The sequence below is a fragment of the Augochlora pura genome, chromosome 10 (assembly GCF_028453695.1).
Source record: "Augochlora pura isolate Apur16 chromosome 10, APUR_v2.2.1, whole genome shotgun sequence".
Lineage (NCBI taxonomy): Eukaryota > Metazoa > Arthropoda > Insecta > Hymenoptera > Halictidae > Augochlora > Augochlora pura.
Window position 1 is genome coordinate 21,016,913 of NC_135781.1, and position 144,179 is coordinate 21,161,091.

Below are 144,179 nucleotides of genomic sequence, written 5' to 3' on the forward strand. Positions count from 1 at the left end.
ATAACTCGTGCAACAATAGTTGTACTTTTAGTAATTTTTGAAATCTAATTTTTCAGAATATAAAAATTATTTTGAAAAGTGCTGTAATAATTTTAGTGGTGCCTCAGAGTCACCATTCGAGTGCAAAGGGTTAAGATTTGCCAACTAGCGTTAGTATCTCCCACAAAATAAAATAATTGTCCTTATCAATATCTTCCTAGTTACAACATATTCATATCGACGACAACCAATCTAATGGCATCATCAATGTTTTTAAGCTAGCCCATCATCCCCGCGCGGAATAAATCGCGACACCATTAAAATCATATTACACGCCAATTTCGTGAAGAAAGCAATTAGGGTAGAATCGCGTCAATAGCTTCTGGTCAAAAGAAAAGTTGGAAACTCACGGCAGTTCCAATGGAGGAAGCGTGATCCGCGGGCGAGCGTCGCAGATAACCGGTTTCCAGCGGCGCATTGGTCGTCGTCAGAAATTAAATTAGCTTCTCACGATGAAATTGAAAAATCCCTTAAACCGAGGAAACGCGGGCGAAAGTGGCTGGGGCTCTGCGGACAGGAGAGGGGCGGGTGAACAGAGGGGATCGTCGAGGGACGGAACAGATATGGCGAACGTTGCTGGGCGATGGTGGGGCGGTCGGAGCCGGGTAAAAACTCAGCACACCGCGAAAACTCGTTTAAAGATGAAAGGCCGGCTAACGACTTATTTTCGATAAGGAAAAGTTAAGGCACTTGCCCCTCGCCACCATCATCCGCCGAACCGAGCCCTCCGTGGCCCCGCTTGAAACCGGAGGGGTGAAAACTTGAGCGTTTCTCGCGGAGGGTAGCCGGCAGACAGCGGCGATGGGCTCCGGTTGCCCTAGTCGTCCCCACCATCGCGGCCGAATATTTCTCCGCGCGAGCAAAAACACAACAGTTGCGCGGGACTCAACTCAATTGCTATGTCAAAACGATGTGAAATGGGATTGATGTAATTTGGTTAGGCGCCCGGCCCTGTTCCACTTGTTCCTCTCGTGCCTCGCGTCTTTCTCGCACTCTCGTCTCGGTCCCGTTCCACGTTCAACCCCCGCGGTGTACCGTTTATACGTTGACAAAACTGTCCTTCTCTGTCTCCCTCTGTACCGGGTGTTCCGTGACAAACGACTCGATTCAAGGCTGATTCTAATGACTTATGAAGTCAAGCCAAATGACCGACGGCTCACCCTCTTACCTACTCTCGCCCCGCCGATCCATCCCCCGAACTTTCGATAACTTTCGAGCTACGAGCCGGCACCGGCCAAATCGAATAATTTCATCCCCGTTGCCGTTTAGCCGCTCCACGACGACGATTTATCGTATTCATTGTTCGTTTCGCTACGACATAAGGGAACCGGCCATCTGATTGCTAGACGATGTCATCCAGAGACAATTATGATTGTTGCTCGTTACGGAAGCCAGTCCCATTATTGCTCCTTATCGCGTTTACTGCGGACGATCTCGTAGATGAGAAAAGTCTACTCTGTTTCGCTTGATGAACTTTTTACTCGTTCGATTTCTTTCACAGCTTACGCGACTGAATATCAAAGACATTTATCCACGTAACACAATCACAGAATTTAATATGGATTATTCATAAAAAGTGAACGAGATATATATTTAATATAGATTATTGAGTGATTAACTATGGAAAATATTATTTAAAACTAAACAATTATAGATATTCGAGTATTTTATTGTAGGTATTATTGCATCAAAAAGATTTGTAACTACTTAGGGTCATAAATCTGTAAAATCACGCAATATTTTTTGTATGTTTTATTTTCAAAAAGTTTACATCGCTCAAATTATAAAAAAATTTTACTAAAACAGACACGAATAGAACTGAACATTTATAGATTTTCTTTTTACTATAAATTGTAGAAAATCATTAATCGAAGCAAATTAAAAGACGATGCCCCTACGATGTTCAAACGATGTTCAGCTATATTATATTTATGCTATAATTTAGAGGTATACCCGCCTCGGGTTAATAGGAAAATGTAATTAGTCGCGAAGTAACACCGGTGTTTATAATTAGATCTTAACGCACAATTAATAGGACAATTGTCCTCGATACCCGATTGTAAGTACTCTCCGACGCCATTTTTCCGTCCTCTTTCTCTCCTACAGGACGTTTTGTTTCGTTTTCTTTCTTTCATTCGAGCCTCCGTCGCTCGTCCCGAGCGTGGCTAATTAGCCGCCGCCATTTTTCCATCGGGCAACCCATTATCGGCCATTGAGGCAAGTACCGGCAAGCCGGAATAGAAGTTTAATGAGGTTTACCGCGGGAACGGGGATGGTTTCGCGAGCACACCGAAAACAGGGGAGGCGCGTCGATTTCGGACCGTCGGAAATTTTCCGCGTTCTGATTACAGAAAAATTTCATACTAGTTGAAATGCATCGATGAAATCTTCCATTGTCGTCCGAACTAACGTTCAGATTTAATTGTAGAAGTGTCACTAATGCCTAGGAGGTTGAAGGAAGTTTTATTTCCTGTGACAATCGTTCCTGCGTATAAAGGACAACTGGAAATTTTGCTCAATCCTATCGAATTTTGTGCATTATTCTCTTAATATCTTTATAAGTTACTGCATACGAACATAGTGGTGGAGCATTTTAATCGCACGTGTTCTTTAGTGGAAAAATTCATCCATTTTTATTTTTCGGATATAATAAAACGTCGGATATAATAAATTTCTGTCCTATTGTGTGGAATTTGAAATAGTGGGAAGATCAAAAGAAGTTGAGAATATCTACTAAGTTGTTCTCGTTAAAACTTTTTCAGAAAGGATGAAATTTACATCCGGCTCCTGTTTGTTGTACTTGAGGAAGACTATATTTGTTCTGGATAAATGGTAACTGGTATGGTAAATGATAAATGGTATTCTTCACAACGTAAGTAAAATATGATTTAAGTACTTAGTTTCCATGGCCATAAAGGGAGAACAATGATAAGGTTTGCTTTAATAAATTATATTCTTAATAAAATTATATATTGAAAAGCGTGCTAATAGAATTCTACCTGATAAAGTTATGGCTATGTTATTCAACAGTGTAAAGCTTATAAAATTCTTTAATGAGAGGAACCCAACTCAAGAACGACAGAATATAGTATAAAACTTTGCATATTGTATACAAAACAGGCATAAGTGCCACAAAAATCCACAGTCGCTCCTTCCATTTCTTTTATAACGTCAATGACGACGACGACAAAGTTAACAGAGTTTTGAAACTCTACTGAAAAATGGCGTCCGGCGATCTAACTTTACCCTTATTTCATGGGTTTTATTATAGAGTGCCCATGAGACTTTGACGGACGAATGAAGAGGCATGTGTGAAGAATATGGTTGAATATAGATTATGCTAATTTTGAAATAAAAAAAAGTATTTCAATGTATCATTTTTATATGATATTTAAGACAAATCTTATGTTACTTCTATATAGTAATAAAAGAAACAGTAACAAACATCGTTTTTAAAAACACAAAATCGACTCCATATTTTTCTTTGCACACAGTGTAAAAGTAATCACATTATTTATATATTATTCGCATATTATACTTTATATGATAGTAATCATATTATTTTCTTTGCTACTCTTACAATTTTTCGTATACTTGTTTTTCTTATTTATGTTACATGGTATTCTCTAACTAAAAGAAAGTTGTCTTTTTACAAAAGGAATTGCAAGTTTCTACCTTTATTAATTTTTAATAGGAGTACTTGTTAATATTTCGGCTGATTCTTTGCGTTATACACCATCTAAAATACACAATTATTTAATCCATACGCAAAATATAGCTAAATTAAAATGTATATGTCGATCATATTTTACCCGATTCCGTTTCGTCCGCCAGATACTTGCTAACATTAACCTAAAATTTGTATAGACATCAAATTTATTGAAGGTATGAAGAAACATGTGTGATCCATGTTAATCAACAATAGTACGTGCTTAATTGTAAAGAAACAGTATCAATGCAGTAAAAAAGATAACGCAAAAGTATTTACCCGGATTTTCCATTTTTTTCTTTCCGAAACATATTTTCCATGGTTGCACATCCAACTATGTCGTGACACTCATTGCTGACGACGAAAAGTAAAAAAAAACAGCATCAAACGCTAGATACAATTTTGCCTGTGTTGTTCACACTTCAAATAAGGTTGTACGAAGTGTTATTCATTTTGCCTGACTTGTCCATCTTGCCCGCCCGTCCTCTATACCTGCGTTCAACGAGTGACGTTACATGGTTAATACATTCAAAACTTGCTGTTTAAGCATGTGTTGTTAATTTCTCCTAGTCACAATTTCAACGATAATGATCAACATGAAGGGTAGAAAAATTAGCGAGCAAAGTAACAGGAAGCCGAAGCGGTGCGGCGCGAGCGTGAAACCTGGAGACCCGAGCGAAGACCGAGTAACGAAATCACGCTAACGGAGTTCATCCGGCTCGTTTATCAAGCGCGCGAGCTCCCATGTTGCACGGGATCGAATTTCGCGATGCGTAAGCCAGCAGACAATTTTCTTTCGCGTTCTCCCATTCCCGAGACCGTTCAAAGTGGGTTCGGGCGAGCCGGCATTGTGATCGCCTCCGCGGGCTGTCGTCGGTCTGTCGTGGTCGTGGTCGTGGTCGTGGTCGTTTATGCGAGCGGAATTTCCGCGTGTGCGCGAGTCCGCCTGGCTATATAAATCCGATGTTCGACGGCGTTGTACGCGGGGATTCGTCGGTGGCGAGGCGAGGCAAGAAGAGGCGAGACGAGCGCCCTCCGCCAGCCATGTTTGCGGGTTTATAAATTGGGTTCGGCGCTGGGGATTTTTCTATTAGGACAAAATTGGTTCTTTCAACCGCCACCAGGGCGGTCGACCCCTCCTCCGCCCCTCGCCGGGCTGCTCGAGGCTCGAGGCTCGCCGAACTCGTCGATCCTCTCTGCGGAGCCCTCGGTCCTCACCCTCCAGCCACCCTTCTCTTTTCGAATCTCGCTCTCTCCCTCCCTCTCCTTTTCTCTCCCTCTTTCTCGCTCTTGCTCTGTCCTCCGTCCCTTTTTCTCCCTTCGCTCCGCGTCCCTCGCGGAGGCCCGCCACCGAGGGGTGGCTCGCCGGGGGTTGATGCGCGAGGGGAGGGGATGCTCGCGGCAGCTCTCAAAAGTCGATATTTCCGTCACCGGTGTTATCGGTGTTTCCTACATTCTGTGTCCAGCGTCACCATAAACGAGGTTACCGATCAAAGTGCCGCCGTCGTCGACGCTACCGCCGCGCCGAGGCCGCATCTCTCTCCCATCAGCGCCATGGATTCGGCCGCCAATCGCTTTCTCGTCCTCGTGGACTCGCGCGGAGCTGCGCGTAATGGAACGGAAGGCGTCATCCCGCCACCCCCGAAACGAACGTTTTCAACCGACTTACCGTTTCCCCGGATGAAACGCAATAATAAATCCGGAAAGTTACGCTCGGAGCATGCCGTCGCCGCCGCCGCCGCCGCCCGCTCAGCTGCGCTCCGCACCGGTCTGCCCTGCTCGCGAGCGGCGACGCGCGGCGAGAACGGGGGCAGAGGCGGAGGGCGGTTGTGACGTCAGCCATCTTGATGAGAATATAATTGCGCTCTATAATTATGCCGGTACAGCTTTCATTGCGCATTAACCCTCGTTACGGCAGTTCTCATGGACTCGAACGGGCTCGCGAAAGCTAATTACAATGCTAATTACCCGACGGATTTTTCAATCGCCGGACTCGTTGTCCTATATCGGAAAGCAACGCGGCAACCACGCCGAGCCACGGCGAGCCGAGCCGAGCCGAGGTGAGTCGCGGCGAGGCGGACGGAAATCCGTTTTAATACGGCGCGTATCGTACGAGCGTTAAACGGGGAAACCTAATTAGCGACTTTCAGCGAATCTCTCGGCAGAAATTGCGAGAGATTGCAGGACGAAATAACGGTAACTCGTTTAAACGTGCCACTTGGGGCGGTCTCGAAGTGTTGCTGATCAAACTATCCGTCCGCGAGCAGTTTCCGAGGAACACTCTGGAATCGGTTCTTATTAGTTTGCTTAATCAGCGGGCCGCTTCGGTCGTGCAGAAACCTCTGGCTGCCACCCACTTGTCCTTTCGTGTACGAAACTTACGACTCGATTGCGAGCGATTCGAGACGAATGTTGCCGTTTTTATGGGATATCTGCTTGAAGATTAGCGAGAAGTCTGTCAATTGCATATACACGTCATTTGACTTTTTAACCGTTGTATCAACACTATGCAACTGACCGAATTATTTGCTCAAATTTTTACGCTAATCTATTTTATCTTCCTAATTTTGTAAGGATTTGCAAAACGTAACATTGTTGAAAAAGTAAAGTAAAAGTATACCTATTATAAAGCAGTTCAAATGTTACTCCTTCTCGAAGCAGTAACATAAATAATACAAAAAAGGTGTACATCGAACATGTGAACATGTAGATGGATGTAAAAATTATATCTATATTTTCGAATATTATTTATTATATATTCTCTTAGACAAACACTGTTGTGTAACAATTAGCTGTAAAAATCTGTTCATTCGAATACGACTGTTAACTAATCAAGAACATACTGTTCCATATTAGGTACTTCAATTTTTAAATTGCCCTAGCGTTGCCTCCGTGTCCCTAGCGTGGAACGGAATATTTGAAATCCTCGTTCGAATGCATGTCAAATGAACTTTGAAATATTGTACTTTATTATTTTACTGGTTTGCATTCATATTGAAAAAATATTTTAATGTTTATTAGGTTATCTAAAAGAATCGGTCTTGCTAAACTTGCTTTCTGGCGTCGCAGTCGTGACATTAGTCTGTATCAATGAATGCAGAATCGTTTGACTGCCACCCACTTGTTCTTTCGCGTAGGAGATACGCGAGCCAACCCTTTCGAGACGAACGTCATTATTTTAGTGCAATATCTGCTTGAAAATGACAAAGAAGTCTTTCGATTGTAGATGCAAGTCATTTAGTCTTCATCAATAGATAAGAATTACAATGGCTTCCACCCACTTCTTTCCTGTAACAATCTCGTATATTAACTCTTCTGTCATTATTTTAGTGCAATATCAGAAAGCAGACAAACAGAAGATCGCTACAGTTTATTTCTTAGTGTTAAACTGGGAAACTTTATGTAATTTTATGTTCACGTAGTTACTCTTTAGTTTATTCCGCCTTTCTCATCGGAATATTTATTATAACAAAGCTAATTCAACATTGTTATTCATTTGACATAATATAAATGCTTTTCCGCGTTTCACTTCACATGTTATAACTGTATTTGAATTTATTATTTACTGACTTTCTTGGCAACGCTGTGAATACACGCGTAATGTGCTCCGCGAGGTATTACATTAAGTGTTCGGCTGTAAAGTATACCGAGTTATTTTGATCCAGAGAATAAAACTCGCTCCTTAATTACTTAAGTTCTAATTATTAAATTAGAAGAATAGTTACATCGTCAAATAAATACCAACAAAAATGCGTTGTGCTCTTGGTGGCTACAGCGAATATACAGGAAACGTGAACATTGTGTCATAGAAGACTATACTGTACGTGTAGAATCTTCAAATTGGGTACTTATATGCACTGAAAAGTATCTGAACAACTTGTAATTGATAAATTCTAGGTCAGAATACTGCAGTGAAACTCTGTGAAGAATTTGATGCGATAACTAAAGCTAAGTAACTTACTTTACCAATAATATATATACATCTGAATTTTAAACATGGTCTAATCATTCTAACAATGTTTTTTATGAATTACAGAGATTGTACATAACGATACCCAATTCCGATAGATAAAACTACTTCGTCAATGTTAATATTTTCTAGTTGATTCTACTTACCTCAGTGAAACATCAGGTTTTAATTTTCTTAATTATTGTCCTTGTCCGAATATGTTATTTTTATATTATAGCTACACCAAATAAACGGGTTCACAAAAACATAGTATCAATGGCTTTAGAAACCATGATTTAATGTGAAATGTCTATTTAAATCTTAATGATTTACAGAACATATAAAGTACGTGTAAAATCAATATACAGAAAGTAATTATAACGTAAATTTATATAGAAAATTTACTAAAAATCAATTTTATAATTAATTAGTGCTAGGTTAAATATATTCGAAATTCTTAACTACATGCAAACCAGATGTCACTCTTAGACAATATAACGAAGATCCAGATGCCCTGAGGATTAAATCTGCTAGTTACCTGAACTTGTTAAATGTCCATGTACTCATATTGTTTAATGAATGGTTGGTAGCAAAAAGGCTTGAATAAACGGACACTGGCGAAAGAAATCGTGCAGTTAGAGGTTGAAACATCCGCGGTGGAGAGTCAAAGTGTATCGGTGGCGGCTCCTGTTATCCAGGTCGGTGATCCCATAATGATACCCGTCGACGAAAATCCCGTCGCAATTATTGCCAGCACGGATCACCGTTGGCAACAAGTAATAATGGTCAGAGAGTAAGAGAGCGAGAGAGTGTGCGAAAGGGAGAGAAAGAGAGAGAGAGCGAGAGAGAAACTGGGGGAGGGAAAAGGCAAGAGGAGATTTTCAAGCAAAGGGAACACATGGCCCGAAAGGGTACTCCCATGTTAGCTACAAAGGTATCCAACAGGGATAAATACGTCGCAACTTCCAGCACACGCCTCGCGCATTTCTGCCGTGTATCTTGCACATATGCACGCAGCAGGCAGCGAGCTGGGTCCATCTGCAGCGATCCGATTTTGCAACAGTGTACCGAGTAATCGATTTCGAATTTGATAACGCCTAATCGTGAGCGCGCTCTTCTCTTCGCCGCTCTCCTTCGATTGGTCCGCTTTTGATGGAATTAATGCTTGTGCCTAACGAGACGGAAGATCGGGGCACGAATAGAATCGTTCACGCATCGGGGAACAAACGCGTAACCCTGTTTATGTTTTTGCTTGATACCCTGGGTGGAGGAGAAGTTATTTCGGAAGGGAGAAATTATTTTATTCTGTTCGGAAATCTTAAGCCCCTCAGTTCTGTACTTTTCCATACGGGAACGGTGGAACAGACATTTTTAATAATGAGATGGTTCGATATTTTGAACTGTTTAAATGATAGATCTTATTTTTTAATATGCGACCCAACGTGATACAAACCTGAACGTGATTTTGGTTGGTTTCGGTGCAGTTCGGTTCTTTTAAATTGCTTTTAGCGAAGATATTTTATCCTCGAGACGAATCAACGAATTTTAGAATATAGAACTTGTATATTATTATATAACAATAATAATAATAATATTATTAAAATATTATAGGCAATATTATCGTAATAATATTATAGAATACTAATTGACTTAACTTGTATATATCAATGAATGTTCCCCAGGGCTTACATTAAATGCCTAAATAACTATTATTAATTTAAAATAATTAAATACTAAAGTGTTATAAAAAATTGATCTTCTATCAAAATTAGCAGCCTAATCATCTGTAATTGAAATTGTCGCCTGAACATATAGATGATCCTGACATCTAAAGATAAATAAAGTTTACGAATTGTTTCTATAAGTTGCACACTGAATATGAATTTCCAATTTCCCTGAAGAGTAATCAAAATTTCAACAGGAAATCTTGTTTCCTTGAGGAATTCATATTTATATAATCTATACGTAATTACACAACAAGTCTAACAAGACAGGTGTGCACTAGATTAAGTTCTAGAAATTATTTTCTCTAGATATGGGAAAAATTGTATGTATACACGACTTGTTCCTAAACTAATGGCAGTAATTTTATTGAAGATTTAGATTTCAAAAAATCGTGGTGACACAGTGTTCCACATACATGAAACTCTGAGAAGTTAGAGTTACAAAAATGTATCGCATAGCACGATGACGTTGGTAGGCGAAATGATCTCGGCCGGTTTCCTCGAGGTGCTCCCCGCTCGCAGATACGCTTTTAACCGGTCGCGTACGACTGTCTGACCCGGGGTCTCGTCCCCGTAGTTTATTTAACAGCGCCCTGGGCATCGGTAAACACGGGTTAGCGAATTGGCCCCAGGGCGAGACCGAATGATAGTTAACGTACCGCTAAACGCCATTGGAGAGGACCTCGCGTCCCTTCCCGGCCGGAATATACCGAGGCTCGTATATTGCGTGCGCGAGGGGACCGAAATTTAATTTTGTGCTTTTTGTACAGGCCAAATCGTTGTCTCTCCCACTTCGTCCGACCGTTGCTGTCTCTCTCTCCCTCACACGCTCTCTCTTTTCTGTCTCGCCTTCACAGTGATGAAACGGGGGCGATGACGCAGGCGTCGCGTCGCGTCGCGTCGCGTCGCAGAGCTTTCGCCGCGATTTTGGCCGTTTTGCGCGACACCCTGTCGAAAGATCGACGCGACCATTGTGCCCTGGTAAATTCCGGTCGTTTATACGTCGCGGTGCCTCGCTCTCAGAACGCTTCTCCCAGCAGGCACCGTGCGCGACGCCGCTTTCCCTGCAACACCAACGAATATTCAATTACATCACTCGCAGATCGAATTTCTATTCCGATGGATCGTAACTTCTTACGAACGAGGAATACGAAATGTTCGAAATTGAATTTCAACCCTTTGCGGTCCGGTGTAGGATGTGTCTGGACAACACGTTTTGTTGCATCGAGTCCTGTATTTCGAGAATACTTTTTATAGCATTATGATCTATTGCTGTTTGATTATACAGAGTGTTTGACTACTATCTTTTAACCCTTTAGTTGTTTCGGACGACCATTCTCCGAAACACAAATAACGCAAATTCTGATCTATTGCTGTTTGATTATACAGAGTGTTTGACTACTATCTTTTAACCCTTTAGTTGTTTCGGACGACCATTCTCCGAAACACAAATAACGCAAATTCTTGCCGTTTCTTCGTGACGAGTATACTCGTCGAGAACAGCTAACTGAGTGAGAAGGATATTCTTTGCTAAATTATATATTTTATAGAAGTGTGGTATTTGGACAGAATATGCAGATAATCAAATTTATTGTATAATTACAGTAATTTATACTTCCCAAAGAGATTGAAGGTTTTTGATGGAGAGGAGGATTGTGATTTTAATGTAACAACAATTAGGATAGAATCGTAAATAGTGTTCTATGTGCCAATTATCTGCTTCCATCTTTTGCATAGTATATTAATAGGCGCAGTTTTCTTGACCTGACTGAACCACGGTAATATTGCAGTATCAGAACGTATATATGGTAATATTGCAGTATCAGAACGACTTATAAATGAATTTGTTACAGTGAAGACGTCATTTCATCATGACTTTCATGTAGCTTAGTTTGTAAAATCAGTTCTTCACTATTAACCCTTTGCGCTCGAAGCCATTTTAAATCTAGATCCAAAATAGCTATTTTGACCTTCTGTATTCCCATTTTATATGACTTAGTACAATTTATAGATATGAGATTGAGTCTTGTGACTCGTAAAACTATTACGCTTTAAATAGTCTTTTACATAGAAGGGTCTTTAATAATGTCAAAATTATTTTGGAAATAATATAACAATTTTCATTGGCACCTCAGAGGCGCCACTCGAGTGCAAAATATTAAGACGTTGAATGCTATAGGAGTTGTCGGCGAATGGTGTAGCTAAGGTTATTACAAATATAATTTCAATAAATTTTGATGCTTTAAAATTCTTTAATGTTAGCATCGTTACTAAAAATGGTGTGAAGATTTCCATAAGAAAAATGCGTCATACCTGATTACATAATACTAAATTACACACAATGGGAAATGTATGTTTGCCAGATAGGCAAATCATGTAAAATTTTAGTATGGCATTCAACACGTTAAGATATCTGAAATTTATCAACGTTATTAAACTGAGAATATTTCGTTTTATTATATTTCGTAATTTTATATGCAGTTATGAATATTTGAAGGCCAAGTCGAAAAAGCAAAACGAATAAATAAGATAAATTTTATGAAAAAACTGTATATGAGATGAACAAAAAGCTTTCGTTAGTCGCCATTACATCGCTTACATTTATTTTTTAGGTACAGATTTTTCAAAGAAATTGCTACAATTCACTGGTTAAATGAAGTTACAAAAGCGAAGAAACAGCAAGAATATTGCTGACAACAAAGTGCAATTCTCCAACAGATTTCTTTCGAAGAATGAAATATAGTGGACCACCTTGATGCACCACAATGACCATACCACCGGAAGCCAGCTGATTTCGATGCCTGGTAGACTCGCGTTTATCGCGGATCCAGGTCCAGGCGGGCGTGTTTGAGTGGAGCCTCTCGTCATCGGACAATGATATGCCACTCTGCGGTGGTTGGGTTAATTAATTAGCCGCGGTGACATCTCGATGAGTTCGCCTCGGTCATGGTATATTGTCGAGGCGGCCCAATGGGAACACGAGAGAACGAGAAAGATGGAGCAGGAATCGGAGCCGAAGACAGAAACGCAGAGAGAGAGAGAGAGAGAGAGAGAGAGAAAGATGAATAACTAGCGACGCGATCGAGCGAGCGAGCATGTAAGCTAAATACAGCTCGGAGATGGTTGACTTGATGAAATCATGCCGCGAGAATTAAATGGGGGATACCCGTGGCGTGTGTCGTCGTCGTCGTCGACGACGACGGCCGCCGCCGCCGCATGTGGAGCCGGAGGACTCGGCACGGGCTCCAATTGGCGGGAGCAAGACAACGGTAGGAGTTGACTGCAGTGTATACACAGTTAATTAAGCCGGAGTACCACGGCCGGGGGTGAGCGAGGAGGTCGGGAGGTGTAGGAGATCGGTAGAATGGCAGACAGAGAGGAAGATGGGCGCGCGAGCAAGCGAGCGAGCGGCGGCGCAAAGAGGGAACGCCGGGAATGGTGGTGGGCGAAGCGGGAAAGGACGAGGCCAACGCAGCGGCGGGAGCAAGAGAGGGACGAACAATTTTGTCCTGTGGGCTGCGGAGGTAATTTGCTCTCTGGATGTGCAGTCTCAGCGGCTCTCAACCGGATATAGCGAAACGCTGGCAACCGCCGCCGCTGCCGTTGCCGCGTGTCGGCGAACCGTTGTCGACCGGTGATTTCGAAATCCCGTTCCGCACCGCCGTTTAAAAGGAAAGTTATCGTCCCTTTGTCGATCCGCCGCTTTGATGACGCCCTTGGTCATTGATATTACCCCGTAAACAAGAACGACCCTTCGATCGCCGATGTTTTTTTCCGCGGGTCCCGGTTTTCCCGCTTTGCCAGCCGGGATTATTGCACGATTGTCACGCGCTTTCGAAGATATTGCGAAAAGCGAAATTGGGTTTCCAACCGGCAGGGGCCCCGATCTCCGACCGTTCCGGACTCCAATTGCAAAATAATATCAGTGCGGGCTTTTTTCCGAGTTTGATAAACGCCATTGTGACCCGCCGCATGCGCGAATCTTCTCCGATTTGATTCGCCGCGGTTTGATGGAGCTTGCGGCTTTTTCTGCTTTGCACTCAATTGCGTTCGCGGATCGGGCCTAAGAATGGTGTAGTACTTGCCCTCCGATTTGGACCATTAAGCGCTTTTATGATAGCTCATGAATGTGTCAAATTTTAATTGAAACTTTTAGTTTAACATCCGCGAATCTGTCATCTGTGTATATTTTAATAGATTGTTATTTCTTAAAAAATTTGTATCTGCTTGTAAAATGTGCTTACTGGCTAGAACACACTACTGGAATTACTTTAATTAACAATATATTACCCAAGAAAATTTTTGGGATATATTGTGATATAATTGTATTAAGTATAGACGTCACGTTAACCCCTTGACGTATTGTGTGTCAGTAAAATTATGAACACAGCATTTCGTCTTCGATTATACCAATTTCGGGTAAGCAAAAGATTACTTTCCAAAACAGGGAAATCCATATCAAAAATCGTGATTACAATCTAAATACACCATTGGTGAGATTTTAACAATTGATTGATTAATTTTCCAGTTATTTAGTTTTATGATTATAGCATATATGTTATATACACCTTACCTCTTAGGAACATTTAAGAATAGTCTAGGACAATTGGAAAATCTCGAAATAACTATGATAGATGGTGGAACGATGCAACCACCATGAGTACGCTAAGTGTAAACAGTTGTCACAATTATGTTTCAACTAGTACATTGTCTGCAATAATTTCTATAATCGCTGTGATTTTCGCGTCACCTATATGTGAATGACGAAATTATTTGCACAGATTTGAACGATAATTTTTAGAATGATCTATAAAGTCTCGAGAAGGAGCTCTAAAATGAGCTTCTCACCTAACCTTTGAAATAATTTCGTTAGAATCGATACATTGTATTTCAATCATTTCCATTATTCTCGACGATATAATAACGATATTGTCGATACATCGTTAACGATCAATAAGATGTCTATAGTAACGCGTTTACTCTCACCAACGATCATGCTTCCTTATAGCGGATCGCAGCCAGTTTTCAGAGCGGCTTAAGCGCCAGTAATCTGGAAGAACGTCCTCGAGAGGCTCCGGACAACCCGCTGTGAGTTTTCCCAAAACCTGTCGCGCGATTTTGTGCGGTCGACAATGCCGATGCTCAAACAACACCACCCGTGGCTACCGTGGACCAAACAAACTTTTCTTCGGACTCTCGAGACCGAAACATATCGACACGCTTTTCGATCCCATTCATTCACGCCTGTCCCGGTTTCGCACCTCGTCGACGTACCAGCAAGCGGATCGGAGAAAATTGGAGCGGATCTTGCCGCTCTAAAACATCCTCAATGGCCGATACAACGAAATTAGACTTATCTCGGTGATCGAGGATCACCTACGGCGCAGCTGCATAGTCCACAGCCGAGGATCCGCGTCCGAGTGAATGGACCCTCCCGTTTCTCTTTTATTATCCCGCCGGCTCCTGAGAATCATGTCCGATTTGCAAACTGTTTCCTCCGCGTTGCTCTTTTCGACGGCAGAAGACACGCGCCATTGTAAACGGCCGATCGGACCCAATCGCTGATCTACAAGACGCACCACAATGAAGATCGCAGACGGCCCCACGAACCGAAATTCAGAGTGGCTGTACTGTATTTAGGCAATTTCGAGTTTGCTCCCTTTATTGGGGATAGAATGGGATGTCTTGTTCGACCGTTCTCGAAATTGTTGGAATCGTGGTCGGCCTCTGGAAGAACCGAAATCTTGGTCACAGTGTTTACGGGACTGTATACGATTTCTTTTAGCAGTTCCCGGCGAAATCTTATAGGATCCACGACATGCGGGTGATGTTTCAAACGTTTTCCGACTGTATTATATGCTTTTATACGTGGGATCATAGATAACCGTATGAGAGAGAATAAAGCAATTTTTAGTACTTTAAACAATAAAAGTATCCGCTACATCCACGGATGGTTTTTAACCTTTTGCAGTCGAGTGTAGCTTCTGATATGGCGCGAAAGATTCCTATCATATTTCTCAAAACTTACAATATCAAATTTGTCTGTATTCAATAAGGTTTTCAAAAATGAATATCTTCTATGAACGTAGGACAGATATTCTGCTTGATTAAAAGCATTTGGCTAGTGCTAGCAATGCAATATTTGATTTATTATCATTATTTTATACCACAAACCTCGCCTACAAGACTTTTGATTTACATTTATATGATGCATTATGTACATTTACGTTTATAGATATTTCTTTTACACTTATTTTAATACTAATAATACGATTGCTACTTTCAACAGATGATTTTGTTTGTTTAACTAACGTTCTTATACACTCTAGCCCCCCCCCCCCCCCCAGATTTTTCTTAATGGTTTAACGTCATGATTGTAACATTGTTACAATTTCAAAAAATTTGTACACATTGGTTTAGTTAAGTTTGCGCATTAATCGTGCCATAAAATGTACGTTTTATATATTTATTAGAAAAAACTCATAGAAATAGATTTGACGGGCTTAGAAAATAAAGGGAGAAGTAAACACTATTGATATGAAGTAATCTATAATCAGAATTTCAAGCGGTAATAACACAAAAGTGAAGACACATGAAATGCGGTGTTCCTTCTTGCAACCGCAGAATTTTCGGGGGGAAGAGTTCGGAGAAAATTCTCTTATCTCCTGAGCAAGCCTGAGATGTATCAGCAGCACCCCCGAATCCGTCGAGCAGGTTGGAACGTTGAACCGTAACGGTTACCTGAGTTTTTCGAGGGAGCGACGAATCTTCTGCAGGATCCGTTGAGCTCGGTCGCAGGATCAGCGTTCAGGAAATTAGCTAAAACTGGAGCTAAGTGCCTGCCTTGCCCTCTAACCGGGCCGTGGCACGGAATAAACGCGTCGATCTAACTCCTCGGCCCGGTCCCCCGGATCCTACAGGCAGATATTTATCGCGGTAAGTGGGATCCGGTTAAATGCAACTTCTGATCTGATTTCTACGGGGCCTAAAAGCCTTTTCTCTCCCTGTTCTCGTGCTGGGCACCACGAGCTAGATCTCGTGACCGAGATTGCGCCTCTAGTGGAAAGCGGCGCCGTTCGACGCGCGTTCCTTGTTAACGCGTGTAAATGCGACGCGAGACAAGGAACACGTGGGAACAATCGCGTACAAAAGCTCCCGTGTGGATCTACCCGGTTTTATGACGATCCATTGTATCGTCGCCCGTCCCCGTCGCTCTACTGCATTCCGGATCGAGTACTTTGTCGCAGATGGTTCCACGGATGTATCAAACCATCATTGTCTACAATTATTTCCAATGACTACACCGTCGAGTTGCAGCGAGTTGAATCTCTTTTCATACAATGACCAACGCAATTGTACACATTGTTTCTAATTTCATCGTAATCCTTTAAGCGGGGAGATCGAAGAAGTCGTACTCTCCTTTGTACTCGATCGGTACAAAGAATCTCTCGATCTGCTTGATAACCACTCGAAGAAATATTGAGCGAAGAGTTTTTAATGTTCATTACATACATACATATTATTTAGTTTCAGCAATATACTATTGTTATATTATAATAATGTTATATTAATAGAGTTTGTTGTAATTTCTATAAACATCTTTGTAAACGAAAGGCGCAATGCGGTTTAATGTATTGTATCGCGTACTTAACTTCCGTAGTACTGTATAACTAAAATGTACAATAGATTTCAAGAGTTTATTGGAATTAGAGGTAAACGAGATATAAGAAATCTATTTTAGCAAACATCAGCAGACTTTGTCATTTACGGGGAAAACGTATACTGAAAAATTAAAAGAAACTAATAACTTTGATACGTTAATTACAATTTGTTAACATTATTTATGGGTAGAACAGAATTGCACTTGACTTCTGCGTCTTGTAATTAATACAAATAATATTTGTTTTGCATAAAGTTCCACAATCAAATTAAATGTCCAGTAAGTTTTCATTTTACGAACAAACTAAATCGACCATTTCGTATAAATATCAGTTCACAAAAATTGAAATACTCTTCGTTGCTGTAAAATTCTCCAGAACTGTGTACGAATTCGATACGTTGCGTTCCGTTCTTTGGTCCGATGATCGAGATCTACATCTCGGTGGCAGATTTCGATCTCGATTCTTTTTCGGATCGAGCATTTTTTTCAGCGAGTTGGCTTCGCGACAAAGAGATACGCAACTAAGTAGAGGTTGCTGCTTGTCCGGAATGTCGCGTCCGGCTTCGAAATTGTTTCTTTTCGGTTCGCGCACCGAAAAACCAACACACAAAACAAATCCCGGTTTCCCATTCCGCATTCGATTCCGCGTATCGTCGTTACCATTTGGCGTTTTAGCCCAGGGGGAAGTGTACGCCCACAAAACCGCGACACAAAAGATATCCGCCTGTAGCGAAACAGTAGCTGCTCAAAATCGATCCAACTAAATCGAGGCAAATTATACGTTGCGAACGAATTCATCGTTCTTCCGTTATAGAAAAAGCCTCCCGGTCGGTCCGGGACGCGTTGGTCCCGATTATAATTGCTCCGCGATATAGTGCGTCGGGTTTGCCGGACCTCCTCCTAAACGGTGGCTGTTAGCTATGATTGGACTTTTCTGAATGGCCTGTGGCAAATACTATCGTTCGTCACTGTAATTCAACTACCGCGCAAAATACGTATAATCTTCGTGACGCGTTAACGGCTTCGACTCTGTCTATGGCACTATTATTTCCTCTCTTCATAAATAAAATTAGCTAGCGGACATCGTTAGGTTTCATTAGCTCGTTCACTGTCTAAGTTTCCACTTTTCCATTCTTGATCCTTAACTGTAGTCGCTGAGTATGGCAGACTGCACTGCAAATATTATTGCGTGTTAATGTTTTCTTTCCTTTGTAGGTTTAAATCTTTTTCTACGTATAACAATAAATTTATTTGCAACAACAATGTGTTATGTTTGTCATATTTAATTTTTATATAAAAATGATTATCATACTAATTTTATAAACAACATATTTTAGTGAAAGTCTAACAGACTCCGTGTTAATATTGTTGTCACAAAATCGGATGCTAGCAGTTAAGGGTTAAGTATTGACTGTTTGTCGTCATTTTTCTGGCGTATTTTTTGCCGTCAATTTTAATTCATAACTGTTTTAAATAAACATTAAGCAGTACTGATTGTATAAAATTTGTTTATTATCCACTCGGATATCAGGTACAGTTGCCAAACTACAGAGCCCATTTATATAAATATGATACGAATAATTTAATCAAGAGTTCTTACGTTTTTCCAAAGAAAGAAAAAGTATACAATTATATACATTTAATCAATCACCTTGTAACGAATCATTTAAACCAAAGATTGTCAAACTCTAAATAATAAGTCGAATAAAGCGATCTGTTTGAGATTTTTTATATTAAACTTGTTGAAACTATGAAAATCTTATCATAAGAAATGATTAAATAAATTTCTTAATTCAAATAAATTTAGTGCTTACAATAGTCAGTAGATGTACTGTAAATCGGATACAATGCGACGATAAAATATCTCAGTAACATGTTACAAAAATGTTAAACAATCAGCTGAACGAACCATTTAAACTCCGAGTGTACAAACGCTAAAATCAAATTCGCTCAAATTCAATCTTCAGGAGTCAATTTTCAACTTAGGAATTTCTTTTAGAATCTAACGCTCCAAATACTACAAATAAGTAAAAAAATTGACCGCTGGTCGTCGAGTGTTCAATAACCCACGCGAATTAACTCGCGAAGTTCTCCATATATTCACGACTTACATGACCGGTTAAACCAATTCCAAATAATCCTCCAAGCCGCGTGCAACACTGGCTTCCTCAATTATTCAACAATTAGACAGCATTCGTTAGCATAAAAGCGTGGAACGAACCGCGGACCCGGAAGCGAGCATAATTCGGCGAAGAACAACGAGATTATACGAGCGGGCGACGGACGCAACAGGATCGAGACGAAGCAATTACCGCGAGAGAGGAGTCGTCGCGATCCCCTCCTCGCGGCAACCGTGCGGTGGTGGTGCGCGAGGGTTAAACGGCTTAACGACCGTGAACGACTGTCTTCGAAAAATTACTGGCGCAGGAGCCGGGGGGCTTGGCGCACGCATAGCACAGCAAAGCATAGCATAGCGTAGCGTGGCATGGCAAAGGATAGCGGGACGGAGTAGAGCAGAACAGATCGGAGTATAGCGCTGCGAGTAGCGCGCGCAAAGTCGCGGGTGCACGCGAGACGGCGGATTCAGAAGCAACGTAGGAGAGGCTCCGCGTAAGCGGTAAGCTTTACCTCATTTCTGGCAATTACAGGGAATGCCAGAATCCGCCGCAAGAATCAAGCCGCGCCGGTCGCCGAGCATGTGTGCCTCTCGGTTCGTCTGTGTGCGGCGTCTGTTCAGCGGAGCTACCCCTCCTAGCGTGTGCGCGCACAGCAACCTCGAACCCTCCGGCTCGCACACAGGCGAAAGCGACCCGCACACGCGCACAGCCGAGCCGGTGTACCCGCCGGTATCACGGAAGCTCGACTAGAGGCCACCTCTTCTACCCCTGCGAATTAACCCCACCACCAGACCGCAAGGGAGGGTTGACCGGCGCCTCTCGCGATTGAGCACCACTGTTTCGCCATGTTCTCGGCTCCCGGCACCCATTGGCCCGCCGACCAGGCCGCGGCCTCGCCGATTCGTCGCACGAAGCCACGCCTCCTCCAACGGCGCCTGGACCACCTCTTTCGGTCCTCGCCGAGTAGTTGTGTGCAGCTACAACAAAGGCCACCCCGCCGAGCCGACAGCCGAGTAGTCCTCGTTGGCACGACGCACGCACAACAGTCTCGACCCTTGCCGGCGATTATTTTGTCCGCTTTTTCACCGCACCACCACGCTGGGACAGTGCAAATTGCGATCGCTGGCTCGATGACCGTGCGAGGAGACCGTTCCCAGCGGACTGCGTGGACCCTGTGGGCCCAGATCGAACGTACAACGATCCTCCTGGAGTATAGTGTGTAAAAAGGTCAGCAAAGCACTGGTTCGCACAGCAAACGCAGGAAAGACTGCAGAATATTTGGTGCGATCTCACGCTGGTGTCCAAGGAGCGAGATCTAAGTTCGATGATCGAGTGTCAAGGTGTTGTGCGTTGAGGGTCTGTCATGAGACACGTCCCGGCAGTGCCGATAGCCGAGTGTTAACTGGACTGTCGCATGAACTAGGGAGAAACTCGTTGGGATCGTCGTGGATGATCCGGTCGCGGCTGATTTGCGATTAGTTCGATTCGGTGCGAGGACTTCGCAGCGGAAGCGCCTGTCGCGTGGTAGCGTGGTAACGTCCCCAGGATGTTTGCTCAGGCTGGGAACGCGTGTCCAGGACAATCGGTTCGTGCGTCGGTCGAGTATTAGTGCGTTGGTATAAGGATCGCTCGGAAGATCCTGTCGTCGCCGGGATCAGTGGCCTAAGTAGTATCGGTTCGAGGGTCGGACTTGGATTTTCGACGATGGACTCGCAACAGCTCGTTGACAACGCATCGCAGAACAGCCAGGACATCGTCCTGCCAAAACCCGCCAGCAGTACGCCCAGGCACAGCATCGACGCAATCCTAGGACTCGCTAACAACAAGAGAAGTCACCAAGAAATGGAGGATAGCGCCCGGGACACCCAGGAGAATACTGGTAACGTTGCTTGTCATAATCGAATTCACAAATATTGACTCACCCACATATTTTGCTAAATACTGCTCTACCTATATTACATTATTTCAATGTTTCAGATATTATTTTATTAACTCAAACTTGTCATGATATCTTAAGAAGATAACCGTCAAGTATAACTCGTTCGGCTATTTTCTCATAGGCGACCGCATTCTGGATTTTATTCTGACGTACACAATCTTCTAGTATGCAATCATAATATCCAATTAACTCTAATTAGCTGTTTACTTTGCTTTGAGCCTCGCAGTAGTTTTTACAGAGTAACGCGAATTTTTCATGGCTATTAACTATTCGCGTACACAACTTGTACGTGCAACAAAATGCCCAACTTGATTATAACTTTATAACACGAGTCAATTATCCTGCAAAATGTATTTCTCTAAAACATCAAATTACAAATGAAGCACAGCTTGTTAATTCAAAAACAATGTAGGATTAAGTTCTAGGATATAGCTTTTTACAGTAAAGCAACAGAAATTTGTTTCAAAATGCTGGGTTCGAAATAAGTGCATGAACGTGCGAACATCAAGGGTTTGCACTGATTGGAATTATTTAGAAACATTTCAATGTTGCAACATTTCGAGATGTACCACGAGGCAAAGGATTCTGTCCGACGGGCACGCACGAGCCTCGCGCGTCTACGTTGCAACCCCCTTTACTAGATCCAGACCACTGGAACCCAAATCCCAAAACGGCTCAAGTTACCCCAAGAGACTTATTAACAAAGCAGCTTCGATCAATCATTTCATCCAATTACCGGTCTCGATGTTATCCGTCGTTCTCTCAGCGACTTTGATTTGGCGCGGCGTTGATCCCCGCGAACCTTCTGCTGAAGATATATAGGTACCGGGAAACGTGCAACAATAATACAATTGTCTAACTTGTTTGATATACTTTAGAACACTAGATAGTTTCAGTCTCCTATGTTTTCTTTCTTCCCCTTAATGCGGTTAATAAGTATTCGAGGCGAACAGAGAGCCTGTTATTAGCGACATTATTGTCCCGATCGCGATTAATAGCGCGCTAGTTAAAGGAAATTGCGATGACGCTGTAGATAATCCGGTCGTCGTGGAAATCTTAATGTATTTTGCTCGCTGATTCCGTAGCGCGACGCTAATTAGGGGAACGCATTAGTAGCGCGTTCGGCACCGCTCGCTTTGAAATCGGCGCTAGAAATCAAGGAACAATCGCGCGTCGCGTCGCGTCGACGGGCACGCCGAGAGTTTCCCGAGGGGCATTTTCTCCTGATAGATTAAGCCGCGCTCGTTTGTATAATTTTTCATCTGATTTGAATATCCGACGCGGTCTACCTTCTCCCGCGGGGAATTAATAATCACGAACAAGCGGGAATAATAAATAGTTCCTTGCGATTATCTAATTAGCGGAACAAAGTGGACGTGTCGGTTTAGAAACTGAAATATTGTTTCGTCGAATTGATCGAATTGTAGTCATCGCGATCCTATAAAGCTTATCAGAAGAGAATTTTATCTTTCATCCGAAGTGAAATACGCGATAACGCGGTCTTATAGGTTGTTGAAATTTGAATTATACGTGCACTTATTTTGCTAACGAAAATGAAAGTTAAACGATAGCCCGGAATAGGGCGTCGGAAACCCTTTTTGATCGTGGTTCTAAATTGTCCAAACTGTAATTAATAAGATGTTTTCTGAGCCAGTGGTATGTTCAAAACAGTCTCTGCGTAATTAATAAGATAATTTTTATCGAGAAAACAATTACGATATCCTTTTAAACAATTAAATATAAAAATTAAGAATTTTAATTCTAATTATTACAAATACAAATACAATTAATAAATTATGAAATGAGTTATCGACGCCTGCGCTAGCCACTTTATTTCTAATACTGATCGCGAGTACAGTTGTTGTACAATTTAGTCATGGCTAAGCGCCTCTATCTACCAGATTTAATAAACTAATACGATAGACGAACACTTATCGGACGGGGCTGGTAGTTTCGTTCTAGCACTTCATCCGCTTCGGCCGTCGTAATCCTATCAGAGAGATTTACGACGAATCTACTTCGCAATCAGCTTCCGGCTCTACTGTACATAAAATAGCAAGCTACGAGTTTGCACCGTCAAACTACATTTTCCAATTGGTAAAAGTTGAGATTACTTTGAAAATACTTACGCACACCAAGAAGCAGGGTAAATTGGCAATATAGAGATTTGTTCGTTTGTTCAAATTACGTAAGAAATTTTAAATTTTCTAGAATTATATTTTTTAAATTACTTCTTTTACTTCGAATTTACAGAATTATGAGATTCATCGACATCAGAAAATAATAATCTTAAAACATAAAGTTGTCGAGATAACTGCACGAGTGTTACTTAAGAATTAGATTTACAAAAGCGTTAAATCGGGTTTCAGTATTATTACTTATTTAAGGAATAGATTGCACAATCTGACAAAGAATTTCCAAATCTGAAAAACGTTTCTCCATATCGTTTGAAATATATCAATAAGCCTGCGAATCAAGAAAATGAAAGCAATCGTTACGCAATTATATTCATAGTTCCATTAGTTTAATTTGCTTAAGATAGAAAAGTTCCAGTTAATCACAGAGCCCCTGGTGATTAATTTAAACCGGAAGATTGTTTAATGTTGATGTAGAGCGGAGCAAAGTTGGCTAAATTTTATTCCGATGGCGGATAAGAGATAAAGACTAACGAATAAAATTTCATTAGCCACTATCAAATACAATTGATCTAAATAACAATTTACCCAAATAACATATTATTTGAATATGAATTTATTCGCACAGAAATACTTACAGAAAATAATCGATTTAAATAAAAATGATAGAATATAAAACTTTTACATAGTTTTAGATTTATTTACTACAAATTCTTCTTTGCAATTAACTTTATTTCAGATGTTACATCGAAAGGTTCATATAATAAATTATTCGAATAAATAATTAGCACAATGTATGACTAATAGATAATAGATAATCGAATAAAATATTCGACTAGATGTATTCATTCGGATAATTATCTTAGACCAATATTTCTTTGAAGAAATGCGAATAATGTTTATCTTTGATACAAAGGTCAATGAATTTTAATCTGTAACTATCTCCCTAACGATTAGATCAATATAACCTACTAGCGATAATTGACTGCATTAAAATTTCACACGCAAATGCTCCAATTATCTGTTTAAGTAACTCGAAAGTGTAAAATACAATTGCAGCAGATCGCCTAAACGAGTAGGCAGAACCGTTTCAATTATCAGGAAACCGTACACGAACAGTTCCCGAACCGACTATACCAATTAGCCGACAGAAAAACTTTGCGTACAAACTTCCGGCCAGCTTTTCGGCAAGTCTTCACATCGCGGCAATTGTAGCGATACTATTCGCAGCGTCGGTTCCGAACGTAATTGAAAAATCGTTAGTATCGCGACGATCTGGCTGCCGGCGGCATGCTAGCGCGCGCGGCCGCTAATTAGTGGCTCCATAGACGAAGTGAAACGTAAACCAGCGAGCCCGTATATCGGCCCGTCGAAACGCATATCCGATAATTTCTATTTCGAGAGCGGACCGTCGTGAACGACGTCGTTGCCGTTGCTCGCAGCGGTTCGACGGGAACGGTCCGACCACCGACTGTCGTTTATGATGTCACTGTTGGAAGTATCGCGCACGGCCGCACCCGTTATCGACGCAACACTTTCGGCCGGAAGGGTAAAAATCGACAAAACAATTTCGTACGGGCGCTGGCTCGCCTCGGTCTCCCCCGTTGCAACGGAAAAGAGACCAAAGGGAAAAAGAGGAACGTTCGAGGGTTCGCCGTCGAGTGGATCGAAGAGGAACGACGGGGATAGAGGGAGGAGTGATCGGGTTGGAGAGAGGGAGGGAGGGAGGGAGGGAGGGGGGGGGGTGGTCGAGGAGGAACAGGGTTCACCGCGCGAAATCGTCAACCATTCCGACTGATGGGAATTAGCGTGATTCGACGCCTCGTTCGGTTAAGGTCCGCTCTCGATCCTCTGTTTGCGATATATTAAGCTTCGTGTAATCTCGTTGGTCGCGGCCGGTGTCGATGATCGATAACTAAGCGTTTTTGCATAATGCACTTAACCGTTTGTCCCTGATGCTGCCTCTCGCAGCTCTCAGTCAACCTCCTACGGACGGATTGATTCTGCCGGTCGCGAGAGATCGGACGCAGATCGAAACTTCGCGCGGCGAACAGAGTCGTCATCGGTGACTCTCTGATTTATTCGACTGCTGTTGGCGTGAGTTTCGGGCCTCGCCTCCTCGCCTTCTTTCTTTCTCAGACGATTAACGTGTCGCGATCGGAATGCTCGATAGACCGGTCGTTCGGCACTGACGTGCTTCCGCGCCGATCAGGTGGAGATGGGCTCGGTCGATTCGCAACAGGACTCGAATGTCGTCTTCTTCTGTCTCATTGTACACGGAAATGGTGTACAAAATGAACGAGAACTTTACAGTCAATGTGTTCGGACGATGTTGATCTATGCAGCTACCGTATTTACTTTTGGAACTGTACAAGCGATGCAAGTGAAAAACTATTTGATGGTTTGAATTAACTGCATACTTTGTAAATAACGTTTTACGCTAACCAACAAGGATATAAAAATTGTCAACGTGCGTTGCTTTATAAGAACGAGAAGACCGTGTTTACTTTTACCTTTTGCCATTTTTGTTATAATCTGTGTGCTTTAACGAAGAGACGTATTCAATAATTTCCGACGAATATGTCTTCATGATTTCAACAATTTCAAAAGAAACAATATTGAGCCGGTCATTTTGACCACCCGATAGCTGTAGTGCTAACAGACCCAATAAAACAATACACTTGGCAAATTGGCACTCATTCCTTCTCCCTTCTCGCTCGCATAGTACATCAGACACACACGTTCACATATTACAGAATTGCAGTTGAATCAAAATAATTGTGCTCGCAAACTAGCGTGTTAGAAATTAGTTTTATAAATGGAAAATGTTTCTTTTAATTTTTGCTATTAAATGTGCAGAACTTTGCGCTAATTTCTGTTTGTATAGCTAACAAAAGCGACTTTCTTTTCACACGACTAAAAGAATAATGCAAACGAAATACTGTCTACATTAATTGTAAGATGCTGAAGCTACATACAGATTCTTCTTTTTCTTCGTGATTTTAATGAGTTAAGGAAAATATAATAGTATTTTTAAAAATCTTTGAGCGTATTTACTATCTTCCATTGGAACCACTCGTTTTTTTAATAAATGCATAAAATTATTACCGAACAGGAAATTCAATAATTGATTTTCGAAGATAAGAGTCCGCACTGTTAACTTCGGTTTATTTGCCAACATATATAAAACTCGGTCCATTTCTGCAAATAAGTAGTCGCGTAATTCCTTGCGATATAAATAACTTTGAAGAATTAAACGGACGCGCAAGTAGCACACTGTCGTCGTATTAGAAATCATCAAACGCCGGATGCAACGCTGTTGGAAGTAATTAATGAAGTTCGATTGACGTTTCGTGGAGGATATCACGGTAAAAGAGATTCAACGCGATGTCGATTATGATTGATCACCATTCCTTGCTAATACTAATACGGAAATATTTAGAATATTTTGTGTTTGTTGGGTTTCGTTCTCCAAAAACGAGTAGCGAGCCAAGGGAAGATAAGAGAAGCAAAGTGATTAAAAGTAAACTTAATAGTTGTTCGCGACATTTCAGAAATTAATATAAAACAAAATATAATTTACTAGATTACGGATCTATATTCAAAGTAAAAATCTTGTGACACAGTTCTAAGTTAACGAAAAATGTAAGACTTTTTTCATTTCTCCTAATGTTTCAATTTTTCGGTATTTTTCAATCTGACAGTTACTGTGAAATAGGTTATTTTATTATATAGTATTCATGCTAAAAAGTTAGAAACTTAAGAGAAGTTACAAACGTATGTACTGATGTTCTAAAGAAGCACTTATTATGCATATTTATTTTGCAAATATACTTGATCATTAAATAGCACAACGTATGCGTTTATACAAACGAAAAGTTTGTTTAATTCAGCGAATAATCATCGGAAAGTTTTCTCCTAGAAGTACCGATTCAAGTTAAACAAAAATAATGCAACTGAACACTCCACTAAACGCTAAACATACTTTATAACCAGATTAGGAGCAATAGAACATGTGCTAGCAACGTAGATGTGTTACCATTGAAAATGCGACGAACCAGATTCTTAGAGAGATTTTCCACTGTGTTCTCCGCTGAAGGAAGACCGCGAAGGATAAATTATGTCTTCCGAGAGTAATCGAGCCACTTAACCCGACCGCCGGCGGTCAATTCAGGAAACGAGCGCGCGGTCCATCTCCGTGGCGAGAAAATTGAAAGGAGAAATCAAGTAGCCGCGCGAAACAAGAAGAAAGCACGATCGCCGACCCCTCCCCCGAAATAAAATGAAAAAGAGGGACGGTTGCTTAGTCGGAGCCCAGTCTTGTCCCGCTAATCGAATTATCATTAATTATGATACCGTCTCGCGAGAAAGAAGAAAAGGTAAAAGGCAAGGTCGGCCTCCGCTAATAAGTATGATGGAGGTAAGGGAGGAACGGGTGGGCAGAGGGGCGAAAAAAAAGAGATAGATGGAAGCGGCTTTAAGTCAGTCGCTTCTTAAGAGCTGAATTGACGTGTCTACTAATGGATCGCGCCTGCCCCATCTACTTTCTTCTACAGCCTCTTTTTCATCCTCCTCTTCTTCCACCTTATCTTTCTCGTCCTCCTCCTCCTCCTCCTCCTCCTCTACGTCTTCGTCTGCTGCCATCGCGTTGCCGGCGCGGCTACCTTCGTAGGTTTAAAACGGATCTGTTATCCCTGTCGAAAACCTTCTGGCCGCGACCGAGTCATCGGGAGAATTTATTAAGTTATTAAAAGTGAAAGGCTGTTGTGAACTTTTGCAGGCTGCCCGCGCCCTGTTCTTGGTGTCTTTAATAACCGGAATGCTTGTAGGGCACCGTAATTAGAGTGGGGAGGATCGTAGATGCAGCTGATTGGTTTTCAACGTGCTATTAACGTGTAACAATATGGATTCCTGAATCGTTCCTGCGGCGAACGGACTGTGCCCGCCAGCGGCACTTGGCTGCTCGTTCTGTTCAGGAAATACAGTCATCAGGAAATGTAGTCTGCGTATTTCCAATCAACAGGTAGAAAAAAACGTGTTATCGGAAACTAGTTAACGTTACTAGCAACTTTCTTTCGTGAATCGTTATTTCGCAAGAAAACTTAGCCGCGTAGAGAATGAACCGAAGACCACTGTGGATCGGACGAGTTTACTCTCGATTTAGCACGGGATTTCCTATACTGATGACATGGAAAATAATGTTTCGTTTTCTTAAAAGCAATTACAAATTGTTGCATCGACATCCAGAAGTATACGTTTGGATGGAAGCGCGTAGTGGGCAAATTCATCGTTTAACAATGAATATGTTGAAAGAATTACTGCTGATAAGAGTTAAGATAAAATTTACTTGTTCTTTATTCAGTATAATCATAGGCTTTAATATTCAATAATAAATGTATCGTATGCAAATCATATGCCCTAATAGACAGTATCATTTACTTGTGTCTAATATCTGATTTTAACAATTTTATAATACTCCTATGTTTCCTTTTAATTACATTTTTATATTGTACATTAAATGATTCAATGTCTCGATTTCATGAGTTATTGAATTTTTGTTGCAATAATTGCGATTCTTTTGTGATTGAATATGGCTCATTCATAGATTTTTTGGAGATAAACAATTAAACTAATATATTTTACACTGCTAAAAAATGATGAAACAGCGTACAGTAGTTACTAGTAGATAGGTGATCAAATTTCAATTCCAAAAGTTTTGACCATGTCACAGACTCGAGAATGCATTTCTGTAATTACGATACTCATAGCGTTGTAAAATATCAGAAAGTGTTCGTATTGCCAAACTTAAATATTAATTGATACACCTCGAGCGGCAAAGGTGTATCTTTGTGGGATCGTTACCAACAATTGACTCGAACTGGGAAATGGAATGAAATAACTTGTGCACTGAATTGCAAGTAAAACTAATATAATCTAACAACTTCAGTCTATTACAAGTGTGTAAGTGTAGTGTACGACACGCTCCCTGGTTTACGCGCCAAGTCGGCGGGGGTTAACTATTGCTCGAAGGAGAACTCGGCTCGATCTTGCTGCGTCTCGCGTCGCGATTTGACTTAAAAACTGCCCGTCTCGTGTCGCGTTTGGATTTGAAACTTCCCGATGAGGAGAAAAATCTTAGCCCTTTTATATGCGGCTGAACTAGAAAATTTGGTAGTGGGGACCGAGCCTACGTGACCAGATAACACCGCGGATGGTACCGAGAAGCGGGGACGCGTGACCCTTCTTGAACTCGAGCCTATACGGCAGATTAGATATTTTATTTTTGAATAAAAGAACCGTGTTCACCGCCGACGTTATCTGGCGTATGCCCTCAAGAAGGAAAGAAAAACGTCGTGGGAAAATCTCTGTACGTAACAACTTCTATTTTATTTTTGCCACGAGCAACAATCTAATCTATAAAAATCTATAAAAATGAAAAGTTACACGAAGGCTCGTGGTACTTGCAACGAATTCCGATTGAAAATGACAGAATGAGTCCTTGAAAAGTAGCAGAAGCGAGTCTACAGGGGGGAACGCTAAGTGTGCCGCAATCAATCTTACCTCGTACGCAAGCCCGCGGATTAATGTACTTTGAAATTTCATTAATTCCTCGACGCATAATGAGCCGGCCGGCGCGGCGAACGAATAACTTTCCTCAACGCCGCGCGATAATGCCGCCGCGGCTCCGCGTCGTAATTGCATCAATTCCTTGGTAATTCGCACAATTATCCTTTCTGATTTTCCGGCCGGTGCGGCCACTAACTGCTCCTCAGCACGCTTCCAATTAATCACGCGCGGCCTTCGCCGATCCCCGCGTAATTCGAGCACGATTAATCGGACTGTCTCCGCGGAAATTGTCTCCGAGTACAATTACTATTTACTGTTCCGCATTGATCTACCCAGAAACTGTACTTCTAGTCTGCGGAATGTGTTACGTTACCCAATTTCTTCAAGATTCCACGGAATTTACAAAAACGGGAGAATTATTCAAATGCGTGTATATAATTTTCCTGGAGCTGAAAAGATTGCAAAATTGCAGTAAAGACATTTTTTGGCAACAGTCTTGTGAAACAATAAACTACGTATTAATGGCAAATTCAAACGAAGCTTGTAAAATGCAACTGTGTAGATAGTAATTCTGACATACGCTATAGAGGTTAAGGGTTGCTTGTTCTTCTTTTGAAAAATATAAAAAATATAATTTTGACAATGTGTTGTAAGGATTACAAATCCTTCCTGTAATTCAGTTCAACTGTAAGGTATACAGTCTACTTAATCAGTCTCTTAAAACATTATATGTTGAAAAATTGTTAACAAAATTTCAAACAATCTGAAGCAGGTTTTCTTCTTCTGTAACAGCTGAAATCTATTTTCTAAGCGAGAGCTGTTTAATGTTAGAAAAAATTCTCTATCGTCTAATCATCGAGGATTAGCATTGCAAATGGATACGTAGTGGGAAAAACGTAAAAGTAGTGTCCCGAAAATAATCCATCTGTCGGGTTAAGCAATTCTAATGAGTAAAATTGCCCGGAGGCAATGTACCCTCGTTTGAAAGTCATAAAAATCAGGAGGGCTTGATTATTCTACCTAATAGCCAAAATTGTGTTAATGGGTTCTCGGGTGGGTTTTAACAAGTGAGACACCCTGTACGTTGAGGTGACGTACGTAAGTAACAGCGGAAGAGCGGAGGGTTAATAGAGGAAAAATGCTGCCACTGAAAGGAATGGCGGAATTAAAGCGGCCGGGGTAGAGGTAACGGCGTCGCGGCGCTCTGGAACGCCGCAGGTAAAAGTGCTTTGTTAGGGGGAGTAATTTCGATCGCGTGACAACGGCAGTGCGGCGCGCGGGAGGAAAGAGGCGCGGGCAATTACGTGTAATTTCATACCCATTTATTGCGAGGATAGCTCGTTTTTCGACTGCTTTTCGAGCCTCGCTAACAGCGATCCGCCAAATCGATAGAACTCGGAACGAGCTGGTAATATCGAATTAATTCGGCAACTTGTGTCGTCATCGATCGATTTCGTGCAGTCATTACGCTAGCGACTCACGGGTTTTAAAATGAATAAAATTCTTCTAGATTCAACTAAAACACTTGAATTTGTTTGAGATATTTAAATCATCTTTTTCTTTTTAAAAAATTGAATGCAATAACGAAAATAACAGAATGATGCTTTTTAATTTTTTTATGCGAATATAGTACAAAAATTTAAACAATGGGTTCTGTAAGTCTTTCTAAAGGTTGCCTTGTATTAGACAAATTTTTTAGGCATCGTATCGTAAACTAATAAACTACCTCTGATATCTCAGAAAATATGAGGTCATTTGAAAATCTATTTCTCTACTTGCATCAAATGTGATGAATGTGGTCTACAATCTCTGGTCTTTGATTGTCTTCTTTCTACATAAATCATCATTGGCATAAATGGAAGTAACATTTCTTGGAATTCAAAATCAAAGATATAGAGGAATTAGGTGGATTAATGTAACTAGTTAGTAGTCTCTACTTTTCGTAGCCGTTTGGACACTTGTTACTTCGAATATTGTTGGTATTGATTTAGGTATCGATGGGTTTGATGACCGCGAGCGTGATCACAGATACACATTAAAAGTTTCTAAAAATTCTTACTTCCAGACAATGTAGGTTTTTTGATCGAATCAGAGTCTGAAATATTTTTTAGCTTTCCGAAGAGTTTTCAATATTGCTTTTTCATTCAGCCTAAATAGATTGTCCTTTTTTTTTACGAAAGTGGTAGTTATTCGTAAATTGGTATATTCGAACTTCAAAATTGATTTTCCATTTGTGGTAGCCAAGATAATCTTGTCACTGTCACAAAAGATTGACAGAATTTACCTCGAATATGACGGAAATAAAGCGCTGTCGATGACAGCTGATTTTGGGGTCAAAAATTCTAGATATCCTGCAACGTTCGTCAATGTGGACGGAAACTTAACTCTTCAGTTTATTATTGCTATTATTAAACTATCAGTCTTTTACCTTTATCTACCGCCATTAAAACATTGGTCGAAGGAACCTCAACTTTTATAGCGAAGACTATGAAAACACTTACAATTTACTACGTTTCTATGCAAATAAGACTACAAACTGCTAACTTACCACCACTTTCCTTACTTACATTTTTATTCACATACTTGCTAAATAATAATAAGTAATAAATATTTTGCTGCACCATTCGCTCATTCATTTCGATCATTTTTTCTCCTAAAATTTGCCTGCAATAATTCGCGAGCTGTAAGTCTGTATTCAGCTTAAATAAATAGACACTACAGATTCGTATGAACAAGTACGTGTTAGAATTGCTAGCGGGACAGGCTATGTCTACCAGTTCTCACAGCGCATCGAAACTTGGCAGGCTTATTTGGAACACTCGTAAAAGTGTCAAGGAAACTGGGAAGAATCGCAGACGGAGCTAGGTGATCGGGAACAAGCGAGAGCCGCGCCGATTTAACCGAATTACCGTTGGATCAAAGCCTACGAGTGGTAATTGGCGCACAGGTGTCGTCGATCAATCGTACACCGGGCGTCGGGGAAGCTATTTCGCCGCTCGGATACCGAAACGTTTCGTGATCGATAGCAGACGGGTCTCCATACCTAGACGAATCCAATGAGACACATCATACAGGCACAGACAGAGGGGTTAAACGGGGCCGGAGGAGACACAGGAAGCCGAGGCGTTCGTGCAGCCCGATGTTACCCGTGATTGGACGATTAGCGATCGGTGTTATACCACGTATCGACTTGAGAACGTTACTTACAAAAGTACTATTAGAGGCGATTCGTGCAGTTTTCTTGTTACTACAGTGCCATAGTTTCCATAAAGTCGCTTGACATCTTGAAGTATGAAGAACATTTTAGAGTTAATAATAAAAATTTCTAATTAATGAATTTATATATTCTAATTCAATGTGAATTTAAACGAGGAAATGTAACACCAAGACGCAAGAAACGTACAGAAATGTTTTAAAAGATTCAAGGAAATGAATCATTGCATAATGAGCCACGTTCACCTGCCATTTCTAATGCGAAACTCGTCGAGTATATGAAGCGAAACTCACTTTAGAATCCATTTTTCTGTTTGGACATGTAATGGCAATTTTAAAAATATTATCTAAATTCGAAATACTTATATTACCAACAATTACAAAATTCAAGTATTTAGATTTACAATTGTAAAAAGTAATATTTATTACTTCTTTCTTGTGCGGAATTCTTTTAAAAGCTGACACCGTTTAGTTCGTTTATCAAAACGTTGTTCCGTTTTTGCTTTAGAAAATTAAATAGCGTATGAAAATTTCTGAACTGACTGTAAATAATTTTGAGTTTGTACATAGATATAAGCAGAACTTGTTCCCAAAATTTTCTTACGAACTTTCACATTTCTACGATTTATTGTTAACCTATAAGATAAATAATTCAAACTTGAGTGACCTAAGGGATTGCATCCTGTGGATCAAGGAGTTCAATGCCGCTCCTTAATATAACCGTGAAGATATAAATCGCGAAGTAAATAGAAAATTTGTGTATGTGTTTCCATTGTACCTACCTTAAGATACGCAAGAGTATTTTTTAATTTTAAAATGGCCGTGTTTGAGACAATTGAGAGCTCACAGCAGTGTTGCAGAGGCTGTTCTTAATATCCGTCGATACAGCTATTTAAAATCGGCTCCCCGGGGAGGCAGAAATGATTCTAGTATAAAGTTAGGTATTATCATCGAAAATCTGTGTCGGATCGAAGACTGTCGTAGACAGAGCAGCTCGAGTCCGGCTCAGAAACGCGTGTACGGGAGAATTCTTGTTCGTGCTTGCGCAGCGTCGATGGAGAGATTGTAATAAGCATCGCATGCCAGGGAACAATTAAATTATTAGTAGGTACATTGTGCACGGCGGGGTGTTTTATTGCGTGGCGTTCTACCCCGGCCTGCTTTCCAGCCTTTGCTCCCTGAGGGCTCGCCAACAATTCCCCGAGGGTACAAAGATTTCTCGGGATGAAGTCTCGTACCTACCCCAAAAACTTCTGAAACCCGAAATTCTTCGAGACTCATAAATATTACGAAGTCCTTTTAGAAAACTACATCTTCTAATAAATAAGAACCTTGAAAAATGTGTGAATGCTAGTGTTCCCGACGCCTTACACAGTGGCACAGTTCTTTGAACTTGTCGAAACTGTTCACGAAGGAATTTAAACTTCATTTAACACTTTAAGTGCCACATCAGTCACAGATGACTGACACAAGTTTTTTATCAAGCTGGAAAAGTAATTAATTAACTGAGCCGAATCTTTATTAGGATCTGCGAGGTGTAAAGTACTCTTTCATGCTCTTATTCTATTATACAAGTTACTACGCCTGCAATTAACCTGTTAATGTCAACTGTTTTGAATTGCGAAAGCATATATTTGCATAAACCTACACACTTTATTAATTTCACTGATAAATATACGATGTCGCTAATGCATTAGTTATTCTTATATTTATTGCAATTGTTCCTTTGATTTTCTTTAAATCTGATGGACTCTGAACATTCAGTCCTTAAATTGTAACAACTGTAATACAGTTGAACCTCGATTATCCAGTTTTTCAATACCAGAATTTTCCAAATATGTTTCACAAGTAATTAGCTGAAGCTATGCAACTCTAAGTAACTGTTTTATTATCTGAGCATTGATGTATAAATTAGCATACGGTAGAGTGATTTCATACGGCCAGATTATTTGCAGTGAGCAAGGAAACAGGATTTTCCTACTAATGCCTGATGAGCACCGACGACGACTCGAAGAACCGAGATTGAGAGAACAACAAGAAAGTAGACGGAGATTGGAGGCGCGGATAGAAAAGGTGCGCGGCGAACGTGATCTCTCGATTCCCGATTGGCGAGAGGAGAGTATCAGGTTCGTCGATTATTCACGTACGGGTATCGAATTATTAAATTGTCAAAGCTACGGCAGGAACGCAAGCAAGGAAGAAGAGAGAGAGAGCGAGATGGCGAGAGCGAGGAAGAAAGAGAGAAGGAGAGCAGCGTGTCTTAAGAACGCTCGACGAAAGGCTCTTAAGCTGTCATCAAGTTCTTGCAACGGGGATAAAATTTCCTTCTAAATGGGTCAACGTTCTGGCAATCATCTCGAGCGGGTTAATTGGAACTGTATCGAAGTTAGAAATTATCAAACCGAGTAAAGCCGACTTACTCGTGCCCGACGAAATCAAATGAACCGCTGGTTGACGTTTAATCTAACCGAATAGACCGAAAACTTTGCTAACGAAGAGAGATGTGTATTGAGATTTTGTTATTTGAATAATTCTATTATTTGCATTACTTTAGGGGCTGGACAGTGCAATTATAATGTCTGAATAACTAACTTTGAAAAAACGACGGGCGAGTAATTTATGTCAAAGGTTTTGATTTAGTAATATCGTTAAAGAACGAAAGAACTATTCGAGAGAACTATTAGGAGGAACAATCTTTTATTTTGTGTAAAGTATCGGAAAAAAGCGTCAATTTTATTTCGAGACATGTTTATATACATTAAGAATTGTATTATCCAGTTCTATCGAATATAATTTATTGTTGAGTAATTCGTTTGGTATTGAACATTTATCAAATTTGTTTTAACAAGTACATTTATTTCACTATAGCGATTAAAATTTTTGTAAAACTTACATATAAACTTCGGATATTTTAGAAAACATTAAATTAATTTCGTAAAAGAAGCTGCACACGTTAAGAAGAAATATATATTTGTTCTTAAACATTGATTCGTACAATAAAGATGTCCGAGGTATTTTCACGGTCTAGCTGCGGCTTTTATCAGCTGACTTTTCCGACGGTAGGTTAACGTTAGCTAACTACCATCGCGACGCTATAATAGATTTACATCGAGTCTCGGTATAATCCGCTGTAAAACAATTTGAACTTTAATCTCGGCGCTTTCAATTTCCCTCACGTTCTCGTTAGGACGACATATTCCTTTGCGGGGGTCTGAGAACCGTTGCGGAAAAGAATGAGGCAATGGCGGTGTGCCGTGACTTCTCCTTGCACCGGGATTATAATTCGCGACGTCGCGTCGCCTTCATTATAATAGTAATCAACGCGGCCGCCCCTCGTTATCGTTACTACTTAATAATTTAATTGTTCGGTGGCGTGCAGCCTTTATTGGGATATCTACGGCTGCATCGTGCGACGGTCGATCACGCCGTTGTGTGGGTTCGCTCGTGGCCGCACGACCAGTGTTTTATAAACGTGTTCTCTGCAGGAAGCCTCCGAGGTGCCGCGGAAAAATTGAATTCGGCCAAACACCGTTAAAGAGATGACAACAATAGCTCTGCACGTGGTTTCTGAATTTTCACGTTGCTAGTAGAAACAACATGGAATCTGCATAGCCCCTGTTAACTGCGTGCAACTATAAACATTCGCATTTTTCAAGTGTTATGTTATTTTAACCACATCGATTTTACAATTTTTCAATTAAGATCACGTTAGATTGGATACGCATTTATATCAGACTTGAAAGAAGATGGAGCATAATTAATAATAAATAATGGAGCACGCTATTAAATTGCTGTGTGATTTAAAAACATTAAATATCAGATGGAACTGCATAAAATTACAATAAACTATGACTTTTCAATATGAAGGATTAACTGAATACGGTATAAAAATTATCGGTATAAAATCACTGATTGAGGATCGTTCTGCCAGAAAGATTCGAAGAGCTGTAATTAATAAATATAACTTCAAAGAAAACAATCATGAAACGACAGATACATCTAAATAGTGAAGTAAAGCGCCTCCAAGTGCAAGAATCAACGTTTCGCTCACCGAGCAACTATCTTTTGTGCAAACCGCAAATAAATTTGCCTGGTGATCGTTACAGAACGCACAAACGTGCAGAATAATTGAAGAGGACAGCGAGCCAAATAATTATGTGAACGACGCGGGTACGCGCCTGTGAGCGTACTTCTGTCACTGGCAAATTAAAAAAGAAACAGCAGAGATTGCACGATATCGATTAAACATCAGCTTTCTCCATAAAACCGATAGATTTCCTAATACTTGTGGACGGGGTTGTATATCTGTCGGTATAATAAAAACACTGGTTGAATGCGGTGGCGAGCGGGTGTGGCGGGGGCGGTGGGGTGGCGCCGCTGGGTGGAAACACTTCTCGTGGATCGATACGTGCGTCAGATTAAAGAGCGCGACAGGTGACAGTGGCTTTTACGAAGAAATTTCCGTCGAAACTTTGTGCCGCGCAAAGTGGCCATTGCGTTTCGTTCCGGAGATAAAAACCACAGAGAAAGAAGAGAGTGGGGTTCGGGGGTGGGACGGGCAGAAGAAGTCCAGAGACAGGAGAAAATAAAAATCGAATAGAACGAGCGAGATAGAAAGAGATAGAAAGAGAAAGAGAACGAGAGACAAAGAGAGAGAGAGAGAGAAGGAGAGGACAGGGGAAAGAAAGAGAGGACACGACGCGACGGCGAGACGCGCACCGGTGACGGTCCACGAGAAGACAAATTCTGTAATCCTCTTTGGTCGGCGAGCTAAGCCCTCTGTGTGACGGCGCATACCCTCTTCTTTCTCTTATTTCCTCCTCTCGTTTTGCCTCTCCTTGTCCCTCCCTGTCCTCCCACGCCGATCAAGGAAATTAAGTTTCGAATCGACAGCCGTGCTTAAGTATAAACGACCGAGCGACATCGAACAATGTCGCGGAGAGGAAACAGGAATTTATTGGAAAGGGTTGGATCATGGTCATGGAACAGAAATCGAAATCGCTGTCTCGTACAGCTGTTTCCACAGATCCATGTCGTCCTGTGTGAGAGTTAGAGGTAGGAAATCAAATTTCAAACTGTGACTCTTTTCAAATGTATTCTTGACTATAGCTTGCGAACTATTTGCAACTTATTAACCCCTATCATTAAACTTCAAATTTTATATACTGAGATAGAAAAGATGGAAAAAAATGAGTAAGTGAAATAGGAGAACAATGTAAGCATAAGATGAAGTTTTTAATATTATTACATTGTTTTATATTTATTTGAAACTATTACAAGAAAGAATACATTTTGATTTAGGTATTGCTCCATAAGAAAAAGAAAATTAAGAATAATCTGACCCATTATTAGAATAAAAATGGTTAATTGTGTTTCGAAAGGTTATGTCACGTTACATTATATTTCACATTTCGCAAACAGCATAGCTATCTCCATCGCTGTGTGTCCTTAACATTCTTCAGCCGAGTTGATGCACCAGAGGGCTCATAATGTTTTGCAAAAAAGCGTTCGCGCGCTCTACAATTTCGCGGAATGAAAACTGTAATAGTTTCTTAAATTATCACTTGGATCTTCTGATGAAAGTCTTCTAACTCGAAAAGGATTTGAATAAAATTAAAAACCTGGTTTCCATTTCCCTGTTCCACTAAAAATTCTCTTCACCGAGGTACTCCTGTTTACAATGGAACCGAGAGAAGTGGTTCAAAAGTAAAAGATAAAGGATACCGCGGATGACTGGTTTTCCCTAAAATTTTTGCCAGTATGCACAAAATTTTATCTATTTTAGGAAGCATTTTCGAAACGCTCGATTAGAGAGGCTAAAATTGAAATGCGGAATATTCGCAACCAATAGTATGTTACATTATAAAATTTGTATTACTGCCTTGTTCAAGGTACAAAAACAGTTACAACCACTTCCAAATAACTTGTAAATTGCATTAGTGTTAACAATACAGCTACATTAATTATATTATATTATCTTTCTGTCTTGATCACGAGTATGGATTCGGTTTTATCAGGCGATTATTTTTACCTTGTCTTATACCAGCTTAGTACCATGCAGACAATTAGCTCCCAATGATTACCATTCAGCAAAATTTGCAGAAGCTGGAATATTGTCAGTATCAATTCGATCGTTACGTACATCGTCCAGGCAGAATTCGTTCTGGCAAGTTCTGGCGGCTCATTCATTATGTCTCCCATGATCGGACGTCAGACAGTCAATTCCTCATCCGCAGAAATCAAATTCAGCTGACTGGTCAGCCGTGCATGCATTAAACGGACCGCGAGCAAAGGAACAGTGAAGTTAACGAAACAGGTGACGACAGTCGACCGGTTTATAAATAAGTTTAATGGTAATCGAAACACGGGACCTCATTAAACGAGTTTACGCTCGAGAAGATGTATGTATAATTATTTCGGCAGGAAATAACAAATTAATCATCGCGAATCGTACCATGAAATATCTGTATTAAATTCCAGATGTACACTCTATCGCTTTCATTAACTTTTAATCGAAGGAGCAATCTTTTCGCGCATTGTGTTACTCAAATATTTTGCCAGGTGAATCAGGTCCTCGATAACATCTCCATGTAAGTTATAATCGTTTTGAGACCTACAACATCGCAATTTTAATTGAGCTTAGACTATACTCAGTCTGTATCATTTATCAAAAATGGAATCACGCATTTGAGTCGTCAGCAGATTCTAATAAATTAGTCTACATCTGAGTCTGATAACAACAATTTTCAATTACAAAATGTGTCTTATAATTCGATTTGAACCTACTCTTGCATCAGAAATAATTTACATCGTATTTCGCTTCAACCTCACCATATTCCAGTCTTCGAAATACAGCGGTGTGAATAATTATAGACTCAAAGTAACTTTTACATTTTTGATAATATTTAAAGAAACACTCAACAACAAATCATATTTGTATATTTCGATATTAGAAATAATAGAAGATAGAGATATAAAAATATGTTGTTCCATTGAGTTTTCCCTTAGATATCAGAAACAACGTAAAAGCTACCTTGACCCCATAATTGTTTAGATCACTGTATTTTCACGAATTACGAAATTACGCAATCAATCCACAAGTAAAAGAACAGGAGAACAATTTCAAAGATCTGTATCGCATTTTCGAGTATTCTTCGTAAATGTCCAAATTGTTTGCCACTCCAAAGACAATAGTTGCGTTGGCAAACAACACTGTGCATTCGAGAACTGACCAGCCAAAGGAACAAAATTGCTTCTCAAAGTTGTCGCTTTGAAAGGCCATCTCGTCGGGACCTGGATTTCACGTCTGACTGGAGTAATCGTTCAACGAAAGCGGTTCAATTTCGGGAAAACAGATTGTCGCCGGTATTTCGCGTTCACGGGGGAGCCGATGGTATCGCAACGGTGTAAAGCGGTCCTAGCCCCATTCGAGCTACTTAAGAGATTGACACGGGAAGATAGTATAATGGACGAAGTGGCCGGAGAGGATTCGTGGCCTCCTGGATCGGGCACCGGCTCTAATGGGCCAACACTGATCGCTGATAAATTTCGAAACGCCACGGGCCCCTTTTTGATTCTTCCCCCGCGGCATTAAGCCAGTCAAAGAATCAATTATGCTCGATAATGAAATCGTGTTAATGTCCGCCGTGGAGGATTCTTCCGTTCGTCATCGAATCTCGCCGGCCAAGATCTCTAAAGATAAGCGCTCGAATCACTACCTAATTTCTTTGATAACTTCCGCAAGGACACCTGCATAGAGGAAAAAATCATTGTTGCGCTAAGAATCTAAAATTGAGGATAAATGGCTTTTAATTGTTCTATTTTCATTAGAAAGAATGATTCAAGGTATCCGATAAATTGTTTGTCGTTCCATTATCTTCACAGTTATAATGATTAAACATTTTTCTCTTATCACAGTTTCTTGGATGAAACATAAAATTTATATTTATTGTCAAAGTACAAAACGTTAATAATTTTCCTAATAGAATTAAGAACATTTTATTTCTTGTATATCATTATTTGTTTTCGATCGTAGATTATTGTAACTAGAATGCGACACTCATGAGGGTTATAAAATAGCTATTACATCAAATATAAAGTTATTAAGGAAAGGAATCAATGGCTACTAATTTCACGATTTAGTCCACATCATTTTTAAGACGCATAAACATCTGCAATCTAATGACAACTGAAGATTCAAATTTTGTTTATCGCACTGAGTTAATTATCGCTTGCGTCAAAACTGTCGTAACAGCCCCAAAGTAAGTCTGTGAGACCCCATTTCTTCAGACATCTTACAAATTAAATCACGAAGAAATTTTTCTCTGGAACGTAAATTATAATTGTGATAATTAAAATTTTGGATCAGTATTAGTATTTAGAAATTGGATGTTAATTTTGAGAAAATGTTCGAATAATACGTTAAAAATATGAGTTTCCGCGGTCTGCGTGCAAGAACAGAGAATACTGGGTGACACTATCGAGTTTTGCTTGCGAGGCTAACATTGTCAAGTCGAGAGGCGGCTGTGTTCCTCGTCATTAACGCCGATTTCCAATTACACCGTGAAAACTTTCACTTTGCGACGCGGTGTCGCCTTTAATCCACGAAAACTCGAGCCACTTGGAGCGATACACTCGGTGATCTCGATATAACGCAACAGCGACGGCGCACCACCACTCTGCACCTGCCCCGTAGAATTTAATCACGATGGTTACTCTGTCCGACCGAAACCAATTATTGCGCAGACGTACTCACACACCCGGAGCCCGCTTACACCGCCCAGTTATGCGGACGTTCTACGTGCACCTACACAAATCGACATAACCCGCTACGAATATAATATACCCACATTAATTTTACTCCGAACGCATCCAATTCTCCGTGTTTATCGTCGCCGAAATCCTCTCTAGCTGTTGACACTTTCTTACTATCATTCGTACGTTTGTTCGCGAGAAAATGTTGCGATTATATTTATCCCAGTTGTACGTCGGAGTTTAAATTTCTGTTATCAACAGATTATAATTAAGTTAATTTCGCTGGAACTATATCCCACAATATTTAGCTATTGACTGTAGAGACTTCTGTCATTTATGGTGCGACATTACTTTAGAAAAGTAGACCCGCGTTCCTCAAACGACATTTAACATCAAGTCGAGACGCAAACGATAACATAAACTTCTAAAAATTCCCATCCGTAAAATGTTTAAACTGTGAAATAAAAATCCTGGAATGTCGCAACGGTTACAGTAGCACTCGTGACATCTGAATGAAGACGTCTGGTTTCTGGAAGAACATTTGTCGGAACCAGATAAATGGAACAGTTGTCATTGACATGTGCAAAAAGGGCCGCGGAAGTTCGTTAAACGAATCCCTACGGATCAGAATGGGATGCTATTTTTGCTTCAGCGAGTTTCGATATGTTTATATTTCAGGCATGATAACGATGGCTGTAAGTGAATGAACCGCTCGCATGAAAAAATAGAAGACGTACGAGCAGTTTCGGATAATATGTTGCCTGGAATATCAGTAGCATTCATGAACGATAACAATTCCGTGGTCGTTTCGAATCCAGACTTCCGCCTCAATTGGCATCGCGCGGGATGATAGACGCGCGTCAGAAATTGAATTACTACGTGGAACCTTTACCCGGAAATGGCGGAGTTCGTGTCAGGAACTAGATCTCGCGTAATTGATCAAAAAGTTGCGGGGCTCGAATAAACGATCAACGGTTCGAAACTGGAACTCGTTTCCATGTCTTTCCGACTATTCCTCCGAACAGGTTTGATCAAACGTTTAATAAACCATGTAGTGCTCGTCTTGCATAACGCAGCTTGCAAAACTTTTTAGGGAACGCTGAATGTTTGTACAGGAAGACATAGTGAATTAAATTCATTACAATGGAACACACTTTTAGATTACGCCTTATATAAAAATTTATCTACTACAGTTTCATAGAAAATATATATGTACTTAATTGCACACCGTGGTCCTTGTTAAATAATATTTTCAGGTACATAACGCCGTTTTGACATTCTTTTAACTGCTCTATGACTAAGCTGTTTGGGTTAAATCTTTTCACAATTTTTGTAATATATTAATATACAGAAGTTGTATATTAGCTACCAATATTGTACGCAACAAATACTAATAAACACTTGTGGTTGTGGAATGATGGTAATACATGCTCTAAATGCAAACAGATTCATTGTAGTTATTCATACACTGTTTATTCGATAGTTAAAGTATTCTCTTGTTTCAGATATGGTAATATCTAAAACAATTTCATTTTTAATTACGTCAGAGTTAAATAATACTAATAGGTTTTGATAATGTACATTAATAAAGTATAAAGATTATCACGGACATCAAAACTGTTTAGCAAGTTTAGTAGTAATTTCTTTTTCAACTTTTCTATGGTAGTGTATCGATAGAAATGAAACAAGTGTCCGTTTTCAATTTGTATAAAAAACCATCGCTTAAAAAATTGTATTCCAAATCTGAATACATTCATATAATAGTAAAAAATACTCACTTGTCGTCACAATAGAGAAAATGACATAACTAGAAACGGAAACTTCAAATGGTATAATTTAATGGTCCTCAATCTATGGTTTCGATGACTACACAAAAACGTCAAAAGATCAACAATTCAAAGCAATAGAGTCATATTAATTTCTATTGTTAAAGATTTCGCAAAAGGTTGTGAATTTTAACACTTTATTTACCGATAGCATACTATTATAATTGTCGCCAATTTTGAAAAGTCTTTATTAGAAAACTACAGAGTGTTTATCATTTGTGTACCAATGCCAAATCGGACACGATATTGCCTTTGCGCTAATAATTACGAATTACGTCGTTCGAAAAGTAATATCGTATTCCGAAGGAAAAATGAAGGCGCTTTTCAATATCTAGAGTACTCATTCATATAATGACCATTTTATTTTATAACTTTCTGAATAGACGAACAAATATTTTTCATACATTAACATCAGTGTAATCTTATTACTATACAAATACATTAATAAAAAGTTACAAAGTACTATTTATTATTATATAGCATAATTGCAATAGATTACTTTGGGCGCAACTAGAATTCCTTACATCGCGTCGGTGTTGAGAAGTTAATGGCAAACAATGAAGAATGAAATTATTTTCCGAACAACTTAATATTTCTAAGTAGATATAAAGAGATCCTAAGGTGACAAATAGGAAAATAATTTAATTGCACATACAATACCATAGCAAATTTTGAAACAAACAGGGATTAAACACGTTGAATCACAAAGGATTGAGGTTATGTCGTGACGAGACATTGAAGACCACTGGTCCAATCTTGCAGGGTCCGGATCTATTGAGATCGAGGGTGCCGTCGCCCTGTCCCTTTGAATTTGAGACGATCGTTCGAACCCGAAACAGAAGTTCCTCTATACATGCTGGCGTCGTCGAAGGGGCTGGGAATACCCGGAGGAATAAGGGTGCGGAACCGTGTCTGGTAGCGTGGGTGCTCTAAACCGGAGGAGGCGAAGGAGCGTACCCCGAAGCGAAGGAGGACGACGGTGTTGGCACTCTCGGGGGCCATTATTGATTGTTGTTGATAATTAGCCGGTACAGGCGCGTCAATCACGAGGCAAGGCGAGGTTATTAGGCTGTTGGTTAGCACCGGGCCGATACCGCACACAAGCACAGCCAGGATACGTGCTCGTTGCGCAGCTGTCCGTGTGTGCTCGGGAACGCCGCCGCCATTGAGCCACCCGATTACCCCCCACAATTCGATCTAATGCGCTACGCTGCGACGCGAGAGAAGGTTAATTATGCAGTTAATGAGAGCCTGAATATATATACCCCACGGGGTGTCGGGGCCCATCGGTGAAAAGAGAATCATTCGGTGCTCGTCCGGATTCGATTGTTGGATTTGGTTATGGATCGGCAGCACCGGAAAACGGTCTTCCATTATCCTTCCGCTTTGAATTAATCGCGTTAGACTCGCGCCGTTTTACATGCTTCGTTCGCGCTGCGTATAGTTTACTCATTGAAAACACGACGTGCGTCCACTCGAAAGGAATTCGCTCTGATCGATGTAACAATGTTGTCCCTCCTCGTGTTACCAGTGCTTCAAATAATATCTTTTAGTTATAATAGAAACTGCGTAATTATTTATCAGTAGACTGCCAATTTTTGCGTAAACAGTAAATGTCCTGGGTCAATCGCAAGAAACAGGTATAATATAAATATTCATTTTCTCTATTAATAATTTTGTATTTCACGAATATATTGTACTTTTGCCATAAATACAATCTAGTTATTGAAATACGTAATGCAATCAGATCTTTCCATTAAACGCGTTTTTATCCGTACTGGGCATATTTTATTCGAGTAACAAATGCAACTTCATTCGTAATACATTTGAAAGATTAGTTGAATAAGGTTACATCTATCTTTCAAAGTCTGATATTTACATTTACTTGCATCAAGAAATTAGTATGATTAGTATCTGTTAGTCGTCTGTTGCACCTGGAACTTAAATTTATTAGCCCTCATATGTTTCTTCAGAATAATTGCTCAAATGGTCCGAAAATAATACTGTCCGTAGAAATGTATAACAATGAATCTTGAAAAACAGAAGATGGAGTAACTGAAACTGAATGGACACTTGTTAAAAGATAATGAAGGTTGATTGTTTGGTTGATGAAATTGTCGCGCTCCGAAGTTACATATGCAGGAAAGTGGTGAAAAGTAATTGCTACCAAGACCAAGCAACACTTTCAGACGATCGTGCTTTTTTAGCGCAAGTAGATGGTTCGCACAACCAATAAATGAAACCGTCGACTCACTACACATTGCTATATTTTATAAGAGTATTAATAAAATGCTATCTGCAAGGCGGTCGAAGAAAGTGTTTATTAGCTGCGATGGTGGGGTGAACGATCGCCAATTGCTCGCGCGACCCTGCAAAATCAATTTCTTCCCCGATTACAGTGTTCACGATCATGGACACTGTAATAAGAACGGATAATGGGAAGGTGGCGTAATTTACATGGAAAATGACCATGTAATGGTTGATCGGGAGTACAAGTTACGCGGTCACCTGGTAGAACTTACGTATAATAACGACGGTGAAATGTTGCGGCGAGCTGTTTACCGATACCCAATAAATCCACAAAAACCTTAAATAATTAACAGTAACAACCACTATATTTCCGATCGTTTTACTAAACTTCTTGTACTTCGATGATTTCTTTCACAGATACGTTTAACACTTTTTCGTTCTTACTCCTCTGCAGCCCGAATTGTTTATACGATTTCAGAATAATACATGTAACTCAAAACAACTAAATATTAACCTTTAAATATAGATCACCAATGAATTTATTATTTTTAATAAAGCAGGTGATAAAAGAGAACACAACTTTTCTATCATATTGCAGTTAAACGTGAAGTGACACTAGAACGCAATGATGAATCTGTACTTGCGACTTCAAAATTACACAGAGCTACGAAAGGTTAATAATTTCCCTTATAAAACGAAACAATTCTTGTTTCTCACACGTCTCCATTTACTTTAATTTATGAATTTTCATAACAGTGGAATCAGGTTTCGTTTCGATTTGAAAGATATGCACAACAATGATGTTTGAGTAAATGATACGCGAAATCGAGAGTCCGACTTGTTATAATGCGAGGGTTCTTTCCACTCGGCGCGCGAATTGTTCCCCGGGAAAAATTCTCCGACATCGATCGATCGTGTAAGAAACGAAGCTGGGAATTGCTCCATTTTCGTCGGACGAAACCGAGTCGTTTAATTGGCTGTATATCGGCGGATTCGCGACACACCACGCAAAACAACCAAAACCAGAGCGTTCCGTTTTTGCAGGCCACCGCTCAATTTCCGTGGCGCGACACTGAACATCGATCAAATGCTGTTGGAACGTTGATTCCAGCGATAAATTGCCGAATCTCGCGTAACGAAAAATCTAGCGACATTCACGGTGGCTTATAGAAGAGAAACGAACGGATTTGCAACCTTTGGAAAGCGCTTGAAAACTTTTAAACCTTGACTCAGAAGCAATAAAGCTACCTTCGCAATTGTGCATAGTATATGCCGCTGCGTACCTTGCTTTTACAATGTTTAAATGTTTGAAAGAATTTGAAAGAATATTCTAATTTCACATATTTTGAAAATTTTACGATTCTTATAATGGCCATTGTTTTATAGAATGGTAGCGAAAGATGCCAAGAGAAGATGATAGTTTCTAAATGTCAAAAGAACGATGTAGTTTCTAAATAGATCATTACTGTTTTAAAACAGTAAAGATAGACACCAGTAAATTGTGATTGCTTGCTTGGACATTGAGGTGCAAAGATGGTCCATCGATAATAGAATGTTAGATAGGAGTCATCATTTTAAAAATGATAACTGATGTCGTCCGGTTCCGAAATGACAGCTGATCTTGTATACTGTATATTTTTATCTGCCAACTTCCAAATTCATACCATTTTCCGTTACCACATGTCGAATCTTAAGGAAGACTAGAAAAATGGAGACTATATATTTAGCGACATACACTTCTATTCCATGACGGAATCGATAATTAATTATTCGCATAAGACTTGTTAATGTTCTGTTAACTGCAATTTGATGCGTGGATCAATTACAGCCCTTGCAACAGCTACTGCATTATGCACCGTATAATGGCGGAAATAATTACAAACCCGGCGTAAATCAATAATCGTCAAAGGTCCCTGGTGTTGCTTTAAAAATTGAATGACCTGCACGAATGGATCGCTATTAAAAACGTTCCCGTTTAATTCCGGAATTGCTAAAATGCTACCGTGCATTCTTACGAGTTAGCCAGGCTATTTAAAACAAGCGCTCACGGTCATGCGACGTTAATAAATAATGGTTTTCAATAAAAGGACGAAGTCGCAAATATTTCAGACTGCTGTAATTTCGCTCGAATAAAATTGGGAAATTTCTCTGCCGTTGAATGCTGGTAGAACCGTGCGCAAATAATTAACTTCTGCACGCGCTTGCTGAGGTTTACTTTCTAATTATCCCGAAACTAGCTTTCTAATAGAGAAAGAGACTCATGAGACCCATCAACTTTTTAAAAGTGGTATTAAACTATTTAAAATTTTTTGAGTTAGAAAAGTTACTTTGCCAGAGAACGAGTCGCAAATGTTTCCAAAAGTTGCAACTTAACTCTACCTCAGTTTTGATCGTAACTCATAAAAACGTTACTACGACTGCGGATATTTGTGCAAAATAATAATAGTGTACGCTTATTTCAAGATACTTATTTTTTCTCTGAAGCGTTTCAAAGAGTTGATAGTAATACAATAGTATTTTTAAATTGTTCAAATGATTCTGTTGTTTCGCATTCGATCGAAAACCACCATTTGTTTGTTTTTATTGTCATATTATCTAACTGTCATATTGCAGAAATTTTTTTTACCTGTTTTATAGTAAACTAGACCTCTTAAAATCTTCAAAAAAAAATTCAACTCGGTTCGTCTAATTTTGAAAAAGTTGTTTCGTCTTATTCTTTGTCTGTAAAACCGAATAATCACTAATACCTTCCTTTTAGTTATTCTCCGCAAAATCTCCATATCCCCATACTCTGTACACTTTTATGTCGATTAAAATTTCGCAAAAGAAGGGTTAAAAAGTATACGCCGAATTTTTCTACCGACTGTACGTTACCTGAAATAGGTAATAAATCAAAAAAGAATTCGAAAAATAGGATAACTGATCTAAAATTATACGGTATACAACCCGAGCAGATTTCGCTGGTTTTTGTCTATCTTACGAATGATGATGTTGCCGTGTTAATCCCATTTTATTTGGGACAAAGAACAGACAAGGGGAACCGGTCAGGAGAATGTCGGAAGCAACGGAACAGGATAAATTGACGCGCTCGCGAAATCCAGCTCGCTTGCGCGGCTGACGAGCGTTACAACACTTGTAATAGGTAGCATTATACGCGCATAATAGAGGTAATAGCTTGGACTGGATAAATCGATCACCATTACCGTAGCTATTAACCGTAACGACCGTTTCCGAGGAGACCTGACCACTCCCGTGGGTTCCAGGTGAGAACAGCTGCAACTCTACCGGCGGCGGCAGCGACGAGGAGCTCGGGACAGGCTGCGGGGACGATTTAAACGGGAACGGCGGCAAGAAGAAGCATCGCCGAAACAGGACGACCTTCACCACCTACCAGCTGCACGAGCTCGAGAGGGCCTTCGAGAAGTCTCATTATCCGGACGTGTACTCCAGGGAAGAGCTCGCCATGAAAGTCAATCTTCCGGAAGTGCGAGTACAGGTAAGTCAGCTCGCTACGATTTCAAGGCTCTGATGCAAATATTAGATCATGCCGTAAGTCTTGTCGTTTCTTATCGTCGTGATATTCGTATGAACATCCATTTCTGTTTAGTCGATGCTTTTGTACAAACTTGTAGACAAGAACGTTGATTTGGAATTTATTATCCATGTATTTTTCGTTCCAAGCAATTTTGTACATCGTTTTATTAATATCTTGGTTGTGATTTACAATAACCGAATTACAGTTAGTTATGTTTTTTTACTGATAAGCCTTTTAAATCGTTCGTGTTTATAGCTTCGTTGAACTCGTTGTGGAACCTTTACAGAAATTTCGCCTTTGAATTTTTTAAATACGATTATTTAATTTTGTAATGTATGTAAATAATTCAGAAATATGTGAACTTATTGTAATATTGTACTGATTAAGAGTCGTTCCAAACAGTATTCGAAGTAAGTTCAAGTAGTTAAATAGTCTAAAAGCTGTATTATAAACTAAATTTTATTTTGGGAAAAGCTGCAAATTTATATATTAGCTTCTTCACGTTTTTAAATAATGTAATTTTTTATAATTATCGTTACTAATGTACAAGCAATTTTATGTTTTATGTAGTATATCATTTTTAAGGACTGCCAGGATTTCGATGTCAACATACACTTCAAGAACATATAAAATATCAATAATTTTGTTGAATAATTTGAAACATCAATAATGTTTTATTCATTTTGTGAACGAGATTAAAGAACGACAGAATTTTTTAACAAAATAGCAGTAGTCCTCTGTGTTTATTATTAGCTTTAAAACGACAAGATTTATGGGATGGTGCAACAAAGAAGTATTTTAACGTGTCAACTGCATTGTCACCCATTTTTGCAAAGAGGCAACCAGATAAAATTATGTTATGTCAGTACGAAGAGAAACGGTGTGGTACATCGCAAGCAATTGCGCCTATCAAATTTCATCTATGTGAGGATGAATATTCACTACCAACGTTATTTAATACATGACAGCGATTTATTAATTACGAAATTAATATAGGGTAATACAGGCGTAAGAATCGCGACGTAAATTAGAACAAGATAATACAAGTAGTACCAATTAATCCAGGAACAAACTGCGAAATAGAATTAAGATTAAAATGAAACAACAGCAGAATTGATCATTAAAGTAAATGATTTAAAAATCTGCAATCGCAATAATTGCACGGAGATCTACCGCGGCCCGATAAGTTCTCCGCATGATCAAAGATCGGACGATAGATTAGGTCGAGAATAATTATATAACACAGCGCGGTTAATCTACGTGGCATTTCAAGCCACGTTCAAAGCGGTGTCAACGAAAATTCATACATTTTTAAATAATCGGCTGGCGACGGGAGTCACGCGACAAACGAGGAATTAACTCGTTAACCCTCACGACACCGCGATCGCATTACCGGCAACAATGTGGAGCGGGAAGAAACGAGAAAACAGAAGGAAACAAGGAAAAAAAGGACGAGCCCAGCACAGTGGCTTGTATCGAGCCGTGTGCTCGACCAACCACCGACAAGCTTTATTAAAAAGCTTGGCGAGCCACGAAGCTCTTTAAACTTCACTCACGAATTACACTCTTTGACGCGGGGGTGGCGCGAGCCAGTTTCCGCGAGGCGAATCAAGTTTTGGTTTTGACTATCCCGATTAAGAGACTTTTCACACATTTTCTGCCACCAACTTGTAAACATTTCTTCACGAAGTAATGTATAGACAGCGGATCATTATGGAAAATAAAACTCTAGGGTACAGAATTTGATTAAAAATTTGTTTCTTCTTTTGACGATTTCAAGAAATGGAGGAGAATGCAGGAATGTCTCTCAATTCTTTTAATGTCTTCATTACTTTGAATTTCACCTATTCATTTCTGTTATAAATGCGCAAAGTGCAGTATAGTAATGAATAACGTGTAACAATTCGTTTTAATTAATTAATCCTTTGCATTACACTAATCAGATAGACACGTGACGAACATTTTACACATAATTTACAAAATGTGAGTGTTATTCGCGCTTTATAAAGTGAAACAAGATTTGATTTCCCTTAGACTGCGGATTTTTATACAAAATAAAAATTGTCTGCAATAATTACAAGATGCAAGAGTTACATAGCCGTTTATAGTTAGTTAGTCGTGTATTTCAAATCGAAATAACATTTTATCTTTTTACTGTCTATATTTAGAAACTACAATTTATACAATCATGAAATAGATATAAATGTTCGGTCTCGCGTAGAAATTTATTAACAATAAAGAAGATAATAAAATTGTGGACTTTATTTATTTTTAATGAACGGAATTATTCAAAACAATTGCCTATACACACTACAATTTTGTTAATACTTGTAACGCAATAATGTTTGTCTGTCATAATTTTCCTGAATTTTTTCTATTTGAGCAGACAATAAAATCTCGTTTACTGCCTTCAATGTGAACAGTGTGTAATTTTCCGTGCAGTCTATTGCTGGGAAAAATTTTTAGATGTCCTCAAAATTGTTGACATCAGCTCTCAACTAATCAATCTAGAGCTTTAGAAATTTTATATAGAAGAGAGGTTGTTACTTTTTGTTCCCTTCTTATGCTGTACAGTGTACGCAAGCTAATTACATACATTTTACTATGCACGAGTTAATATTAAGCAATACGTAAGAGCTTATATAGAATGCACACCGTTCATGTTTGTAGTATAATTTAGAACTCATTCAGGTTTATTTAAAACCTACAACAGATGTCGTTTATAATCCGCAGATTACTGATTTCCATCCATTTAATGCGCAATGCAAAAAGCATTTGCACATTTAGTTAGTGAGTCTCTAAATTTAATTTTTGAAATGCAGTCCATAGAATTGGTAATTTCAGTAAAAATACGTCCTTATATCTGAATGTAATTTTCATTTCTTTCTCTGATTTAGCTTACACTGCAGAGTGACTACATTAAGGAAACGTATTTTACAACATAGTATTCGTAAAATACAATTTTTACATAACACATTGCAAAAATTGCAAGAGTCGTCCTGCACCGTCACATTCTAACACGATTAATCCATCTCGATAACACGATTTACTAACCACGGACAATTCTTATACAAAAATTATACGTTCCGGTTACTAGAATTAGGATTATTCTCGCGTTTCGTTTAACACGATATCGATAAAACGCGAAACAGATCAACTGTGTTATAAAAGACTTCTTTTGCATAATCCTGCAAACTTATTACCAGCAATCTCTTCTCGAAAGGCACATTAACTGTTCTACCTTAAACGTACGATATCACCTCAGCGGAGGAAGATAAGTGCAAGGGACCAAAAAGCAACAACCAAAAACGCAAGCTTGCTCGAAGCGGAAATCTTCGATCAACGAGGAATTATCGTTCTGGAGGATAATCAGCAGGATTTTCAGCGATTCGTGACGCGATCGTTCGACCGATTTATTATCCTCCCCCGGCCCCCCACCATTTTTCTCTGTACGCGACGCGAGTGTCGAGGGCGTGAGCGCGCGCGCACAACGAGCGGTCCGGGGGTTAATGGTAGCGTTTCCGTGCAAACAATCGGAACAGCAATCGCCGCCTGACGCTGGCCCGACGTATTCAACTAAATTAAATTAATTATGTGCGTGACAGCGATAAAAGCACGCAGTCGCATGCGACGACGCATCGATTAGACTCCCGGGGCCACGAGCGAGTACGGTGCACGGCCCGCCGCGCCGCGTCGCGCCGTAGTTCACCGCGGCCCGGATAATAACCTGCCCGCTCTCGCAGCCTTTACGAGCACCTGCTTTTTTGCCTGTCGAAGCGCGGAATTGATTTTTCACCGGGTTTTTACTTCGCCCGTTCAATTGCTCGGGAACCGGGGAACGATCGGCGGAATCGACCAGCATCGAGGGGCGATGTTATCGACACGTTAACGTGCTATCCACGGCTCGTGAAATTCTATAAATCGCTGGGTTCGCGGCTCGACGAAACCCTGCTACTCGAGAGGTTTTCGATAAATATCTTCATTTTCAAAAATTACTGTTTGCTCCGAACTCTTTCGAGTTCAATGTCTCGCCCCCCCCCCCCCACCCCGCCCCCCACCCTTTTCTTACAGAATTTCATACAGAGTAAAGATGTCTAATATGAAATCCACTTTTGTAAAACTATAACTATCGATTGAAGACACATTTATTAAAAGTAGATACGCGAATGAGACCTAGTATAATTTTACAATCGAATAGAACATACGAGGTAAAAACTCCGCTTTTTCGTAATACAGCAAAAACTAAAAATATGCAGATTCACAGATTTGATAAATGAGTTCACAATATGAGACCCGGTTTGGCTTTCCTAAGACATTTATCCTAATGAAATTCAAGTAAATCGTTGAAGTATAAAAAGTATTCAAAAACGTTCAATTATATCCATACATACGAATTTGTAACCTATTTCGAACACTTTGAAAATACTACACTCAGTTTTTCTTTAACTACGACATTATTATTATTATAAATCAGTAAAGTATTAATTTGATACATAAAAATCAGTAAGGTATTAGCTAGAGAGTATAATTAAGGACATCAAAGACAATCGAGTCAAACTTTAAAAATTTGGAAGAATAAAGGAGGGTACAATAAACAGAAAGATCGGTATTTTATTTCAAATTAATATTTTCCAAAAGCCTTTTGTTCCAGAGCACTTATAAATCTTTTAAGAATAAAATTGTGAATATGCTATAATATAAATCGTTTTAGAAATGACTATCTCGGTATTTTGTTTCACAATAGACGCCTCTGAAGTTGGAAATGATTCTAACAATAGGAGCAGTTGTAAATAATACTTCAAATATCGAGTTCTGATGTTATCAGGTGTCGTCATTTCACCGCGCAACGCTTTCAGAAATTCCAAATCTCGTATTTTAGCGACCGCTTTCAATTTAGCTTCGGTCTAAGTAAAGATAATACGATCAAATTTCAGAGAAGTTATACTATGCAGCTCTAAACATTGACAGAACTGTGTAGACAAGTTCAGCATTCACGATCTATACATAGCAATGAATCATGTTTATTGTGTGATAGCGTACAGTTGATGTTTCTCAAATAGAATGGTTAGACAAAAAATAGCTGCGGTTTGCAAAGTTTTTACATATGTACGTACTTGTTAAATAAAAAATTCCGTCTCTTTAATAGGTCAGCATTTGGACTTTTAGTTTTCTATTTCTATCTTTTAAGTCAATATATTGCAAAGTGGTGGAGTTACTCGATAGTTTCGAAACCTCGTTTGCTAGAACATCGATTGCTCGCCGCCATTGCTGCGAAGAACCAGAAGAACCGGAATAAAAATTTTCTATTGATTTGCAAATAAAGATATATTTTATAAAACGTGGCATAGGAATTCTTAAAAATTTTATTCATTACCATAATAGAAGTATTTTAAATTGAGAAACCGTTTCTGTAAAAAACGTAGCAACTTTAAGTATTTATAAATAATTAAGCGATGGGTATATTAACAAAATGGTACTTCATATTGTAGTAGAATTTACAGAGAATATTTTCTCCATATTTGAACAAAATCGGACACATAGTTTCCAATATTTTTCATCCGTCAGTTCGAACAATTGAAAATTAATGACAATGAAATTCGAAAACCTTTACAAGATTTCGAGTAAATTCATCTGATTGTTGCATGAAAAAGTACTTGTAGTAGAGCACGAAAACATTTCAACGAATCGTGTCTCCAATCGAAATTTTACAGAGTTGTCTCATTGTCTGCTCACTGAAACTGTAATCTAAAGGCTGAACTGGAAAGTTCTATTTCCACCGAAAGCGATTATTCAGTAGAATTTAAAATCAGGAAAAGATTTCATTCATTAATTAAGAATGTTCTTACCAGTAAAAATAAAAGAAGAATATAATTTATTGTCGCTGATACTCGCGTTTCCTTGCGTTTCAAATAAGCGATAAATTAACTGCAAGTCACCTCGTTGCATCCACCTGATGGTAATATTACTCGGAAAATCTAATAGAGAACAGGTTCATCAATATTTACATTGTTTAAAATACTAAATACGACGTTTAACTGATAGTGGCATAATTGTCTTTTAGCGCCAAATTGGTAGAATTACCAATAGAGTAGAACCTCTATTGTTCGCAGCTCTGAAGCCTGGCTCCTGCATTATTCAAACATAGCTCAATTTAAGGCAATTTCACAATGCAACATTATTCTGATTAATTTGGATAACCGAGGTTCTCCTGTATTCCATTTCAGCAATGAAATCGGATACAATGTAGATCAGCGATTCTCAACTTATGGTAAATTTTAAAATATTTCTCCCTATATTCTCTGCATTCTATTGTTATCCTGTGCTTGCGGCATACGCCGAAGGCTTCTCTTTCATTCACATCTACGTATTTATGTGAAACAGAATTTCCTGGGATGATAGCAATGAAGAATAAATATAGAAACAAATTAGATCCTGAACGTGATTTGCGTTTAAAATTAACAAAAATTAAATCTGATACAAACATGCCGATTTCCCACGTTCAAATACAATCATCTCGACAAGTTTTATAATTTAAATTTCGTTATATCTTCCATCTCTAATAAATCAATTCGTTTAATCTGACTTCCTTTCATTTGTCCCCATTTTTTGATCAACCATTGGTTAACATTATCTTGTGGCAATTATTTTATATATATACACACACAAATGTGTAAGTACATTCCTCCAGTGTTTTACTGGTACCGGACTTAATCACATACCGATTGGTTGGTACGCGAAAAAGGTAGTCGGGAAGTACTGTTACAGACAAAATGTCCCGAAATGTGTCATTGTCAGTGTAAAGCGGCGACGTTCCAGAATACCTATACAGTATTATAGCAACTGGCTGGATGCACCCAATTGCGAAAACTCCGACGTAGCGTTCCTCCAAGGGTGTCTGCAAAAGGAACCGCCGAGGGAGACTGTGTTCGAGGGCGCGATAGCGTGAAAGGGATGAAGGCCAGAATCGGAAGTGTTCCCTGTAGAAGAGTCTCAATTAAAAATTTAAATTGCGTTTAAAAGCTGCCGGCGCCCGCTCCCGCCTCCGTTGTGCTTTTTTTAATCTTCTGCAGAGGGTTGATTCTCCGCTGGCCTCTCCTCCCGTTCCTCGGCATCGACTTCGTATCGTGGAGTTGAATGATAGAGGACGGGTACGCTGCGCCCTTAAGGTATACCTAATCGCTTAAGCTTATTACTCGAGCAGACTAGGAAAAGGAATCAGCCGCGTTCTTCGCGAAAAGTGAGCGGCAGGAGACAAAGGAGGAGAGACGGGAAGCGATGAGATGAAGTGAGAGAGAGAGAGAGAGAGAGAGAGAACGCGGCTGGGTGGAACGGTTGCGAAACGTGGAGGCGGACGCACGTTCGGTTTCATCATTTTTAATTGATAGCGCACGCCAATCCTATCTGTCGGATTTATTAGGCCGGTCGACGAGATGGTTTTGCGGGAGGGTGGAAGGGGCTGATAGCGAAGGGAAAACGGAGCTTTTATTGGACGAGCTGGGCTGTTTCGGTGGCAGGGGCTCCACTCGGCGGTCACCGTAGCCCGATTGCGACCGGGAAAGCGCGTTTTCCAGGTTTTCAGCAAGCCTACGCCGCATATGCGACCCCCGGATTGATTGCGGAGATTGCCGCTGTTTTCTCGCGATAATCATCGTCCGGCCCGCGGAGGTTTTATTGGCTGCGTCCTGCACGCATCCGTCGATATGGAAACACCAAATTGCTCATTAAGCTCGTTAAGCTTATCGTAACGCCGCGCCGGCATTCTAGGAAAAGACTGCTGCGATGAGCAACAATGTCCAACGTTCGACACGGTTCCGACAATCTTTAGGGGGGCAATTATCTAGTCTCGATAGGAAATATTCCGTTGAAATCATAAATATGATTGATGGATGAATTATTTCAGTAATAAATCGAAATACAAGAACTGTGTATATAGTAGGGAAGTATGTTAGAAAAGTTTTACTCATTATCTATCGTTGTATTGAAACTCTAAGGATCAGAATACTTTATAATATTTTAAGTGGCGGTGGAGGTTGTCTACATGTTTTATAAAATGTCAAGTTTGTTAATTAAAACCTTCACCATCAGAGAAAAACATTTTAGAAGTTTTGAGCTATTTCCAAAATCGATACAAATTCATTTCATCAAGGTGGAAACATCCCTCACTATTTATCTGTTTATCTTCTAAATTTCAGTAGGTATAACAAAATGGTTACAACAAAAATTTGATATATTTTTTATTATTTTTAAGGAGACATTATTGAGACGATGAAAATGTTTCTTTCAAATAAAAATATATCCACTATTGTCATTTAAGATAATTCAAATTATTTCCCTTTAGAAATCTATACACAATTATTGAAAATTACAATTTAAATGAGCAATAGTTCTGACTGTAAATGGCGTTTGATTATTTATATCTTTTAGTCTATTCATGATTTCAACATGCTTAACATGTAATGTAAATTTTAGAATTTTATGGACAATTTGGACATAAAAATGTAAGAGTTCTTTCTGAACAATTCTGAGAATCATTGTACTCATGCTAAAATATGCTAAAAATATTAATAATGTATCAAGGAAGAATTAATAGAATAATAAATGCTCTATATTATTAAACATAACACGGAAATAACGAAGCATTGGAACGCTTGTTCGAACGATAAAAAGAATGATACATATCTTAGAAATTGCACTCGAAAATGATTTCAGATATTTCGACAATTATTGAGATATTTTACGAATTTGTCAACATGCACTTTATAAACATTCTATAGAATACACACAGAACAAAAATTGATTACAACGTGATACGTAAATGTTTTCTTTCTTTCGATACGGTAAACCATTTGGCCTATTTCTATTTGTTTCGCAAGATGTATTTACATAAAAATATGACAATATAAATAAAACATAATTCATTGATTCAACGTGTAATACGCAAACGGTTGAAGCAGCATCGCAGGATATTTTATGCGATTGTTTTCGAGGCGTGTATGAGGTTTAAAAGGCAATTTTCGTAATTCGTTATTGGAAGCGCAGGATTCAAATTGGTATTAAGTATTGTAAAAGGGCGCCGAAAAAGAGAATGGGACCTGGTAATGGGAACTCGATCCTGCGGGCTGGCGAACAAGCTGAATCGTCAATTATTAAATGTTCGCTTAAATTCCTCGATGGCCGGGGCTTGGCCTGGTACTTTTTTTTTTCATGCCCGGTAACATTTATTTCCTTTCCGGTTTGTCTGCCGCGCGAACATGAAAAGTTATATTGAAATTGACAGGAACGAGCTTAATGAAACGTACATATTTCTGCCCGATACGACGGCTTCAAAAGGACGTTAAATCTTTAATCTATAGCTCGCCGCTTTCCAATCTTTTATCGGTCGACAACTAAGCGTGTGCTCCTCTATCCCTCGATGCACCGTCGGGACACACGATTGTTGCGCGTTTAACGTTCCCGTCACGCGATCCAAGTTTCACCGAAGAACGGGGAATAAGGCATAACCGACTAATTCGACGATTTGCGCCGAGTGACTAGGCCCCCGATGGGAATCGATACAGGGGTGAGTTTCGTTGGAAACACTTAACGAATTAACTGCGCCGAGAAACACCTGCTGATCGCGGCGCCTGAATTTTCTGCGGGAAATTGCTGAAAACCGGTCGCAATCAGGATTCATTAACCAACAAGTTTATGATCGGGATTTCAGTAAAACTGGTAAAATGTTCAATCGGTTCTGATGTAACAGTTATTTCTTAACTTTTAACTTTATTGTTGCAAGAAGATAATTATACCAAATATTTAAACAAAAACTTAACAAAACACCATACTTGTATATTCATTTATTAAAAATAACAGAACATATCACGTTTGTATTATTTGAAGCTTTCGTATGGTACTCTTTTCTATTGTTGAGGATAAATGAATTATTCAGATGACCTGCTTTAAACGCACCAGATTATATATTCATAAAATACATTCAGATTAGGCATTTCAATGAAGCCACTGTCTGTGAAACTCAAAATATATATATTTCTCTATTTTCATCATTAAATTTCCTAATAAAAATCGACAACGACTTCTCGAGGCGTTATTGAACAAAGATACACACTCAACGTAATAAAGAATCAGCAACATAGCGAAACAGCATAATAGTATAATTTAGCGAAACGAAGAGGAAGTCGGCGGCGTCCTGCTCACAGGACCTGTTGGAACTGCATTTTCCCGGCGACCACTGCGAATGGAATCGACAACGACGGGAAGCACGACGAAGCGAGCGGAAAAAAGCGGGCAGATTGATTTTTCGCGGTAGGCCAACTAATTTGGAATCGAGAAAAAGAGAGAGAGAGAGGGGGGGGGGCAGAGAGGAAGGAGCGAGCCGGATGGACAATCGTTCCGCGCGCTCGGCCGTTCGACGATTGCCAATTGGAAAAATACTCCAATTCGATTACAATTTTTTTTCGAGGCTTTCGCACACCACTGCCCGGGGAAGGAATTTCAAACCAGTTGCCTACGACGAGAAATACATTCGTCGGTGCCGGGTCGGCGGCGGCCGGAGGGTGGGACGGATGTGAAACTAATATCGAACCTGCAATCGTTTCTGAAAGCTTTTGAGAGCGCAATTTAAAAGCGATCTTCCCTGTTTTCGTTCCATTTACAAAGAAAATCCGCGTGTCGCGCTCCCGGTATAATACTTTCGACAGCGTCGAATTGTTAGCGTTGACCGCGGCCTTGAACGCGATTTCATTGGTTTAGACGATTCTTTGACGAAGCTTCGTTCAGCCCTCCAACTAGAGGTGCACGATTTATTCGAGTCGAATAATAATCGATCGTTTGAGCCGCATGAGAAAGCTGTTTGAGAAATCTCAAAAATCGCAGAAATCAAATTTTAAACCGAACAAATGGAAAATCGCTTTATTTGATAAAGCACGTTAATTAAAACAGAGTGTCATAACTACCCTTGGAAAAGGTATTCGAACACTTTTTAGAACGCAATGACTTTTTTACAAATGGATTAAATGGCTCGAATTCATTTTAAATATAAAGTTTATTGCACAATGTTTGAAATACTTTTTAATATTCTGCTATTACTTGAAATGGTAGAAAAAAGTAAAAAGCTTTCGATTTTTAGCTTTTTTTAGTGGAGCCTATAACAAAGCTCCGGCAATTTATATTTATACTCAAAATTTCATCGATATCATTTGACGTTGTTACGAGGTACAAAAAATAAACGATGTAAAAAACAGTATGGATTCCAAACAGAAATTTGACATAATTTTTACAAATTCTGACTACACGTCAACCGATTTCAATGAAATTATCAATATATGTACATACAGGCAACCGATATCTACAAAACTCGATTCTTAAATTTTCGTTATTGGTATAAATAGAAAAGTTAAGGAAGGAATAAAGTAAACTAGTCGCTTTAACGTATACAAAACTTCAAATTATTTACTCCAGTTTAAAAAAAGTTATTGCGTTATAAACGATATTTGAATACTTCTTGTCAGGCGTTGCAACAATAAATTGAGCAGCTCGAAGATTTTCGATTAACTTGAAAATTAAAATTAATTTATTCGAATACATGCCTTTTTATATTCGGATTTAAAAGTGAAAACTTTTCAAATAAGCCGCATTTTTCAACGAACAACAGTTCGCCGATATCTTGCGAACCTCGACTCGTGTTCGCTGTAGAATCTCTAGAAGCTTGATTTCTGAACGCGAAAGCGTGGGCTGGATAACGAACGTTCGGCACGTCGACAGGAAAATCATCTCGCTCGCGATGCTTGACGTTATTTACGTTAGTGTCACATCTGCATAGAAGTCACTAAACAAAGGCAAGAGAAACGCGTGTTCTACCGGGACTATTTTCTTGTACACACACTACGCTAATGAAGTTCTACCGAATTTGTCCCCTCGCACCGTCAGACCTCGCTTGAAACTTTAATCACGTTGTTTTTGGGACTGACGGCGCTTTATGTTTTACGCCTTCTACTCGCAGTTATGTCCTGCATGTCACCATGCACTGTTTGTAAGTGTACTCAATTTTCCTATGGTAATTCACTAAACTAACTAACAGGAATTTCGACGTCACCTCGCATGTAAGAAAAAAGACTTTTGCGCGGAAGACAAATAAATAGTATATATAGTAATAAATGACGAATAAATATTATATTACTATTAACGATTATTATTATTATTATATTAATATTAATACTAATAATATTATTAACGAACATATTCTCGACTAAATTGATCAGGAACTTTATTACATTTGGTCGCCTTTATTATACCGCAAGATACTTTTGTGTAACGGAAGCAAGGATAAACTAATTCCAGTAGATTTATGTATAACCGTTGTTTCTGTGAACAATCCTACGCTCCACTTTATTACCATTTCTGTAAATTAGACCGTAAATATTGACATATTTAATGTAATAAACGTCGATACTAAACAGTACTTCTTCCTAAAATAAAGACATCGTACTCAAATGAATAATAGGAAAGAAATTAGAAATGAACAGCCTAAACGCCATAGATCGCAAAATGTAATCCATTAAACTATGCTGTCAGTTGTCAAAATCGCATTATTTAACAACAATGTAGTATAGTGATATTTTTCTTCAGCTTCGATTAATCAAGCGATATTCAATCTACTAGAAATAATTACATATCGATAATATTTCATTCGCTTCGCCAGCCATCAGTTACCAGAATCGACAACATAACGTCTAACTTCTAGAACATTAAATCACACGCTCGCTGGCGCATCGTATAATGAATTTCATAGAATGATTCAATCTACTCGTAGCTCTCGCCTAAATCAACCGCCGCGGATCCGAGGGAAACGCAGCCGAGCTTGCCGTGCCCGTGGAGCCGAGTTTATTATCATATTTCGCGAAACGATTAACTCGGAAACAACATTGATTCATGGCGTTGGACATTTGTTGCGTTGCCACTGCTCGAAAAATCCCACGGCGCGATAATAATCCATTAACTCTTAAGTGGGCTTCCGAAACAGTCTGCGAAAATGTAACCTGATCGATCAATATATTTAATAGTCAATTATATATCGATTTGTTAAGTGGAAATTACACTTGTTTTGCGTCGACGGTAGTAACGATTTCTTTATATCTTAGAGCTCTGATATCAACGCATGAAATAATTGTCAATATGAATTGACCATTTGTAGTCCGACATTTTGATATGAGTACAAAATAATTCCTCCAACTTGAAATCATTGAACGCAACGTTTTGATATAAATTAACAGCGAATTTACAATTTTTAGAAAACGTGAATTTACTTTGGTATGTGAATATAAACGCATAATATCTCTGTTTAAACAGAAGAAGCAACAAAATAAAATACCACATTATGGCTAAAAATGAAATGAAATGTGAAGTACTACAGTGAGCTATACAAAGCTTAAGAGAATTTCAGCACTCCAATTAACGTTTAATTGAAGAATTATATATTTCAGAAATCACTAAAATGAAGGTCAACGTTTTTACCCATTTAATTCACGTGCTAACTTAGCTTGATACTCTTACAATTTCGTGAAAAGTAATCCCGTTACAACAATTATTTATAACAACTGGTTGTAAAGAAGAGACTATAATCTTGAAACTTGTGATAATTTCGTGATTATTGTACGATTTATTTTCCGAAATTATTACAATTCACACATCCATAATTTTTCATCAACTTACGATAAAATCGAGCATACTTATGAATGTATATTAAATAATAAAATTAACATGCACGATAGCTATCGAAAGCTAGCAAAGTTAGTTTTTCAGCGGTTTTTTTCAGTGGCAGTGGCGCTTACCGGCCGTTTAGTTTGGTTTTATTAGGGGTACGTAGGGTGGTGAGCGAAATCGTGATCGTTAGCGCCGACACGAGGCCGGCACGAATCGCAGGTGACTGTCTGGGTTAAGCGCACCTATATCTACGGGGTGTCAAATTAGTCACGCACGCTGCCTCTATCCAACCCCCGCCGATCAAACCCCGTAACCATGACTACTGCCGCGAATTTCTCTGCACGGCGACGCCGCCTCGCTTCCCGACGCAATTGCGCACGCAATGCGGAAAAACGTGCGGAAATTAGCGTCCGGCGGATCATGCGCGATCCGACGAACAGCTGTCCTTTACGAACGATTCGTTCCTTATCTCCTTATCTCCTTATCGTCGGCTGTACAAATTAATACGTTGCACGTTGCCCTTGCACTTGCAGCTCTTTCATGAAACTATAGTTAACAAAAGATACATTTATTATTCTGTTACGCTTATACAGTATGCATGTAGACATATTGTCGTATAAGAACACGATTTTTTATGTAGAGAGAATTCTTCATATAACGTAACTATTATTTTTCATCTACACTTTTCACGTTTAATTGTGGACACTTAAGTTCAAAATTCGCTCCCTTTTAGAAGTAACATGTTTCGATACGGTGACTCTTATGCTATGAAGTATTGAAAAGGTTTATAAATAACGAATTACAAACTCAGGTAAGAAAAAATTTCCTAGCTAATGTTTAATGTATATTAAAATACTGCAAATATAATGCTCCAAAATGTTTGCACAGATGGAGAAACATTTTCGAAATGCCTCATAACATTTTGGAAATCAAAAGAAAATTTTCATCATTCAGAATGTATCCTTTCTAGTTTACTGATCATTGTTTAACAATAAAGCTCTCTTCCATAGCAATCCTAGCATACATTATAGTACAAATGCTGTCAGATTTAAATAAAAGCTGTTTCGTCATATTGATGACGCAACGTTAATTTAGTTTTAGGGCTTGATAGGTTTAGTGTTAAACAGTGTCGCACCGACAGCTCAAAATGCGGGAAAGAATTTGTAGATTCGTGATGCAGATAGAAGTACAGTTGTCCTTTTGAGTAATCGTTTCTCCTTCATGGGTTTCATAGTGAATTATATATCAGAGGTCCGACGATGGTTCGGGCTGACAGAGTCCCCTTGGCCGCACCCCTCGTGGTCAGCAGACCGAGAACCATAAGCTCGCAATATTAATACCCATATGTGACACAATAAAACTGTTTAGCAAAGGGCACGCAGTGAGAATTCTCGCACCAGGTCGGCTAATGGTATGTTCGAATGACTAAATCGATCTCGGATATATAAATCAAGATAATATCCCGCTGAACGACCGTTATCCTCATCTTATCTAACCACCGCACAGTATTTCGCATAAACGGCAGTTCGAGCAAAAAATCGTGACTTTGTTTCGTAGAAAATTGGACGCTTTAATAACCGTTTTTCAGCTATCTTTGATTTTGTTTTTCGTTCAAAAAGAAACGTTAATTTTAATATTCGTGATTTCTGAAATTATTATAAAATTAGTATGGACGTAACCTTTTATACTTTTTGGTACTTTTGTGACCTCCGATATTAATTACATGAAAGATTTAAAAATTATATTTCATGTATTGTTGGGGCATTCCTTAAATTAACAAATTCAATTTCATTCATAACATCAGATTTTACGGAAACACATTTTATATCATAAATAAAAAGAAATTAAACATTTAATAGCATTTCAAAATATGCTCGTAAATGGAATGTAATTTTACCTTAATTACATTTTTAATTCATTCTGAAGTTTATAAAGAATTTACAGGAAGAATAATAGTATTTCACGCTATTGTATCAAAATCGATATCACAGAATTATACTCAATCTATGAAAAGCAAACAATGGAATCCGTTATTGTACTGATATCACGTGTTTAAAAAGATTCATCGATCTTTTTGATTTTTTCGACGTTTAGTTCTTACGTTGTGAATTCTTTAATTTAATCTGCCATAATTTTTGTACAACTTATAGCACGAATATAGCAAATATAATGAACACTTCATATTATAGAGATATCATAAAAAATCAAAAAAATAATATAAAAAAATTCATGTCTTTTCTATCATACTTCTTTCCTTTATTTAGTACTGAAATGGTTAAACTCCATATTCCAATATTAAAATACAACTGATATAGTTAATAGATATTAAGAGCACCAAATTCTACAATATCACAATGTGTTTTGACACCTATAAGTAAATAAATATGAATAATTTGTCTATCATACAAAGCTTTGTGCACTGATGCAAAGAAACGACGAGTCAACAATTCCAAGGAACAAGACTACCGCGTCCAAACCAATCATTCCATCGTCGATGATAGAAGCCCTGATCTCGGTGTCTATCTCCCTGTTTTCATCTCCACGCGAGGAGCGTGTGTTGGAAAGTGCCACTGCCTAATATAATGGCGGCTGCCACGCGGACACATCAGATTCCTGCGAGCCGACACCCTCTAAGCAGAAGTACTCCGAGCAGGATGAAGGTCGTTCGAAGCTCGATATCGCCCCGAAGAAGACGTTCCCGCGGATACAAATGTTATTACACGCTGGCGCCTCTGATCTTCCGCGCGAGCAGCCAATGGTCTTTCTCAGCGGGCTTCCTCCCCCGCGTCGGATCGTTTTTCTTGTGGGTGCGATGTTTCCAGGCGGAAAATAAGATAATGGCCTCGCGCTAGGCGCGAGATCCCCGTCGACGGGGGCTCGGCGGGGGTGGCGGGCAGAAAATGGGGCGGCGGGAAATAGCAAAGATCGTGGGAGCGGGACACCTGCTGCTCGCGAAGGGCGTCACGGAGGAGCAAGGCAAGGAGAAAAAATATAACGCGACGGATCGCTTCCGAGGACAGACACGCTTCCAGTCCTGGGACGTGACAAGCCGCCGGAAAAACGACCTGCATCTCGCGTGCGGCTCTGCCCCCGCCTCGACCAGATCGTGTGTCAATGCGGAAGATGAAATAAGTCAGACACGATGCGATGTGCCGAGTCGATGAGCGCCGATTGATCGCCGGTACCGCTAAATTCAGGGGCAGCGTCACGGTCGACGATATTTCTGGCAGACACAGTCCGTTTTAGCTACTTTCGCCGTCTCGTTCCAGACAGACGACGTTTATTTCACCGTTCTCTGATAGCGTCGTAGGGTTTCACTGTTATTCGTCGTTCATATCAAGTTTTACTGTCCGCGTCGGTTACGTACAGCATTGGCTAACTTTGAATTCACACGCTTGTTATTTACTTCTCCAGTAGTTTCCCATGTTTTCGTGAGGTAACACAATCGGACATAATCTTTCAAACTTGATCACGAAGCTTCCAAGTTTTATGCAAAGCAAAAGTTGTCTCTTTTCTTCTTTAACAATTGTAATAAATCAGGAAATTTTAATCTTTCCATTGTTATACGTTTTATTTCCAATTATTTTTGTTACAGATAAGCTTAGATAATTCTAAAATTATTACTTACTTCATTAATCGTCTGGATACCAAATTTTAATTTATGTAACATGGATGTGCTTGTTATAGACATTCAAAATTGTCAGTAAAATGTCAGAAAATTTATTAGAACCTGGTGCTTCATAGTTTTCAAAATAATTGTAATCGTAACACCAAAGCTGTAAAGTTAAAGTGTATATACTACAATTGAAATGAATTTTTAAATAATTACATATTATTGATGTTACCCATATGCGACAGACATAGTATATTGAACGTGCTACTCGTGACATCTGCTTCTTAGAAAACAGATGTGCTGACAAATTCCTAGAGCGGTATCAGAATAAGGGAACAGAAATGTAAAATCAAAGTGTACAGTTTGGACTGAAAGTGAAAATGTAAATGAAAAATTTCTGTCACTATATTCAGTACAAAAAATGTGTTTCAGACACATGAAAATGTGTGGCAAATATGTCTCATCACCTAACAGACTTATTGGAAAAAGATGCTAAATGATGGCAAATAGAAACCAGTACAACAGAAAAAGACAGAATACAGAAATACAATGCCTAAAGTTACAAAATCATTGTAATTATCTTAATTCATAAGTTTCGCTGGATGACGTAACACATGTAAGACTTTGATGTGAAATGTACAAAGAGAATAAAATAAATTAACAAGCCAACTATTAGCCGTTACGAATAGTTGGTTGATAAAATTAATTACTGGAGCTGTAGATCGTCCGATAGGGACGGCTAGTAGCAATCGTTTCTTCAGTGACCGTGTCGGTGCGTAATAGATAGAACATTTGCAAGTTGTTCAGTGCCAGCAGCATGGAACCGATCTCGAGAAAGGCTCAGGAAAAAACTTGTGCTTCTCAGGGCAGGAACACAGAGTCCCGACGGAGGAAGCCGTCAAATTGGTTAACGACGATATTTCCCAACGCAAGTGTCTACAGGTTATCAAAGAGATTCGAGGCACCGGAGAATAATGAAATCACTCTCGGATTCGATTCCTTTCCTCGATCAGCCCCCGTAACAGCGGTATCGGGGATAAACGATTCCCGATGGCGAATGCTCCTTTTTTTCCCTTCCCCGTTGTATCGTTCCGACGAGTTTCCTCGGTTTCCTTTCGGCTCGGTGGCCCGTCGTCGTCGTCGTCCTCGAGCGAGTAAGCGAGCGGACGCGTGTGCACGAACGTCTGTGTGGGCCCGAACGAAAGGACGAACACTGGCACGTAATGGAGTTTCCAAATATTCGGGGAGCCCTCGCTCAATTTCGAACAATTTGCATTTAGGGTGAAGTGCAATTAATAGAAGCGGGGTGTTGTCCCGCACCATTCCACGCCTATTAACACTATATTCCGCGGGAGTTTAGCATATCGGGCGGCATGGCGGGGAGGAGCATGAGGTGTGTAGGTATAAGTGTGCGAGCGAGTGAGAGAGAGAGAGTGAAAGAGAGTGGGAGAGGGGGCAATATTGAGTTACGCGACAGTAATTATAATACTCGTTAGACGGCGCTGCAAGACTTTACCCACTTCGCATGCTCTCGCAACCCCGCAGGATCGAAGGACGTGTTCCTGCGCCGACTTAAGGGCCTTGACAGTCTGTTACCAAGAAACTGACGACGTCTACCACCCATCCAACCCCTTCCCCCAGCGTTGCCTTAACCCTTCTTTGGGAAACCGAGTGCGCGGGTTCCCGTTTTTATGTTTCCCTCCTGTCTTTCTTCGAGTTACTGGACAGAAGACATTTTTTCATTTTCAATCGCTCTTCAAAATCGTCGGCTATTACTCTCGTCTGAAATGCTAGACTTCGTTCTCATACTTTATTTCAAGTATTTCGTTGAAGTTACTTAATGTATAGGTTTTTTATTTTAAAATCATGTAAAGACCAGTCTAAGATTGTCTAGGTATTTCCTAATTAGTAAATATATATTATTTACGATAATTTGAGTATAATTTATAATAAGAGATTCCCTAATAAAAGATAAATAAAAATGTTTATTAAGTTTAATCAGTGATGATTTTATTTTCTCAACTAGACTTTTCACAATTTTTTCGATGATGTTTTGTTATGATTAAATAGACAGAAAAGAAGACTTGCATTCGTTTTTGAAAATTATACTAACTCGCTTTCGTGAGTTGCGAACACTTTTTAGCAATGCTCCAACTCATACCTTTGTGTTTAAAGATCGTAGTTCCTTTTTCCAATGAAAACATAAATGTACAATTTTAAATTGCTGAACATGGGGACCAGCTTTGTACCCTCAATAAACAGCAACTAGAGTTACTAGTTTATGCACAAAAGTTAATGAATTCATAAGGCAGTTTCCACTTCTAGATTATTTATTTCATCAGATGACAACATTTCTAACGAATATTATCATTTCTGTTTGCATTTTACTTAGGTAGTAGACTATAGTCTAAAGCTAATTACAAAAACCTTTTATTTCAATTAAATATTCTACAATTTAAATAAATCAGTATACATGATTAATGTATACAATAATAATTTTCGTTTCTGTAAGCAGATTCCAAGGATGTATTTCTCATCTTTATTATACATAAAGTTCCAACGAAGTGTAGACCACATTTTCCATGGCTTGAAAGGTTACAATTTAATCCACACATGCTAAGAAATATTAAAAAGGAAATTGAAATAGATTACAGACTTGAATTATCATTACAAGAACTTGATCTTAGTGAAGATATATTGCATGCAAATAATTCAATTGAAGATAAAACAACTTCTGAAGTTGATAGTGAAGATGTAATAGATTATAAAGAATCACCAAGTATAGGCAGCTCCATGGAAATAGTTAATGAAAATGTAAATAATTTTATTTCACAAGAACATTCACCTCATAAAGATTTTATTGACGAGGCTATTAGTCACAATGATCATAAAAAACAACAAATGAAAGGTAACAATGACATGGGCTTAATGCTAGTTTCACTAACTTTCAAAATTGAAAGATTCTGAGAATGTATTAGGAGAGCAATCTAGTGGCAATTTAATAATCAAAATAAAAAACCATTTCGAAGGAAAGGACAAGGTTTATCAAGGTTCAAGTTAAATAAAGATTCACAATCGTCTTCAGCAAAACCAAGATTACGTAGTACATCCTCTTCTACATGCACACAATCGGAGCATTCTAAATATTCTAAAAACGAGTTTCGAAATACTAAAAGTAGTATTATAAATGCCATATAAAGTATGGCGTCCTTGTATAGTTCTTTCTCGTACAACATCTAGTCATCACTGATAAAGTGTTAATAGTAATTTTAATAAATTTATAATTAGTAAATAAAAGTTAGATGAATAAAATCAAATAATGATTCTCATTACTATATTTAAAATGTTGAATGATAAGATTATTGGTCATGGTCTTGGGGTTACCAAGTGGAATGGATGATTAGAATTTATAATTAACATGATTCGTTTTAATATAAAATTCTTAAAATGGTAAAAACATAGGATTGAATAATAGATACGGCAAGATACTTTTAACTATAAACTTACTCAACTGCACATTAACTTAACCATATATTTGGTTAATAACCAACGCACTAGATAGTGAACGCTAAAATTCCTTGCTCCTAATAATGAGAAAACATGGCTCAAATAATGACGAATATAAAAATGAAGACCGTTTACTCTGTACTCGAAAATACCAAGAAATGATATAGATCTCATAAAATATTACAACTGTTTTGCCACGTTCCGCACTGCCTGTGATCATAGCTTTGAATACAAAGGATATTAGCACCGAATAAAGTGTATAACGTGTTAGAAGTCTAAATCTGAGATTCACCTAGGCTGTTGAAATATTATATAACAACATTAAATCGTAGATCGGTGTTTTGCAAGATCGAGCGAATGTACAAAAGAGTTGTGGGTTCCATATCAACAAGCTCGACTCAGGCAGACATTGATGGAGCACCAATTACGACGACAGAAGTGTTTAAAATGTAAGTCACGTGCTGGTTGCTCAGAGGCCAGCCATTAGACGGTGCGGTGGTCGAAAACGGTTGTCGCGCGAGCGCGATGGAATAGCAGAAATCAGCAACCCACACCCTCCGGCACGGCAAAGAAGTCTTGTAACAAGAAAGACGAAGGTCCATCGGTTTTCTGTAAATACGTCCGGGAGATTAGCTGTCCGAGGTTCTGAGGTCTGTGGCTCAATTAAGCACTCCGTTTAGCGCTTGACTAAAAAGGGTTGCTGGAGACCCTTGCTCAGCCCCCTCGAGCATCAATCATGTCAGAGCAACCCTTTTCCCGAGGGCGGTTTTGCTCCTCTATTGAGTCGAAGTGTTGTGCTCAAACACAAAAACACTTCATTTGGCAGATTAGCCGTTAAACACCGAGGGTACCGTGTGCACGCCGCGTCCGAGAACAGGGGTCAGATCGTAGGGATGAGCTACAGGCTGAAAAAAGACTGGTCCCCGGGAGCACAGACGCAATTACAAGGATAATTAATCGCGACGAAGTCGAAGGAGGTAACGAGTTCAGGAAGAGGACTCGTTTCCACATAGCCGATCGAACGGAGACGATAAGAACGTTCGCATGCGTGGAAACCGAGCCTCGAACGATCCTTGACACGCGAGCATGATTAAATCTTGCTAATTGCGGACATTAAGTGCCCCTTCTTCCAATTGAAACTTATCGTCTGTCGAACCACCCGCCAGCTAGATTCAAACTTATATCTTCGATTGTCTTGAAAACCCGAAAAGTTCGCAGTCTCTGTCCTCAGATTCGTACCGACACGATGGAGGAGCTGCCGTCTTCACTTTAGACTTTAGGCTACAGATAAATCGTTGAAATGCCAAAGGCTTCAAAAAGTTGACCTTTGGTTATCAAAATTTAAAACAAGAATAAAAGTAGATGAAAGTACACAAGGAACAAAGTTATCTTATTTTATTAAAGAAATCTTTAAGTGCGACGATTCTTAATTAACAAAATTTTGAAAGAAATCGTAGCTTGAAGGCTTAATGGGTACCATTTTTTTCAAGAAGATTTAGAATTTATTACTGAACAAATGAATGAAAATGGTGTTCTGCTAATATTGAACTCATAAGTACACATTATGCGGGCTTAAACTAACCCTCATTTAATTTGTGTGTACACGATTCTAGTACGTTTCAATCATACTAAGCTACAATGCACAATTGATTTCCATTTAGTAATAGAGTAAGATTTTATTGTAATGGATCTGTTTCGATTTTATTTGGTTACTTCTCGTCTTGAACGATTTTTATGCAGCTGGTGTTTCTCATAATCTTCTTAATAGTATGATCTAAATGAAATGAAGTGTTTATAACCTTATAACGCTAGAATCACTATACCAGGCAAAATATGTGGTTATCGATTCTTTCTTCTACGGTTCTTCATATTACAAATTGTTTTTTTGATGAACGTTTAGATAAACTTCTTTGTTCAAGTATATATTATAATAGAAATTGTATGAAATTTATATAAAACCAATCATGTCATTGTTATATATATTTATGTCTTGGTTATTCTATGGTCCCGTGCCAGCGAATTAGCACCAACCATAAATAATCAGTTTCCTAACTATAACCCTGTGTTGTGTGAAATCGACCGGAGTACAGTAGTAATAATAAGCAAGTCAAACATATTTGGATCATTGATGAACGCAGTCCAAGTTCAGATTTGTCGTAAACAAAATTGATTTAACGAACAGACATACCAGTTGAGAAAAGATATACACTGCCGGACTCATAAACATGGTAACATTTGTTGCAACGAGAAATTGCAAGGAATACCGATGTTTTAGGTCAAACGATTCAAAGATTCGCCAATTTTCAAAATATCGAAAAAGTTGGAGATTTTTCTTGGGCCTAAATCAATGGCACAGAAATGTAATGTTAAATTTACTATTGTCGCTAACGACTGCGATTCCGTCAACCGAAGATTCCCCAGTGACGACTCAATTATAGAAGCGAGACTTCTTACGGTTGTAAGTCGATGACGAGTCCTCTTGAAAGCTAACATCACCAAAAAACAACGCGCATTCAAAGCTAGAAGAGCCTTTAGCCGTTCGGAGACGGAAGAAATGGAAGGTTTTCCCACGAAGCAACGCGCAGGACGTTCCACGAGTACGAGACGGTGGTTAGTCGCGTTAGGATCCCGTCGAAGGACGTTCATGTAGGGCACACGCACAAGGAATCCACGCATATGTGCCTGCTCGTTTTAATATTCCATATAATGTTATGAAACCTTTGTCGGCATATAGTCCTGAGGCCAGCAATTAACAATTAGCTCGCGGTCCTTGTAATCGAATTACGGAGCCCATTGTCGGGCTCAGGTACAAACGTATTCAGTTCCACTGGTTGCTGGGCCCTCCCTCTCCGCCCCTCGGTCGTCGTCATCGTCGTCGCGGCCCCCCTCAGGCCCCTTTCCTCGCCCCCATTGGCTCGTCTCTTTTTTCCGGAGTGGTTTTAAGATCGAATTTCTTGCCGCTGCATGGCCCGGCGAGGCTCGGGCCTCGGGCTCCGGGCCCCAGAGCCCCCGGCGCATAGATGCAAAATGCAACCGTGAAGGGGATCCCTTACAAAGGCGGGAGAGCCGAGCCACTCTCTCCGGCCGGGGGGATGAATGTCACTTCGTGAAAATATATCCGTTTCAGGAGTTCGAGATTTCTGCTCTGTCCGGGTGTGGATCCGAGCAGGTACCGCGCGCGCGCCTTCGGCCTCTTGATCTCTGAATGCGCACTCGAAATCGCGCCAGGGATTAGTAACACTAAACTGCCGCCGCCCCATACCGTGATCCATCCATCGCAACCCCGGGCCACCATCTCCGGAGATCCTTCCACCCTCCAAAGATAACGAATCTCCGCTTTTTCCGAATACATTCTGACGATCGAGACACTCGCAGATCGCATCTTCTGTTTACATCCCCTTGCAGATTTCAAGTTTTGCAGATATGATCTTCAGCTCGACGTATTTTTCGCCGATGCTGGAACTGTTGAATTTGAACGTTGATTTAGGGGGCTGGTGCATGTCTTGAACCAGTGCCTGCGTTGAATTTAATTTGAAATTCATTGTTTGTAACGTATTGATTAATAGCTAATAACATTGAAAGTAAATTTTTATTTACCCTCTGTTACTATATTCGGATTTCTATTATAAATGTACAGATTTTGAGCTTGTTCTAGTCAGCCACGATTCTTCATTTTCAAAGAATAAATTCACAGTCAACCATTTCTTGTGGTTGGGGATTTTTTTAGGTATTACAAATAATGTATCATGTATCAATGTCTTACACATGTTAGACAAAATTGGAAAATATTTATTGCTACTTTTATATAATTAATTAAAATACTTGTAAAAATCATTCGTGAAATTACAAAAACAAGGGTGGGTAGACTTTTCAACCGTCAAGTGAAATATCTTTAATTATTTAAAGATTTAAAAATCGATTTTCGTTTATTTATTTGGTGAAACTAGGCTTTGATACTCTGAGAATTTTCTAAGGATCAACTACCAACAATTGGAACTTATTTATTTGGGAAGTAGTAACTAACGCTTCATATAAATATAACGTGATACAACGTTGAAAATAATTAATAATTATTAATTACTCTACTTTAATAGAATTTGGCACAAGATGAAACGGGCGCCACAGCTGAACGCAGACTAAACAAAAACTCCGTTTCATAGTTTCCAACCTAATACAAAGGAATAATTTGTATCTTTCCGTAATTTCATAGAACATGACGGACGCATCCACATTGTATATTAGTAGTTCCTTACACTATAACAAGTGGGACTCACTATCAAAATTTACATAATGCTCTAAATATAAATTTTATTTATTACTATTACATATTCCTCTATTATCATAATCTCGGAATAAAAGTAAAGAAAGATATACGAAAATAAAGAATTGCCTCATTCTATCAGGGAAATTATTAAGAATAAAGAAGCGATAATCAACAATGTGAAAAAAATCGTAGCGTAAAAGCTGAGAAAAAATACAGATTCCTCACCGACGATAGAAGAACTAATTTGCACTTGTGGGTGCAAGCACGCAAAGTAGAACCTTAGAACCTTCATCGTTCCGTCTAGCGTTACGCGGCTTTGATCGGCACGTAAGAAACTAGCTCCAAGAGAAAAAAAACGCCCCTAAGAACACAGTTAATTATCCGACCCACTTCCCGGATCTGAATCTAGACGTCCAATCGCGGTGAAATCAAAGCCGCAGAGGCTTTCATCCGCCGCTGTCATTAGCCCGGGTCTCGTTTTAAAGACTCGGTCTGAATGCGGTCGAAACAACGGGGCCCGCGACCCCGGCGTCGCTTTCGACATAATCGCGAGGGTGTTTCGCGTGAATAAGGCACGCAGAAATTCGGCAAATTAGCCTTATGGCCCTCGTATTTTGACACCGCGCGTTCATTGTGCCGCGGACTCCCTTTTTCGACGCCAGCCGCGGAATCGGCCTCGGATGAATGCACCCTTTGTCACCGCGGAGCCATTTACCGGGCAATATGTCCGCGCGACCCGCTAAAGAGACCCGCTCGGCGACGAATCTTCGCTAGTTCGACCGACATTCGTTGTGGATCGAGAAATCGTTGTAAACGAACGATTACCGCCGAATTTTAGATATTTCTATATCGGCAAATCATTTGGACCAATGGGATGAAAGCAACCACTATGATCAATCAATGTTCGAGCATTTGTGCGAATTTTATTGCCTATAGATCTACGAAATTGATCTGTGCTTGTAAGCATCTTTATTTCTGCAACTTTGTTACGTCTAACAGACGCATTGGGCATTGTTCGAGTAGAATAAATGCAGTACTTGTAGTCATTTTAAGGTGCAATTTCTCTGGCATATTCATTACATAATTTGAAGATGATCTATTTAAGAATAAATTTGGTTTCCTATTAAATAGTTCCGCTTATTGACAGAAGAATTTTATCTAATATTGTGACTTTTGCTGACTTAAAAATGATTTTAAATTTCAACAGATTACACAATAATTGTAGATAAATAATTTTATTTGTAGATAGAAAACAGTAGCAGCATATACTGTAGGTGCTCTTAAAAATCTGTAAGACGTTTTACTCTATTATCTTACTTTTGGGAAATCGAAGTTGATAAATGAAAACAGTGCGCGCATTCTTAAATGAAAAGACAAAGGAACTGACTTTGTTGATCAGTGTAGTTTACAGTGTAGTTAAATTTCAGGCTTCGTGGCTTTCTGCGGTCTAGCTCGAGCAACTGCGAGATTCTAGCACTCTAGAGATTGTAGATTAAAGGAGCAGATGAATATAAATAATGCAAGTCAGTGTAACAGCATTTTTTAAATTTCCATTTCTCCAACATCATTACAATCTGATGATATGCAGATAAAAGTGAATTTACTGAGTGAAAGTCTCTGAATTTATTACGTATCCAAGTTACCTTGCGCTCTCTCGGTTCTAGAGTCTATAAAAACGATAATCTCGAAGGCGGTCAGAGATGATTTAGTGGCTGCAACCAGCATGTCCACGGTGATACGATCAATAAACGTTTTACTGAGTCAGTTTCGTTTTTTCTATTTCGAGTCTGTGTCGAGCTGTGCGTCGTGAAACAGTCAATTACGATCGACCGGTCGCAGACTTCAGCACATATCGAAAATGTGAAATTGTGAAAAGTAGACAAATAACTCTTCTGTTTATTTTACGATTACTAGTAGAGTACACATAAACATAACTTCAAATCTGGAACATGGCTGCGAAATCAGATATTGAAAGGATCGAAAACTGACAAGAATAAATACTACGATGAATTTTAAAAGCGTCAGAGTTCGTTAGAAATGGTGATATTAGAAAAATTCTACAAGTTCCTTCCATCGAAGAAGAAATCGCAAGGTACACCAAATCATGCCAGAGAAGAATAGGCGACACATTGCTACAATGGCAAATCCTTTGGTAGAGTAAATTTTACTCGAATTGTCCTTAAGGTTGTAAACGAAAATGGACAATTTGCGTAGTGGAGATATTATTATTCGAACCTTGCGCTTCGGTTCTATAGTTGTTGAAAATTGGTAACTTTTCTCAAATTGTTTATTTTGGTGTATAACCTTACGGACAATTGGGGAGAATTTATTACATTGTTAATATTTACTAAACAAAATTTCGCTTCTACACGAGAGTGACCAAAGGAAGCAATGAAATAAACATACGCGATACAAATGAACCTAAACGAACAAAACGCTCGGAAAAATCTGTGATTACAAGAAAGAACGCCGCATATCACATGATTTCACTTCTGAGATATTATTGCTTAAAACTTTCGTCACTAATGTTTCGTATTAGTAGTGCTTCAAATTGCATAATTTTGTGAGCTTATCGAATTTGTTTCTGTGACCTTTTTCCGATAAATACGTAAATCCTACAGTGTAATTAATGCATTTACTTAAATTTTTCAAAATTCTGACTTGCAGCACTTTTCGATATAGCCACGGAAATATTGTCGCCGTGTCGTAGACCCCGAGAGAGGAATATAAACTAGTCGTTGAAGAGACGCGGCAGGGTGATACCGTGCACGATAACGATGATTAAAAGGTCCGGTCGGAAAAAGGTGAAAAAGGGACCACGGAGGGACCATGTTAGGGAAGCGTGGCTGCAGCCGGTTGCAACAGCGTGGCTGCACGTGAAAATCCGTCGCCGATGTAATAACTCTAATAACTCGTAATAAAGCCCGGGCGGAGTCATATTAGCGTCAGGAGCACGCGTGGGCGCACAAAGGGCGGCCGCCCTCGACAAACACCGTGACTTTTGATGATTATTAACTTCACGGGTCGGCCACGTTCGACCAGGAGATGGGCAACGGTGGGGACCGAGGGCAAGGGGTAGAACGCGAAGGGGAGAGGATCCATAGGCTGTGCACAGTAATCTGTTGCCCCGAAGGCTTTTCTGGTCCTGCCTCCGCCGCCCCTCTTCTCCTTCCCGCGCGGCTCCCCTCACCGCCCCTCCCACAACCACCGGCCTCGTGTCTACTACCACCCTGGGAACCAAATTAATAGTTAGTTCTGCTGGATATATCTCGAATTCGGTGTATTCCCCGGCGAGACCGACTTCGGGCTTCCCTTTCCTTTCGCCGCTCGTCTCTGGCTGCGTTTGACATCGGTTACTCGTTAAAGGGCAGCGCGATATCTCGATCAAACGAGCCTCTTGCGCCGCCCGAGCTAGATTAATTGAACGGGACCTCGGAATTGTTAATCCGCCGCGCGGCCTTTGGCCCTGGAATCCGCCTCTGCGATCGCTTGCCGATATTTTCGCGTAAACACCCCACCGACGAGCAGCCGATGAAAGATTACGGCTCTCCGGAATGGACTCTCTGTACGGAACAATCGGTCGGTTCAGAAAGAACGATCATTGCATCCGATTTTATGTAATTTTGTTTTTTTAGGTTGTTGATAAGTTAGTCTGCATAAGCTATTTCTTGTCATATATAACAAAGTTAAGATTTGAATAAAACATCATCACCAACGCCTAGAGTGGAAACATCTAGTCTCGGCTGCAAATATTTTTTGTGTGGTAAACAAGTAATTAATTAAACAAGTAATTCATAGTAAACAAACAAGAAATGGTCTAGTTGTTCTCAACAATTAAATAAAATTTCGTTTCAGATAGAAATTAACTGAAGAAAGAAACTACTAACATTAATTAAAGTGTGAAGTAACAACGGGCAAAATTCTCAAAGTTCTGTTGCTTAAGTGTCCTTAAAGAACGTTTGAATTAATTCGATTAAACTTCGACTGATAAATTAATACTTGTAGTAGCTTGTTAATGAAAAAATGAATCTAAGCTAATAATATTTCATGATACGACAATCAGTCTATTGTTAAACAACATCGCGAGCACGTGTTCATAATTCCGTAGAATTATATTTCTTTCGTAAAAGCGAGCCCTGCATCCTCCGTTCGATTTAAACTCCCCTTTTCCTTCGACGTCGACAGGGTCTTAATAAGAAGGATCGAATTTCAGGGCACGATTCGTGTTCTTGACACTTCCGTGTTTCTCCGATCATTGAGAAAGTCGATCGTCCATAATCCTTCTCGGAAGAAAGACAGAAAGGAAAGAAGGAGAGAGAGAGAGAGAGAGAAAGAGAGGAAAGGAAAGAATGGAGAAGAAAAAAGGAGCATGTTCAATCCTCTACGTAATTGCCAGTATATTATTCTCGCTGGTGCACGGATCCTTTTTTCAAAGAATTACGAGAGCTTACCTTCACCTTCCATCTGTCTGTCTTTAGATTACCCGCAATTTAATAATCCTTTGTCTTCTGGATGGCTTCGCCGAGCTGTATTAATAACATTCATCCCCACTCACTGTGCATTATGCCGCCGTTTAAATGGGTGCCTCGATTAATGACGCGAGAACACGCGAAATAGAATATCCACGCGAATTAGGCCAATTCCAAGTCCGAACGATTACGCGGCACTTTATCCCGCGATTAATATCCGTCGCGCGATACCTCGGATACTTCGAATAAATCCCCGATCATTAAATAACTTGAATATTCGTATATTTATCGTGTATTTATTCCCGCGGCTCGATGGATACTGACAGACTGCGCAAATAAACATGTTTCGCTCGGAGCATTGTGCGATCCGACTGCGGAAATATCTTTCTACTATTCTGGAACGGTATTTTTAAAACCTCCCAATAATTAGCACATATTCGAACTCCCGTATTCGATGTCTGAAATAAATCCTCTGATCTTTCCTGTTTTTCTGTGTCGTTCAGAGTACAGCGACACTCATTAGCGTGAAATCAACGATGATAGGAAATATGATATCGAGTTCAATAGCGTTCGTTCTATATTTATTAAAATATTATTTATATTTCGATTGACTCGTTCCACTGAAGATCATGTAAATTTTTTCTATTATTTATCTGCTTCAGCTTTTTCTTCAATTGAATTAATTTGTTTCTTTTATGGTAATTATTTCGTTCGTATTATAATAATGCGAAGGCGACTCCAGTTTACGTCAAATTCGAGCTTCTCATTCATATTCGTTATTCTAAAAACAAAATTGTAGTCGCAAAATTGCGAAGTGATTACTTTATATCGCGTTACACTTAAGCATTTGTAAAAAACGTTTCGTTTGGATTTGTTATTGTAAGAATTAAACAACCGGTAAGCGACGACGCTCCCTTGAAAAGATCGAGGTGGTACGTTCGATGACTTAGTGACAGAGAAAGATCGTGATCCAGCGTGAAAAGAACGCACAACAACTCATTGTTCGGGAACGGGCAAGGATCCTCTCGAGTACCAGCGGAACGATCCGTGGTGCATCCTCGGCATGCACGGAGCTGTTTAGTCTCATTGTAAAAGTGAAATCGCCTCGTGTTTGGGATGTTATTTGTAGCACATTAGTATTGTATCGCTGTACGCCGGGGTTAGGCCGGGGCGTTGGAGTGTTTAAGGGTGATTACACGCAACGACAGGGGTGGCTTTATTGGAGGAGCCTGGCAGTGGTGCTCAGCCTCCCTATAAATCCTCTGTTAAATTCTGAACACTGTCAAAATTACCCTACGATCGTTAGAAATTGCCCCCCCCCCCCTTTATTGTAAATTGAATACGACAGTCTGAAGTAAATTATATCTCATTAGAGACAACTTACAAATTAGGTTGAAATAATTATCGTTCGCTATATACAAAATATTTAACTATGTCACACCACCAAATTATCGCTATGCTCAATTTAGTATACATATTATCAAAGCTGCTCATCTTCCTGCAGCAAGAACGACGCGATATCAGAAATTACTTTCCATTTTATGGTTCAAGATTACTATCACCAACCGAGCAACTAAATAAATAAATTGTAGTTAATTGGGAACGAGTTATAAACTGGCAGCAAACAATTGTCACTAATGGTTACGAATATAAAATCGTTACGGGGATCATAATAGTAACGAAATAGGCGAACAAACTCGTGTCTTTACATCTATCATATAACTTAAAAAACTGCGAAACTCGCATAACTTACAATCACACATTTAAAGAATACATTCATTCTTACTGTTCGAGTTCATTATCTTCGATTTATTATCTAACAAGTTACAAGAGCTAATATAATTCCCGATGATGACCAAGCTATCTAAAATCGTGTAAGAGATCAGGCACATCCATTGTCGAAAATGTTGTAAAATCCTTAATTCCTCGTCGTCATTAGGGAATTGGATCCAAGGCACGCAAATAAATTGCGTTAACGGTGAACGAGTTAAAAGTTCGACTAAAATAATTATTCGTTTTCTTGGAATCGCGACGCCGTCATAAACTGCCTTCAATTTCCGCTACGGAAAATTTCAGTTCGCCAGCGAATTGAATAGGGTACCTCGAATAAATCACGTTTAATCGAAACCGAGTTACAAACTCGGCTAAAATAATTGTCAACGACGGCCGCGGCTGTAAAATCGCGTCGAGGATCAAAATCGTAACCAAAGTCGACGCGATCGGCGAACCAACTCGGTCCGTTTAACTAGATACCAACCGACTACCCACACCCGCCTCCACCCTGCGGAATTGATTTAACTCGAACGCTGCACGAGTCACGCCGCATCGTCAATTATCCTCGGAACGTATCCGCACTGCGGATGCACAGACGCTGTCCTTTCGGCACGCTCCGAAACCGAATTGAAATGAGAACGACTGTATAGGATTGAATTTGCACGACAGTTTGACAGGCCCGGGCTCGAGGGAAGGGGAAATACTATGGACTAGGGTGGAGAACCAGGGTTCGTCGGAGGGGAGGGAGGGGGGGGGGTATAAAAAGCACGGTGAATAATAGACTCCAACCCTCTCCAAACATCTCCCTTCTCTATGCATACCACGGTGCTCTGGACCGGAATCTAGGCTTATATTCGAAACGTGTCCGCCCCTCTTTTCTTCTCCCCTCTCCGCACTCGTTCCTGTATATAGCGCTTTGATAAACTTGTAATACACTCGACGGAAAAATAACCATTAGTTCCATTTCCTATACGTCAAGAACTGGCAGCACCTTTCCCGGACACGACACTAACGAAGACCGTTCGATCCCATTTATTTATTTATAAATAGGATGGAGTTTGTATTTCCTACACAGTTCATGGACATTAGTTTGTTCTTAGATGACGAATTTTATCGTCAAATCATCGCGGAAGTTCGATAACATCTTTATTTTAGCTTCAGTTTTATTTTGATCTCTTTGTTAATTAATGAATATGTCTATTTACTTTGAAAAGCACTTAAATATTCCTATTTCGATATTTTGCTTTAAAGAAACTGACGTGGCGGAGTTGCTCCTTGCCGAAATTTATCGCGTCCTTTAATTATTGTAAGTTTCGATTTCCCAATTTATGAAGTTGTAATGCAAGGACATAAAGTATATAATCTAGTAGCATTTAAACAATGCTGATTACTTTTATTGGCTTTTATAAACATTCTATAGAAATGTTTCAATATAAGGGCATCGCATCTACTGTCACCCTTATATCTTGCAGAGACATAACGATGGACACAACATTTCAAATAATGTGTAGCGCTTATTTCCTAAATCTGCCTATTTTCATTTTAAAGAATGATATACGATATTTTCGTTATTAACGTCATCTTTTTCTGTTATCATAACTTTATCTTCTTACTAAGAGGTTGATGCCTTGTCTGAAAAATTTTGTTCTGAATTACATAGGCCATTGATTACTTGATTTCTTGTGTTTCCTTGATTGCAATCAACGATTCAATTTGTTTCAATCAATAGCCGTGATTAACAACTAAAGTCTGAATTTAGATGTTAACAGCGATTAATAATTTCATTAATCAATTTATTCAATCGTACATTTGTCGACAATGAATTTAATCAACAACTGACGATTATTTTCTACGAAAAATATTTTTTAAATAACTCCAGATCATCCAGATTGAAGGAATACAGAGAATCTGGTAAATCTTCCCCCAAAATAAACGATAACACTTATGCACCATATCCAAGTTATTGAAACGAAAATTTCGCGACAAATCGTGCGGTAGAATTTGCCACAAATTATGTCGTAACAATTTATGCCATATTAAGATCAATCCCAACGGAAACCTCGTAAAGTTCGAAAAGCATATTTTCGAACACCGCAAAGCCGAAGTTTGACCACCGAACGGGGTGTTCCTGGCTTCACGCATCGTAGAGCGACGATTAGCGATGCACACGTTGCGCCACCGCGAATCAAGTGGATCACGGTCGAGATCTGATAGAAAAAAGTGGGAGCATAGGAGCGTGAGACGCGCAGTGACACCTCTGCCGGTCCGCAACTCTTTCAAAGGGCCGTAGGACCACCTTGATCGGCGAACAATAGCCGAAATCTGTTAATACCGCGGCGGAGCGACAATGCGCGCGCCGTGGCGTGAGCGGCCCGAATACCTTTTTACCGGCGCTAATCCGAGTTTGAGAGCCGAAGAGCCGTCGTCGGAGCGAGGATAAAGCGATCATCGTCCCGGAACGATGCGCGTAGCAGGGAGAAGACGGCGCGGCGCGGCGTCGGCGGCGGCGGCGGCAGCCGGCGATGAAAGAAATGGCGGGACACGACGGAAAACTGATTTTCGCCCGCGATACGTTGCCTCTGTCGAACAGAGAACGAGAAACAGAGAAAAAGAGAGAAAGGGAGAGGGAGGGAGAGAGAGAACTCGTCAACGCGTGTCACCGTACGGGAGGACCGATCTCGGAAAGCTGTTACGCAGCCGCCGGGTACGACATTAACGTCGATATTTCCCTGTAAACGACCACTCTGTTTCCCGCTCCGTCGTCCGTACGCCGACCGACATTTTCCAGGTCCGACTGGCCGCGCGCCAACGGCAAAGTGGTTTTCTGTCGAAAGTAACGGGGCTTGGCGTGAACGCGTTTTCGGCGGCCACCGTTTCCGAGCATGTGTTCCCCGCGTGTCGCGACACACGGCGCATCGAAAATTCGGCGCCGCTGCCATCGCTCCGGCCCCCGTCGCGTCGCGTCGCCACGAATCAAAATTCATCGTTGCTCCCCCATTTTTCCGCGGAATTTTTGACTGGCCTCTTGTTGACTTTGTCATTTGCACAGACTGCCCCGTACAATGCCCTACCGATTCACTATCGCTTCCCAAATGCTCTGGGCTCCTTTGGCTCGTATGGCGTGGATGGAAAGCCGCGTAATTCTTCACTTGTTTCAGTCATTTCTACACGGTACTAATTGATGTAAACTATCGCGTAATGTTTTAACAAATTCGCTACCACTGTGACACACCTTTTACAATATAAAAGTCACAGTCGTAAAAAGATTTGACAAAACAGACGTAAACATAAATATCGCGTACGAATACTTATATAAAATCACAGCATTTTCTTTATTAAGTTGTATTGGTAGATTTCGTGGAAAATTCCATGGTAAAGTATGCAATAGCCGATTTTAGTCTTGATTTGAGGTATCACAAGGACAATATCACAATAATTATTACTGGCGCCTCGCGAATAACTTTTTGCTCGTCTCGTCCCGCGACTAGAAAAACAATCAGCGCAGTAAATTAATCACTATATTATCACTGTCCCCGGAGTCATTTCGCAATCTATAGATCAGGAAAGCTCCCGAAGCTCACCCTCGGAACTCGGCGATCATGCGCGCGACGCTTCTTCACGCAGAGACTAGACGAGCGGAACGTCCAATTTTAATCCCGGAATTACTTCCATTTTATTCCAATTTTCTTGCATTTAAACCGTCTAAGCGAGTTTACCTTCGCAATATCATTGCCGAGTAGCGTGACGCGGGTAGACAAGGGCAAGGAGGGGGTGGGTCGAGGTGGAAGAAAGCTCGAAGGCGGGCCAGAAACGCGGGGAGACGGCTCGAAGATGGAGAAGGTGGAAGTACCTACTCTAATAAATTTACGACGTAAAACGGTTAAGCCGTGTTAGCCCTGTTCTTTATATTTCCGCGAGAGCAGGAGGGAGGGACGTCCGCCTCGGCCAGCAGCGACTTTCCTCTTCCGAGGGAGACGGGGCTGCGCGGCCCCGATGGAAGAGGAAGACGAAGTGAGCGACGAGAAGAAGCGAATATATAAGAGATACGAAGGGAAATTCGCTTATTTTCCCATCATTTCTACGTGGCATCTTGTCCACGGCCTTGCCTCATCCACGCAGCCAGGAAAGAAAATTGCTTCCCGTCCTCGAGAGCGGAATATCGTCCTGATGAGCCCGGGAATGCCTCGATATCAATCCTCCCCCCGCTGTCCTTCCCCGCCTCCTCCATCCGTCGCACCGGTGTCATCCAGTTTGAACGGTTCGTCCCCGCCAAGGTTTTCGACCGTTTCTCTTTCATTTCTCGGAACATTCAATTTGCTCTATATTTATTATTCGAACGCGACACCCTTGCCCGGCCGTCGTCTTACAGAGCGCGGACAGGGGTGGTTTCGGATAGACGGATGAGCCGAGGGAATTCAGGGAGTTAAACGGGAAATTATGGAGTAGATTACATAATAAAACGAGGCGCAGAGGTATGGAGAGACTGTGGAGGAAAGGAACGCGACGGAACGGCTGGTTATGGTTGAAACGACGGCTTCTGTGCTTCGTCACGAGCCGCGGCAGGAGATACTAACTACGACGGAAGAGAAATCCGGCTCCGAGATCAGTGGGTTGGGACATTGGATTGGTTTAGGTTTAGGTTTAGGTTTAGGTTTAGGTGATGCATCCTGTATCCAGAACTACTGTGCGGATTTTGGAATGATTTAACTGCTTAATGGATTTCGTCAACGATTACGACAGTGGAGTCTTTTCCTGTGGGACAACCAATTCCTGTGCAATTAGTTCGTTTTCGACCATAATTAACTTTATATTTATTAACTGTTAAATTTGTGGACAACTCTTAAAGATTTTTGTGGATTTGAATGTTCACAAGGACTTTTAGAATAAATCGTTACTGATCGACGTTTTCAAAATTTAATAAAACGAAATAAAATTGTTATGGTGCACTATATGTTGAATAACTTTATAAAATGTTTTTAAAACGAAAAACCACAGAAACCAAGTGTAATTATAATATTAACTAAAGTATTGTGACAGATTTCTGTGGAAAGAGATTTTAATCAAGAGATAAGTAAAAATTCTCTCAAAAACATATACACATATAACTTATTTATGTATAAAACATACATACATCTGGAATACATTAGTCTCGAAGTTAACACTGTACTATAACGTAAATAAATCTAGTTTCAAATCTTATAAACGTATTCAATGTGGCAAATTTTTAGAAGGGAAAGTATTGAATATACACTATCTTCATTTTTTGATAGAAGTAATGTAAAGATACTAATGACTCCTATTCGAATTTATGAAATATATTATAAGATGTTTAAATATTCTGATTTAAAATTAATTGTTTAAAATAATCTTTTGTTATCGAAGTCTATTTTAAATTTCACCTGTTTATTTTTATTATTCATACATAAAATACATAATTGAACATTAATGTACCAATCCCCTGTAATAATAACTCATATATTCATGCGATAAAAATTCAACCAATTTTCATTTGTGAGTACGATTCTGTTGCATTGTAATGTTCTTTTTTTTAGGAGTAAATTAAGTGATCATGCTATTAAGACAGAATTGATTGAAAGAGCACACAAAGTAAAAGGATCTTATCAAAATTATTCATGTCATTATTTCTAAGAAACATGTGGAGGTTACAAAAGTAATTTAATAAGAAAGAGAAATATCTTAATCGATTAAGAATAATTAGCGATCTCAACAAAATGTTCACGATTAAATTCGCTATACTGTTGAACCAGCATGAGTATCTATTATCGTCTCAACAGATGAAGTAGCCTAATTCGAAGCTCGCATACCACCACGATCTTAAAGAAACAGCAAATCATCAAAAATTCAAGTGAATTCCGTTATCTCAAAGCTGTACACAAAGACACCCAATCGGCAGGACCGTGACTCCTCGTTTCTTTGACGGCCAAAAAAGGCAGCGGCGATGGTCGGCGATGGGTAGCGATGGTCCTCGCTGGTATCGACGGGTCCGCCGGTCCATCTCCGACCCACGCTGCCACTTTGGGGCACGCAGATTCGTCGCGGACACGCTCGATAGGGCCTATCGGCGTGTCTCCTCGGCACTGAATAATTCATAAGGCGAGAAGCCAGCAGCCGATGGTTATCGCGACAGACTTTAACCGGCTGCCAACAGCAGCCATGTTACAATAAAGAAATCAACATGGCCGACCGAGCCTTTCATCCCTCCTCGTCAGCGGCTGCCGCTCCCGGCTTTCTTGGGTCCACCTTGAAGCTCCTTGCCTCTCCCCGTCGCTCACTTTCGATTTCGCCCCGCAGCCTCGTTACCCTCTTGATGTCGAAGGGTGGTCCCCGCGCGGACTCACCCTACGAGCTCCCTTCTTACCTCCTTTTCTTGCCCCGCGCTGCCTCCAGGGGTGGACCGCCCCGCCCAGAGACATTTCTCTGCGACCCTCCGAGAGCGCGGCAAAGGGAGCGAGCCGAAGAAACCAGCGCGACCGGCTGGAAGAGGGAAAAGGACAGATAGAGAAAGGGAGAAAGAAAGAGAGAGAGGGAGAGAAAGGGAGAGAGGCTCGACGGATGGGAGAGAGACTCGAAAAGGACGGCGAAACAGAAGACGAGGGAGGTTTGGCAGCGACTTTTCTCGCCCTGTACACCGTCGCGTCGCGCCGCTCCGCTCCGCGCCGGGCCAAAGGAACTCCATTTTCTAGCTACCCCGGCGTTAGGGGATGTCTCCCCCCCCCCCTGAAGCCCTCCACGTCGCTCCCCGCCGCGCGCGCGTAAAAATTTTCGCGTTGACTTTCCTCGCGCCTGCTCTCCCCGCCTCGAAGGCAATTTTACCCGAGTTCAACCGCGATTTCCAGATTGTGTTGACGCTTCCGCTTGCTCTTATTTACCACGGGACTTCTTTTGTCCGGAATATTGGATGCAATCTCGCGGTGACACTGCAGCCGGCAGCGGATGATGATTTAATAATGCGGCCCTGTGTTTTCGTTGCAGGTGTGGTTCCAGAATAGACGGGCAAAATGGCGCAGACAGGAGAAGATGGAGGCCGCGAGACTCGGTCTCAGCGAGTACCATCACGCTGCCAACATGAGGTAATTCTTGGGAAAGGAACGAGGCGATCGGGAGGATGCTTTCTCGATGAAAATCTATCTGATGATTGTATGAATGATAAGCTGTCTGTTCTTCGGTAGAAACGTGGCTGGACCGGCTCTGGGCCTGCCAGGAGATCCTTGGCTCACTCCTCCGGGCCTGTTGAGCGCGCTTCCTGGCTTTCTAGCCGCACCCCACTCGGGATATCCCAGTTACTTGACGTCCCCAAGACGACTGCCGTCGCCGCCGAATGTCGCTACCGTTGGAAACGCCGTCCCGGGTAAGATGGACCTCTTAATGACATCTCCTCGCGAGAAAAACGACACGGTGAATCAATGAACCGCTCTTGGCTTGACTATCCAGCTACCGCATTAGTTTTATTTCGTTATTTCATCCGAAAATTCCACGAATGCGATGTGAACATTTGATAGTTAAATCCTTAATGATTTTATTGTAGGTTCACTAATACATGCGTGCGGTCAAAGTTAAATTAAAATTAATATCTTGACCATTGCATTGTAGATTTGTTTTACTAAATCATTTATTTTATTTATGATTTCTGATAGCCACAAATAAAGCGAAGAATTAATTAATCTTTCATCACTGTTGATATATATACATATCTAATATACATCCTACATAAAGTCCATATCTTCCGTTACCGCAAACTGCGATTTTCGTTTCGATTTGGGTTCCTACTTTGTCCATTTCAAGAAAAATCAAAAGCGTTAATACAAGGGTTGACACATTTTACCGAATAAACTAATACGATTACTCAAACAATCATGCTCCAATTGTTCAATTAATGTCTAAGCCCGGCTCAAAACACCCTATTCCAATAACACGATTGTCGAAGCAACCCATAGCAATACATTAAGTAGATATAGTTACACACGAACAGAAATCGAAATAAAATGCATTTTTGTGATTTGCACAATAGAATCGAGTCCGATCATTACGACAACAATCTGACGAATCCGACTTCCGTATGGGTATTCGCAAAACACGTTGATTGGAGATCCTGCGTTTGACCAACAGGCACCCTAACGGCAGGGATGACCAGCATAGGGAACGGCGGCCACGTGTCAACAGCACCTCCGAGTCCTCCTGGCCACGATCCACGCACGACCAGCATCCAAGCGTTGAGAATGCGAGCCAAGGAGCACGTCGAAAGCATCACCAAAGGGTTGCAGATGGTCTGAAGTTTAACGTACAACCGAGGAAGGCAAGACGCAGCGTGCGGCCGCACGGTAGCCGGCGTCCCGACGACGCCGCGGGCGTGACGAGAAGCGAAACCACTCTACCTTCGACCCTTCGGCACCGAAGAAACTGTCCAGTCACAGACCGGATCGGCGAACGAGTTCCCCCGCGGCCCCCCTATCCGATGGTGGGACCGCTCGAACTGATCGTTTCTATTCCAGTGGGACGTTTATCGGATATCCAGCCCCGATGGAGAAAGAAAAAAAGTACAAGGACCTCGACGAGGAAGGGACGATTATCGCGAGCGACCGTTTCCAAACGGTAATCGAAACAGGCTCTCCTGCCCGGTTATTACACGACCGATTGGTAAATGAAATTCGTTACGTCGTTCCCGGCCGGTTCCGTCGCGGAGACGGAGATTCGACCATCCCGATCGTGCTCCCGGGGCCACGACGTCGCACACTGGCGAAAAACCCTGGAGCTTCTGCTAAAAGTCGATAGAACGAGTCGCGGAACTTTGCTGAACCCGTTACAAGTTGATTCACGAGATATTTCTGCGTATAATATTTTGGCGGTGATGTTTTTATTTAGATTCAGACATTTTGGAAAACCGTTTGAAATCGATGATCTCGTGTAATGGGTTTCCCTGAGTAGGATTTGGGACGATTTATTTTCAAATGGTCGCGCTAATCTATCGCTACTGATTATACCGACGGTTCTTATGTTGTAGGCTGCATTAGAGGATAATTTCTCGCGAGCTCGAGAATTAGTCAATTGATTAAAGATAAAGGAAAATTTTATTAAAAATTAAGTAGTATCTTGTATCGTTTAGTTTACAATTTATACCAGAGGTTTTAATAGATTTGTATCATCTTCAAGCAGCCTATTTTATTGACAATGGCTGATTTCACATTTATTGCTAATTGTATAGAAATCGTGAAAAATGAAATTCAAGTATTTAGTATAAATTATGTTATTTTTATGCACAGTTCCACCAGTCTATCGAAATTCTAAATTATTTTATATTATGAATTTTTTTTATATTATGAATCGTATCGATGTGTAAAAACTATGCTAATTTAAAAATTCGATGTATAATATAGGTTATCGCTAGCTCTTTTACTGCAATTAATGTTTAATAGAACAAACATTTTGGCATTAATTGCATGATCCAGAAGTGAAATAAAAATTTATTTGAACTTTTAAGAATTCTACTAAATTGAAGATTATACGATATTTATAACTTCTTGTATTTTTTCCGTGTTTTAATTCACAAATTGATAGCCTATAAGTCAAGATTTATTTAATTTACAACGATTGTCTCTAAATCATCGGATAGCACTTTATGAATGTAAAATAGAAATTAATCCGCCACCCTATCACAGGTCTTTCGTTAATCGTCTATATTAATTGGAGTTATTCATTTACATTAATTAAGGGTTGGTATTATTAATTCTGGCAACGATTTTGGGATTTTCACCACTGTGCAACCGTCTCCCGAACAGCGGCGCGTAGCGATCCCCGATAATAGTGCAATAAAGAGATCATAGACGCGGAGACTGTTTTTCTATCGTCACCGGGAGGAGAGAAAGAGAGAGAGAGAGAGAGAGAGAAAACGAGAGAAAGAGAGAAAGAGAGAAAGAGTAGGTTTTAAGGCCCAAAGACGTTCCGTGTAGCTCGAGTCGTCAGAGCTACGATGGACCCCTTAACTTCCTGAACCATACAGCTCAGTAAGTAATATATTGCATATAGTTTTAAACAAGTCGAAACGACATCCACACACCGACGAGGACTCTATTTTGCCCGCGCGATGGATACGAGGAGGACATCTCGTGCCTGAACGTTGTCAGATCGAACGCGTTAGTTCGTTAGTGATCTAACTTTGATTATGCAGCGCAATCGTTTAATGAGATCGGCTAACAGAGCGTGGAGTCACTCAAACAGTTTTCACATTCTGTTTGCTGTTTTTCTGCGAGGCCAGCGGCTAACGCGTTGACGAATCGGATGTCAATTTGGACGATTTCGCTTGTAGTGGTGCTGCGTTTGAATGACACCTGTCAGTCGCGCGCGGACCTAGTGGATAAAGCGCGCCCAAGGCAGGCTTAACACTTTGACAGCCCTGTCAAATTAGTCCACCGATTTTTAACGATCTACGTTTGACCTAAAATGCGCGATAATTCACCCTTGGCAGAAGACATTCGGTCAGAAATATGATTCTAAAATTCGAGAACTTATATAATATTTTTATTGTTCATCACGATTAAATTGCTAAATAGAAGCGCAAATGGAACATAAAAGTATCGTTAAATTTTCAAATATTTATATCAATATAGGTTGAATCATTGTCAGATTACATTTGCTGGAAAAGTTCATGCAATACAACTCTAATGATGCCAATTATTAATTTCAGAGTTAATGAAGTAATATGTTGTTCTGTTATTAAATATAAAATAATTAATGGTTTGTCACTATGTGGTAATTATAAATCCCATGTAAGTAGTAGAATGAAGCATTTAAACGTTCTTTAATATTTCAAAAGAGAAGACAAGTTTATCAGACAAGATCATCAGATGTCTTCTCATAAACAATCGATGTCATTCATCCTTACAATAACAACTTTTAAAAATATATTTAGTTTGAAGGTTATGAAACTGCATCGAACGTTATCCAAAAACAATGAGATATATTGATTCATGAAATCGAATATGTTTTGCCAGGGTTGACGAAGAAAAGAACAGTTTGTTTTGTGTTTAGTATATCTATACTAAACACTACAGCAAAGCCTCACAAAACTTTACACTTCCGCGACTAAAATGAACGTGAACAAAGCTGTACAAACTGTTCTTTTCATGGCATGGAATATCGCGGTTGTCAAAGTGTTAAACGGGACAACCTAGCAAGAACCATGCAGCTAGTCGTTCGATAGACGTGTTTCGTTGAAACAAATTGGTACAAATGATCAGTGGCCGAACGATGGTTCTCCCCGTAAGCCGATCCCCGTACCCGAAATACGATTAGTATAATTGTTTGATAATTATATACCTCGGACGAACGAGCGAGACCGATGGTCGCGCTGACAAAACTTTCGCGACGACACGTAAGTCGTATCCTGGCGGACACAGGATGCGTGGAGGAGAGCGAGGGGCATGGTTGATCAAATAAGCAGCCGTGCGAAGATCGATCTGCCATCTTGTCCCGAATCGGAAACAGGGGCGACGAGTGTTCCAGCTGGGACTCTTCCGGGATTTCATTTGCTGGACCCAGCCTCCAGGATCGCTGGACCAACGGCTACCGCGAGGCTAGATAACTATCTCTTGTAGCATATAGATTGGAACCGCGGACACGATCAGGCAGACGCATTTTGTCATAAACAATATTCTGCAGTATTAATACGTTAAGGCAAACAATTGTGCATAATTACGTAATAAACGGTATGCGAGACCGTCGACGCGGCTGAGGACTGGCCAGGAATGTCATCACGGGTTCGACATCTTTGACTCTGCGCGCTCGAAACTATTGCAACTCCAGAATCTGGATACTTCATCCAAAGAGATCAGTTCTGTTAAATATCATTCTGTCCAACTAATCAGCACCACGTTTACAGTTTCAGTTATTTATTAATCCTTATACTCTGAGTTGTCGTTGTATAACTGATCATCGAATCTAAAAGGAAACTGGGTTTCGTTTAGTGTTACGAACAGGAAGAAATCATAGATAATGGGTGAATTGTTCTAAAAAAACGTGCGACGATTAATCACAAAGAAATTTAGTAGTGTGAGAATTTTTAATGAGGCCCCAGAGTCACCGTGAAAATATTCGCGTGAAGATTTGCCACGCAGTTCTTCGTCCATCTTGTGAAGGAAGTCTCTTTGCTAGAATGAGTTAAGAGTGTTCGGAGCAAAATGGAAGCGATGTTGTACTCTGTGAAGAAAATGAGCTCCATTCTAAATCGAGGTGGTTGCAATTAAGCTATATTCGACCAGGGTTTGTGGCAAACAAACGATTTAACTAACTGTGATCGATTGTGACTTTCCAGTTTCGGTTTCATTGACCCTCACACGCTTCCCAAAAATAGTTGTAGCAAATATCCTGTCGTGGTCTTCATCCATATGCGTTTCACGCTTTCGTTGAAATATTTACGTTTTATTGAAACACGATCGTACGGGAACGAAGAATTCGACAGTACGTGAAATAGAAAATGGACGAATACAGCGAGCGTGTGAGGTTCGATTAAATTAGGTCGGTATCGTGGAATGCGTGGGAGTTGTGATTTGTTAGTGAACGTGTGAACGTTTTGTGGCCCGATCGGAACCTTGCCAGTCAGCTTCCGAGTCGACCGGAGAGAAAATCACTTAGAGGGTGAAGAACGTAGACAGTTACCTGCCCCCGAACGTCTATTTGTATATATACCTGCTCGTGATGAAATAAAATTTGATGTACATATTTAATCACACCACCGTATCGTTTGAGACCCCCATGGAGATTGAAATAAAATCGCAGAAGCCCGACACACCAGCTGATCAGGATGGAATTGCACGTTTTGTGAGAGCCCTTGATGAAAAGTCCTTTTCCCCGTCTGGTTCTGCACTTTTTCACTGGGCCGGCTTCCAATCGGCTTTTTTTACCAAGGCGCCGATGTTCGACCTCTCGGTATCGACCAGTTCGATACGTGTGCGTTAATAACGCGCGTGCACCTCCGCGTCGTGTCACGGCCGGTGAGAAAAAAAAATGGATCGTCTGCGGGGCGAGGCACCTGGCCGGCGACGACTACGATGGAGTAACCGGAAAAGTAGGCGGACAATATTCGCGAGACGGATTTTTAATTGTTCCCGCGACGGGTCGCGCGTATTTGTTAAAGAATTAGCATTTCAAAGAACGATTTCAATTAAGCCGTAATTAATTTCGCGGAGAACGTCGGGCAGAGCCAGAGAACAGCCGTGCATCTCATTACTCGCCTTACTTTCGACTTAATTGAAATCGGAGATCTGCCGGGACAAATTGAAGGTGTCGGCGCCGCAAGCTGAGAGGTGATTATTAAAAATCGGTCGGACCTCGTGATCAATATTTCGTCGGCCTCTATCTTGTCCGTTTCCGTTGTGTACTTGACGAATTGATGATTCTCTCCATAGCTCCTTTTAAATCACATTAGCAGTTCGTTCGATAATTTATCATAGAATTGTGTTGGAAAATTTATGGTGATCACTAGACTGCAGATTTTATTCGTTTGGGACATCGGAAAATTTACGGTTATTGTCGCATTGTTTTTAACTTACTATTAGAAGAGGAGAAACATTTGCATCTAATTCATGTCTCTTAAAATTATTTAGACAATTTGTATTTTGTTTAAGAGTATGCAGTCTAATGATTATATCCCGTGTCAGATTATCAAGAATATTTTGTTACATTTCCAGCTTTTGTAATTGCATTGAATCTTATGCTATGGTTCATGTTCTTTCATTTTTAATCAACAAATAGCGCTGAATTCATTTAATTAAATAACAAATTCATATAACAAAAAGAGATCAAGTATTTCATTGCAAAAATAGAAAATGAATTTCCTATTTAAAGGATTTTAAGGGTAATTTAACAAAGAACTTATGGATATAAAAGAACTCGGAGAATTTATAGAACGTTTTATGAAATAGACGATTCCACGATGAACAACATGACAAAAGAGTGTTTTTCAATACCAAAAACAAGAACTTTTATGCTGTGGCATATTCGATGCACTCTCTGTACCTCTTATTTCTATTCGTTGAGTTGACACGAACATTTTTGGTTACCCAATATAGTATCTGCTTGACGAAGTGCACTTTATACCGGGTGAATCACCTGAAGCAATCGATTTCAATTATTTCATTGTTAGCGAACTGGCGGAAATTGTTAAAATAGCAGTGCTCACGGTAGAGTTCCTTTTCAGTCGTTTATTTACAATGTTTTCGAGGTCACATTCGATTCTTTCCAAATGATCTTATAATTCTTTCACACTCGCGTTTCATTTGATACGATGGCCAATTCAACAGCCATCGAGAATATCTCGTCTTTCATCTAATTTCAGTGACCATATGAACAATTCACAGATAGGTTAACAAATTACTACTGAAGCTAAAGATTATTGAACTATGGTTCTTTGTGAAAAACAAAAATCCTACATTAATTGCAAACGATATGTTAGAAGAAAATGAAACGATTAGATGAAAATGTTTTTTTCTCCTTTTATAATTGTCATAAAATGCGCAGTCTACTCGTCACGAATCGAATAAAAAGGACATTTGATCTGAAAATATATATTGATACAAAATTGTACGGTATCTAAAGTCGTTTTCTTCAAAAATTCTGAAGAAATTGCAAGAATGTTACCTAATATGTGTAGAAGCTTGGAGAACGTATACACAGGTATTGACGATCTAAAGGAGCAAAATGCTTTAACGCCGAAAAGAAAAGGTTCTTCAACGAGCTTTTCTGAGGGAAAATAGACGGATAGTTCAAAGAAGCCGAGCTCTTGATTCTCAAACGCTAGGAAGATGTATATTCGATCGCGAAAGTGTTAATAAAAAGCCGTCAAACTCCCCCGGCAAAATATTGCCCCCCTAGGATCCTTCGGCGGGTCGAATTATTGATAAACTTCCCCCTCCTAATTCATGCACATGCGACGGCACGCCGTATACAAAGGATCCTTTGAAAATCTCTGCGAGGCTGCATAAACCCATCTTCAATATTCCCTAGATGGCTTAGGTAGGGGAGCCAGCCGGTTATCTTTTACGGAGCTCACGGAAAACCGTCGGAAAAAGAGGAAAACCGAAAAATTATGGGGTAAACGTTGGTAATATACAACACCTGATTCCAAAAGCTGACCAATAATAGGGAAGTTTGTTCTCTTTAGTGGAATCTGCGCGAGGGGGCAATGGAAATAATACTTTCGGCGCGAAAGAACGGTTAGGCGCAAAAGAATTGGAATACTCTGAAATATAAAGATGAAAATAATGATGAAAATATCTTTAAATCTGAAGATCTAAGAAATCCATAATGAAAATAGTACAAATTTTATTTTGATTACAAAAGATCACTACTCAGCAAAGTAGATGATAAGAATAAGTAAGCATGTTTTTATGTTCCGAAATTTACTAGAGACTCTTCTTTTTCTTACAAAATAGTTCAGCGAGTTGCATTAATCTACCAATAATATTAAAAAGAGAACTACTTCTTTAAAGTTTTTTTGAGAAAATGTGAGGATTGGTTTACTGGATGATATGTTAATTTTGATACCCAGTTTAGGGAAAATTGCAATTGGTTAGAATCGTAGAAACAATATATTCATGTAACACTTATCCTCGGTGTGGTATTTAACTTCAGCAACCTTGACGCACTGTACAAATGAGATCAAATTAGACATTTCCTATTCACAATTCCACAATGTTCATTAGTACCGAATATTGCAAAATTGTTTTCATTTCTTACACTGTTTTAAATTACTTACCTTTACCAAAGTTAAAGGGCAAAGGTGAAAACGTTGTAAGTTAACCTTTTGACATCCAAGGGACAGATATACATACATCTTTTAAAAAAAGTCAACAAACCAACTAACGCTGAGAAGATAGTTCAATACATTTTCTGAAATTTGCTTTTTTCTTCGACGTCTACTAGCTAAAACAATAGTTAAACCAATAGCTTTGACTGTTCAATACATTATATTTGAGAATGTATTAATAAGTTTTCGAATCTCCCTTTTAAATTCCAAAAATCCTTGATATAAGCGTTTTATAAAAATCTTTTATTAATTGTTAGTTATGAAATATTAAATGTATATCAACCTTTAAACTGTCATCTAATGTCGTATACAGACATGATAATCGTACCATGATTTCGAAAGTAACTCTCTTTCAGCTGACTCTATTTGTGAGAAAAAGTATTGAGAAACCAAACATATTGTTAGATGGTGTAGACTGTCACAGATAATTTTTCACACTAAATAATTTTTCATTGAGTCAGCTGAAAAAGAACTACCTATCCTCCGAAATACGATACTGTATTGATGACTTCATGTGTCATCTCACCGGCTATCTAAAAGTTGGAAAGTCGATTTTTTCAAATTTCATTGATTTGCCCCGCTAATTACATGAATAAAGCTCTATCTATGTCCCCCCAAGTTGTATATATACATATAATAACCGTTTGATTTGTTCTTTATATAGTCGCGTACATCACGGAGAAACAAAAACGTTTCTTCACTTATGTATACCCTATCATGTCACAACTGTTTTACTTCTGGAAATCTGACGTACCCGATTGCTTTGTTATCAAGCACCCATGATCTTCCATATTACTTAGATTTAGCCAACTGGCAAAGGAAGAAATAGAGGAGAGGCGGCAGCGACGGGGCGTGAAAGGATTCGACGTTAACAGCACCAACAACGCCGGCTAGCTGGAACAATGGTGCTGAATGGTCCCTGAACGATTAGGTATTCCAATCGTCGCGCGTTAGGGGTCGCTGTGAAGTGCGGCGGAGGGTTGGAAGGGGCCGGCGGTAAGAGGGTGGCAGAACTCGCCCAATAAAATGGTAATTCCTGTTTGCAGAAGTTAACCATGCGAGCGAGCCTGGAGATTCGAGTCCATGCGTACTCCCTAACTCCAAAGGCTAATAATACTCCGGGAGAGGGGCGAGACCCGAGCCTGCCAACAGTGATATAGTTGTACGGAAAGGGCCGGGGCGCCGATCATCTTGAACCCCGTAGAACTCGATGCGTGAGAAGCACGTGGACCCGACGCGCCGGAACGTAGAAACACCGCCGCCGCCGCCGCCGCCGCCGCCGTGCCGTGCTGCGGAACTCATGGAATAAAAGGACAAGTGCCGGCCACCCTTTCGAGTGGACTTTCGAGTATCGTATCGCGTGAAATAGTCGCGTCGATTGTTTAGCACCCGGACGAGAGGGCGGCTCGGAGAGCTCGGCGCGACACGTAACTTGGAAACTAGGTTTCGAATTGCACCCCGATATTAGATTCGTGAGCTCAAGATTAACATTTCAGTAGATCAGCAAAAGTTTTCTGTCTGACGGGAATGCCAAACGCGGAGCAAGTAAAACGTTCAACTTTGGAAACACCGGCGACGGCATCGGCGCGATCGCTTCGACGAATAAAGCCAGCCCTAAGAATTATTTTGTGAGACACTTGAGACATATTGCTTCCTTAATTCCTCAAATGAATACCAATTTTATTTCCTCATTTATGATTTAACAAATTTTTATAATGTCCTTGTGAAACTTTATTAGAGAATACAGCTATCTTGAACTGCACTGAAAGGGATCACTGACCTGCTTTTTATTTTGGGGGAGGAGTTTCTTGGGGCTTCTTTGAATATAGAGATCAAGAAATGCAAAGAAGTTTGAAAATGAATAAGGAACTATGCACTTGTACATTGATTTATAAAAGCTGAAATCACATAGAAGATGTACTATTATTATATAGAAAAGAAAATAAAGATTGTATGGAATTTCATAAAATATGTTATAGTTTGTATAAAATATGCTAACGAACTTACGTCAACTTTTTGATTGACATGTTGTGACGTGTTAATTATTTGTTCAAAAGTCGAAGTAAAGTGAACACTAGCAAGAAGTACGATATATCTCATCATCAATAGACCGTTACTTTTTGTGCGCCCATATCTTTACGAATTTATTTGTAATAAAAAGAAATTGTTCTTCCCGTTGTGAATGTTATTTTACTACTTATAATTTAATGAAATTGACAATGGTGTCTACTGGTAATACGTATTATTGAACCGAATAGATTGACATTATACTTTTAGCTTTTAGCCGGTGGTTCATTAGTTATAGATAATTCAGTTGAAAGTTGAAGCAGTTCGTATGACGAATAAGAACAGGGAATTGATATTACCAATAATGTCCGTTTATCGATTTGAAAATGAACGGCGCTGGGGTCCAATATGAGCGCGCTAGTGTACAACGTATATCGATAATTGATTTGGCTCAAGTGGCCGGCCACCAATACACGATATATTACGTTAAACACACGGCCCAGAGATTGGAGGCGGCAGGCAATCTCTTAAGGGTTGAAATTGGCGCGGAAATCGTGGGTTTATTAAATTTGTTTAGGGACAGGTAAGGGGGTCGGGGCGGGGTAAGATCGGCTGAGGACCTAGATTCTGGGAGAGCCGCCGTCGTCGTCGTCGTCGTCTGTCTAATATTGCTCGATGCTTGGCCTGCCTAACCTTATTGCCCCGACAAAGTAAAGAACCGACAAGAGACCCGAATAAGACCAGTTTAGGACCGACCAGATCAATGAAACACCAAACCAGCGGGGCGGAATGCTCAAACAGTCCCGAAGACAATTCGGTGGCTGCGATGGAAATGGATACCCAGCGTTCGAGTATAACAGGTCTGCGTTCGCTCTACGAACCAACCTCCGTCGCTAATCCGATCTTAAACCAAAGTTTCTTGTTCATTTTCTCCGTAAATTAGCTGCAACAATTTTCAATTTACCGTCGAATTTGCCGCAATTCTAACGCTTATTTTCGCTACGAGACGGTGATTTATAAACAATCTAAAATATAATATATGCGTTATCATAAAACATACTTAAAAATATTTTTGGTTGTTTCAAAAAACACACAATTTCTCGTTCGGTTTCTCTGGAAATTAGCTGCAGCAATCTCCTATCTACCATCGATCATACCGAAATGGTGATATTAACTCTTTATTACGAAATGGCTTCTTTAAGAAATAACATTTTTTTCATAATTTAAAAATTTGGTACTTGTATTTATATGTTGTTTTAATTATCTATATACTGTCGTTGACGATAGTGATTCGAACGTCAACATTTGTAATATTTGTGGAGAATAATTTGAAGTATTAACGATAATGTGGTATCTATATCTAGGAGGAAGTTATATGATGGAATCAGAAAAATTAACAACTACTTAAACGCAATATTTACAGTATATTTAGTAAAATTACTAAATCGTGTTAATAGAATTTTTTAAACTTAGTATCGAGTGTATCGAATAATTTAATGATTAAGTGAATAAGACTGGCGAAAAGACGAATACAATGACAAAAATCGAAATACATAAGGTAAATACAAATATACGTACTCACATGTGTAAAGTATATGTTAAAAGTAAAATGAATATATTTATTTCTTTTAAACAGTGCAAATGGAGTGTATTTTCTATCATGGTCCTTGTCCCCAACAAGATAGTGAACGAGACAACGACTAAAAGGAAATAAACCTCATATTAATGCAACACATGCCCATAATTATTGAAATTAACGCATGAACAATGAATCCTTACAGTACTTAAAATTTTCTTGCGGCGCCTTCAAGAATTATTAACCAAATACAAGCTTTCCACCTTCGGGGGTAGTTCTTCACCCTCAATAAAAGACAAAATTGCGTTTCCAAGATTCGTAAAATTACAAACAATTTCATATCCTCTAACCTGACAGTCTCAGCAGTCACCTGATAAACGAAATATATAAACAAGGCTAATAAAATCTGTCCTCCGCGTCGAATATTTCAACGCATCCCCACCGAGAACGAAAGACGTCCTCATCCACCCGATCCAATTACGTTGACGGTAGTAAACCAATCAAGGTCGGCGACCCCTCCCAAACCGCGGAAAACGGTCACGTCATTCGAAATAGATATCGCGGTATGGTCAAGGGGCGGCCGAGGTTCGTCGGGGATGGAGGCTAGACAATGGTAGGCAGAGTGGCGAGGCAGCGGAGAACTGTGCCGGCTGTTTAGCATTATTAATTAGAGCCGAAGTCGTTCTAAGTTGACGAGTACATAAGCAGAAATAATATTTGCGCTAGCGTTCATTAGGCGGTAACGGGGGTGGAGCACGAGATGGCGCCACAAACGGGCCGGATTCTCATTAAAATAACCTTGCCATTCCTTCTCGGGGCGAGAGCCCGCGCGCCCCTCGCCCGTCCGAGGAAAAACAATAAAAAGCGAGGAACTACAAGCGAAAAGAATGAAACGAGAGGGCGTGGGGGTGGAACAAAGTGAACGAGGCCGCGGCGAGGATAGGCGACCACCCCCGCCGACCCCCATCCGTCGCTTCTTGCCTCCGTTCCTCCCTCTTTGTCGGAGATAGAGAGCAGGAAGCCGAAGAATGGGGCGCAAAAGGGCGGACGCGACGGTGGGAGAGAACGAGTTACGGGGGTAGTTTGGCTACCACTAGGTAACTTAAATGAAAGTCGCGGTTACCCCCTTAACGTGAAAATACGCTGAGGGAAAATTTCGTTTTTTCACCCTGATTAATGTAATACTCGACGTCGCTGGCTGCCGCTGCTGGCCACGTTAATTGGTCATTCTCTGCTCGGCTTTGATTCTCCTCCTTCTACGCTCGCCACCTGCAGATCAACGCGTATCTCGGCTGCACGCCCAGCTAACTCTCTCTCTCTCTCTTTCTCTCTCTCTGTCTCTCTCCATTTCTCTATCTAGCTCCCTTCTCTCCGACGAGAGACAATTCTCCGAGACTGAAAATAAATTTTCTGCTGACGGTGAATTAAAAGCCTCTGCAATTCACGTTTGAAGGAAGCGTATTCGGCTCGACTCTCTCTCTAGCCGCGAGTTCAACCGACTCCTGTGAAATCTTCCTGCTCGACCAGGCTAAAACGGATAAGCGCGCCGAGCTCTTATTAGGTCTCAATTAAATGCCGGATAATTTTGAGCGACGTGAATTACTCGCGATGCGCGCGTTCCGCTGCGCTCCTGCGCTCGCCTTTCTTTCGGCCGCTGCTGCGGGAAATCGGACGCCGCTGTTCGTAAGTGAAGAGTATTTTAAACGACGTTTTATTGTCGCATCGCTGCAGTCTAATGGGATTATCTGCTGGCCTCTCTGTGTCGGTGAATTGTTCCTCCGAGTTACAAATTGGTGGACGGTTCTGCGACATGTGTGTGCTGTCATGTTGATCGGCAACTGCGGGCTGTGACATCCGTGGGCATTCTACACGTGTTCGATTCGGAATAGAACACTCGTTTTTAATAACCTTCCATATCGCACGGGTAAATGTATTTAGGTGGTACGAATTCGTCCGCTGTGAATTATTTCTTTAATGCCTCTCACTTGTTATTTGTTAATATAGTCGGGTTCAAAACATGTTTCTAGTGCTTGATAAACGTGAAGAATTGATAGAAGAATTATTTCTAAAGTGTAGAGCGATAAAGTTGTCCTAATAAAATAATTCTCATTCTATTTCAATCCCTATTCAATAAATAAATGCACGATCAAATTTCGTTTTCGGACCAGTATTTTTTTCATCTAAAAATTTGATACACAACTACGCACGGAAATTCTGGCAAACGAAATAGCTCCACTGGAAAATGATGGAAACCTATGGTTCGCATCGATTCTTAAAATCCATTGAATTCTTTATTTCCACGTTTCGAGTGGATTTTCATAAAAATTCATCGTGCTCGTAGTCGGCGGAACTTCCGAGCTGCGAATCGTTTCCACTGACCGTAGGAAATAAAACATTTACCGTTGAACGCATCAACGTCCGGGAATCGGGGATTAATAAAATAAATAAAATATCTAATTTGCAGTTACAAACGTGGCGCATGTAATCCCATGAATAAATGTTCGCGAATGCATCGGGTCGGATGAAAGGCTGGATTACCAACCGGAAAATATAAAACGACGCGGAGTTTTTCCGGCGGGGGCGGGTCAGCCCTGTTATTTTTCGTTCGCGCACCTCTATTATAAATATAATCCACTTGTCCGCCATTCGACAGCAATCAAAATCTGCATTTCCACGGAATTTATCATTATAATACTACCATCGACGGTAATCCGTTAAAAGGCCGTCGCGAAGCGAACAATTTTTCTCTCATGCGCGCACACACTCGCGCGCAACATACACGCACATACACACACGTGCGTGGAACAGTAGGAAAATACAGGGTGGACAATAAAGAAGTGACAGTATTTATTAAAATTCCGTACAACTTTGTAATTCTTCGCTAGTTTCATCTAAAATCGTGTAGCATGTCGTGTTTAAAAATACTTTTTTAAAATAAGTGTAAATACATTTCAAACATTTATGTGTCGTATTTTTTGTGACATATTATTGAAAAGGTATTGAAACAACTATGAAATGTCATTTGTCCAACAATTTATTTAAATTTCAACCATTTATGAAATCGGCAATTTTAAACAAGATGGGTAAAATGCTTTTTTAACACCAGAAAGAAAATACTTTGTAGGAAAGAAATAGAGAAGTTATTTATACTATTCTGGTTTAAGTACTGTTAGATTTGTAACATGAAAAACTGATTATTCCTTAATTAAATACAATATCCTTTCTATACATTTCTCCACATTCACTATATTTACAATAAAATGATCTTACAAAGTTATTTGATGCTGATTCAAACATTATTTATTTTGAAGAAGAAAAATTAAAATGATAATTGTCTATTAACCCTTAACCTCGGACACCTGAATTTGTAACAACAACTTATTAAAAGTATTGTTTATAAAATTAACTTGTACGTAGAAATAAGATATAACATGTATGGTATCCAAGATAATTCCTCTGACCTATGGTTCCTCCATTTTCTATAACCTACTGCATCTTATACAAATGAAATTGAATTTTGTGACTCATGTAACTATTACACTTTTTACCAATTATTCAAACATGAATATATTCGATAATATTAAGATTATTTTGAAATATGGTATAAAAATCTTTGATGGGGTCTTTGCAGTCGTTACTCGAGTATAAAGGGTTAATAGACGCTATAACAATACTAGATCTCTTAATCTGGAGAAGCAGACGAATTCTCGCACCTCGTGAAACGGGCCCGCCCCGCGTACTCTTTGACCCGAAAACATGATCGCAACACCGTGTACAGCGAGCCGGTTCGCCGTCATAAATTCGCGTAGCGGAATAATAAAAGGATAATAAAGTCGTAGTCCGATGTTCCATCGACGGTTTAATTAAACAATTTCGCGAGGTGGGGGTGGTCGGGTACGTAATTGGAAAAAAATCGGGCGGAACCGGTATCGGCATCGAAGGGCGACTTCCGGGCCGGGTCACGGGCACAGAGGGGTTGGTCAGCGAAGGGGGTGGTGTTCGTTCGGTCAGAGGGGGCAAGGGGGTCGGGAGGTGCAGGAGGAGAAACGATAGAAAGAGAGAGAGAGAGAGGGAAAGAGAGAATGAGCGAGAGGGTTGGCGGGTGAGGGCGGTGGAGAAGTTCCGAAATGAGTACCCGTGCAAATACGCCAGGATTGTTTCTGCCGCTAATTGCTCGGTTTTTTGCAGGGGCTCGGCCAACAATCGATTTGCATTTCAAAGGTAGCCCGGCATAAAAATAAAATGCGCCCCGTTAAAAGTTGACTGGCGCCGGCACCGATTCCACTGTATGCGTGCCGATACCGTGTATCTTCGCGATCGTACGTATACCCACGCACACGCCGGCCACGGACGACAAATTGCATAAAACTCGTGCCGGATTAAAGCCGTCGATGGAACAACGTCGATTCGCGCACTTTTTTCCTCGGCGACGATCCACCGAGCGCCGATCATTACTCCTGAATATAATGTTTTTAAAGTTTCGCGCTGTTTACACCGGACACCATTCTCATTCATCGCTCGAGGATTAATCGGCCGGGCTCATCTTGATTCTAAGAGTTTTGTAATTGTATTTTATTTCGGCCGCACGTTAGTTTCTCGACATTAGCGTTTTACGGTAGAAAAAAATCTCTTCTATCATTTACTTATTGTTCGCAGGATGAAATAAAATGTGAGACGGTACAACCTTGGAAACGTTAGATGCTATTTGGTGTGGAGAATTATTGACACTGATTTTTTGAAACAGAATTTTGTAAGTACCATAACCATAAACAATTTGTTAATGCACCCCTTGGAAAATGAGTAAACTATGCGTGAAACTTAAATGAAAAACTAACAGTGATATTTTCAACGTATTTACAATTCAGTATACCAATTTCAAGTGATACTGGAAATAAAAATCTAAGTGTAATTAACTCGGAATTAGATTATAGTCGCAGATTCTCGAAACTTGCAGTCTGAAGTACCTCTAGGACTCAAGGAAACTTAGGAGATTCAAAAAGTACTGCAATAAATGTAGCTGTTTAAATACAAAACTTTTATAGTCTGCTTAAAAATACAAATACTATGATCATCGTGGTATATCCCATCGTAAAATTTATTACCAAATATATATATATATAATAATAAATACAATTAATTTTGAGGATTTACTTTAAATAGTTGCAACAAAACGGATTGCAGAAGTTAAAATCACTTAAGGCCACGCATGATGCTCTATTTTTCGAGGCGGGATTCTGCAGTGAGTGAAACGGGCTCTGAAATCATAAGTGACGAGCAATTAATTTGGGAAGGAAATTTACGAAGGGTATTGCGTTAACTGGAATCAACGTTGACGCGTGATTCGAAGGGTTCAACGAGGAGGTCCGACGGGGTGGAACCTGGAACACGGTGTCCCCGCAGGACGAATATTTCGTTTCCTGCGACGCAGGGTGACAGGGTGCAGTATTTGATTTTACGCAGTACGCATCGGGTGGTTTCCACGAACGTTAATTATCACTGTCCACCTACAGTCTCATTACATTCCAATCGACCCCTTAATCAACGCATGATTGGTGTACTAATTGATTGCTACTCCGTAATTATAACGGCGCACTGACGGATGCCGGTATCGAAACCTCCAAGCATCGAGAAGCGGTCGCTTCGAATTATAGAGAAAGTTGTATGTTTGTTGGAAAAAACAATACATTCTTTTATAATTGTTACAGTAATCTTGTCGCAAACACCGTTTTACAAACGCATTTGATTCGCCAGCCTTTACAATGAGATTCGATAACGGAGAAATCATTTTTTGGGGTGGCTGAAAATTCAAATGCGTCCAGAATTTCATGTTTCTCAACTTATTGCGAAAAGAAGATAACAAATTGATTAAATTGTCAAAAATTTCACTACCACTTTAAAATTATAATAAACAATCTACAACCTGTTGAACCGTGCTGCATATTTTCTTATTCCATGAATTTTCAAGAATTTTTGAATGTTCATTTTTCATTCTCTCTTTTAGAAAAGAAGATCCAATTTGAAAGACGACGTGGAAAATCCTGCAACTGTGTCGTCCTTTTTTAAGCAGGCTCGGGACTGGTGCTGCAACGTAGCGACGAGAATTCGAACGAGTAGATTCGTTCATGAACAGATCGATAAAATGTCGGTAAAATTTCCAGCGCGGTCGGGAAGGTTTGATTGGAATCCGATAAAGTAGGATTACATACATACCGACGTGAGCTCAGTGAATAAGGATGTTGTCGATAATAATAGGTTGATTATTAGCGAATTCCCAATAAAATTGCTTCGCTAAGTTCTTTCGTGTTCTTGTGTTTCCTTCTACACGGTTTATGTAGTTCACAGCGTACATTAACGAGAGAAAGAAGCCGACATAAATGGAATTTGCCAAATGATCGATTCAGTAAATAAAGCAACCCTTAAACATGGTTAAAGGCATTAAAACGTATCAATCGACGAATTTCTGTACTGGCGCATATTCAATATTGCATGAAACGTACGTTGCTCCAATTATTTCGGATTATCCGTATAGAAATTAATCCTATTCATACGCGGTAGCTCTGATCCCACTCGTTAAAGCGGTTCTAATGAAACGGGTTCCCGTTTCCCCTCTGTACGTCTACCATAATCGCGCTGTTTACAATTAGTAACATTAATTCGACATGATTTCCGGTCCGCGTACGCCGGAGGGAGAAAGAGAGACCGAAAAGCGAGACAGAGAGAGAAAGAGACCCGCGAATTTGTATAGAATTTCATTAAGCCAACGGTTAACCACTCATCGAACCATAGAACGTAACTGGTGGTCGGATTTGTACCAATTATTAGAAAATGTGTGTATAAGCGGCTTTGCCCGATCCATGGGTTCGGTTTAGCAAATATTTGATGGCTCCCTAATGGACACTGTTCAAGCAACTGCTATTTAATTTGCTCAAGAAGGTCTATCGGTATCGACACGATGCAGATGATATAGAATTCGTGAAAATTTTTTATCACCTTTGGTTTGTCAAGCCATGGTTTACTTTTTTACAAGCGTTATCGTTTTGACATTTTCCGCGCGAAAATTAATTACGATACCTGCAATAATCACACTAGAAATTGTCAAAAAAGTCTAGGAGTCCGACTGATTAATTCGGGTTATAGCAACAATGCAACAAACATACTAATTCAATGCCATAAATATTTAATATACCATTCGCCGACGATTATTTAAAGATTTTTTAGAAATTTATGATTTATGACATTTGAAAAAGCAATTAAAATAGCAGATTATTAAAACAAACTTAATGTTAGTAGAATTTTTAGAATACACGAATGTAAAGTTGGTATTTACTATGGGAAATGTTTAATTTTCTAGTTTCTGTTTCTTTGATTAAATGTGGAAATTTTGGGGGTTGATATCCGATATTTAGCGTTTTGATTCCTAAGTGTTTTTCTGTGACTTACCCTGCAGTTTTTATCTTCCTTTTAAATCTTCCTAGTTTATAAAACAAGAGAAAAATTACAATTTTGTTAGTAACAACTATTACTATGTTATTGTTGGTTTAAAGAAATTTGTAGGGTGCTACAGATTCTGCAACCAACTGATTGAAGATTAAAAGAATATTTCCAAATTGTTTGTTGCATAACATAATGTTTTAGAAGCATATCAACACATTAATTGTCTTATCAACCACGCTTGCGTAAAGTTGTTTGAAATATAGAAGAATTGAGTCTTTTATCAGAATTCTTATGTCGGAACAATAACAAAAAATTTCTAGTATATATTTCTAGATGTAACTTGTTATTTCACTACAATTTGTTAATTGTTAGCAGCGTTCCATTCGTTTGTTGTAATTATGCAGTATTTATTTTGTCAAACCAGTGTTTTGTAGCATTATATCAATAGCTTGCAAGTTGCTTATCTTACAGCTATTACAATTATATAGATACTTTTGGGAAAAATTATTAAATAGCATGCTCTGGCATATTCTGTAATAAAGACTCTGCAAAATTTAATAACTTGGCAAATCAGTCACTTTAGTTGTTAATGGTTCTAGTATCAAACAAATTGTTTTCATTTCTTTAAGTTGATTTTAGTTTTTAGTTTGATTTTATTTAATTAATACGTTACTACGATTTTTGAAATGTAGTGTTTTAAGATAAACAATCTTCTTGACATCGAGACATATAGATCTGTCCTCGACTTCTATAATATCTTCATAAACTACTCCATATGAAACGTGATACGTAAATCCTTACAGTATTGAGCGTCGCTTCGTTCACATTTTTTACCAATATTCCAAACTCATTTTCATTGTCACATACTCGACTAAATTGAATTTTACTAGGATATTTATAATGCGAAAGTATTAAAATACCATTTAATTGCTTTGCATTATAAACGTCCTAGTAAAATTCAGTTCGTTCGAGTATATTGCAATAAAAATCTTATTGAAGAATTAAAATACCTTTTAATCGCTTTGTATTATAAGCATCATTTATTTGAATATAATTGCAATGAAATTGTGAACACATTGAGCTCCGAAAACCAAGCCTAAATGTTTCCACAAAATTATTTTGACTTTCTACTTTCGCTGCGATTAATTAAATTATTTTGATTTTGAGGGAACTTCTGTGGTTGATTTTCGGAACTTTACATGTTAATAAGTTCATTTAATAGTCCAGTGAAGCAACGGTTCTAATATTTCAAAGACCACAGCAGGTCGTGGTCCATAACCTCAACCAAGTTGCCCTATTATCAAAGACACAGTCTTCAAACTTTGCTACTACCCCCAAGTCTTAAAGCTATCAATTTCGTTCGCAAGACCGAGTCCAGAATGAATGATTCTGAAGGAACTGCTTTAAATTCTCAGTTTTGCGGGTAATTTTCTCAAAATATTTTGCGAAATCGACTTGAACACGTCAAACTGTATAGTTTTGCGAAAAGTAAATTGAAGACATACGAAATACAATGCTTCCCGAATGGGGTTAGATCAGTCGAAGCTACCACCAGGAGACGTCCAAGCTAGACACGGTTCATCATCGACACCTATCACGGCGTGTTCCATGGGGTCGCGGGTCTTTGGCGGGCTTTAGCAGGCTTCGCCAGCAATTCGAAGTTTTTAATGGAGATTTGCACCGCTCGGCCGGGCCAAAGAGGTCGGTATAATCCAATAGGGCCCCATTGTCTGCCCGCTCTCCGGACATAACCAACCCCCTCCGCCGATGTCCGTTCGTCTCTGTCGCACTTGCTCGGTCCTCGGCTACACCACAGCTGTACAACACGGTCACAAAGACGTGTTCCCATGTATATGGATGCGACACTGCACCGGGAAGCAATGCATATTCAAAATCCAGCCGCGGGCGGCTTGCCAGGGCAACGGAGTCTCTTGTTTTGCTACAGGCACGGAGCACGAGTCCGCAAATTCGGTTACTTCATTTTGAGCCTTGACCACCCCTTTGGCCACCCACGGGGTACCCTCTCCTACACCTCCTAGACCCCTTCGACCCCCCCCCTCCCCACCTGCCGCCACCTTCCGGCAACCTCCTCCACCGCCACCGACCACCTCCTTCTACCCCGTAGAACGCTACGCGTTTTAACCCCTCGGCGTATGTCCGGGGTTATGAATTTTAATAGCTTTACGCCGCGCCACGTGGGGGTGGTAGGAGAGGCCGCGCGGGGGTGGTCGAAGAGTATTCGCTCCGGGGGCCACGGCGTGGGGAGGGAACCAGCCGGGCAGAGGAGGAGGGCGACTGGAAAAATGGCGGCGAGTTTTTCGCCCGTCAAACTGTCGATAGATTAGATTAGAGAAAAAAATGCGCGCGCGTTCGTCGGCAAGCTGTGCGCGCGTGTTCCAGGTCTCTGCGCGCTGCCACCCCTTCGCTGACAGAGACGGAAGAACCGGGTCCCTGTCAACGAGCAAAAAGGACAAACGAATAACGTCGCGTTCCATAGGCAGCCGCGACCTGAACGCGACACGTTTTTCCCGGCCGGTTTCGTGCTTTTCTGTATTCTTCAATTTTGCGACCGTCCTTTTTGTTTCGTCTCTCTCTCTCTCTCTCTCTCTCTCTCTCTCTCTCGCTCTCTCTCTCCTTCCCTCTCTCTCTCTCTCTCCCTTTCTCTCTCTCTCTTTCTTTCTCTCTCTCCCTCTCTCCCTCTCTCTCTCTCTCGCTATCTCTGTATCTCTTTCTCTTTCTTTCTCTCTTTTCCGCTCTCTTTTTCTCTATTTTTTTAGTCACACATTTTCGTTTCAGGCGTTGGTCCCCGAAGCGAAAAATCCCGAATTTGCGATGGTGCTTCGAGCGACGTCACTGCCTGCCACGATCGAGCATTGTCAATTTCCGAAGGGCGAGACCGCCTTTGCAAATGCTCACTCGATTATCTATTTACTTGCTGTTTAGAGTAATACTGTTGTCTATTGTTATGATGCTTGTTAAGGGAGAACAGAGGGTTGCGACTTTGTTCGAGTAAATCGCGACATGTGATTTTCTTCTTCTTTGCAATCTGTCGCGCTTTTAGTCGCGCTTTCGCTGTGGTGATTGCGAGTATATGCGATCTGTTAGTTCCAGTCATAAATCATCTATTCCTTCATAAAACAAACAATTATGTCTTTGTCGATCAAGGAATTAGAATAATAAATGCATCGTTACAATTTCTAAACCAATTACTAAAATATTTACTGTAGTATTCTAGGATCATGATCTAAATGAATTCGCTTAAACGCAGAACGACACAAAATCTGTTGATGTAATTGCCAGTTTTTATAAATGATTGTTCTAGAGAAGAGAAACGTTACCGCTATTGAACTAGGACCATTGATAACAATTAAACTGATGCGAATCAATTTTTCCATACACGCGATAATTTATTCAGCATTCCGTATCAACTACTACTGGAACTAAATTTCTTGTTTAACAAGATACGCTTTCAATTTTTAATAATGAGAAATTTCTTAATAAATCGTCCATAAACTACTGTGATTTAAGTGTAAATAATAAAACAACAAATTGTCTTTTAAAATTGAAGTTAATTTTAGACATATCAATCATTGAATCTCAAACATTTATCAGGTTGAAAGTCCATCGACTTTCTATTTCTAGTAACTGTAAAATATCTCATTTATCTCCAATTGTCTTACAAGATATATTTCTTCAAAATGCAAAAATTATATATGAGACATCATTTCAAGTGTAAATCGAACAATGGCGAGCTGTATTATTCAGTGTTTCTTATAACATATTACTCCTAAGGATCGCGCGAGAGATTAAGAACTCAAGATAGAGAAGAATTGTTGAACTGTTTGTTAAAACTAGCCACTTTTGACTAAACATCTCGTGCAATTCGAGTCGCTGACAATCAAAGGGAAGATCGACTTACCCTCGTTTCCCGTTATAGCAATCGCGCGGTCATACGGTTTAAATTGTAGCGGAACCATTTGAAAATTCCAGGCGGCGCCCAGGGGACCACTTTGACAATAGTGGCAGCGGCTTCATCAAGTAAAATCATCGTCACCAAAACTCGCAGATGGCTAAACGTAACGCGTGCCACCCTCCTTCCCCTTGCGGCGGGTCGGCCGCCCCCGCGCGCCGTTCGTTTTGCTGCGTCCTCCTTCCCTGCTCCAATTCAGCCGCGTAATCTACTTTTCGTTTTGACCGTGAATGTCGTTAGCACGTTATGAAACTCATTAATCTCGCAAATACTGCCCAACAATTTTGTGCCGCGTAAACGCACCATTGAATTGCTGCCCGACCGCTCTAATGGCAAAAATTCCGCGGACCCACCCTTTCTTTTCTGCCGGCGCGCGGCGAACGCAGATTTCCATTTGGCCATTCGACGTTTCGTTAACTTTCGGAAGCTTCGTGCAATCGTTTCACCGCCTGAAGGTCGACCCAACATCGCGAACGATTTTTGAGTAAATCGTAAGTAAACTGCGGAATTTAAACGTTTAGGACAAAAATGAGTAGGTGAAATACACAACAGAAGATATATTCAGAGCAATTTACAAACAATTTTATTATTTACAAGCTCCTGGAATTACTAACAGGAGGAATCATTTTCTATGTAATTCCCGTTTCTCGGAAGTGATGTAGATAAATTTTAGTTTGCAAAAAGATCTGCAGTCTAATCACGAGCGTACAAGGGGCCTAAAATTAATCTACGAATGCGTTCCTTATCAAAAGATAGCGAATTTTTATGCAACATAAAATTTTCTATATCAGTTGTAACATACAACTGCAAAATAAACGTTTGTTTCTGTCCTTAAAAACTTTAATCAATTAAAAATTACGCAACAGTACTTTTCTATTTGTGAAATGTTTTTACTGTTCTACATTTGATCCATTTATTTTTTATAGAAATGTATAAAATCCAAAGTCTTTATAGGTATAAATAAATTGAAAGTTTTTGTTAATAAAAATAATTTTTTATGATTATAAATTTTATATAAAGTTAATAAATTTTTGTGTTTATACCATATGCATATTTACAAAATACAAGAAAGTTTACATGTATTAACATTGACTTTGAATTTGGCATCCAAAAATAGATTGATTCCTCTTATAAATTGTAAACTGTCGATCTGTAACGATTATGTATAAATAAATCAAATTGTGTACACTGGAAAAAAGTGTACAATTTTGTCAAGAATAATTGAAAGTGAAACATTATTATGAATTTAACTCACTCAAGATGGCCTAACATTTTGAGAAACTAACATTTTATATTTATGATAAATTAAAATAAATCATACTGCATATTCTAGTATAACTTATTTAATTACTCGTGCTTTGTATACATTACAAAGCAAGCATTTATTGAGATTTCAATTAGGTTTTATAACGACATTTGCACAAATAAATCAATGCGCTGAATCACGGATCGGAGCACTTTTATCTCCCATATTAACCTTTCCAAGCTGCACAGCCCGATTTTTAAAGTGTGTTTCTACGTCACAACGGGAAAAATTTGTAAATATTTTATCGATTACACCGTGCGCAGCTTTTTTCAAGCGTGCAATTTTTCATTTCCTCTTTTTATTCCATCCTTCACCTTAAATATTCTAAAATATCCAACATTTACGAAACGTCTTTCCAATTTAATTCATTTTACTGACATGGCAAGCATACTTGTCGTAAACTGCTGACTGTTCAATCATTTTTAAAAAAAAGCCGAAAATTTGAAGGCTCTGTTAATTTTAACAACGAGTTACACATTTGCGAGGCTTTTCTAGAATTTCTTTTTTGAACCGAGATAAAAATAAGAATGACAATGCGGAGTGGTTTCGCGGTATTTTAACTGAAACATAAATACAAGCGGAATAAAAATGGGTGCTCGGCTGCGCGTTCGAGAGTTAACCGGTGCCCAGTGTTCAGAGCAGTTGCATCGGCTCTGAAACGAGCGCGCTCGCAGCGAGTGCAGACAAGTGCATCAGGACGAAAAAAGGTGCGTGTCAAGTGGTGGCTGGTCCACCCCCGCTTGCTACCGGCGAACCACTCGTCGGTAAACTTCAACGTTCTTTGCCCGCGATTCCTCCGGTCTATCTCTCGTTCAGTCGATCTCCTCGCTCTCCCACCCTAGAGAGGGTCTCATTTCTCTTTTAAGCCGCGTACAATGCGACAAATGAACCGAATTTGCGAAACTCAGAGATCCGGGAGCGGCGGATGGCACTCCACAACAGTCTTAGTGGCCTGGCCGAGCTGATCTACAGGCGTTAGAACTAACACCATTCAAGGTGTCAAGGGAAAAAGAGGTTGCGGACTGCAGGTACTTACAAAAAATCCCTCGAGATCCTGAAGAGTTCATTACCGGTGTACCTGGCCGAGCAAGGCTGTCGCACCGCACCGGCCGAGGGGATATCCTTGCGGTGGTTAAATCAGACGCCTCTACGGATCCTTTCTCACGGTAATTCCTCCTGGAACGCGGATCTTAGATGAACGATGCCCAACGACCACGCTCTCGTTGACTTTGATTTCCGGTCGGGGACTCAAGCCTCGTTCAACCCGCGAAACGACCATCGTGATCGCTCGACATTACCCAAATCGGAATCGATTGTTCTTCGCGAAAGAAACCAAAAGAAACGACACGAAAGCTGAAGCTCTGGCAAACTTTTACGGAAATTGGGTCTACATTACGTAAAAACAAGTTCCAGTAATTTGTTAAAGGCTTATGTAGTCTGCGGCTGTCACATATTATTATCTCACTGTATATTTCTAATACAATGATTTTATGCACTTGTGACAAAAATTGTACAAAATTATCGTACAAAAAATTATAATTTAAGAGCGCTTAAAAAATTTTAATTCATCGAAATGATTAGGAGAGGATATAGTTGTTTATGTAGCCTTCGTTTCTTACAATTAACGGAGATAATTTATATTCTGCATAAAGAGTATGTACATTATATATATATTGCAATTATATACATATTTTAAATTCAACGTTATCGACATTTTGAACTTTCTCTTGAGAGAGCTTCAAATGGCATTTACGTCAAAATATTCGTCGGAAATGACCAGGTTTGTGCAAAGACAATTCTGGGATATTGCACCACGATAATGATCCGTCGCACTTGTCGTCTTGGCATGCAAATTTTTGACAAAAAACTCAATAGCACCGTGCACCCCGGATATGATATTGATGTCAATATGAATGGTCAATTAAAGTAGTACGATGATTCTGTAATTTTCAAAGTGACTCATTATCTATTGATTTTATTAAAAAATGTCTCGAGTGACGTTTATTATATTTAAGAAGTCTAATGAAATTTATACACAATGTTACTATAGACACATATATTGAAACTTGCTTGACAGAAATTTTTAAGTTATAGGTAGACGGGAGATCATTGTATTAAAAGCATGCTGCATTTCTCCTTTCAGCAGGGAGAACGAAATATACATAAATATAACAATACTGTTATTAACTTGTTTTAATAATAATACATTTTAGTTTAAGTATTTATTTACAAAATCACTAGACGGTGTGTCTAGTATATGAAAATAATATTCTTCACGTGTGAAGGAATCCACATAAATGAACATATATATATTGGTACCAAAATATTGGTAACGTAATGGAGAAGCATTTAGTATACCTCACCCCTTGAATTGATAAGTGGTACCTACTAAGTTATCACCTTTTCCCACCGTTTACGTTAATTGACAAGGAACCGATCGAACCGTGATCGATCGATTGCATTTCAATCTGCTATATTCAAAAGTGAGGACCGAGTTATTTGCGGATGACACAGTTATAGTTGCTGTGATACCGAGGTCCAGTAAATTTCACGTAATACGATTAAAGTACCCGTGAGATTAGAACTTCGCAAATTGGTCGCTTCATGTGACACATGACAAAGTAATTGGTTTACCATTACTCAGCAGCTGAGAACGCTCTAACAGGATTATTTTGTATTTATAAACCAGTTCAATAAGATTTAGATACGATTAGATAATATTGTACTACAAAAATCCAGCGTAGAAAGAGGTGTTAAAGAATTTCCATGATTTTCACGATTTATTCTCGTACGGCTGTCATTTTGTCAACATTTTTTGTTTCACAGTAACTCAAAAGAAGAAAATTATCAATTTTCGAATACCTTTCGTAAAAATTGAAAAAATATTTGACAAAATGGTAAGAAAATAGTATGATGGAGATAGAAATAGTTTTAAAACTTTTAACTTTCCTTTTTAAATGAAAAACTGAGCGTGCTAAAAAAATATACAAATCATATTATTTTTCTAACAACAGTATACAATGCAACGAATTAACAAAATGACAGCAAATCGATTTTATGGAAAGACATATAGTTAGTGTGTATTAAAATTAAAGTATCACTGTTGACGCCAATTTGAAGTAATAAAACAATTTACAAATCCTGTTATATTTCAAAAGTAGTGAAAGATTTTAAGAAATCAAGCGAATGCAAAGACGAACAGCATTTGTGAATTCTTTCCTAAAAAATGCACTCAACGTGTATATAAGATTAAAAAATGATTGCTGGTACGATTTTCCAATGGTAGAGCAATGTGCACTTTATTTTACCTTTTCCAGAGGAGTGAAAAATATGAATACAAACTATTAAGAAAACGATAAAGAAACAAATAGTAAATTTGACAAATTCTTTCTATGAAAATGAGACTGTAAACCAAAGCAAAGTTAACAAATAGATAAAGCGATCGATGGAGCAAGCTTTTCCGAAACCAGTGGGAAATGTGATAAATTGACACGGGGAACAAGGATTAGCGCATTTTCCTCCGCAAGTTACCGCGTATCTCGATCGAGAGCGCAAGCCATTACTTATCACGAGCAGCAAATGCTAATAATTATGATCAAACAATTTCCTCTACGTTGAAGAAGAGCCACATGTGTGTTTCTCGGGATGAAACGTCGCGAGGGCAATTACGATCTTTATCGCGCGCGTGCATACTGTCGCGCGAAACATCGGAAAAACATCGCGTGGCGATTTATAATGTATCGAATCGTAAAACGCATGATGAGCGGACGATTTTCTTTCGTTTCGCCGACGCGTGAATCGACGATATATTAATCACACATGCGTTTCAACGAAAAAGTTGATAGAATCATGGATTATTAATTGCCATGCAAATACAGTGACGCGGCTGCAATCGAAAACGCGATACCATGTGCGACGAGCACATATTATTGAATTTTTCCGTAAATTTTACATGATGGCGTCGACCGAAGACGCAGGGGTCACTTTTTTATTGCGCTGCCAATTCATGATGTTAATATTGCAAGTGTTAAGGGATGTACTATTCCTATGTACGCTCTCTGTCTACATAAATAATAATTGATGAATAATTATATGATTTTGAGGGGGTATACTAGCGTGAAGAAAAATCGATTTGTTCAACTTTTCCTGAAGAATATAGGTTTAATGTCACGTATATATTTAATTAAGAAAGTTGCAGCTGGTTGAAGAATGCTGCAAAAAATAGGTTATTTACTTATTAAATGTAAGTGTGATTATTGGTATAGAGAACTAGAAATGTGTTTCTCTCAAAACTATGTTTTCCAAAACGATACCAGAACCAATTGCCTTAAAAATTTAAATGTTCTTCCGGTATACTTATACTTATAGCTCCTACGAGAAACAACCCGAAACTTTTGTGTTATGTTTTGTTAGGCATCCAATATTAAAAAAGTGATGGTAAAAATTGATAATCAAATTTCAAAGTGTCTGGTGTCCGCTATAACTAACTTATGCTAATTGAGTATCTTGTATGTTCTTTCATTATTACAGATAAATAAGATGGTCGCAAACGTCATCACTATGGATCCATATTTTTAAACTGTGTTTAAGACTAATCAGTGCCACAAATGTTAACCTTTTTTAATCAACAATTATTTTTTAATATTATTCAAACATTTTTAAATTAACATTGTAGAATTTGCTGCAGAAGATGTTATAGTATTCTTTTGCTGAGAAATTTTATAGAAACTTGTACAAAAACGCAATTTACAATAGAATATCCTTTTAAAAATACTGACTTCGTACATTGATATTACTAGTATGCAAAGTTTTATGCAAAATATAAATTAAATATAAGATGTTGGAACTACATAAACATTCATTTTATTCGATAATAATTTTAATGAATTGACAGTAATACAGTAATATAATCAAATCGCTTAAATGTTTGTGCTATTTTGCATTTTATCTACTTATTTTTGTCATAAATGCATAAAATCCGCATTATTTCATTACATTGCAGTAAAGTAACATTGATTTCCATTTATTAACTCGGTGGAAGTAGATATTAAATATTTCGATCGAATTGCTGCATTTCTAGAGGCCACTTTGAAACGATACTGAAAGATTGATCTATCGCTATGAATATACAGCTGAATCGATTCGTTAAATCAAGGCGCAAATGATTAAGAATTTTGCATAAAACGATTCAATAAAATACAGAAGCTGAACCGAGAGATTTCGACTGTTCCGTGTCCGTTTTGGTCCGATCGAAGTGTGCAAATTGAGAAGCTGAACGGCGGCACGGTGATTGACTCGAAGAATGCAATTTAATATGGCCGACTTCTATAGATCGGGCCACGTGATCAAGAAACGACACTGTTCGCTCCTATCCAGGATAAAAAATTACTTCCTAAAAAATCCTCTAACGCCGGAGAAAAAAGGAGAGAGGGCCGCGCCGAGCAGTTATTAGTTTTGCCAGCCGTAGAGCTTAAGTTTTAAGCCGGAAATCAATGCACCCGGTCGGACGGCTTTGTAAGCTTCGTTGTATGACGGTTTTAACGAGTGCGAGTCATGTAAAAGTGACGCCGCGCCCCGCTCGACCGAAAAATCCTCAAACATCTTCTATCTTTCACCAGCTGCATACTGTACAGCCATCGTTCCCCTCCAACTCTCCGACCGCCCTCAACGATGGACACGGTTTCCGGTCGATTTTCATTTTTTGATTAAACGCCGCATGCGTTTCCCGGTTGATCCTCTTTTCAACAGGAGCAAACGATATTCCAGTTTTAATGAGACTCGCCAAAATTTAATGCGACCTTACGTTACGAAATTAACCCCCCCTAAGAACGTATGAAGCAAATTTATTGACGCTTTGCGACATTTTTCACCGACACTTGCATTCATGGAAGATTACACGAGAATTGTACAAAAGTAACCCCTCGAATTCGACACTGCGCGATAGAACGGACATTTTGTGATACAGGCTTTCGTACGATAGTGCGGATCGATGATATCGAGATTTAGCAACTGGGGTCTTTCTGTATATTCGGAAAATGATTGTTCTGTAAAAATCAGTGTAAAGAACAAGTTTTTGGTTCGACTCGTCGCATCATCAATTATCGTATTATAATTTCTAAGTCGCTGTGCTATAAATTATTGTAGCACTATTTTTGTGTTATTTACATTAATGCTAGGAAACGAAATGAAAATAAATAAATTTATGAATATTGTCAATGTGTCATTTTCTTGAAAGACAAATATTATTGTCCAAAAGCTTTGCTTTGTCAAACATCAAGTTTCATAAATATCGTAGGAGGAGTAACACTTATAGAGTAAGTACAAAACTATAAAAATCAACAATAAAAGTTCTCACAAAAACAAAGTAACGAAATTGAAATTGGACAGTTCAAATTGATTACAGTGGCAGGTATCTCATTTCCTAGTAAAATCAATTTGTCACAATATATTACAACATAGATGAATTTTTAAAACAGCCAAAAATGGGCGTCGCTTGCATGTGATTCATTACAACGTGTAAACATCGTAGAAAATTTCAGGTTTTATTACTGGGATCAAATCCTTGGGAAAATCGAGTCAAACTAAATTATACAATTAGTACAGTATGTAGGAAATAGTATTCAATTGTATGTTTTCGCGGCGGAGTGGGTGGACCATGAAACACAACCCATGGCGAGCGTCCCCATGGAAAATTAGCCATCGGGGAACGAAAAGTCCGCGTCGTCGACCCAGAACCGGTTCTAAAATCGCCGTGCGTCGGAGTTAATCAACTCTAACCAAGGAAAGTCCTTAAATACTCCTCGGCCGGCCTCATCTTAGCCGGGGGTCTTGTTCGCTTTCCAATTAAGCGGCGCGCCGTGTTTAATTTCCACGGAAGAACCAACCTAGCTGAAGCTGAATGGGATGCATCTTCGTGGTATCGATCAAACGGAAGCGGACTGCTCTTTTCATCGACGTCCTACAGTGCGTTGCCTGTATGACAAAAATGAGAAAGTCGACGTTCTTATCGGTACTTGAGAACTTTCCAGCCACTTGCTATAATTGAGACAAACATTAAGGGACGAATGAACGAGCCCCGATCGCGTCCATGATTTTTTCCTGCTAACGGCAATGGCTTTGCTATCTATCATATAATAATACAGTTAATTAATTAGCTCAGGATGGAAAAGACGTAGCGAGTATAAAATGGTCACGTTCATCTGGACGAATCAAATAAAATGGACCGGGGAACATTTCAAGTTCAGCACTTTTCATACTGGACAGAAAGGTTGTCCCATTGTTCATTTTTAATCGTATTGGGATTTATATTATGCAGGAGATCATTATTTCATTACATTAATGCATCACGTTACATTGGCACTCGAATGTCGACGCTTTTTGACAAAAAATTAAATGACAAAGAATGAGCGTCCGGAAATCCAGAAAATTCCGGAACTTTAGAGATATGTAGAACATACGTAGGTATGCATTACGCAATTTTTCTTCTTGCGTAAATTTTGTTACCATAATACGCAAAGTGTATCAGATAAAGAAAATCTATGAACAAAATTTATTTCTCTTATACAATTAGAAAAAGTTATAAACAAATAATCGATGTATTTCTTTAAGCTTTTTATTTTTGCCTATACACAAATTATCGAGATCTACAAAATGAATAATTTTCATTAGAATTATAATCTGGAGAAATTACTGTTCACTCATTCTCTAGAAGACTAGTTGATGCAACATCTCAAAATGTTAAAGTGTACTTAATCACGACGTCAAGCAATTAGAGTTCGGACTAAGGGAAAGAAGTAAAAATTTTACTTTCGTAGTGCTCCGAAATACTGTAATTATTGAACCACGCGGAAATACAATTGTTTCAATCTATTGAAACGTATATAATTGAATGAAGTCCTGACGTATAATGCATAGCTTAACAACTTAACCAAGGGGGCCAACGTCGAACTGCCTCCGAAGCGGTGACAGATATATTAGCGGCGACTCAATGGAATCGCTCGCGTTACATTATTCGACCGACTAGATCTCTACGACAAACACAACATCAATTTTTCCCATGATGTCTCCCTCTGCCTGGCAGGGGTTCTCAGAGCCGGTCACTGCGGGGCTATTTCTCCCCCCCCCCCCCGTGCCCTAGCTCTGTCCCTTTCTCACTCAATATCAACTCTATTTGCACGGATTCGCCCTTTAGATAAACGTGACGCATCCGGAGAGAAATCATTGATTCTGTCAGGGATGTTGATCGAATTTTATTGGTTACCGTGCGATTTGCCGATGGACAAACAGCCTCGTGTCATTTATTAGATACGCGTCGAGTCACAGTGTGCGGTAGCGATAATTATCGAATGACGATTTGTTGTTGAGCGCATCAGAATTCAAGGGTGGTACTTTTCACCTTTTCGTGGACAATACTCTGAAGTAATTCGAAATAATATAAAGATCCCACAAAAAATTGAAGTAATTTAATCAATAAAATTGACACTATTTTGCATTCTAAACATTCTAATAGAATAACAATGAATTTTGGAAACTAATCCAAACTTGACCTCATCCATATGTGAACGTCATAGTAAAAATATATGTATCTTACATTAGACTATTTTATTGAACGGTCCGATTTCTTTCATTGATTTAATTAATCGAGGAATTCTCTTCGCCACTTAGATTATTAAAATTTTATGTAAAAATTACAAGTTCGTGTAGAGGTTTCGAAAAATCAGATACAACTAGGTTCAGCCTATATACAGTAAAGAAAGTGATTTTATTAACAAACGAAAAAATAAGACATATATAGAGCTCAAGTTTAACAAATGTACATATAGAATGAAATAAATGGTGTTATTAATAAAACTAGATTAAATACATTAAAATGATAAGAAAGAATGAAAATTAAGAATAAGAGAACAGAAGAATTAAAGGAATGAAAAAATGGAAAAATTTTCACAGAGAAGTTGTTGTAGATTAGGTATGGCTAATTCTGCCTTGGCCAGTTTCGCGGCCATTGTTTAAAGTAGTTAACGAAAGTTAAACGGCAAGTCCGTTCGGTCTGGTGAAACGAACCGAGTGATACGGTATATCACGAGCATGGTCATCCGGCGGAGAATTTATGGCAGAAGAACGCGGATTTATATGTGGGCACATATTCGGCTGGTACGCGTACTCACACATGCGGACGACTATGTGTCCTCGTGTGTGTGTGTGAACGTAGATACCTAAGTGAAAACAGGACGAAAATGGGAAGCGCTGAACTGGTATAAACAAGGGTCGCATGCAATATTAGGGGCATTAAGTTGCCATAAAGAGCGCATTAAGGGTGCGCCCGTGCCCTCGAGGGGTAGTTTAGCGTTTAATTGTCCCACCCCGTGTATCAAAGGTTTCGATTTCTGCTTGACTACGCGCGTTATAAATCCACGTACGTTCGTAGTTTCGCACGTATATGTAACATCGGTGTATTATTGCTGTTGTTATTATAATATCGAATACTGTAATTATTGTAACTATAACGACGATATAGTGTTGTACCGTTATAACATTCAATAGTTTTCATCTCTGGATAGAGTAATCTGATACAGAATTTTTTCGTTTTCCTTTAACAATATATTTTCAATATTCAATAGTACACTTTACACAATACAATTCTATAAAATAATTATTAATACATTTTACATGTTTTAATGAAACATGAGAGCAATGCTATCACGAAATTAAGAAAGTTCGGATATTAATTTTTTACGTTTTACGTTTAATATTAATGGTATTATTGTTAATCTTTACGCACGTATGTTACTTAAGCAACAATTACGAGATTTAACACTCGTCAAGACTCGGGTACATTCGTAATTAGAATATAAATATTGTTATTTGACCCTCTGACAATTAATTTACATTTTCACACATTTCAATAAGACCTGTACAAAAACTAACATGCGTAGTATTAGTACCTTAATAAATATGATAAAAAAATTAGTAAATGAAATTCTAGGTAATCCTTCACATAGAATCATTTATATTTTTGTCAGGAAGGACACCGTTAGAATATCAGGCTTCATTTTTACCGTAAGCAATTTAGCAATTCTTTAATTTCCCAGGATTTTGTAAAATAGTTTGTAAAAATAGAAATCTGAAATACAGAGTGTTGACTTAAAATACTGAAGTCCTTCCTTTCTCAAGCTTTAACCTCTTAGGCACGGCGGAACTATACGCGGGACTGTTTCTCGGTACGGCAGAGTTAAACGCGAATTACGTGTAAATGGTACGGCACTGCAATGTGTAATGCAGCACTGCAAGGGATAATGCTGTTCTTTACACGAATACATTTGAATGATGTGTTTGATGATTAAATTATAATTTTTCTTCAACATATGATACACGCATTTTAACTTTAACAATTTATCAGACGGCATCCGCGAAAGCCACTATAGTGGTGCGCCGTACCGAAAGATGGTATCCGCGAAAGCCACTATAGTGCTGCTCAGTGCCTAAGAGGTTAAGAATAAATAATCTTTTTTATTGATCCGTAACGTAGTCTCACTAGCAAATATCCACTAAATATTGATTGCAGAATAAAATCTACCAACTATAATGAAAATAGAGCATTTGAAAAATAGAATGTGATCTTCAGACCTAAATCTCTGAAAGCTGTAAAAAGTCGCTGCTTTTACCCATCTCTTGGAAGCAATCAAGAGCGCTCCTAGGGTAAAGAATTCATGCTGACGACACGATGACTAGGTATTAAATCCTCATAGCAAACTAGAATCGAACTATATTAATGAAAATGGATGTTTTATTGCATTTAAACTTTTAACTCTTAACCTGATTATGATGGCCATGGTGGCCTACGTAATTGTCAACAAGTCATCAGTAATATACATATATTAATATAATTATTTTAAAATACCTGTAATTCTCTGTTAACTTATCGAGTTTGCAATGCTTCAACGTAAAACTTGTACTTACTAGTTTGAAAATTTGCAATATTCACTAAAACAAGAAATGGCAGATCGGTTAAGGTTTAACAGCATTTTAGAATATAAACAGGTTTGATAATCTAGAAATTATTTTGAAATGCGATATAATAATTTTTGGTAGTGCTTTCAAGTATCATTATTTGGGTTGAAATAAACGATGAATAATTTATACAACTATAAAGTCGACGATACTCATACGTGTTTATTAATTTTTCTAAGCACATTTTCGTAAGTTTCTCTAGCTGGACCAACTTTCTATTGTTCCTAATGTCTGTTCATTTAATTTTATAAAGAGTGTTTGCCATTATCTTATTTATCAATGATTCGTTACAGAATAATGTGCAAAAGAGAATTATATAAATGTTCTATATAACGACTCATCGGGATCAAAATAAGCCCAAGCTTTGCAGTTAGGAGATTAATGAGAATAGAAGGATTGAAAATGAAGACTATTCTTCAGAGCCAAGTCTTTGAAATCTGCCGAAAGACTGTTGCCCAATCCTTTACTCTCTGGAACAATCAAGAGGGGTGTTCAAAATCTTCATTGAGAACCAAAGTCGCAAGTAGTTTAACACTAAAACTGCCAAACCCTAAACGTGACCAATATTCCATAAAAATATTTAAGAACATTGAATTTATTTCAACTTCGTACGATTATTATTATAATACGTGTTTCCTTAAAAAAAGTTTCTGTATTGAATATAATCTAGAATATAATACTAATTATCATAACAATAATTTATAATAATTATTATAAGAAAAATTAGAAATAATAATTAAAAATAATTATTATCATAAAAATTAAAGGTAACGATTAAAGATAATTAATATAAGCACATAACGACTGTGAAAGAAGTAATCAGGAAGCAGTCATTTTTACTAACTAACATTACTGAATATCAATGTTATTGACTTTTTCTAAATCGAAACACGATTATTCTATTGCGGAGACGGTGAAGTTTAGAAAAATATTATTTATTATGAGAATTATGAAAAGATTTTAGAAATAATTTTGGGAATAAAGATGTTTAATTTATTATTTATTTATATGAAGGTAAAGGTATTGAAAATTGACGTAGCTGTGAAAGAAACCGTAGTATAAACAGTTAATTAGAATAGAAGGATTGAAAATAAAGAGTATTCTTCAGAACCGAAACCAGGAAGAGTACCGGATAGCCTGTTGCACATTCATTTGTTTTTTAAAACAATCAAGAGGAGTGAAAAATTGTTATTGGCAACGGTACCTGCGTATCAAACCTCAAATTTCAAAAAATTCAAGCAGTGATGATGTGATGATACTATATAAATGAAACTAATTTAAGGAGAATAGATTGCTCGAAGATAAAGTGCATTCATCAGAGGCTTTGAAACCTGCCGAATCTCTGTTGCTCAATTACTTGTCCTTCGGGGCCGTGAAGATGGGTGACGAATTTTTACCAACAATATCTGTGTACGAAATCTTCATTGGGGTTAAAATCAGAACTAGTTTAATTGAAAATTGAAGGCTCGGAAATAGAGTATCCTTCAGTGCCGAATCCTTGAAAGTACCGAAAGTCTGTTGCCCGATCTTTTGGCCCGGGGGCACCGGGAGCGCTCGCAGGGCTCGTGCTCGCACACGCACACAGGGACGCGTGGCAAAGAACCGCAGAGAAACGGATTCGTCGCGTGTGCATACGTGCAGAGTACGCAGACAGAGCTGTGCTCGACACACACCATCCGGCCGACATTATATGTGAGGGGTGCCCGAAACGTATAAGAGCGAACAGGCGAATACCCAAGTTGCTATTGAACCGATTTTGAGCAAATATCACTTGAAGCAGGTCGGGGAGATCCGCGATGCCGTAGTGACGGGGTAGTTGGTGGTTGCTGGAAGAGCGGGAGAGGCAAGGGGGTGGGTTGCAAGGGGGCTTGGAGGGGGTGGCAAAGGGACCAAGAGGTAAGGACGACGGGTACAGCCGGGGAGAGAGATAGAGTGACAGAGAGAGAGAGAGAGAGAGAGAGAGAGAGAGAGAGAGAGGACGGGGACGGAGCCAGAGACAGGAGCAGAGAGCTCACAAGCCCTTCGGCAAATTTCATAACCGAACTTGTCGTATTTGCCCAGATTATTTCAATATATTCGACTCAAGCCGGGAATCTGTTTGCGAGCGAGTGTATGCGTGAATGGAACTTGCCGCGGTCGCCGCGTCCGCTATGTGCGGTTCCCGTCTATCTTCGCGCTACCCCTGCGCTCTCGACGATGAGTCGTTACAGCCACCCACACCGGCGAGACTAACGTGTCGTTGGTACAGCTTTTTAAGAAAATTCAGCCCCAATCCGGCCAGTGAAAGCCCGCGGACACCCACCGACTAAACCGAACCCCCCGCTGTAACTCGGAGAGCCGCATTTCCCGCGGAATTGTCGCCGCGCGGATCAAGGCAACCCGTTATTATATTTGGCGATGCCGCGGAGACTTTAATAAAATGGTTTCCCACGAGGTGCCGGCTAAGGAACGTGTTTTCTTTCGCCCTGTTGCCGTTTTGTCTAGCCTCTGTCGCGCCGCGTTTCTCAACTGCGACCGTCGTTTCTTTGATTGTTTCGCATTCTCATTTTCCTAAAGGACGCTCACTTTGTTTGGTTACGCAATCTTCGGGAAAACCTTCAAAATTACGGAAACAGTTTCTCGAGAAAATTTCACAAAGGCTTCTGACGGTTTCTGGACGTTTATTCGATGGTTAAGCCGGAGAGACTTTACTAGAATGGTTTTAACAATATTCTATCATTGCATCGAACACTTGCCAGGATTATATTGAAATAGATCATTTTTTTTATCGATGTAACAATCATTCCAACAGCAATTTTTATGAGCGTTAATGCGCGTCATCTAGCCAGACTGTCTGGTATTTCTATGGATTTACATTTGTTAAATTGTAAAGAATATCACAGGTTTCAATAAACGATTTTTCTGAGAGAGAATTAGAGAAATAGTTTAATTGTGAAAGATTACTTTTTCTACTAAATTGCTAATTTAACGAATCCTTATTAACCCTTTGGTTACGGCAGACTTCGGTACGGCCGTAGTTTTTCGTTGGACATGCATTTCTGAGGATGTATATTAAAATATTTAAAATATTGAATTTTGTTACATTAAACCAATATTACTTGAAGTGAACAGTAATTTCAAGCTTTTTTTACAATATATAACATAAATATTACACAATATATAATTAATCAAATTTGATAATAAACGGGGTCGAAATTCGATCTTGACGCCTATTGGCGTCTACAGTACCGGGAAGCCAACATTCTTTCGGACGCCAATAGGCGCCAACAGTAGTCAAAGGGTTAAGGAGGAAATGGTAAATACTTCAATGAAAGCAGGACAAGTCAGAATAGGGTGTCGTATTCAAAACTATATTCATAGAGAATTTAGGTTCTAAGGGATCAAAAGTCAAGTCCTTTTTTTGACAATATTTGCTGTGAAAAATTGCTTACTATGCGTATATGTCTTATATGTATATTTAAAATTTAGTTATTTTTATTATTTCATGTAGCTATAGCCAATAAAGTTCTTCAAAAGCTTTGATATCATTATTTAGTTAATGTCTTATTATTTTGTAAGCTTCCACTTGAATAACTGTATTGTTTGTTTGATTACGAAACTATTCAAACTTCACAACAAGCATACAAATTAAAGATTTATTGACCTTTTATATTTATTTCGTACAGTGTTAACATAATTTTTATGAAGTTACTTAGCTGCAAAGGTGAGGAATCGTGGATAACGTCAGAAGCGTCGATCGCTTTCGCATGGAATCGACTAATTTCGTTATATTAGTCCGTATCCCGAGGGATAGTTGCTAGATTGATTCGTTGATCCGTCAAATTGGCAGGAAATAGAGCAGAGGCTAATGTACGCGTAGCGTTCATGAAGTCGCGCTAATTAAATAAAAGGACGAAATCGAGGAGGAGTCGGGTGCCGACCGTGCATAACGGGGCACGTGTCGGCACGTGTGCTCGCCTTTTTCCAGGGCTGTCGACGGTTTAGTATAATGCGTTATTAGTTCACGGAATGCGATACATATTAGTTTTGGGCCCCGGTCCCGTGGAGCCGGCTCCGAGAATCAATTAAATAACAATGGCTGCTCGTTAATCCCTCGCCGAGACCGCAGACGCAACTGTCTACCCGAAACGATCCCGTGATTCGTTAATTACGCCTACTCTCGCCAACGGATCACGGCTGCGGCGTTCTTTTACCGCTAAACTGATCGCTGCTGATTTAGTCACGATGCTTTCTTCAAGACTCAAAATACATATCTGAAGAATTGTAAGGCTGTTTATGGCTATTTATACTAAACTTTAATATCAGCTAAGGTTGCAAAAGCAATGAATTCTGCTATGCACTTTCAATAGGGTAGTGCAGCCTATTATCGTGAGGATACAGTTGTTTGAATTTGAATTGTTTTTGAGCCTAATTAATTTGATATTTATAAATAAGACTTATTAAATTGCTTTATCCTTTCTTTTGTTTATTTTTTAGTATAGAAATGTAATATTTTGTATTCGATAAACATAAAATTAATTATACCCGAAAACGACCCAAAGGCACAGCAATTGTTCGCCTCGCAGTAACCGGTTCCACTACGCTACGTATGGTTACTTCTAAGATCTAAGATTTTTATACAATTATAATACTGTACGTGTTCTTTCACTTTGGATTGCAACATTAACGAATAGAAATAGTGTAATGAATTTTTAATGTCGATGCCTTTTTTTTTAGCTGAAGTCTCTGTGGTGTCATAGAGTCATCATGAATAATTCATTCAATTTCATTGTTTACTTTTAATCTTTATGTCACATGGAAGAAGCTCTACCGGACTGTGATTTTATACTAATTAATTCTGTTCATACATAACATTTGCCTATTCACCAAATTGGAAACCACATTAAGAATAAAATATATTATTCACTTCATAAATTATATCTTTCTGGAAAATAAAGCGCGTATTTGTATTTACTTGTCAATTTGATTAGAAAAACTGTGAGAATTGATTAAATGTCACTACCAGAAATATGTTTAGCAGTTTTTAATCGATCCTACGTAAACACATGAAGTGTATTGGTCACACATGGATGACATTAATTTTGAACTAGATTTTAAAATTAATTTCTATTGAATAAAATAGAGTTAAAGTAATAATTACTAAGGTAAAATTTAACTATTTCCGTTACATTAATTAACTAAATTTAAAATAGTGGGTATTTTTGGAAACAAAATGTTGACATCGAAGCATCGTTTATTAAATTCGATGAAGAGAAATGCCCAATTAAAAAAAAAATAATTTTTTAAATCTCGATTTCAATTTTCATAAAATATTTATATGAAATTAATGTACGCATTTTAATTGGAATATCAACTGAAAAATAAATCTTTCCTTCCCATCGAAATTATATATTTTATATGAAATCATTTGTATTATTTAGGAATATTTTTTCGTGTACAGCATGTTACGTATAATAAAATTATTAATCTGAAATATTTCGTTTCTGTTTCATAATTCAACTGAAACTTGTTGAATTAAATAAAACGGAAAGTTCATATTTCACTTCACAGAGCGTGACATTTTCTAGAACCGGTTTCGCGCAAAGATTAACTTCCATGTGTAATAATTTTAATATTTCCCAGGAAACAACAATCCTTAACCTTTTTTGCGAGTTTAATAAACATCCGTTGAATCAAATCTATTGATAGAATCAATTTATTTAACCATTAACGCGTTCGTTTCAACAAGTGTGTCACGCGATGAAGATTTTTAGTAAATAACCTGTTCAATATAAATGTAATTCCGTTCTTTTAAGCCGGAATAAAATTCTGTTCCCTTATCATCTCAGACGTCTCCTCTAAAAGTTAACAAGTATTGTTTCTCACATAATGATAACGTAGCATTTACAGCGTTGCTTTCAAGTACTCGAATAAATAAATGTTCGTTATATATAAACGTGTTTGTTGGATGTTCCGAGAAAATTCTTCGAGTGCAAGAGGACTAAACAGTGAAGTAAATTTAGGGATGTAATAAATATAAATTTGCGTTTATCCATTTAACACCATTCAAGCGCAAAGGATGCAGTCACCCTTCGTAAACTTTGAATAATCTCGAGGTTGAAAACTATGCGACGTTGTCGTTGCGACATCAATCTTCTATAACTTTCAAACGTCGACATTCGTCGCGCGTTCAAATCGAGAATAACATAAGTAGACGTCGGAAAAAGAGAAGGGTTAAAAACGGGGTAAGATAGAGATAGAGGCAGATGGATAGATAGATGGATAGATAGATAGATACATAGAAAGAGAGAGAAAGAAGGAGTAATAATTGACGGCAGACAGCTGATTCGAGTTAAAATTAAATTCCCTCTCTCGACGACACGTTAGGCGGATAATCAGGATTCGAGGATCACGGTAGACGGCAGCCTCCATTGTTTCATTCGATTTACACCCGTGCTCCATACCCATAATACAGAACCTGCAATTTACAGGAGAATGAAAAGTTAAGCCCGCGCAGAAGGCTCAGGGGTGGCGTGCAGACAATGGGCCCTGGCTTTAAAATCTCTCCGGCAAACAAATGGGAAAGCCCGGCTCAAAACGTAATTGAGATATTGAGATCTGATTAAGATGAAATCAATAACACGGAACCGGTTGCCGCGTTCTGCCTCTCGTCCTACATTCTGTCTGTTCCACGAATCTTCGACGATATCTGATATGCCTGTCCCTCTCCTGTCCCCCTGCCGCCACCCCCTTCGGTCCACCAACGACCCCCCTTCGGTCCCCCATCGGCCTCTTGCCGATCGCGGGGGTGGCGCGTCGCTGCAAGCCCGGACTCGAATACTTTCGATTTCTCTTGGCGAATTCGACGAGTTCAAAGCGTGCTGCTCGAACACAAAAGGGTTTAAGGGGCCGCGCACCGAGCTCGAATGTATTAACTAAGGTCTTCCGCGACCGGCGAATTTTCGCGTAATATTTCGAGCCGACGCACATTGTGTGTCGTGCAATGTATAAAGTTCAATTAGGATAGTGGGAACAGTTACTGTGCGCTAGTCAATTATTATGATTGTTAACTATCCATCTATCGTGATTTGTTAACTTTATGTTTGTCGAACAAAACATGTTCAATCTTTTTATTCAAAGTTAAACAAGATGAAAGAATAGAAAAATGTAATACGTCTTATTTGATAAATATAAAGTCAATTAGTAGAAAGGTACTAAAGGCACAACAATTGGCCATTCCATAGTAACCAGCTCCACTACGTAAATTTTCATATATACAATTCTTACTAGATTGATTAATTCGTTGTCAATGCAAGTATTAAAAATGTGTCCCAAATTGCGAAATATTTTTTTCAAACCATTACTAGTTATACTGTTAATTTGTTTTTTTTTAAGAAAAACAATTTACTTATGTTTGTAAAATACATGAATGTAGACAGAGAGTATGAAAGTGCAAATAATTGAAGCATTTAACACGGAATTTCCAAGTAATTTCTGATAGTAACAATATTTTTTGTAGTATAAGTTAAAAACAAGATTTTTTGTGATAAAAAGATCTGTTTGCGATAAAATTATATCGCACGCTTGATCTAGCTCATCAAAATCGAATTAGGGAAACACGTCTGTTTACAAAAGTAGTATTTAATTTCGTATGACATATTACATTATTACGAACACTGTACTTTTGCGAGTAATAATTGAAAAATAAAGAACAAATGAACAATTTAATTGAATGAAAGTTTAAAATTAATCTTAAGTTGATGATTCCTAGTGACACATAATTAAACTAAAAGCTATGCTTAAGAACAAATGCTTTTAGTGTTCGAACATGTACTGAATTTACCAAATATTTCTAATATTTCACGTTTTAACAAAAAGCGTAAACAAAATGGATGAGTTTTACGAAATTCAATTTTTTGTTATTTCTCTATCATAATAATTAATACAAAATTTGCTTAAATGTTATTAAGTTCGATAAGCACTAATTACGCTAACAAAATATCAACAGCCCATTAATTCTATTTGAAAAGATATGCCGGAAGTCATTCTTTCTGAGGTTGTAAAATATTATTTGGCACACCCGGTACATCGAATATCTCGCGAAGAAATGCGAACGAATTGATTGCGCAATCTAATGAAAAACGATTTAAATATCTGTTTCAGGACAAATTAACTCGTGAACGCGTACGTTAATGCGTCGAACGAGTTTCAGTCGTTACATCGTGTTACGGGACAATAGGTTTTTTAATGCTATTTGGCCAGACGGAAAGCGTGTTTGGTAAAGCGCGACTTTGACGTATTCCACCGACATAAATTAATCGCGCCACTAATTTTCAGCCGGCGATGTGCAATCTAATAAAGCGTGAGACACGAAGGGCTGCAGGTACACTTTGATAAACCATCCGTTCCCCGTCTCTCGGCTGTAATATTACATTACATTAAGCTGATTATCTCTGTCGCGCGGTTGTACATACTTTTTATCGGGCGGCCTTAGATCGTGCCGCAATTCACGGACTCGCTCGCTCGCTCTTTCCGCGAATAAAAATCGGGTTGCGGGTTGCAGCCGCAAAAAGTGACACGCTCACCGACATTTTGCGAGGCCGGTTCGCTTCGCAGTTGTCGCGTTTAACAAAGACAATCAACTCCGCCGCATGAAAATTCTCTAACAAACGTAAATGAACGACCGAACTCGAATTTGATTCATGACACAGTTTCTTTCGGCTGGTAGTCGCCATTTTATTTCTGTTCCTATCTCGTATGCTATAAAATACCAGGCAAGTTCAAATGATCTCAAATTCTTCAATATACGATTATTGATTGTTTAAATAGATTTTTGCATGAAACTGTTGTATAATTAAAAGCTTACTCGTGTTAATTAAGCAATTTATTTCTCGATTTTCATAATTCAGATAGATACCTCAGATAATACACTGTGACAGGCGAATACTTTTTGATAAATCGATAGATAAATTAGCGCAGTGAGATGAATTTCTTTTGATCTACATGTGATGGCACGGTCAGAAGATAGCAACCCATTAATAATAAAAAGAGAGAAAATCAATTATGATTTGTAAAATTGGATCTGCTCGGACGAGACATAAATAATTCTATCATTTCAATGATTTATGAATAGTCTGTGAATTGATTGCATTTACGACAAAAGTGAACACGTGCATTTTAAAAGTAGACAGATAGAACAAATGAGAAAGAATGTCAATGTTATTATTTATAATTTGCTCTATAAGTAGCTAGAAGTCATTGTAATTAACGACAAGTACAAAAGTTGCTTATTTTATTAATCAATTAATTTCTTATACAAAAACAAAAATAATATATAACTCGACCTTAATGCAGGCATAAATCGGTAGGTCTTTGGAGAAACGCACTAGAAAAGAGCATATGTGTATTGAAATTTATGCGCTGTTCAAGCAATAAAATTTCTAACAACACCTAAAAATGAAATAGTTGAAAGATTGTATCTAATAAATTATTGGGAACCACTATGTAATTTCTATTCAAGGAAAAAAACGGCAAGAGGTTAAAACTGCTAATCCTCCCAAAACTCGAATTTAAATAACATTTTATATACGCTATCTATCTTACAAAATATCATTTTATGTCAACAGAAAAATGCATACTCATTTTCATCGACATAATGGGAAAAACTGAGATAATGATATACGTGCTACATTAAAAATGTATTAAGGACATGATTGCGTTTCCACGTAAATGTTTACGTACATCCATTCTTCCCATATATTTTTCATTGAAACATTAGCACATATTCTTCGAACGGACGTTAAATTATCTTAGAAATTTAATAAAAACCATTTGGCAGTACCTACGTCAAAGAAAATGACGCTTTAAATTCAACATTGTATACGGACTCTCCGCTCGTGGAATTGATTTGCCAACTCTGCTATCGGTTGGAAACAAAATCTCGCGATTTATTTATCGCGTCACATTTTCCACGTAGCATTCCTAGCATTCGCGATAGAGAAAAAACAGTGTATTCCCTTGCCTAGATAGCAACCCCTTAACTAAGAGCGACTGGCAATCGATTTAAGCGTCCCGAGAACAGACGCGCCGGAGGTAATCCCCCGTTCCGTGCGAATCGAGCCGTTATCAAGTATCGATGAAATTCATGGCTGCGTTAAACAAAGCGGCCGAGTATATGTGTCACCGGAAAGGCTACTTTTGTTTGTCCGGCGAGGCACGTAACCCGCGCGCGGATCCGCTCGATAGCCGCGGGAGGCACGCGAAACGGTTTGCCAGAGAATAGAAAGAAGAGAAAGAGGAAGAGAAAGAGAGAACAGGGGCACGAGAGTGTCTCGTTTCGTGGCTTGGTTAGCCGGCGCATCGGGCACGGGCGTCGGAGAGAGCAAAAGCTTGTAAGCTTACACCTCTCGAGGGTCCGCTCGTTTTGGGCCGTACCGGAATTACAATAAAAGATACTTTTGTGGCCAAACACTACGCGACGAGATTATTATGCGGCCTCGGTGCTCGGTGCTCCAGTGTACACACGTATACGTATACCGGGTGCCCGCATCTGCCGTGGCGCCGCGGGAGGTCGGTCATGGGGCCCCATTCAGGAGGGAACGATCCAGAGAAATCTCCTTCCACGCTTCCGTGCGGACGAGTCCGTTGTGTTCTCGAGTTCAGATGACCAAGCTAGGTTCTTTGTGCCCGCCAATAGGAGCGCCGTACGGCCCGTTCGTCCGCCAATCGCCGACGGGGTCCCCCGACGCCTTGTAATCGTGTAACCGACCCCCTTTGTCAAGGCCCTCGGTGTGAAAAGCCGTATACATACCCGGTAGACGATGCTTCTTTCCTCTTTCTTCTTCCGTCTCCACCAGCACCGCTAATTATCCACCGAAATCCCCTTAAACGGCCATTAAACCCGCCCCTTAAACCGCCGTAAAAGCACTTTAGGGCTAAACGGATACAGAACCGAGTAGTTCTCGCTCACTGTCTCCCTTTGCTATGCGACCGGCAACGGTTTGATAATGACGGCTAGGTTCTTACCGGACCGGAGATATCTTCTGCCGCGGGAACCACGGTTTCCTTCGAGTCCGATAACCGGCGAGGAACCTCGAGAGCACGCGAACGTCTCGATAGATCGACTTCGATTTTTAGTTAAGGGCTGTCCAAACGCCCTGGATGACGGGTAATGGCCTCCACGAGGACCGGAACCTGTATTTAGACGGACGTTCGAGTGCCACGATCCTCTACCGTGGCTACTGATTCCCCGATCAATGCTAATTGTGAGGACGAGACTGCGATTTCGAAGGAAACGAGGAGACCCGCGGGAAATTCTTTGGCGGTGATGTCTTGGAACGTCGATCTAGAATTTTATCTCTAATTATAAATCATACCTTGTCACACGAAATATACATTAGAAGCAAAATTTAGTCAATACTCTTAAAATGGTATGACTTTTTTAAAATTGGTCTAAATGATTTCAATTTTTCTGCGAATGTTAGATGGTCTAGTATACTATACAATAACAGAATTACTTCTTTTTAAGTTCTATCATTACTTGGAATATTTTATTATTATATATCGGCACAACAGAAATCGATCTGTAAAGTTTGTGCGACGTTTATTATCTTAATAATTAGTTCCTTATTTTTGAATCTTATCTATAGAAAAGAGCCTTGAAATTAAAAGTAGAACTATTCAATAAGAATCGATATCAATTGACATTTTCTTCTTCTGGTATTGAATAATATGTTTAATTTGACATATTAAATAACTCATTTAGTTATAACTAGTCTATCATAATTATTGATAATTGTTGATCTCGATGATCAGACTTTGGAGGGAAGCAAGAGAACGTGTAAGAAATTCGTAGGAGATGACGTTTCGAAACGTTGGTCCTTGATTTTGTTCGTTTGTTCGTGAACGATGAGTCTAAATTGGCCCGTGGTTTAACTTGTCTAACGCTATTTAGAAAGACATGATTGCGATTTAAAAGGAAGCGGCAGAAGGAAGATCGGGTGATTCCCTGGCGGCGTCGGTTCGAAATATAGAACACTGATTTTATCGTTTTAGTTTCGAACGATGAGTCTAACTTGACCTATTGGATAACTTGTTTCGTTATGATATATAGGAAACGAATGGATCCTTGATTTTCTATGTTTGGCTTTGAACTATGAATATGACTTGACCCCTATAAATATAACTTGTTTCGTTACAATTAACTTACCACTATCATCGATGAATGCAATCGAGACTTTTATTTTGAGGTAAGCCAGAGGTGACGTAGGAAATTCTGGGATGATAATTTCGAACGTTGTTTCACGATTTTATTGCTTCTTCTTTATCGATGAAGACTGTTCAGGCAAGGCTGCAATTCGAGAGAAAATGGGAAACGTGGGAAAAATTGGAAAAAACGTGGGAAATTCTTTGGTGGTGTCGTCTTGAAACATTGTCGATCCATGGTTTCATCCTTTTGATTTTGAATCATATGTCTGTCTTGAAACAGTTGACAAATCGTTTCGTTACAATAAACCGTATACATATAATTGTCAATGTATTCTAACTGAGAAGATCAGACTGTAATTTGAGGAAAACTGAAGGGTCAGGTGAAAAATTCTTAAGAGGTGATGTTTTCTAGCTATTATCTAGATTTCATCATTTTGCTTTTCAACGATGAGTCTGATTGGACCATCGGTTAACTCGTTTCATTTTAATCGCCAATAACCCAATTTATTCAACTATGAATAAAAGATGCGTCTTTTAAGATATTTTGAAAATTCAATAATTTCTTCAAGTTTGGGATGATTATTTTATTATTGGAATAATGGGATTTTAAATAATGTAATTGAAAAAACTGTAAAACAGCTCTTAGACAGAAAGATATGGTTGTATGTTGAAGTGTTATATTAACTTGTAGCGGAAATATATTGTAAAATCAGATTTATATTATTATTCTTGAAGATCCATATTCACTTACTTATACTATCTTAACATATATTGAGACCATTACTTTCTCTCACTTAGTGCCATGCTATGTACTGTTCTCATCATAATTTAATTCTAATAAAAGACATTTAAATGACAACTATACAAAAAATATATATTTAAAACTTTGGTAATACTTTGCAGCGCGTATTCTTTTTCTGAATCTATAAATATTCTTGGGTCATGAATAGTAATTAATAATTCTAAAAGAAAAGCGTAGTAACACCTAACGAATTCAGATGAATATCGTACTACTGCAACGTTGTAAACATTTTTCTTTAATGGAACTAATGTTAAAGTGATTTTCATTTCACTTTTTTATTGAAGCCTATACCGACAATTTAAACAATTTGCAACTTTTGCGACATTGTTTAGTAAACTAAACAATCTAACATCTAAACAAATTCATGTCAATTAATGCAATTCTAAAAAATTATTACGTTTTAACTTATGTTCGAATATTACTCTTTATTTCTATGAAGACATTTCCAAGTGCCTATCTTAACAGGCTTGAATTTATTAAAACAGAAATTTGAAGAATAAATATTTTTTTGTCCATGATTATTTTGTTAATGCGAACTATGATAATTTCGAATATTGCTTATGTTGTTCTACTATCACGTAATATTCAAGAAACAGCATTACATGCTAATAAAAAATAATCTGGAAAAAATTTCGATGACATTTGCAACCATGCACGTGGGTGATTAACTTATAAACGGCAGTGTACATAATTGTGTGTCGAATTAGGTAAGCGATGCGTAAGCAGCGAATTATTTTCCGAACCAGAGTTTAATTGTTTAGAAGCGGAATTCTAGTTTAGGATACTCCACTTTGTTCGGTTTTCTTCTGAATTTGTTCGCGTTCAAGATACCTTTAACTCCGTATTCAGACCCCCGATGCGTGTCTACGTGTACGTGCATGGCTTGATGCACCTTTTATCCCGCGAAAACCGCCTCATTCGAGAAAATTGATCGAGTGTGAAAGACCTCGTTCCACGATCCATTAGAATGCCGTGAGCTTTGATCTTTTCAACGAGCTGGAGCATCCGATCGGCCTCTGGCCCCCCGTTTTTCTGTCACGAAAACCATCTCTGATGGAATCAGCCCCGAACCTTTTAAAACAGGATCGGAAAAACCGACCTTTTAACGCGTCACAATTTATCGTTGCCACAGCAGCCCGTTGCATTTTTAATATGAGCAAATTATCTGCGGTCAATTTTGAGCGTCACTCCCATCGAACACCGATTGCCCTCATTTACGAAAGATCGCTGTCGATATTTCAGGGGATCCGATTATTAATTGATGGATCTTTATCAAATCACATTACATGGTTTATAGCTAACAACATTTATTAATACGCGACTGAAAATAAATTCAGAACCCTGGTCAATTTAGGGGCGAAACGATCAGGCGTGCATCATTTATGCGGCTTCGATTGAATAAGTGAATGATCTACTAAAATTGCGTTGTAATTCGATAAGTTATCCAATACCCGAGTATTTTGATACTTGATTCGCGTCGGGTCTCCAGATAAAATATGATCGCCCATATAGAAACCAATTTTAAGGGTAATCTGCCACTGAAACGCATAAAACGGCGGTCATTTTTAGGGGTTTATTACAGGAATACCGAATGATTAATTTGATGATTGTTTTGAATAACTTATTTATAGTAGACTGCGGATAAATAATTTAAAGGATTAATTAAAGTTTATCAAAGTTAATAAAATATAATTCATTCTTTAAAAAACAGAATATTACCAAACAAAACGTAGCTCCTATATTTTGCAATCGAATTGAAAAACCTTGAATTCTTCTGCATAATATTTTGACAAATTCCACTAATTGCTCATTACCGTAGTACTTTGATGCATCTGGGGACGGCGTCCAAAAAATTGTCAAAAGCATCCGGCCATGCGAAGGTTGAACAGAACAGAGAAAAAAAACATTCGGATTGCTGGTTGTTTGATCTGAATAAAGTCATTCGTTCGCCAACATTCACGATCCCGTTGACCGGGATAGAAGGGGTCGCACGATCGCCGAAAAGCACGGTTGCCACGATCAATTTAGCGATCACAGGGTGTCGCGAGACGTGGAAAAAAGGTCCCTGGACCGCAGGTATCTCAATTTCGAGGGCTGCGCGGGAACAGGGTGCCCACGATATCTGGTGTAAGCCTATCGGCGTAAAAGCCATTATTGTCGGTCACCCTTCGAGGGACTGAAAAGACGAAAAGATCGGCTCGGGGGTTGCAGGTCGTTGCCTTGCTGTGCCCAGATGCCCTCTAATGGCCTTAATGAAGTGTGTGCGCACCGCGCGTACAGCGTTCGAGCGCAACGACACTAATTTTTAAGCATAATCGTACACTCAGCTTCACAACGTGTGAACGGGACACGGTTCTCAAACATCCGCATCACCGGCTCCGACTGTCGTCCCGCGTCTTCTCGCGGAGTTTCTTACGCCCCGGGTGTCCGGGCACCGCCGGAAACATTCCTTTGAAATTTTGGGAATACCCGCCGACCCAGCTAGACCCTAATTGGCCGTTTTTATCGCTGCAATGATCTTGCGTCGTTCGCACTACGCTTCCCGAAATTTCCATGAAAGTTTCATTTAATTCCAACATAGCCGCCCTGTATTTTGTCCATTTATTATACTTATCTCCTGGCCGTGAATCCTTATACAAAATTATCTGCATTAACGCTGCAATGGCGGACTTTTCGAAAAAACTGTAACTGAGAATGCTTACGAGCATTTATAATTTTATTTACCGTTTATTCAACGTGTGTTCTGAGGTAGTCGTTTTCAAACATGAATATTTAAACTAATTGTCTAGGTAGTCTAATAATAATGTACTCTGGCTCCAAGTGGGCCCGAATCCGACGTCTGAACGTTAATTGCAAGAACCAGATAATGCACAGAAATTTATTTAGTAAATCCAAAACAGCTGTTTTAACCTATTGTATTTGCATTTAATATAACTTACTTAATGCATTTTATGCATATGAAATAGACTCTTATCACTCATAACACAGTTGTATGTTTACCCATTTTCTAAATACAAACAAATTGGATAGAATAAATATTATTTTAATTTGAAGAATTTGTAAAGAATTATATCCTGAAATTCTCCTATACTTTCGACTATTGCATATTTGGAATAACCATTTTTGTCACAAACGCCTAAAAATCTGCAATTTAATTATTTGATGCCGCTGAATAATTTTTGTTCAGCATTATTTTACAATTAATTAGGGAAAGTCTATAGATAGATTGCAAGAAATAAATATAACATTTATTCAATAATTGACCATAAATCAACAGGCGAACATTCTATAAAGTCACTCAGTTTCTCATTAAAATAAAATTAAAATTGACAATTAGTTTCCCGATATTTCTATACTGATATATACTTTCATGTTTTTCTCTAATAGCATTAAAATAATGTTTAGAACAACAATGTTCATCTCTTAACAGGAAAGCCACACAAATTTTTAAGAAAAAAAGAGGCATTTTAATGTATTAAACGAAGTTGAAAATCTTTCTTTTGTTAATTCACTACAATATTGTATTATCTTATAATAATAACTAAACTTTATTGCCACGACATTTATTTTAATAACAATAATAATAAAATGAGGTTAAAGCTATTACTACTAACTGGTCAAAACTATAATTTTAATATTAAAATCGACGGACATGATGGTTTTTTTCAAAATGCTCACCCATCTTTTGCACATTTGTACAGTCTTGCCACTCAGGATTTACAATAATATTTGACCATGTTTTGCTTATTAAATAAATAATATACAGTAGAAGTTCGATTATACGGAGCTCTGACTTCTGAACACGCTATTATCTGAATAGATTTTAAATCAAGATAGCTGGCTGTAAGACGATCCATACCCAACACGATTTATCCTACACGTCGATAAAGATTCAGTAAGGATTTTATATAGCACTGTATTCTAAATAAGGTATGTGGATGAATTTATAATTGCCACTCCATGTCGGTTTGGTTAAACCAACAGTTTCATTTACTTCGATTTAGCCGAGCAACGACTCGAGAAAAGAGACGAAGACGTAGCCATATTTTCACGTCTCGGGACATGTGGTTGGCGCAGTGCAAGCCCCTCGGAGCAGAACTTAATCTTTCGCGAGAAATTTCATTCCCGGCCAAAGAGAGTCTAATTAATCTCTTCCGGCGGTGCGTTTTCTCTGCAAGCCTCGGCGACTGGAATTATTTCATTTTCCCGTTTCTTTAAGAGCGGCCCGCATTTCCTCGGAGCGTTTAATTACCGGCCAAGAATGTGTTGTGCTTGCGTCGTCGCCGAGGATCGTGTTTCTCGTCCACGGGTTTGCCTCGCGTTTAAATTATATCTACAATTCGTAAGCCGAGCTTGAGAGCGCAGGCGGCGGTTCTTGAAAATAGAGCCGCCATGTACAATGCTATTCGGGATCGGCGTACAACGGAACGATATGAGTCTAAACCATGATACGATTGTACGAGAATTATTTACCTGTGCGCTCCGATGGTAATCTTTCGGAATAGTTTTCAGCTCTTGACGATATTACCTTTCAAAGATATTGCACTCGTAGCGTATGCGATTTTCCCCAAGAAATTATTACTCGAGTTTGTTTAGGGCCGCCCCGCATTAATTCCACGCTGCATACAGTTTGCATAAATCGTGCACAAGTCATCTTATTTTATCTCGGTCGGAGCTACTTCTTTCGCGAAAGTTTAAGATACGAATTAAAATTGCAACGCTGCTGAATAATACAGATACTTTTGATATCTAAGTTACTCCGACACAGTCTTTCGACCTTTAGCGCTAGAATTGATTTGAGGAGTCGTTAAAAATTGTCCCAAGATAATAGAAAAAAGTGTTCATAAATACCACAAATTAAACAATGTAATTGTTTACTTGATGTGCATCAATGATTAAACTTGACTTACAGATGAAGCACTTGGAGAAATATAATGTTATTATAATTATTATATAGTATAATGTATTAATAAAATAGTATAATATTTCGTCATGCTTACTCAGGACAGATCTGTATCCAGTAACAGTATCGAAAGGATAAATAACCTATCATTTTAACCTCTTAGACACGGCTGCATTTTGCGCGAATGAAATTTTTCATAACTAAATTACCATTTTTCTTAACATATATATTTTTGGCAATATTATATCTATATATAATATTAATATATTTAATAATTAATAATACAATTGAGTAAAGCACGAAACATCCGCGAAAGCCACTATAATAGCGCGTCGTGCCTAAGAGGTTAATTGTAACCCCAAGAGCAACTATTACGTGACAATGCAACCGATAATTTGTTAGCCAGCTATTATGAATGTTTTTCGATTTTCGAAAGATCGTTAAAGGAAGTAGGTATCATTGAAGGACTAAAGAAACCACCGACTTCCACCAGTACTGTGGTTCCCGCAGCCCTCGAGGCTCCAACGAAGTTTGGCAGCGTGGATCGTCGCAGAGTCTGCGTGGCTGAGAGAAGAAGCCGTCGGAATAGGTAGTAATCTCGACGATGGAGGTTTATCACGGCAGATGGACTAATTGATGTCATTCAAGGTATCATTAATGCCGGTGTTCTTGGACGCGTATCAGCAGCTAGTGATTTCCACAAGCGGAGAAATCTTTTCAGACCGTGCCACTTCGCGCGACTTTCCGCTTCTCAAGAACGGCTGAAGAGAGACGAACAACGACTCGGAGAGCGAAAGAGAGACAGACAGGAAGAAAGAGAGAGAGAGAGAGAGAGAGGGGGTGGTAACGGGGTAGGTAGGGATGTGTGCGAGCGGGAGCGAGGCCGAAGAAAGAGGGAGAGACGTGTTCGTGGGTGTCGAAGCCAGGAAAAGAGGGCGAGGGCGCGGAGGGGGGCGCGCGGGGGCGGCTGGAAGTATGAAGTGAGCATATTACTATTGAGAATAAGTACCTGGCTTCGAGATGGTGGTGGCTGCGCTCGGGGGAGAAGGCGGAAGGGGCTGAAGTAACGGCACACGGGGTGGTGCGTCGGGGGTACAAATGGGGTGGTACAATGGGCACTAATGGATCTCAAGCCGCCGCGAGAGGCGCTGCTTTTAATCTAATTGTCCTTCGTAGCCGTCGCGATCGCGATCAGTGGTATTCAACTCTGATCCCTCGACCACCCTCTGCCTCCCCACCCCCGCCGCGCACCATTCTTAAAACATATGATTACGCGGGCACGGCGACGGGCGAAAATAAAGAGGAACAAAAATCGTTCCGGCGAGCCCAAAAACGGCGGCGGGAACTTTTGTCGCGACAATTAAATTCCAACGAATAATAAACGTTTATTAAATTTTTGTAATACACCCGTTTATTAAAAGTTTATTACATTCGACGCGTGTCCGGCTGCCGGCAATTTGTAGCCGGCGGAGTCCTTTGCATTTCGCCGCTGCTTTTTTCCGAGACCGAGCGACATTTCCGTGTTCCGCGAGCCCCGGCCCGCGAAAATTGCGCCGCGCCCAATTTTTTGAGCCGCCCGGAATGGAAAGCATTGTAATTTAGTCGGATGCGTTCTGAATGTGGGTCCGGTAGCCTATGGGGAACGTTGTTTAGGCGCCGCGCGTTTTTCGACAGCGTGGATTCTCGGCGTTCGCCGCGGTTCTTTGACGAGTATCGGGATCCGAGTGGGCTGTGTGCGGACAGGTAAAGGTGCGAATGCTTACGATACGCGGCACACCGCGAATGAAAGCAGGGAGAAAGTGGACCCGGAGCGTTTCTTTCTCATTCTAGTGGTTCCATTTAGCGGAGCTTTACTGCATTATGCGACACGGTTGTTGAGCTAAAACGCGAGCGGGGGAAGAAATTTCGAAAGCATGCGCGTGTTCTTTCTAATGCTGCGAATATAACATGTCTGCGGCGTATCTCGAGTACAGCGAGACCGTTCCTTCTGCCGCAGACTTTTCGCGTTCCCTTCGAAAATTCTGCGAGAGAACTGCGATTTGATTAAAATACTTCCCTGAGAACGCAGGTGAGACAATGTGTTTTAAGATCGTTTCACTGCAGGATAATTCTGCGGGAAGAAGAGGTTTTCTTTTTAAGCACGATTAGTGAACGCTGCGCTGGCTCGGAACGCATTCAGCGGATCCGTGGTACTTCACGGACGCGATTCATGCTAGAAATTAAATGCAGGTATCTTAAGTACTGAAGTAACTCAGTTTTCAGCGTATATCCTTCCCGGCAATCTTGGAATAAACGTTTCTTCTACGTGTCGGTGAAAATGCTACTGTAGTAGTAATATGAAAGTTAATTTGAGTTAATTTTGATTGATAACAACATGTGAGAAGGAACTGATCTATTTAGTATCAATAAATATGCAGAAGAAATTAATAT

The 144,179-nt window shown here is 39.4% G+C and overlaps 1 protein-coding gene across 2 annotated transcripts; it reads left to right on the forward strand.

The window, feature by feature from the left end:
- The first annotated feature begins 20,566 nt into the window (after window positions 1-20,566).
- Window positions 20,567-89,200, forward strand: LOC144476052 (retinal homeobox protein Rx1). Of its 2 annotated transcripts, none has more exons than XM_078192612.1 (5): window positions 20,567-21,077; window positions 49,146-49,378; window positions 87,735-87,832; window positions 87,914-88,110; window positions 88,869-89,200. In XM_078192612.1, exons 1-5 carry the CDS (start codon window positions 20,903-20,905, stop codon window positions 89,030-89,032), a joined length of 867 nt encoding a protein of 288 aa, XP_078048738.1. In that variant the 5' UTR covers window positions 20,567-20,902; the 3' UTR covers window positions 89,033-89,200. The 2 variants fall into 2 exon arrangements, with proteins under 2 accessions (XP_078048738.1, XP_078048739.1); XM_078192613.1 differs by having other exon boundaries at window positions 87,932-88,110.
- The last annotated feature ends 54,979 nt before the right edge of the window (window positions 89,201-144,179 follow it).

Bases quoted from the DNA above. Each gene is read 5' to 3' on its own strand.
- LOC144476052 (XM_078192612.1), top strand. From the start codon at position 20,903: ATGGACTCGCAACAGCTCGTTGACAACGCATCGCAGAACAGCCAGGAC. The intron at 87,833-87,913 runs GTAATTCTTGGG...ATGAATGATAAG, and splicing joins CATCACGCTGCCAACATGAG to CTGTCTGTTCTTCGGTAGAA. The intron at 88,111-88,868 runs GTAAGATGGACC...TTTGACCAACAG, and splicing joins CGTTGGAAACGCCGTCCCGG to GCACCCTAACGGCAGGGATG.